This window comes from Lichenostomus cassidix, chromosome Z (genome assembly GCF_008360975.1).
Source record: "Lichenostomus cassidix isolate B80296 chromosome Z, HeHo_3.0, whole genome shotgun sequence".
Lineage (NCBI taxonomy): Eukaryota > Metazoa > Chordata > Aves > Passeriformes > Meliphagidae > Lichenostomus > Lichenostomus cassidix.
The window spans coordinates 70,371,375-70,515,553 of NC_139511.1; the positions used below are offsets into that span (position 1 = coordinate 70,371,375).

Consider the following 144,179-nt stretch of genomic DNA (forward strand, 5'->3'; position numbering starts at 1 on the left):
CTCCCCCCCAACAACTGGCTCACCAGTGAGGCCTAAACCGTGTATTCTTCAGGGAGCGCAACAAACCCGGAGACCATAATTAAAATATGTTAATCTACACTGGGCACTTACCCATGGATAAACACTTCCATTTGGCACAGTTTCCTGCAATCTTCTGAGATTTGTGACTGATCTCAGAACCCCAGTTCTTTCCCTTTTGGCATTTTTGGTCTTACTTATGAGCCAAAAAGAAACAAATAAATAAAAAATAAATAAAATTTGAAGCAAAAGTTAAAGAGAGGAAAAATGACATTTTTTTCCCCCTCATAAGCTTTGTAATTCCAGTTGGTTTTTACTGGGGGTGGGGGAATGCTGTCGCTAAGCTATGTGTTCATTACAGCCAGGGGGAAAAAATGAGGTTGGCTCCCAGTTTTGCTTATGTTGTTAAAAGAGCCTCTGAAGCTGCAGTTCTGGAACAGGTCTCCTCTTTCTTTGAAAGCATGCTGTTTGATAGACTGTCATTTGTCCCCTCCTTTCAGAAGAGCCAGCTGGCAGCTAAGTGCTAAAGCCAGTGACTTGCATGTGTTTTTCTGACATTTAACAAATGGGAACAGCTTGCAAATCTGCATTAACTCACTCTGTCTCACAAATAATCATCGGCTACGCGGTGTAGACATTCGAACATTAGCGCAAACACAAAAGGGAGCGGGAGTCTGTGGGAAAAACAAGTTGGCAAATAAAAGATGTTCCACTAAGGGATGGATAAAGCTTTTTGGTTCAGATGGAGGGTTCGGATATAGTTCCTGAAGATGGGGGGTGGGTGGAGGTATGAGAAGAGCATGGTGAAGGGAGCTAATCCTCTCCCTCGATCTGCAGCGTAAACTATTGGATTTGCACCTGAAATTACAGTGTCTTTCCCGACCATTGACAAGTGTTTATCACTGGAGCCTTTTCATTCTGCAGCCTCCACCTGAGACAGTCTGAGGGAAATACAGAAAGTGCACCCAATGCCAAGTTGTTTCCTCATCAGTGTTTTTGTGTGGGAGCTTATGGATGTCCCCAGTTTTTTCTCTCTGTGAATTAACATAAGAGTCTGCTACTAGCATAATAAATACTGTGGAATTGTTCAGCTAATAAAAGAACATGGATAAACTCAAAACATGATCGGTTCTGAGACTAAAATACAGCAAGCAAAATGTTTACCTTCTAGGCTTATGATAGAGATTTGGACTTTTCACTTGAAAAAAAACAAATATATACTGAATTCCTTTCGCCTCTCTGAAAATTATAGCCACAGCTTTCAGGGAGTGAAAGACAAATCCAAATGCTATTTCATCTTAACCTCTCTTTATTTCCCCCTCCTGGAGACCAAGAAAGGCTCATGTCCAAGTAACAACATGGACATTTTCCTCTGGTGTAGGAATACCCTTTTTCTTTGTTGTTTCACACTCTTACAGGCAATGGGGACAAATAAAGCACACCTAAATTATGGGAGAACCTCACATACAGACCATATAAGTTTGGGGTGATTGACGTGTCCTCTGCCTTTGAAATAACACTCAAGCACGACTCCAGCATTTAGACCAAAACACCTCTCTCACTGAACCTAAGGACTAAGTCCTGTGTCTGGGAATCATCACTCATGGAACCTGCAGGCAGGTTTCTCAAGGCTGTGAGTAGTGAGTCGCAGTGCAGAATTGATCCCTTTCTTGGGCAAAAGAAAACCCCCACAACAATGGCACAGTTATGATTTCCAGAAAGTACCTGATGGATCTGAGTGCAATTAAAAATCACTTTGCCTAGCAGAATCAAAGTACTTTGCATTATTGGTAGCTGGGAAGGAAGCATGCCTTGTCTGCCTCATCTAGAACAGTAACATTTCAGAAAAGACTGGTCTTCAGAAAAAGGGTGACTGCGCCCATATTTCTGACATAATTTAACCAAGATGATATATACTATATACTGTACCACTTTGTCCCTGAATTATCCTATCTTCCACTAGCCACAGTTTAAAATATGGATTATATGCAAATCTTTTACTAATCTCACTACTGACAAGAAAAAGAAGCCCAGGATCAAACCTTTTGTCAGCTTTTCCACTAGGCAAAAGTCAGCAGCCTGTAAGACCCCATGAGGACACAGCCCTTCTGGAACCTGCCCGGCCTGTAGGCAAAGCTGTAGTGTGCTCAGGACATTGTAGACAGAGGGATCCTTCTTCCACTGGGACAAAGAGCAGCCCCATACTTTCCTGGGTGTGCAAAGCCTGTCCCAGAAAGAGCATCAGAGCCATAGGCGCTGGCTGGCTGTTTCTCCTCTCACCTGAACATCTTCACCACAAGTGTTTTGGGGGTTAAATATTTAGGTTTCATTGAATCAGCAATCTGATCAAGTAATTAGCATCCCTGTTTATGGCAGGTAATTGGGACTAAACACTCTCTGAGGTCCCTTCTAACCCAAACCATTCTATGATGCTAGGCAAATAAAGAGTTATTATTTGTACTTAGCTATGTTCCTCCTTTTCCCCTGTCCCCCCCACATACGTGGTCCACTAGTAAAAAATCATCTGGTCATTCCAATCAGCTACAGGAAGTTCAAGACCATGACTGATAAATAATATGCACCCTCTAATTGCTCTGTCATCTGTTTTCTCTCAACCACTGGGCAATTTCAATGAAACCTTAACTGGGAACTCAAGTCATACTTCCTTGTCACATAGGCACTGTATTTTGTTTGCCTCTCTGAAATATAAGCACTGCCATTTTTCCTGTAGCATCCATATTTCTTTTCACTACTTCTCTACATCTTTCCCTCTCTTGTTCCTTCTTTCACAACATTTGGCAAGTTTATTCCTGAAAATATGTCCATCTGTAAAAAATAAACAGAACAATAACACCTTGTAGGCATGATGTAAGTGCTGCTTGGGTTTATTTTTGTACTGATACTTATATATTTAATTAAACACAGTGCTGGCAGTTTTGTAATTGCTTAAGAGTATTCTAACAAAAGCCTAACTGCTGAAGTGGGCAGAATTGCATATTCCTTCATTTTTCTTACTCTCTTTTAGCTCATTCTGTGCAGTGCAGCAGTGAGTGCATGATTTACTACTGTCCTGGAACAATCTCTGCTAAACCTTACTTCTGATTCTTCCCCCCACCTCTGCCTGATCATACACACATCTACACATTTTGTATCTGGAGTGGTCCCAAGGGAAAATCTGATTCACGTTGTACAACTACCTGAAGACAGTGAAGTTTCACCATCACGGATGAGTTTGGCCCCTTTAAGCAAAGCTCTGTAGTGGTTACAAGATCTATATGAAACAACCCAAAAGGTATTCTCTTCCAGATTATGAAGCAGCAGATCAGGCAGACAGATGGAGCAGCAGGCAGACACGAACAGATAGGATTTTCTCTCAGAAAAAGAAATGGCAAATACTTCCATGGCTGAGCTCAGAGCAGTGCAGCTTTGGAACAAATATTTGAAAGGAATTTCAGGGGCTTGGAGGCAAGTTGCAACTAAATAAAGCAGATGTTACCAACTGCAAGAAAGAGGAAAATGTTCTCAGGCATGCTTGTGCCAGGTTCAGCTCCTTGAGGCTCTTGATGCTATAGGACACAACTGGCCAACAGATACAACCAATTTGTGACTTCTGAAGATGCTGGGGTGCACCTTTATAAAACACCATGGAGCAAAATAAAAACTGCCCAGAAGTTTACTTCTGAGCAACTTTCATCCTAGAAAATAAGTAAATCCTAGACAACAGCTGGTCAAAATCAGGAACTGCAGGGTAAAACTCACATTCAAAAGTTTCACACATGGTCTCATTACCAAAGCCAAGCCTTTTGGAGCAAAGATATTATGCAAGAGCAAATCTCAGTGAGGAGATCAATGCTAGAGTTATTCCTGAATCTTTGTTTTTTGTGAAAAAAGTTCCTGCTCACACGGGCTGCCTTGAAACTAATGAATGGACGTTGTCCTCTGGGAGAACTTGTCCTGTGCTCAAGGAGCTTAGATCAGGCCCACTGCTGGTGGTTTTCTGTGATGAAGCTTGCCATGGACAAGCAAAGAAATATGAAGCAGCAGACAGAGACTAACCTTTCCTGAGGAAAAGTTCAACCTAGGTAACAAAGTCATTCTCTACAAACTCTCTGGATCATTTAACACTTTATAACTTTTTAGATGTGCGTTTCTAACCTTAATGTCATTCACGGTTGTTTGTATAAAGATATCAGAGGAATGTTTGGGTTTGCTTTTATTGTTGTTTTTGTGGGGTTTTTTGTTTTTTGGTTTTTTTTTTTTGGTTGGTTGGTTGGTTGGTTGGTTTGGGTTTTGTTTTTGTTGGATAATCAGAGACATCAAACAAATATTTGGAGGGTTTAGAGCTCAATGACACAGAATACCACAGAGACAAATTGGTTTAGATACTTTTAGAAAAGACCTAGTGGCATTTTTTTCAGAGAATAAGAATCAGCCTAACCTTTTCATGTACATTGAGCAACAGTATCGATCCACAAACCCCCAGGGACAGCTTATAGGCAGAAGAGGTCAGGAAGAAATGCTCCCTGTTGCACAGCAGGGCGCTCATCATGAGGAACCATGGAAAGACATTTGTTATTCACAATTTCCTGGAAAATCTCACTGACCTCTCCAGTGCTACTCTTTGCTGTAAAAAAATTATATGGGGAATGAAGCCAAACCAAAGCACCAGATTAAACTACTGAGCCTGGGACAGAATGGGAGAGGTTACCAGAAAAAAGAGAATAACAGGTTTGAGTTCATGTATAAAGTCGGATTGAAAGATCCAAAATCTGCAGACAGGGTACACTTTTAAATTTCCAGATAGCCACTGCAATATCATTCTTATAGATGGAAATACCCGCTCTAGTTACTTTTGGAAATAGATTGTTATTTCTGGAAATTAGAATGGGAAAAAGAGCTGCTGCAATTGAGCTGTCGCTTCTTTAGACCTCTTCCTTATCTCTTCCAGCCTTTCCTCCAGAAAATGCAAAAATTGCAAAAAAATCAAAAAGTAACATGCAGTCATTTATGGCTGTGCAGGCATGTGTTTGCATGTATGTGAAAGAGACAGATGGGGAGAGGATTCCTGACCCAGAAGTGTGATTAAATCCAAAGCAGGTTGATAAAGGATCTACTGTAGTAGGATGTATTAAAAAAGAGAGTTATTGTATCTTCTGAACTGATCAAGGTGATAAAGTAACTGATCACACAGAAGAACTGCTGGAACTGCACCCAATTCTACTCTATGAGTAAACAGAGTCCTGTGGCTCATTCAAGAGGCTATAAATTTAAGCTTAGTATTTCAGGTCTATATCTAAACAGTGACAGAACCTCATATCTCCTGATTCATCCAGAAAGAATGCATCATCTTTTTGTACCAATCTAATCAGAAACACTTTTGCCACGTCCATTTTTCTTTTTTTAAGTCAAAAAAAGGCACAGAAGAGATTTAGTTTCGGGTTTCTTCCTTTTTTTTTTTTCCCTTCCTCCTGGATATGGAAGAAATAAAACCTACCTCGACTTTGCTAAGTCTCTGACACAGATACCCTCACCACATCTTACAGCAGAGCAACTCATTCCAACCCTGTGCTTTAAGTACCATCTAGTGGTTACAACCATATTTACATTTCAGTTGTTGGAGGATTTCTGGATTCAGGTTTCTGTATCTTTTCAGAGATTAACTAGTCTTATCATTTTCTGAAATGAAGTAAAAAGAGACACTCTTCCATTTATTATTCCTTCCCTTTTTTGAAAGAAAATCTTCCTGTCTTTTTACATACATCATCTCACTTCCACTGCAATATTTAGGAACTTCAAAGAAAAAAGGGCTCAAGAAAAATGTATCTGTGGTTTCCTTTCTCTTTTAGAGATAGAAAATAAATGTCAACACATGGTCCTGCATTACCTTGTATTTCTTAAAGACTTTTTCCATTAAGAGTTTAACACATATGTCTCTAAATATGCATTTGAGAATTGACCTTTGATTTGAGCAATTTATTCTTTTTGAAAGTACTGCTCCATCTATCTATGTTATATTAATATCTCTCTTTGTGTGTTCCCCTTTGCATATTGCTTGCCATCTGTTATATGATCACTGAGAGATAAGCCTGGTTCACTTGTTTGATTAGTTATCTTGCTTTCTATGTCAGTGGACATTGGTTAAATGCATCCATTGTGTTGCCCTCCTGATATCAGCGAAGTTACACCATAAACAGGGAGAAGTGATGTCCTCTTTTCCACCAAATCTATGTAATTTTCTTCCAGTGCAAGGCTCCAAATGTTTAGTTAAGTAATCACAGTCAGTCCCCTTTAAACAATGGTTTGGGAGAAATTAGATTTTGTCTCATTCTAAAATAGACATTTATGGCAGATTAAATGAAAATGTTTAAGACACCTGTCTTTTCCCTGATTACAAAGGTTGCTCATTGATACAAGTCAGGTTCCTTGCCATCGACCTCCAGTGATTGTCAAGCTCCTTGCAAAAGAGCCTCCAGGAGATTCTTCTCTCCCTGACTGGCAGCCCAGGGCAGGAGGGTACCACATCAGCTCAAAGGGCCTGAAATCAGGTAGGATGAGCTGAGTCCTTGCATGCTTCAGCTCTGCTGATGTGCTGTGTGAGCCATCAGTCAGTGCAGCTCATGGAGCGAGGGGATGATGCTGTTTCCAGGCTGCAGAACTGCTCCAACAGCTCCCCAGGAGTCACAGGCAGTGCTGTAAGGACAGCCTAAACACCAGCTTGGGCATAAACATCCCTGGGTGTCTAAATTCAAGTGTTTTATTTACACACAATATCCCACTCAATACTTCAGTCAGCTAAAATTTGGCAAGACAAACTCCACCACAGAAGGTTACTAATTTCACCTTGTAAGTCTGACTGGCAAGTGATGTGAGAAAAAATAAAGACAATAATATCATTCTCACACTGCCTCAGCACGGGTTATTACCCTCTCTGAGTTTGGCCCCACAAACATTCAACTTGATGTTTGTCACAAGTGATGAAGCAGGATCCCATAAAGAAGGTCCTGCTGCTGATGTTTCTGTCCCTGGTTCTCAGTCCCAGCTGCTTATGCTCTCTCCCCCACAATGGAGATTTCCTGCCATATTTGCATATAGCAGTAGTCTAACTCTGGAGATACCAAGAATATGTGCACAGGAAGGATTCTTTTCTGAGAGTTTAAAACGTCAGTTAAGTTCCTAAGTGAGAAAAGCACCATTTAAGTACTTCCCATTTGACAAAATTTAGAGATTCCCCCTTTTCCTGATAGAATACTGCTCATTCTGCTTGTATCATACATCATAAATTGCTGCCTAATGTTGAGCTGTGAATTTTCATCCTAGAAATTCTGCTGGAGACATTCTGACATGAGCACAAGATTTATTGCTGGGCAGCCAGTGGATCTGATGTCTGTGATGACAGATATTCTTTTTTCAAATGAGTATAATGACACCAGAAAGAACAGGATCAAACTTAATGTCCCTGAAGTCTTTTTCTGTGAGTTGCAAATGTACCCACATGCAGATTTCGGAGGCATCCCCAGCAGCAGCAGGGGCACCACACAGGGTTATGGGAGCAAGAAGAATGTACATGTTTGTTTCACCAGGCAAATGCCTCTTGCCCGCAGGGGTGGGGAGGGCAGGAGCGTGGAATGTGGGGACCTAGACTGCAGCTAGTGGTTAGATCCTGCTCTTACAGGGGAAGATATGGCACATCTGTGGGCTACAGCACATTTCTGTTACGTTACCCAGAGCGAATAGTTTATTACGTATCATTACCTCCGAACAACAGATAATCAATTTGGATGTGTCCTTATTTACCTGGACAAACACTGGAAGGCTTTGCAATTTAATGGCCTAACTGTTTGTTAGAACAAATAGACCTATTCAATTCGAAGATCACAGTCAATCTGACGGTTTATAGCTGGTTGGTTTCTGCTTTTGAACTGTGAAACCCTGATTTGTTTTCAAGGTGTAAAATTAGCAGTAACATTTTCACATGCTAACGGATAAGTCCCTTATTGAAACATATGACTGCACTTGCTTGCTGTAGGGTGAAAATAGCCTTGCTCAAAAACCCAGCACAAAGCCTGTGGCCTGCCTGAATTTCACACAAGCCCTGAAGTGATACCAGGTGTGAACTGGCCCAGACACCAGCTGTCCGCTCAAGAGTAAATTTCAACTATTAATTTACAGGTTGGAGCAGGAGCTTTTCCACTCATTATTAAATTATATTATTTGTATATGGTTCTGCAGAGCAGCAATGGAGTGCTTGAACCGAGAATGGGCATTTAAAACAGTAATTCTCTGAAATTATTAGCCTTGGTAAATCACTCCAAACCCTGAAAAGGGGTGTTAAATCATCCTCTATTCTTTTAATAATACATTCCACATCATAATCACGCTAGTGTAAATAATCACAAGGCTAAAAAATGAAGGAATACCTGAAATCAAACCTCTGCCTGCAGATCTTCAAAGACAAAGGAGTGAGAACAGCATCAAGGAAAGGAAAAGCAGTAAGAGGAGAAATGCATTTTAGCATGTTAAAGCATTGGTTATTTTCTTCTGTTTAGGTGGACAGGCCAAATTAAATTCTCAGAACCAGAGAGCCAAGATAAATTTTGAAAATATCAAACCAGACTTCAGTGAGACAGTTGAAGATGAAGAAAGAAAAAGTCTGGCAAATTAAACATCCTGTAAATCTGGCCAGTGTGGAATGAGTTGCTGTTTACAGTACAAACACCACTTTATCCAGCAATATCTCAGCATTAATCTACTTGAGAGACCTACTGGAGTTCAGACTTACAAAAAAGACATTAGTATGCACTGAAAAATATACATGGAGTGTATGTGATAAAGGAGATACAGTAATTACACACTGATGTTCAAAGAGGATGCTTCAAAGTGGCATGTGAGGGTTCCCAGCACTCTCTGTCCAGAGGACAGCTGCACCCAGATATGCAATTTATCTGCACCTATCTGCATTTCTAATTGTTTTTCTTTAACTTGAAAACCATTTGTTCCCATGAGGCAAGATAATTATACAGTAATAATATAACTTCCCCGCCTTGCTCCTGCCCTCTTTTGTTTAAAAGTCCAGTCTCCTAATGTCTCCATATAAAATAGGTTCTATATTCCCCTGTTAATTTTAATAGTCCTTCTCTATAGCCACTCCATTTTGGATTTGTCTTTTTGTGGCCATTAGTGCCTCTAAATTCCTGTTAGATTTATTTTTTACATTTGCCTTTCCTGTAGTTGCATAACTTTAATGATTCACAGACATCACACAACTTCTATGAAGCATAGGTTTTTCCCTTCCTCAATAATAACTGATGATCTTTTTAAATCAGAAATGGCTAAGTAACAATTCCTCCTAAGCTCATGAATGATACTACAGAACTGGTTCAAAAGGAATCCTACTGGCAACTAAAGGAAAGTTCACACCTGACACAATCTTTTTATAAAGTCCATTTTGGTTATAAAGTACATCTTGGTTATCTCACCCTTGACCATGCTGAGATGGATTACTTTTTATTTAATAAATAAATAAATAGTTCCCTTAAATCCCACTTAAATCATAGAAATTGGATATAACAGTTTTCTGAATTGTGTGTTACTTAATCACCAGCCTATAAAGAGCCTTATTGGATACATCACAAGCACCTCAAGAAGGTGATGTTTGTGAGAAGTAAATATACACACACCACACAGAACACCACTGCCCCAGTAGCTCTAACTTGGGGGGATATCCAAGGACACAGTGTGCTTCACTGCCATTAACACCTCTGTTTAAACACTAGATCACCTCACAGTAAAGCTAACACTGTAACTTAGATTTTCCCATCAAAGAGCTTCAAAAGACTTAGATTTTTTGGTTTCCAGCTCTTGACATAAGTGATATTTTTCAATCTTTTACTGTATTTTCAAATGAAGGCTTTCATGAAATGGAAGGAAAAGAAAAAGCCACAGTGAATCCTTTCCCTTGTTACCATTAACACTAATATTAATATTAATATTGCCATTATCCAATACAGAAGTGAGTTATTTAGCTTTCTACTAAGGCTTCTTGCCTCTGTATATCTGTGAATGACATAGGACAGGCTTTTATTGGAGGTCCTGAAAAAACTTAGAGAAACATTTTTGGACCAGAGTGGTACAAGGATTTATTCAGTGATTGCCAGGGATCCATCTTTAAATTGACTGTGTCTTTATAGTACTAAAATTCTGCTTTTTCATTATTGACATAGCTTAATTGCTTCACAATCAGGGGAAAAAAATTAGAAATAAGAAGAAGAAAGAAAAAAGAAAAGCAGAAAATACCTGCCTGACTTAACCACATTAAGCAGCATGGTGCAGAATATAACTTAACAGTCCAGTGAACTGTCAGTGGCAGAAGTAATTGGAAATTGGTGGGATAGTTGCCTATGTATGTGATGGGGATAGGAGTTTTTCATGTCTGTTTTTAATGGGCAAATAGCTCTCAGGGCAGCTTCATATTCTGTCATTAATTTGTAAAGATCCTTTATAATGTAGAAAAGTTAAGATAGCAAAAAAAAAAAAAAAAATCCAATTACATGTTTAATGACTTGGCATTTGTGGTAATGCTATCTAGCACTAATTCACCTGTTAGAAAACAGTCTATCTTTTAGTCCCTGGGGTTAATAGAGTGCAAAAGCCTAGTCTTATCTGAGGGTGGGAGAAAAGTGAGTAATTTTTTTCCTACCAATAAGAAAGAAAAGCAATGACAAAATTGATTATAAATTTTGAACTTGCTTTTTTGAGCTTAGCACTTCTATTTATTATTAAATACTTTTTAAAAGAAAATAACAGGTTTCTAATTGCTGGTGTCTGGCTGTTCCCCAGGATTTTGTAGAGGCACATGGCACTTTTTTCCCTTTGTAGCCAACATGAGCACACAGTGGAGTGAGGCATATACCCATACCAAGTCACGGGGCTGCCACAGTGATGTTGCAGAGCCTGCTCTTGAGATCAAGGCCTGCTTTACTTCCATATGGAAATGGGATCCATAACAAAAATGGTTTGATCACTCAATAGATGGACGGAAGGATTTATCCTGGCCTCAGCTGCATGCTCATAACCACACTGAAATCAACAGTGGATGCTTAAATGGGGCTAAGAGCAGAATTTGTTCCACAACAGCAAAGAAATACAGCTTATGCAAACATACATATTCATTTTTATGTCTCCCTTTATCAGTCACGGCTTTATTAGCATCTCACCCTGAATAAAAGGTTAGAGAAGGCATTTGTAATGAATGCTCCCATTTTAAACATTTAAATAGTCTGCAGTATAAATTGTATATTCTAACTGACTGCTCTGGTGTGAATTTCTGAGTCCACTGAAAAGAAGAGAGGCAGCATTTGCTGTGTTTATGGAACAACTTCTTTGCTTAATACCAGATTTGTCTGTGTCACAGCTAAACCAGGATTAGCAGCAGAAATACTAAATTATGTTAGAATTCATACACTTTGTCTAGCCCATGTAAAACATGGAAAGACTTTAATGTCAAACAAACAAACAAACCAACCAACCAACCAACCAACCAACAACAAAACAATTGTCATCAATCCAGTTCTAAAACCAGAAGTTTAACACTAAAGACAAGTTCTCTTTAATGCTGGAACACAAGCTCTGAAATCAAGATTTATCACTGGTGTTCCTAACTCAGCTTGTGGTTCATCTGACTGGAAATGGCTAATGAAGGCTCAATATGAGCATCCAGACTAATGAAATACAGTGAATTCTGGAACCTTAGGTTTTCTGGGCAGGAACCTCCACAACTTGACCTGAATACTTTAGGGTCAACTACAGTTTTGTCCTCAATGTTGGTTGGAGAACAAAACACTGAACTTCATATTTCCAGTTCCCCAGCACCTTTCCTCTGTGGCACAGAAGCACAAAATCCAACCCACCCTGAATAATTTGGACATGTCTGCTGCTTAGAGAATTAACACTTCCAGCATGACCTTTAGTGATGTAGATGTTACAGAGAAAATACATAAATCTCAGCCAAAGGAGGGGACTCACCCCATTAAATATTAGCTTATAAAAACAGGGTTTAACACAAGTAGGTCATCTAGGTTCCCTTTACAAGCTTTTTGAGGAAAACAGGACTGCAAACGGTGGTACATCGTGACCTCACACAGTTATTGAAGGTGAGTGTGATCATATTGCTCTTGAATATTACTGTCCTTTTCCCTTGACTCTAATGCAAGGGGAGACATGCCCAGACTAGGGAAAATTATGTATCCCAACCTAACAATTTAATTTTAAAGAAAATAATAATCCTTTGTTTGTAGCCTGAATACTTATTTGGATTTGGACTCTGTGAAAATGGGAGTCTTCTCTGACCAGATGGATGGATGGATGGACTTAATTTAACATGGGTCAAAACTTGTGTTTGTGGGGTTTGTGTTTGTTCAGGGTTTTTTGTGCTTTTTTGTTTCTTTTGTTTTGTTTTGTTTTAAAAGTTGTTACTATTGTTGTTTCTTATTTGGAATAACCTAAAAGAGATATTCAACTACTTTTGGGAAACACGGGGTGCAGAGTCAAACTTGTTTTCCCTAAGTTAGTTGAAAGTAATATGCCCTCATTCCCATGGCAAGGAACATTTCCTTTAGTGCAGCTGACAAGTTTTTCAAGGTGTTTCTGCACATCCTGTAGGGAAAGCAAATTGTCATCAAAATTGAAAATTCAGAATATGTTTTTTTTTTCCCCCTGAAGGTCCTTAGGGCTCTTGAAATGCTAAGTAGAAAACTGAGCTCAATGCATATGGAGGAGATTTTCATATTTTAAAAGTCAGACAGAGTGTCAGCCGGCAGACGCAGCAACTCCAAGAATCTTCAAAAAGGCAGAAGCAGGAAAGTTTACTGCTTGTTCGGCGGACACATTATTTTAGCCTGTGTTCTGCAGATTGAGAGGCAGATTGCCTAGGGTCAGAGGGTGACCCTGCCCTGCAGCATGAGCATTATTCCTTCTTTTTTTAAAGTGCAAATTTACATTTGGCTGCAACCTGCCTCCTTAATGATGGATCAGCCTTTTGTGCAGGTATAAGCTCTGATTGATGGGGCACGGGGATAGGAGAGGAGAATGGAGAAAACAAGTTTATAAATTTGACATAAGATTTGAATCGCAGCAGGAACTCTGCCAGTCTCCTTAGGCATAAAATTGGACTGGCTGGAGATATGTACTGCATGTGTGATGTTTCAGCACTTATTGCTTTCATTATATCTTTACTTACTCAGTTAACAGACTACTGAACTTGCAAAATCTAGCAGGCTGGGCTTTTTAAAAAATAAATTTTATGATGGGGGCAGTAGAGAAAGGACTGAAAAACCTAAAATTATGTAACTACAGCCTAGGTCTTGATCGGGGATAATTGAATACAGTTTACCTGATTTCACTGAAGTTACACTGATTTTCTCTAGGTGATGACCTGACTCAGTATTCCTGTTTGGTTTAGCTTTTTCTTTTTTTCCCCTTTCTGAATTGGCTGTGTTGACATTTCATGTTTCCTATTATTATTATTCCTTCCCATTCTTTGTTTTGGGAATTATATGGCTTATTGACTAAACAGCATTAGAAAACTAAAGTTAATGGGCCAAACTCTTCCCTAGTGCAACTTTATTGAGTTCAAGTTATATAGAGATGAATGAGTTCAGGGACTCCTCCAAAGAGAGTAATTGCAGAGGCTCATTCTATAACAAAAGGAAAGTCCAGAGCTTTGTTGTCTTTCCAATGGAAATTAAATGTTTAAAGAAGTCCAGTGCTTCATATTCAACTGATGTGATGCAACCTGAGGGAACTGATCACAAAATGTAAAATCATACCTTGTTTTAATGGATTAGAACAAATATTTCAATATTATCAAGAATTCATTTAATAACACTCATGTTCATATCTACCTATTCCCTGGAGAACCCAAGCTATAAGTCCAACCAGAGTGCCCATCTTCTCCATAATTTCATTATTCTTAGAGGATTTTAAACACATGGACATGTGGTACATGGGAACATAGATCAGGGGAAAGTTTGGCAGTGCTGGATTAACGGTTGGATTTGATAATCTCAAAGGTCTTTTCCAACCTAAACGATTCTATGATTTTTAAATTCTATCAATGGCAACGGAGGGCAGGGCAGACTGATCGGTATGACAAACATCCCAGGAGCAATGTGAGACTGTGAGGATCTGGCTCCTTAAATTAGCAAAAATGCAGCACTAATCTGGATTGGGCTGAGAGAAAACAAACCCCTATGGCTGTGTCAAAATCAAAAAGGTTGTTCCTAACTGGGAGTTAGCACACCTATCTCATGGTATTAGTGGAGCTTGTAAAGTGGAACCACTGAGACAGACTGAACAGCTGGTGCTGATAACAGCAAAGGATGGGACTGAGTGGATGAAGAGATGCCAGCAAGTCCTGGGTTCATTTGAGCACAAGGAATGATGCTGGTTTTGGACAGAATGCTGCGGAAACAAGAACTTGAAACATTTGTTTAGTTGTAGAGTCACTTAATGAGAGTAGGCCAGGCATACATTAGACATAGCTATGGAAAGATAGAAAAATATAAAATCAGATGGAAGATGAACCTTGTTAGGTAAAATATCATTCCACAAACCAAAGCAATTGGTGCTCCGAGTCTTCAAACAGAACTTAATACACTGCTCTGTGTTTTCTGGATCAGGATCCATGGAGCCACCTTTGTGAGACCCTCAGCTCCCTGCAGAGTATATCCTACTGGCTGAACACTCTGTTAGACCTTGTACATCTACTCCCTACCATATCATCCACATCTGAATTCTTCTGAGCACATTAAAAGGACAGCTTTGTTCCAAGGCTAGAAGTGTCAGAATTATTTTTTGGACCAAGTGATAAAATGAGGTTTGAATTTAACTACAAAATAACTGTTTCTTGCGGACAGTTAAAATCATTCAGCATCTACAGTACAAGAATCAATGACCTTTTAATGCACTTAAAAATAAATGTAAAATATACATTTGCAGTGGGGAAGGGGAAGTGGAAGAAGGAAAGGGAAAGGGCAAGCGGAAGAAGGAAAGGGAAAGGGAAAGTAAAAGGGATGAGTGCTCTTTTCTAAAATTCTATTCTTATCCCTTTTTAAAGGAAATACAACAACCATGTGCTAACCACTGTTCATTGGATTCTAAAACCTGACCATCACTGGGGTATTTGAAGAGCAGAAACTCTGCTGTACATCCAGCATGTAAAGTCTTTCTCAGGATATTACTAAAGGGAGAAAGGCAGTTGCCAAGTCAGTTTTGTTCCAGATCATTAGTGACCAAAAGTCATTATCATCTGACAGATGCACTAAGGGTTATGTATAGTTCCTAGCTGTCTCAGTCTGGTTTTTAGTGGACAGATGTCCACATTTAGGAAAGATAAAACAAGTCTGATAACACAGCTACTTTCAGCAACTTCACTGAAAGTCTTTACAAAGAATGTAGGACCTGGCTGAACATCAGAACTGATCAGTCCTCCTGTCTATCCTGGTAGTCCCACTAGCAGAAAATAGATGGTGTATGAGGAATCAGTGATGTCCTCTGGAAGATGGCATATATTTCTTGGTGGGATTGAGAGGTTACATATTTCTCTGTGGCTATCAGTTGAATGTGAACTGTGAGTGATACTTCTGCTTCAAAACAAGAAAAATAGCTCCATTCCCTCCAAAGAGAATCGTGTCAGCACCAGACCTCTCTATTGCTCCCACTGTTTTCTCGATGCTTCACCTCATCAGACTTCTGAGAGCTGACAAACTATCAGACTGAAAAACAGAAGAGGGGTGGGGGAGATTCTAACGCATGAGCAGAGTAATGAAGAGTGTCAATCTCATGCTTGTTATATTTTTTGCCAATGACAAGAATGGCATAATATCAGCAAGTAACTAAATCTAGGTACAGCTACATATAGTCTCATGAAAAAAAAATAGATTTTTCCTGCTATACTTTTTTCCAAAGAAATTGTAAACACTTGCATATGCTGAGTTAAATTGGTGTTTCAAGATCAAACACTCAGGTAAATGTTAGAGCACAACAGGAACATGTGTCTGGGCTGTCCTGAGGTAGAAAGCCAGGGCCTACTCCACTGCATCCATCAGAAAGCAGGGAAGACTTGCAGGGCTGCCAGACCAAGGCATCAGGCACCTCTGTTGGAATGGGACACTAGTCTAAGAGTGGGAATAAGCTCAGTGGAGTCCGTGGTTGGGCCAGGCAGGGCTGTGGTAGAGCAGGAGACTGATTTCTACGGCACTGCTGGGACACAGAACCCCCTGAAATGGGGTCGTGGGCCTAAGCAAGAGGGACTGGCCACCAGTACGTCCTAATAGTCCCTCACGTCACTTTCAGCTCCAATCCAAGCCTAGAAGAGACAAATGCTCCTTCTTCTGTTGGTGCAATGAAGGTTAGAATATGGTTTGCAATGTACTTGGAGCATCAGGAGGAATCCTGACACTCTGGTTTGCTTCCAGAACTTGTTCCTGCCATCGCATGTATGCAGTTGCCTGTACAGTGTGCATACTAGCTCACCCCCACACTCCCTTCAAAAAAATCTATCTATTAGTCTCCTTAAAGAAGAAACCCAAGTAGAGTTGCCAGGAGAGGTTGCTCACAGACGTGCCACAGATCAGTGATAGGAGAACAGATGTGTTTTGTTTGAAATGCAACACTTGGAATAATCCTGCCCTACTTCAAGAGGCTAAACTCAGAAACATGCAAACTCAGAAACATGCAATCTCCACAAGGTGTCCTCATGACGTGCCCTAGATGTCATGCTATAAAAACCTTTCTGCAGGCAAACAACCCTTATTCTCATACAATCTTAGAACCACAGAGTGGTTTGGATTGGAAGGGACCTTAAGGATCCTCTAGTTGCAACCTCCTCCTCCTCCTCTCCTGCCATGGGCAGGGACAACTCCCACTAGACCAGGTTGTTTGAAGCCCCATCCAACCTGACCTTGGACATTTACAGGGATGGGGCATCCAAAACTTCTCTGGGAAACCCGAGCCAATGCCTCATACAGTGCCTGCTACTACATCAGGCCCTTTGAGCTGGCAAACATGCACATAAATAATCCTATATTTTGGCCACAGAGGTGGTCACTGAAGCTTAGAAGGAGCAGAGATGGACCAGTTGGGATATGGATGGACCAGTCTGCAGGGGCCAAATCAAGAGAGGGTAGATGTGGGACATATGAACTTCTCGACTCAGGGGCAACAGCCCATGGTGGCTGCTTTTATTGTTTAGTACAAATGCTGCCACAAGTGCCCTGAAGGATAGACACACAGAAGAGGCAGCAGAGAGTAAATCAGAATAATGCCCTTATCTAGAGCTTCTTCTGGTCCACAGGGAAAGGTCCTATTCAGCTTTACTGGCTCTAGGTGTGTGGCAGTACAGACACCCATCACCTGCAGCCAGAGCTGTGTCAGAGGACAGGCAGCAGCTCTGCATGTTCATCACTGCCTCTTCCAAGTGCTTCCAAGTGCTTTTCAAGACCCTTCAAGGTGAAAAATACTTTTCCTATCTGCCTCCGTGGCAGTATTTGAGAACCTAGAAATGTAAGGTTATTAATATGAGAAAGTTGTATAAAGAGACATTTCTGATTGAAATAGCATCTTTCTTCAATTTCATTGTCAAAAATGTCTCTCCCAAACATTTTTCTCTTATTTTGCCTCACCTAATTCACTTACCTAGCTAGACACACTGGAATCTGAAAAAGTTGGGAGATAAACTGCTTCAAAAAGTTTTTTTTAATGCCGACTTCAGAAGTCTTCTGTGATTCTTTTCCCTTAGCTTTGTTTTTCCTTTCCTTTTTTTTTTTTTAAACAAAGCATCAATAATGACCCAAAAATACCTGTAGTGGTGAAATAGACTGTGAGATTATTAAACTGATACTACTAATTCCATTAATTTAAAAAGGATCAAATTTTTCCTGAAAAAAAAATCCTACCAAAACACATACACACATATGAATGTACTTGCTGTTTGTGCACACACAGAGACATACATTGCTTAGCTTTAAAACGGTGAGATTTATTTGTCTTTTAAATCTTTACAGTTTTATGTTTTAATTTTTCTTCACACCCAAGAAGAACAATATGATGGTTTATTCCTGTCAAGGAAAGCAGAGATTTTATGTAAAAAAAGAAAAACAGGGCTGGAACCAAAGTAACAAACAAACAGAAGTCACCAGAAATTATCAGGCAGGCAACAAATAAGGCAGCAGCTTCCAGGGCTGCTGAAACTGTAAATGTGATCAGAAAGAGGAGAATTAAGATAGAAAAAGATGAATAAAAGACCACTTTTACTGTGCAGAGGAATTTGCTCATTTAATTACATTTAGATTATGTTTTACACTCATGATATATGTCAATGTGGCAGTGCTGGAAAGCAAGGACTTCATTTTAGTGATACACGGTTCTGGGTCATGGACTTCTCTAGTTTCCTGTTTGTTTTGGAGAAAAAGGAAGGAAAGACATTCTGGTCACAGCACCTGAGGGGGAAAAATACTGTTGAGGTGAAAAAGTCTTCTCTTAAAAGAAGCATTTCTCCCCTGCTTTGGCCTCTTCCCTCACAGCTGCTGACTTGCAGGAGGAGAGGACTAGCTGAGATGTCCTTCCACATCCACCTGTTAACCCTGTCCTGCTGTGAAAATGGAAGAGAACACGCTGTTTTCCAGGTGACATTTATATTTTTTTTCTATTCTGAGCTATGCTGGGAGAGATCATCTCTGCCTGGATGCTTCCTCAGGACCAGTGCTGCTCTAAGTACAGTGAGCTAGAGCAAAGCAGCAGTTTTTATACTTTTGTTCAGCAGTGCTGAAAAGTTCAGCAGCTGTGGTGGATCATAAATAACAAAACTTCTCTTTGTCTGTGCTGGCTGCTTTGCCTACATAGATCAAGTGTAGGATAATAATGCCTAAATGCATGTAGTATCTCTATTTTTGTCACTTAAAGGTGCCCACAATCTGTATTCAACATCAAAATACTAAATATTTTTTAAATTCATATGGGTATTTACAATATTTTAGTTGTGGGTAGTTTCTGGTTGCTTGTGCCAGATGTAGAATCATTCTGTACTTATATTTTACAGTATTGTTTTCTTTCAGGTAGTGATTGCTGATCACCTACTGCTGCTGACAGACGAGGTTTCAAGAAAATCGAGGTAAAAAACAAATGAGGAAAAAAATTCTCCTGAAGTCAGTGTGGTGATAACAAAATGATCACAATTAATGCAGTGATGTGATGTCCACATCCTGCACAGGGGACAGCACGACACAGATATTTCTGCTCAGTCTCCTTCAGAGATGTCAGTAACATAATGGGCAAGAAAGGAGACCTACTCAGGGGAACAGCATCCCTTAATCAAGGACATCCAGGAACTAACAAGCTCTAAGGATGCAGCAAATCAAGATATTGATATATGCCTACGTATACATTGCTAAAGGCCCATGCATCCAATAGCTAAATGATGCTCATTGTAATACTAAAAGTCACACCTACAGAAAGACCCCTGCCCAGGGGAAGAGCCTTTGCTTGAGCTGAGAATACCTATTCTGTATGGAAACTACTTAAGTAATCATAATAGAGAGGCTTCACTAGACAAGTGACTGGCTCTGAACTTCTCTGCATAAATAATGTCACTGTGGGATGGAGCTCTGAGCTCTGGGGGGAGCCCTGGTCCAGGGCATGGAGCTCCGAGCTCTGGGGGGAGCCCTGGTCCAGGGCATGGAGCTAGCTGCAGGAAGGTGTCCCTGCCCATGGCTGCAGGCTGGAAGCAGAGGAGCTTTAAGTTCCCTTCCAGCGCAAGCTATTCTGTGAAGGGTTCAAAGGAGGCCATGAAGACAGTGAAAGGTCTGGAGGTAAAGCCCTAAGAGGAGTAGCTGAGGTCACTTGGTTTGTTCAGCCTGGAGGAGACTGAGGGGAGACCCCATTGTGGTCTTCGAAATCCTCATGAGGGGAAGGGAGAGAGGAAGGTATTGATGTCATCACTCTTGTGAGCAGCAATAGCTTCTAGAGCAATGGCATGAAGCTTAGTCAGGGAGGTTCAGGTTGGATTTCAGGAGAAGGTTTTTCTCCCAGAGGGTGGCTGGGCACTGGAACAGGCTCCCCAGGGAGATGGTCACAGCACCAAGCCTGCCTGGGTTCAAGAAGATCCTGGACAATGCTCTCAGGCACACGCTTCCTACCATGCAGCTGGGGTATCCTGTGCAGGGCCAGGAGCTGATGGCCTGTGTGTCCCTTCCAACTCAGCATATTCCGTGATTCTGTGCGGCTTTAGCCAGGCTCCACCCGTCCCCGGCACGGAGCTATCCCGCACACAGCCGCGCCGCACCAACGCGCCGCTGAGCGCAGCCGCCGCCATGTTGGGGGGGGCGCCCCCACCAACCGGCGGCCATTTTGGTAAAGGGCCCGCGCGGCTCCTTCCTCCCTTACTCAAGATGGCGGCCGCGGCGCATGCTCGGAGCGGGGTGGGGAGGCCGGCGCTGCTGCCCGCGAGCGCTGAGGGGGCGGGCGGGGAGCCGGGGCCGCCGCCATGGGCGAGACCGAGAGGCTTTACTATGTGTACAGCTGCGACCTGGACATCAACGTGCAGCTGAAGATGTGAGTTAGCGGCGCTGGGGCTCAGTGGGAAGCGGTCGCTGCCGCCCTGGGGGGTTGCCGGGCCGCCCGCCCCTCGGCGCGGTGCGCTGCTGCCGCCGGCCGGCTGTGCCCGGGGCCGGGCGGTGCTGGCTCGGCTCCGGTGCCGCGGCCCCTGACAGCGTCCCGGCCCGCGGGGAGGCGGCGGGACGGGGCGGGCGAGGGGCCGGGCTGGAGCTGTGCTGCGAACGCGTGTCAGATGTCCTCAGGTGCTCTGAGGCGGCGATTGTCAGTGCAGGCTCCCGCAGCCTCTCACCTGTCACAGAAGCACAGATTGGTTTGCGTTGCAAGGCACCTTTAAAACCCCTCCTGTAACATCTCCTGCCATGGGCAGGGTCACCTTCCACTGTCCCAGGTTGCTCCAAGCCCTGTCCAGCCTGGCCTTGAGCACTCCGATAGATCCAGGGGCATCGCAGCTTCTCTGGGCGCCCTGTGCCAGTGCATCACCACCCTCACAGTAAAGAATGTTTTTCTAATTAATCTGAAGCTACTCTGTCTGAAGCCATCCCCCCTTGCCCTGTCACTACATGCTCTTGTAAATAATCTTGGGCGTTCTTTCCTGTAAATTCCTTTCAGGAGCTGGAAGGCCACCGCTGTGTCACAGCTCACTCCTCAGTGTTACGGGAAGGCAATAAACTGATGACATCCTTCCTGCTTGTTTCTGTGCTCCTGTGAAAGCACATAACTGTGCTGCAGCACATAACTATGTTCCTACCAGGGCATGTGGAAGTACTTTTGTTGAAGTTGGTGTTACCATATAGTGATGTAATTTTGGCTCGTTTTTTAAGTTATTTTTTCATCACAGCTATGGGAAGTTTTGTGTAGGAGGGATGTGGCTGACTCTAAAATGTGGTGTACCCAATGGTGGTACATTAAACTGCATTCCACTTTTCTGGCAAACTAAGTTGGAGAATCTTATTCAGAGTTATTTAATTTCTGAGCAGGTGGTGGTAGTGGAGGGTCGTTCTGCTCATGGCAGGGGTTGTAACTAGATGATCTTTAAGGTCCCTGCCAGCTGAGACCATTCTGTGCCATCAGGACTCAGATTCATGTGACCTCTTTGATAGTTAATTCTATCAAACAAAATTATAACTAGCATTTTTTTTTATTTTAACACATAGAGCTGTATGTCATCCTAGAATGTGCAGGGCCAGTTTCTTGCAAGTAACTTGTTCATTTGCTCTGAAGTAGTTTTGTGAAACAAACAGGTTTTTGTTTGGTGTGAGATTGATCTTACATGTTTTCCCATCATCACCACCTCAATTCCTTTTTTGTTTTAACATGTGCATCCACAGTCAGATATCTTGTGTTCATGACTGTTTTCATTGTGGTGTAGCTGAAGCCTGAGGAATTCCATCAATTCCTCTTAAGAGTAACATTGTGCAAAGTGTTGCAAAACTTTAACCAAAGTTAATTTGACCAGTTTGCTTAAGTGAATTTCTTTTTGTTGTGAATTTGAGACATGGTTGACTTCCAAAGCCAGTCATACATTTCATAGATCTTAAATACTAAGACTCACTTACCATAGTAGTTTTGGGTTTTGTTTTATTTTTCCCAAATAGTATTTGGAGCACATGTAATCTGATGTTTGTTTTCTCTATTTTAATAATAGCAGCATATGTCATCTCGTTTGTTATTGCCCTACTTAAAGGCTGTCTGAGAATCCACAGGTTGTACTGGAAGAAGTTACCCCTACTGAAAAGACAAACAAGTAATTCTTGCCTTCCCTGCTCTGGCCCCCACCCCCGCCTAAATCAGCACGGTAATACATTCCGTGTTTGCTCAGCATTTCACATCCGGGGTTCCTCTCTGGTGTTTGGATTTCACTTACCAGCAAGTAATGCAAAGTGAGAATACCCTCAATACTGGGCAATTAAAATATAAGCTGCAGAAATGCAATAGGATTGAATTTATTCAATGGATAAAATAAGTTCTGGTTTATTTGTGTTTTTTCTTTCTGCTCCTCCTCCCCTGCCCCCTCCCGCACAGAGGAAGTCTGGAAGGGAAAAGAGAACAGAAAAGCTACAAAGCTCTCTTAGAAGATCCGATGCTGAAGTTCTCAGGACTGTACCAAGAGACTTGCTCTGACTTGTATGTAACTTGTCAGGTGTTTGCAGAAGGGAAGCCTCTTGCTCTTCCAGTTAGAACTTCCTACAAAGCTTTTAGCACTAGATGGAAGTAAGTGACTTGCCTTTAATTTCGTATTCCTCAGAGTCATTGGGGCATCAAGTTTTTATTTCTGTCAGATTTTTTTTCTGTCGTCTTCAAAATGGCTTATGTTTCTTCAAGTGTCTGTGTGATTAGGGTTATCCTCACAGCCCAAAACCAACCTTTTTGTGTAAACGGTAAGTAGTAAAATTGCTACTTGTGTGCTTGGGCATGTCTTGCTACTTAAGTAACTACTGGGCCCTGCAGTGGCACATTTTGCTACAATTTGCTGACAGCCTCACCCTTTTTACTCAGTCATCAAAGCAGAGCATTTTTCTTTTGGTCTGTAGCCTTGTAGTCGTGCTACAGGCAGGTATTTGAATGGTTGAAGCCCACAGGACAATTGTCCATCTGCTGTAAGAAATTTTTGTTCTGAGGAGAATCTGAGTTGTCAAAACTAGTAGAAAGTAACTTGAATTATAAAGTATTATGACTAATAAAAAGTGTTTCTCTGCAGCTGGAATGAGTGGCTGAAGCTGCCTGTGAAGTATCCAGACCTGCCTCGCAATGCTCAGGTGGCTCTGACCATCTGGGATGTGTATGGACCTGGTAAAGCAGTTCCTGTGGGAGGAACAACGGTCTCGCTCTTCGGGAAATATGGGTACACTGCTTTTTCTTCTCTGGTGCATGTTTGTAGCTCACCTGTGAATAGTAAGGTAGTAGGTAGTACTACCTACTCACTACCTACCTACCACTCACCTGTGAATAGTAAGGTAGTATGAGAGATTTGTTGTTAAATTTTTTTCTAAATTGGGTTGACAATTCCATGTTTGAAAAGTCAGATACGTAGGTGATTTGCTGTATACATTTCTGAGTGTAATTTCATGCTTGCTGCAATGTTGTGTAAAAGAAATCTTCTGTATAACACCAAAATTTAGGCTTTTTTTGCTTTTTTTTTTTTTAAGATCTGTAAGCTTGGAGGTTGAGATGGCAAGTGCTGAAATCACATCTACACCCTTGTAATGCATGGATGCCAGTACTGATTACTTAAAACAATTTATTTAATTGGCTTGCAATTAGGCTTTGAATGCCGTGTTATTTATAGGGAATAAAATGTCACTCAGTAAATCAGCACTTTTCAAAGTTAATATGCTGTGATCGAATGGAGGGTGTGTTCAGTAAATTTGTGGATGGTTAGACTGAGCAGGGAAGGATTACAAGTGTGCTGGAAGGCTAACAGTACCTCAAAAGGATCTTGCTTAAATGCAAAGGAGGCTGAAAAATAGGATATTGTCTAAGGAAGATCATGGGGCACTGGTACTTTTTTGCAGTTGTTATCACATGCAGAGTGGGGAGCAGCTGCCTGTGAAAACAGAGGAAGAGACTTGTAGTTTAGAGTGAATCTTAAGTTTTGGTGTGGTTCAGTGTTGTAATGCTCCTGTAAAATGTGCAAACAACATTGACTACGTGAACAGTGCACAAGTATTTGCATCAGGGATGCTGCTGTATTATTTTCCTTATTCTTTCCTTTTCCACACAGCTGAGGTATGTTCTGTTCTTTCCAACTGATTTTAAACAAGTTTCTGACTACTGGGAGTCTGTATCATTGAATGTCTAGCAAATAGGTGTGATGGAGGAGGTGTTAAGCCTAGTGAGGCTGAAAAAAAAGAATGTAGGAACATTTTTCTAGTATGTACATAGTGTTGGAAAATGGGGAAAAATAGACTATTTTGTCTTGCCAGTGGGTGAGAAGTAATAAGATTAAACTGAAGTGCAGGAAAAGTTTAGATTGTCATTAGGAAAGCTGTTCTAATGGTTCTTGAATGCAGAAAATGACCGTAGAGAGAGGTTGTATGTCTCTCTTTGAAGATACTGCTTTGACAAAAAAGAATGACATTGCCTTAGGGTGAAAGATTGAACTGGATCAATCAATCCCAAAGACTGCCAGTAGCTGTTAAAGCATTAGAGCACAGAACCTGGAAAAAGATAAAAATGAATTTAATTGATAAGTCTTATTTCCAGCATGTGGGACTTGGATGAAGTAGATGGAGAGAAACCAACAAAAATTATTTGAATTGTGTAATTTGTAAATGAAAACCTTGTAGTAGTATTCCATGAAGTGATGTATAAATTCAAGGTCAGATGGTCTTTCTAATTGTTATTTCTCAATTTAATGGTTCACTTTTAAAAATGTTCCTACCAGTTGTGTTTACCTGATGTTAAGTTAGAACTAGGTGACCAGCTCTTATTGGCAAAGGTAATGCACTTGATTTCTTGGGGCACCTTTTATGGGTGGATCAGCACAAAATATGCAAGGAAAGCAGGGTTTTGCAGAGAAAAGATGTGGTCAGTTACCCTGCAAAGTTCTGTTCGCTGCACACTTTCAATTATCAAGTCAATTTCAAGCAGTGATGGAGAAAGTGGTGTGTGGACGGTTGTGACGTTTTTTCCTTGGTGTTTTTTTTAAAAAATTTTATTTGGCAACTCAGAAGGCTGCTTTATATCAGTTGACCTTCAAAGGCAACTTAGGTAGTTTTTTAGCTGATTTTTTTTCATATTGGCAGACCTAAAGTTACTATTATAATTTGCAAGTCAAGAGGTATACTTTCTGCTTTGTTACAAATAATAAAACTGTGAAGGTCGAGCTTTCTCCTGAGTTTGCATTTGTACCACCCCACTGACTTTGGGAATTACTCATTTTTCTTCCACTTGCCAAATAAGTTATCTCAGACATCACAATTTTCTTCTAAACTCCGTGTCCCAGTAAAATAAAGGCTGTAGAAGGCACAAGATGCAAGGCACTTTGGCAGTAGAGTTCAACTATGCAATTTTTTAATTTTGGCTAAGGAGGCCACTTCACTTCCTTGCAGCTGCTTCTGAACTTTGATTCCTGACAGCTGTATTATTTTGAATTTACTGAAGTGATTCCTCATTTTTCCCTACAGTATGTTTCGACAAGGAATGCATGACTTGAAAGTCTGGCCCAACGTAGAAGCTGATGGCTCAGAGCCCACCAAAACCCCTGGGAGAACCAGCAGCACAGTCTCTGAAGATCAAATGAGCCGCTTGGCAAAGGTAATGGAATAGCAAGTAACCTTTAAAATGTTATACGACAAGCATGCACTTAATTGTAGTGACATGAAGTCAGCTTCCTGTGCTGTTTTTTCACGTGAAAGCTGTCTTCCTTTGGTTATTTAGGTGTTTCACAGGATTTATACAAAGGAGTAAACCAGATCATATTTAATTGCTTCTGAAGTGCTTTTTAAAAGGGGACATTTAAGTACCTTCTGATACATGTAGCATTCTGTTGAAACAACTTTAGATCTGAATTCTTTGTAAAGAATGAAATCATGAATGTGCCTTGAGGATGCTTAAAGCCAGAATTCCATCAGGTTTAATAAGAGCATCTCCTAACATGTGAGGACAGTCTGATTCTGTTCAGAAGCTATCCTTTAGCTTGGAGGCTGTCTGGTGTAGTGTGCAGAAGTGTGTGACATACATCTACATTAGAAAGAACTTAAATAGAACTTCAAAAATTACCCCAAGTTTTGTTCATTTAGGCTCATGAATATGTATATTAGTATTTTCACCTCCAAGCTTTTGATGGTAGAGTATATTCTTGCCTTCAAAACTACTGGAATTGATCAGAGCATGTTAATTATTGGACTGTTTTACTAGCTGATCTCTGATTATTCAAGTAAGCTCACCCCAAGCTTTCCAAACGACTTTGTCCACTTACTCAGTGAACTTTCTTCTTAATCTTGGTCTCCCAGGTTTTATCCAGACCTCTGTGGGACTCCCAGTGAAAGATAGATCCTTTTTCTAGCCTAGCAAGTTATGTCAGCAATAAATTAATTTTCACTTAGGGTCTCTGTTTTATTAGTGAAGTTTGCATTGAATTTATAATGGAAAACTCATGAAAACTAGTGGTGCCCCATTTCTTGATCACAGTAGAATAAATGCCCTCTGGCCTAAAGAATCTCTGTAGACAGACACTAAATATCAAGTCTTGTTTACAGTTCTTTACGTGGTTACAGTGGGTTTCTGAGAAAGGCTTTGAGAGTGTAGGCCATCCCTTTCATGTTAGTTCTGTTATACAAATACTACTGTACATACACTCTCTAGCTCAGAAAGCACAAATTAAGTAGAGTGCTTAAGTCTTAATATAGCTCATTCAGGTTTAGGCTGTTACTTTGGCATTTGGAAGATGATGCCTCAAGCCTTCTGAGGAATAGGAGGGAATTCTTTCACATACCATTTGAGAGTTGTACTTAATGGCTAACAAAAAGCTAATAATATCACTGCCCCCATTATTCTCTTTTGAAAGCTGTTTTGGGAGATGCTAATCTCTGAAAGTTGAGTGTTTTCACTGATGTTTTGTTGTGGTCCTTTATAAAAACATTATACCATCAGATGCTAGGGAAATTAGTAGGGTTTCTGGGTAGTGTGTCTATGGGATCTTTCATTTGCACAGCTGTTTACACAGCAGATGAGGTTCTTGTGATGTGTCACTCCTAAATGGCCATTGTTCAAACACAATCAGCTTCAGTTTTTCTGTGACTTATTCTTCAGTTGCTCAATGCCTCCTCATGCTACTCTGGGTGAAGGTATATTTAAATAAAGGTAAAAGGAGTAGGACTAAGTACATACATGGCAAGTTTGTGTGGAATTTGTTATTCTTGGTTTGGGGGTTTTTTGTGTTTATTGAACAGACTAGTCCAATGTTGTGCTGTTGATTGATACCTGGATATCTGGTACCAGCACCCAAACTAGAGTCCTCCAGATGACAAGTAACTTTTGAGAAGAGCTTGTGAAAGATCTTTTCTTCATCTAAGAGATAGTTCTGTTCTTGACATGCTTCTGAGTTTATGTCCGTATGTGGCTTTTATTATTATAGGGAATTTGTATAAAACCAGTGACTGGAAGGTCAAAGAGTTGCATCCTTTTACCTTTGATAATTGATATTGTGGCAAGTCTCCTCTTTCATGTTGAGGTCCTATATGGTTGTGCTCTCACAAAACACATGAATGTTGCTAGTAAAATTGCCACCAATGAAAAAAACATGGCTTTGCATTCTGGAGGCATTGTGAATGCAGATTTTTTGTGTACTAAGGAATATTAATGGGAAGAGTGTGGAATATTTTAGCATGCTCAAACATTAATGCCATTAAGATATTTCTCCCATGAGTGGTGTGTTAATTTATTCTACTTCAACCTAAAGTACTCTTAAGTTCTTTTTGATCCATTCATTTCCCTCACACCTTCTGCTGGCTGAATGAAATTAGATAATAATAATGTTGAGATACTGTCTAAACGGATGCATCTTACTTAGTAGCATATGATGAATGCTTCTTTCCCTGAAGGGGATATGCTAGTTTCTCTCTCATTTTAAGCTTTAAATATTAATCCAAAACAACAGTTCCTCGTCTGTGTGTGTATACCCCCAGATCTTCCAGGTCTTTTATGCAGACCTAATTAATTGCTGTATTATGAATTTTTTCCCTCTATAATAATTTTCTCCTGAAACATACAAAATTACTTTTATTATCTTTATTCTCTAGTGCAGTGAACAAGAAAATTAATTAAGAATTTGTGACCAAGTTTTTTTCTGCAAGACTTTGATTAGATAAACTTAAGCCCCACATACTTGTGCCTGTACTGTTAAGGCATCATTTTAGTGGGTGAGGGAGAATAATGAAACAGTAAAATAGGTGCAAACTCTTCACTCCTCTGTCTTCACAGTGAATTTTATTTGTGGTCTGCCTGTAGAGTTGAGCTGTGGAAGGTCTCCTGCACATATCTGACAGTCTGTGCAACCTGGACATCTCCCAGTGTATTCCAAGTCTTAAAAATTCTGTGTTGTTTTTTTGTACTAATACCATCTCCCTTTTTATGTGGAAGCCACAGGCTGCTGTTGTGTTCTCCTGCATCTAATGCCTTCCATTCCCGTGCTCTCCTAGGTCTCTCTGTCCCCTAGCTGGGCAGGAAGTGACAGTCAGTGTGGCTGTGTGGGTAGGCAGGCTGACCCCAGAACAAAGTTAAAGAAATAGTAGTTTCTTTAACCTTTCCCCTAATAATAATAAATAATAATAATAATAATAATAATAATAATAATAATAATTTTGACTGGTCTCTTCACTAGCCATTTTCTAGGCAGATACTGATTTCTTTGAGAGTAGAAGGAGCTTCCCGTCTTCTAGTCCCTCTGCATCTCTTGCATTCTGGTATAATTACTGATTTATTTTGTAGAACACTTTGGATTTCTTAGGAGCCAAAAAGATGATCAGCAGTGTGGTCTGCTGCTGAATGTTTTATAAACAATTGTGTTAGTGTATCTGAAACTACAAGTAGCATGCTCTCATCTTATCTTCCATTCTTAATGAGTCCTTTAAACAACTTCCTTGCTATTGCTATAGCAGTTTGTAAATGTTGGAATAAAACTTGAGCTACTTACGACATGACTAAAAGAAAGAGAGAGCAAGCTATCTATGGCTTGCTCTAAGATTTTTAGTTGTTTCAGTTACAGTCCCAGTCTGGAAACCTGATAAGGTGAGGCTGACATGGACAGAATTATTCATATGGGTAGTTCTTGAAATACTTTATTTTTGTTTGGCTTGGTGAGTTGTACTGTATTAAATATAGTAATAAAAAAATGGAATGCCTTTATTACATTAATTTAGTTAAAAAATAGGTTCCTGGTTTCGATATGTTAAAAATGCAAAGGTGATGTGATTGGATAGTTATTATGGTCTTTACTGAGATGGATGTTTTAGGTAGTAGACATTTTTATGGAATGGTTTGGCTCTTTACAAGGTGTGTACTATGTTACTGTGTGTATGCTTTACAAGGTGAGGTTTTCTTCAGTTCCTTTTTTCCCCCTGATTTCATAGTTGTGTCTCAGTTATAATTCTGGTGTCCTTTTTCTTGCTCTGAGCAATATAAATATTATTGTGTTTTTTTCATGCAGCTCACCAAGTCTCATCGGCAAGGTCACATGGTGAAGGTGGACTGGCTGGACAGACTCACCTTTAGAGAAATAGAAATGATCAATGAGGTAAGTAATTTTGCATCATATTTGGAATTTTGGGAGGTTTTATCTTGCAAGCCTTCACTTGTATAAGAGACTAACTCTTAACTGCTTGTCCTGTTTTTCTTCAACTGCCAGTGCAAATAATAAAGGAAAAGGTACTTCTTTGGAAGCCTAAATTGGTTTTACTTTAGCAATAATGAGAGTCACAGAATAGTTTGGTTTGGAAGGGACCTTTCAATGCTATCTAGTCTATGAATCCATGACATCTTCAACTGGTCAGGATGCTCTGGGCCCCATCCATTCTGACCTTGAATATTTTTGGGGATTAGGTTTCTACCATCTCGGCTCAGCACTCTCACAGTAAAGTCCAGTTACGCTGTGCCATTGTCTAAAGTCCATCTCCAGCTCTCGTGCAGGGCCCCTTTAGGCACTGGAAGGGCCTCTTGAGGCCCTGGAGCCTCCTCTTCTCCAGGCTGAGCAATCCCAGTTCTCCAGCCTGTTTCCAGAGCAGAGGTATTCCAGCCCTTGGGCCATCTTTGTGGCCTCCTGGATTCCCTCCATCAGGTCCACATCTTTTTTGTGTCGAGGTCCCAGAAGTGTATGCAGCTCTGCAGCTGTGGTCTCACAGCTCCGAGGGGCAGAGTTCCCTCCCATGCCTGCTGCCCGCCCTGCTGAGGAGCAGCTCAGCACAGGGTTGGTTTTGGGGCACCCAGTGCACATGGCAGGGTTATGTCAGCATTTCATCCACCACAATACACAGCTGTCTTACCTGTTTTCAGCTTCAAGTGAGCTTGATCATGGAAGACAGACTTTATTAAGAGTTTGAAATAGCTTGGAACAAACACTGTTAGGCATGGCTAACTTAGCTCTAGGATTTAGATTGTGATGGGAAGCTTTTTAGACATATGGCCTGTTCCTTGGCTTCAGACCTCTTCAACTTTATTTTTTTAACTTTGGTGTCTGAGAAAAGGCATTTGTAAGATTTGAATGAATATTTTTAAAAAAAGAGAATAATCTGGTAGTTTAATGCCTGGATGAGGTTCTAACCCTCACTGAGCAAAATCACCTCAAACTGTTTAATTTGTTATACTCTTCTTGTGCCAAAGGAACTCTCTTTTCTCCTGTGTTGCACTCTGATATTTTTGTTGTCCTATTTGTGATTAGTCCTTTGGGAATCAGATTCTTTTTTTAACTGAAATCTGTGTTTTTACAAACATCTATAAATATTTTGGGGATTTTTAGAAATAAGCCTACCCTCTTTTTTCTTTTTTTTTTCCCCTCTTTGCTTACAGTGTAAGCACAGAGAAATAAGAGTTCCTTGACTTGTACTTAAAATGGAGAGCCACTTTGCCTATCAAGTCAAACCATTATTAATGCATTAAATGAACTGAAATTGCTCATTGTTACTGTTTTTTGTGTCCCACCTAGATTTTAAATTTCTAAGCACTTTTTCTAGGTAGAGCATTTAAAAAATGCATACATGAGCAAATCTTCCTGTGAAGGTGAATAGGATGAAAATCTAATCTTGTAGTCCAAGTTTATTTTGTCTCTTTTACGGTGTTGTCTTAAAAAAGTGATTTGTTTTTTCCATATCTACTGGTTTTTTCCGTTGATGTACATAATTATAGGTAATGATTTAGGAAAAAAAAGTAAACACCAACTACCCAGTGGTCATCTGATTATTCTGCATTGCATTTTTATACCTTTAGCCCACAGTTGGGACCTGCTGATGAGGTTTTCATCTGTTAAGTGTGGATGTGTATCATGAAGTGGGAATGTGTTGTAGTAAGAATGTCAGGAAGGAGGTGATGTGGTCTCAAGTAGTTCTATGAAATGATTAACTGAATAATTGCTGCAACAGCTGATAACCTAATTAATCAGTTACAGCACAAAGGAAGTAGGGTAATTGCTGTACTGAGAATGCTGAAGATTGGTGCCCTGCAATAAACGATACACATCTGTGGTGGCTCTTTCCTCAGAGGGAAAAACGAAGCTCCAATTTTATGTACCTGATGATTGAATTCCGTTGCGTCAAGTGTGATGATAAAGAATATGGAATAGTTTACTACGAAAAGGTATGTGCCATGCAGGCTTTATGGTTGTCTTTAAAAAACAACATATGCACCTAAAATGAATGGGTTTTTCTGCTGAGATGAAATATTCTGCTGCAGGATGGCAGCAGACAGCTGTCAGTGGCAACTGTTTATGTATATACAAATCAAACAGTATAGATGCAACAAGATTGCAGATGTCAGTCATTTGTGTAATAGAGTTCAAGATTACAGAATTTAACAAGTGTGAATGATTAAAAACTTTCTGATTTATAGTTCCTTCAGTCATCCAGCAGTACTTTCAGAGTAGCTGTATGTAAAATTATTACTTACATCAGGAAGAAATGTACCTGTATTGAATAGTAACTTTATAAAAGATGAGTTATTAAAACATTGCACAGGAGCTCTGCTGGTGAATATTTTCTGTAAAATGAACAAACACAGAAGTTTGGCCTTTCATGCTGAAAATGCTGTGAAGTAATCAAGTAAAAGACTTTTGAATTGGAATGTCTTTCATCCTTTCTTGCTTTATATGAAACAGATCTGCAAAGCAGTGCCTTCAATATTTTTCCTAAGTTAAAATTCATTGGGATGAGGGATTAACAGTGAGCTTAACAGACGTCATTGTGGTATTGGAAGGCATTATCAGTACTCTTAAGGACCTGTGTATTGTGGAAAGACCCACTGAGATGGAAAAAGCAGTGTATCTGTAATCTGGTTTCAAAGAAAATTGTTTCTTAAATTTTTCAGCATGTTTAGATTCATAAGAAGTCAGAAACTTGCTGAATAATGCAGCTTTATGGGAAAGAGAAAGAAGATAGAAAAAGAAACTGGAGTCTTGAGTCTCTCATCTTGAGATGAGAGGCACTGACTTTAAGCAGCATTCATTCTGAGAACTTTAAAAAGTTTAATTCAGTACAGAAAATGTTAATATAATGGGAAATGGATTACAAGTATTTCTATGTATGTGACAATATCATCAGTTGGCCTGCACCAAAGAGCTGTGATCTAACTTAAAATTCTTGAAGAAAGCAGTAAAAAATAGAGTAGTAAATGGCAAAGGGCAGCATTAAAAACAAAAAACTGAGAAGACACAGATCAGAATCTGCTTCAACTATATGTTGCCAGTTAAAGCTTGGGGTTTTTTGAGTTTCAGGGGTGTTTTTTGAGAGCATTGTTTGGTTGGGCCTTTTTTGCATTTTTGTTTTTTTTGAGGGAGGGAGTGGGTTTTGGGAGGGGTTTTTTTGTTAGGTTTTTTTTTTCTGAGGGAGGGTGGTTGATTTGGTTTTCTTGTCTTGGTTTTCTTTTAGTTTAGTTTCTTGGTGAATTTTGGTAATTTTGCTTAAAGCTTGTCTTAGGTTAGCTGTTTAGCATTTCTTTTTGGGAACTGTAGTTGACAGTGAGACCTCTCCACGTTTCAAAATCTTTTTGCCTTTAAAATAGCTTTTTTCGTGGTGCTTCTGTACACTTATCCTAGAACCAGCAGTTATAGAAGAGGACTGTGCTGTTACAAAATTCTATTGTGTTAGAAATCAAATTGAAACCTAGAATGTGTCAGATTTCCCCATGAACAAAATAAAGTTATTTACTTCTGTGGAAATCACGGAAATATGTGTCTGAAGAGCGTAACAGAATATGATCAAAATATTGAAACATTTTACTAACAGCTGGCTTTTTAAATGAGAACATGCTGTACCTTTCAAAGGTTCAAACGTACAAGCATGTGGCTTTGTGTCCTCTTGGCTCTTTCAGTTTTTTTATAAATGAGCATGACATTCCTAAAAATGACTTCTCTCCCTTACCTCCAGCAATCTGCCTTTATAGATGAGTTATTCCTGATATTCCTGATTTACACACATGACTTCTTTTTTTTCTTTCATTGTGGATTTATAGATGTGGATGATACAGGAAAGAACTCAGAGCATGCATCTTTCTTTTAACAGATGTTTCTGAAGCATATTAAAAGTGGAACAGAATAACTATGAATTGGCTGCTCTTGCGGAAATAAAGTAATTGAATGTGTAATAGTACCTATTAGAGCTATAACTAACTGCAGTTTGAAGGATTTGTTGTTACAAAGTAGCTTTCCAACGAGTTCTTGACCCTTTTCTGACAGCAGTAGGAAATGGTACATAAATTAGCGCCTGTTTTCTCAGTTTTGTCATGCTTCCAATTACAGTCTGCACTCTATGTATTGGACATCACCAATCCAGTGCACTGAGCCTAATGAAAGAAGGTTCTGTTGTCACCTGCCTGTGACTGATAGTCGAAGTGGAGATTACTTGTCACAGTTTTGTTGATATATTTGTTTTCAAGTGTTTAGGAAGAACTAGCCTGTTAAACAGCGGCTGATAGAATTTGAGGTTCTTTGACTCGACATTCAATTACAATGAAATGAGGTGGTAGTGTCTCTTTCCATGTTCTGTGTTAACTTCATTTTAATACAGTGCCCAAGATGTGAAGGATAGGGTCTGCTAGTAATGACAGCATCACTTCTGATTCTCCATTTAGGCAGAAATTCAGTGTGACTTACCAAGTACAAGTAACACCAGCATTTATCACTAATGTATTTTTGTGCAGGTTTCAAGTGAAACATGTCATTGGGTAAATGATTGCACTGCTGCATCCAGTTTATTAAAAAAGATAAATAAATTTGATTATCAGAGACCTTTGCATGGTTTTAAAGGAAGAAAAAGTAGTGTCTACGCCACTGGTTGTCCTTTTATTCTTTGTGCAGGAGATGCTGGTTTGCATCTCTGTTACTTTAAATAGTGTTCTGGTTTAAGAATAAGTTAAATAGAACCTCCTTATTTATTTATGCTCTGAAACTGATTTTCAGACAACTACAGAAGAATATTGCTGGTTTGGAAAATTCTGCAAATTTTTTGGGCTGTCTTAAATGGACTCTGATATTTATATAAGATTACATACACTGACCTTACTGTAGTAAAATATCTCTAGAGCTCTGTAACACAGCAATTTAAAACAAGTTAGTGCTGTTTGGTATTGATGTTGCTTTTGTTTCCTGGTGGCAGTACAGCAGGTCATCTCAGGTTCTGCCTGTGCTAGGAAGTGTTTCAGCCAAGAGGAGCAGATTGCACTGAGGGAAGAGGCTGCTGAAGGCACAGTGTCTGCACTGTGTTCTTGTGCTCAGGTCTGGCTTTCATCACATCCTATATGGTTGTTGGCAGTTGGAGGATGTCAGGGATTTCTGAGATTTCCATGACATGAGCTAAAGACATCTACATGGGCATGATTAGGAAAGACACTTAAAAATTATGCACTTGGCCAAATCCAAGAGCTAATTTAGGCACTGGTTTGGTTTAGTAAGTTTGTATGCTCAGGGTTGTGGTGCTGCTCATAATGCTCTCAAGGTTAAACAGAATTACAGAAGAGTAGTTAAAACAGCTGAAATGTGGCTTGCACAGGTTTTTCCCATGAGAATTTTTCTTGTGTTTTATAAATAAAGATAAAGTTTGGATGTTGTTGGAACAGTGTCCCAGAACTTGGACAGTGCAGGCCTGGCCAATCAGGCCTGGGGGAAGGCTTCTGACTGACCAATCTGGGTGACTTTTGAAAACTCTATATATATGATGAAATCAAAACAATAAAGGTCATTCCTTTTTGCCACTGAGAACTGGTGCCTTCATTACTCTGCTAGCTGCTCAACAGCGACACTGGAATCCTTCACAGTACAACTAAGTCATTGTGCCTTCTTGAGGATTTCATTAAATACTCTGTTTCAAAATGTTCACTCCTGATGCAGTAACTTGTCCCACAAATGCCTGAAAAAATTTGGTTTCAGAGCAAGTTTTGGTTGAGCTTAAGGCTTTGTTCTGATATACAGTGAAACACTGGGAATGGTTTTCCTGGTGCTTGAACTGAATATCTAGAACTCGTCAGCTTCACTCTTCAGCATGATCTGACTGCATTCAAAGACTTTAAAAAAACAGTCATTATCATGATTCTTTTGAAAGGTTCCAAAAAGAGTTGCCAGGGATAAATGTATAAATCATTTGTTTTAACATTAGTCTTGGAAATAAACTCATTAGTCTTAATTTATAAACATTTTGACATGACACACTGGAAGGGTTTGCTCATTTTTTTTTTTAATTTTGTAAGTAGGCAAACTTTAGGCAACAGTGCTTTTGTCATTCTCATGCTAGCAAATTTTGAATTTTTAATGGCTGCCACAGACTTCTAATTGTGGGGTAGGTGCTCCACTTTTACCCGGCTGAAAGCTTTCCTGTTACAGTTAATGTATCTGCTTTTTTTTCTTCACTGAGGGAAAAGCGCAGCAATCGTTGTTACTTCTGCTTATTCATAGAGAATCCTTATGGGACATGGATGCTTAAAATGCCTCAGTAGAGTTTGAATGCTTGTTAGTAGCAAGTTGGTAGCTTGTTACTACTGGATCCCTCCTGTGTCACATTTTTCATACAGGGATTTCTGTGAAGGTTCTAAATTGGGTGGAAACTTGTCACTGGGATGTTGGAATCCTTTGTTGTTTTTATAAAGGCAAAGTCAGATTGCAGCTTTATTATAGTTTTGAACTGGAGGATAAAGTATTGGTAAATAGAAATTGATCTGCTATCAGATGTGTTTATGAAGAGAAGGATTCCCCCCACCCTCAACAATTTCATTGGTTTTTCTATAATGTGACTTTGTGAAACTACTGTAACATGATCTTAGATTCTGCCTGGTGAGATAGCAGAGGCTTAGTCCAACGTGAATGCTGATCTGTCACTGTGACTTCAGTTCAGTTCAGTCTACTGTTATGTAGATGTGATGCAGCACATTTTGTTATAATGGAAATACTTCAATACTAATAATTCTGTGCAGTGAGGTCAGAGCTAAGTTCATTATTTAGGCAATATGCTTTTAGAGCAGAGACACTGCAAGCAAATGTCATCTTTGCTCTTCAATGTTTGCATGCGTACTTTTTAAAAGACTAATGAGAAAAGCAACCTGCTCGTGTTCTGGGACCATCACCAGCCACAGGCAGACTGTATGTTTATTTCCCTTAAATAGGAAGGATGTGTATGTTCTTACTGGGTTTTTTTTGGCTGTAGAATTGTTACTTCAGAAAGGCATAGGACACTAGTAAATGCAATTAAAAGTTTCTTTCTGAAGAAGCATTTTAATAATAAGGAATATTTTACTCTAGTCAGCAACACAGAATTTATGTAGATGGAAAAAAAGATGTTTCTCCTGTGACATTTATGGTAATTTTAACTCACGTATCTTGTTAGTGACAAATGATTATTCTTCCCCTTGAAACAACCTCTCATTTGAAAGTTATCTCTGAAAAGTAGAAAAGTAAAGTTATCCCAAGAGGCATATGGGATTGGAAAAGCAGGAGGAAAAAGGGGTGAGAGCAGAAAGAAACCTGAGCGAGTTACCTCAAAACTAGTTACTGGGGGAAATGTTGGTATGTCAAAAAATTTTACTCTGATCTGAAATTTACAACAAAATAAATGAAAACAGACTAAGTATAAATATAGCATGACACATGTTATGCTGATCTTCTTTTGCTTTGAGTTAAACTATGTTATTCTGTGTTTTAAATTAAATGTTCTTCCATAGATTTTATTAATGCTTAGTTTACCCTCCTAAGGTTAAAAAGCACTAAACCACACTGCTGTGTGTCTAGAAGACAGAATTGCTGGTTTTGTCATGTGGTGACAGGCTTTTAATTTTTTTTTTTTTTTTCTGTGTCGGGTTCAAACAGGAATCTTGCACCTTCTCCTGTCCCTTATTTAGGCAGCACAGGTTAAACGCTAGGCATGTAGAGCCTTTGGTAGATAGGGACACATATACCTTGCTATATTTGTCTGTGTTGAACTTTTAGAAGGTATTTTCTGCGACATGGTGGTTTTTTTCTAGGAAATTGTTTGGTTTGAGTGGAAATACAGAGCCTGGTTTTGTTTCTCTTCATACTTTCAGAGGACACATGTGACAAATTTCTCCCCTCATCTGTGTACTAGCATAGTAGTGAGTTGTCAAACTGCTTCTCCTCTGGTGAACTTCTGTCTGTCTTGCCACATTGCTTATCATTCAGGAAAAAAACAAACAAGAAGAATAATCTGTTTATTATTTTCTTTTTTCCCGTAAAACTGTTAAAAGTCAGTGAGGTGCAGTTGCATCATTCTTTCAATCTAGTAGAGTTCACAATATGATGTGTTGTTTTTTTTTCTCTAAAACTTGTGATGTTTAATATGCCTTCAACTTTTTGTCATTCAGGATGGTGATGAGTCATCTCCAATTTTAACAAGTCCTGAAATTGTTAAGATTCCGGATCCCCAGATGTCTATGGTAAGCATGCTCCATGTAATGCCATCTGTATTAGAGTTACTGTTGAACTTTTCATAAATGTAGATGAAAGCTTGCTGTCTTAAATATTTTAAAATTCCAGTGGAAAGATTTATTTGACCAGTTGAGAAATACGAGTGGGTTTGAATTTTAGGGTTTTTTTTCTTTTTCTGCTGCTGCTAGATTAAAATACAAGAGTTGATTTAATGCTTATGTTCACCTCCTTCTTTCCATACCTAATGTGCATGCTTCTGAGATGTAAGAAAGCAGAGAGGGGGTATTGTTGGCAAAAGGGGTGGGAAGATAACAGGGACCAGAAGAAGGGAAATGTAGAATTTAGAGACTGGTGCAGTAACTCTTGGTCACTTCCTCTGTTAAAATATTTTCTTCCTACGCTCTTTTGTATGTTGTCTTTCATGTAGACAGTGCCTAAGTACAGTTCTAGAAAAGATTTCCATTATTGTGGAAGCCAATTCAGTGGGACTGGTATTGGCAGCTTTGGGAACATTAATGTAAGTGGGCTTGTACTGGCAACACTGTTTGAGCACCGTGTAATCTAACACTGCAAGAGCAAGTCTGACAATGCTGGAAACTGCCTTGGCTGCTGAAATCTTGTTGGCACTGTGGCTCCTGTTGTGGCTCCTACTGTTGCTAACATGGAATTAACAGTGGGACAAGTTTTTGAGATGTTTTTCTTGCATACAAAGCTTTATGCTGCAAACGTTATCCTAAAGAAAATGTTTATGAAGTGTCTAGCACGTTTGAGTGCTGTCAATCACGGATGTATTGACTGAAGCGCTTACATTTTGCAGCAATTCACCAGAAGGCAGGATAGGGTTTGTTAATGTTAAGCCATAAACTGACACAGACCCTCAAAACTCCCAACGACCCTCCACATATTATTAAAGGAGGTTTTTTTTGTAAAACAAACAAATGAAAAAAAGCAAGAAGATCCTGTACTTTTAGATTTGAGTTTTCATTGCCATGCATTTTTCAAGAGACTGGTGAGTCTTCGCTGGATGGTTTTGTTTCGGTAGTAATTTTCTCTGAAATTTAGTATTTATAAATACTGACTTACCCTCTGCGTTTAGGAGAACTTAGTAGAAAGCAAACATCACAAACTTGCTCGAAGTTTAAGAAGTGGACCTTCTGATCATGACCTGAAGCCTAATGCAACCACACGGGATCAGCTTAATGTAAGTCAGTCATATGATGGCTAAGTTAAATTTTATTAGGTAGGTTGGTAATAATATATGGTGACAGTTTAAGGAAAATATAGTTAATTTCAGTTTATGGAAAAAAATTAATGAAATGTTTTGATGTTTCTTAAAGAAGGACCCAGCTCAGAAAGGCACACAAGGTGCTTCTTCATGTGTTTTTAAGCTGTTTTTAGAGGTTAAGAACGTGTATTTTGTGCATGTCATGTAGGTGTGAATGCTACACTTAAAGCAGCTGTATGTTTGCCTGCACTGTCACTTCAATCAACCATGTAACTGAGGAGTATCACCATGATAGCATAACTTTGTGTTGTTGGAAAGCTTTCTTTCTTCTCTAGCTATTTCTGTGTTGTCATTGTTGTACTTTCTCACAAGTATACTTTGTTAGTATAACTTGTTGATTATGCCTGTCCATATTTTTAAACTCACTTTCTGACTGTATATCAAATAGATCATAGTGAGTTATCCACCGACAAAGCAACTAACGTATGAGGAACAGGATTTGGTGTGGAAGTTCAGATATTACCTTACTCATCAGGAGAAGGTGAGTTGAGTCATAGAATGATTTGGGCTGGAAGGGACCTTGTCACTTATATCAGTAGGCTTTTCCAGGTCTTTGCTTATGTAAATATAATCTGAATCTAGTTCTACCTCTGTGTGAGACATTAATTTTGAAATAATTTCTTTAGGCTGGCTTTTTACTGATGAATTATCCAATCTCCTGTTTAGGCCTTGACCAAATTCCTGAAATGTGTCAACTGGGATCTACCACAAGAGGCAAAGCAAGCACTAGAGCTGCTGGGCAAGTGGAAGCCCATGGATGTGGAGGATTCTCTAGAACTTCTGTCATCTCAGTTCACCAACCCGACAGTGCGGCGCTATGCTGTGGCCAGGCTTCAGCAGGCTGATGATGAGGTATTCACCAGGCTGTGGGTACATGGAAAAGTCAGCTGGTTTCAGGAGTTTTGGTTTCATTGAGTCCTTGAAATATTTGCTACTTCTTTAGTCATTTAAGTGAATATTACTGAAGGAAAACAAAAAATAATTCACTGTGTTGCTATTTATTATAAGCTTTTTGAGGTGCAGTCTTCACATTATTAAGTGCCACAGATTGACACTTATTAGTATGAACAGCCAGTGGTAGCTGGTTTTGTTAAACAAGGTAAAACAATGGTGTACTCTCACCAAAAACTAGTGATGAATTTTGAGTATTAACCTGTAGAAATGCTCTGAACTTAAATAGTCGACTGAAAGATTTTCAGCAGATCCATCTCATGAATTGAAGCCATATATCATCATACTCTTTTGCTAAAGAAGATGAGTAGAAGAGCATCTGTGGAAATAAAGTGTTTCTAATTGTATACTGATTAGACTATGATGAGCTGTGATTATGAATAGAGCCCACTTAATAGAAACTAACCTGTTAAATTTCAGTGGTTTATATATTTTATTTTCTTTTGCCAGTTAGAAAAAAAAAAGCAAACCCAGATTTGAATGTATTTCCGTAACTCTTGAATCCTTGTCAATCAATAGAGTTTAAAATAGGGAGCATAAATATATCTTATTTTTTCAAGCCTACTTTAATAGCCAAGGTCATACTGCTTTGACTTTAAAAATGTACCTTTTACAATGTATTGGAAGATAACTAAACAGAATATGTTGAATACTAGAGGAAACAAGTTCATTTTAAACAGCAAGTGGGTAAAATTCTGTTCTTCAATCTAAAGTAGATCAGATATGTGGTTTTTTTTCTTAGATCCCCAGCTACACAAAGGATTAAAAAAATAGTCCATGAGAGAGAAGAGAATCTCCATTCTTGATACCATAGTCCAATTTTACACTTGAATTTTCTTCTTGGGGGATGCAAATTGAAAGATTTATTGTGTGAATGCTGGAAGCAATTAGGTTAGAGTTCACTAAATCCTGACTAAGTTTATCTGTAAATTAGAATTTTGAAAACAGGAGCTCTAGTTTTCTTTGACTAACACCCTTGTTTCACTTGGATTTTTTTTTTTTTCCTTCATGAGGATTTGCTGATGTACCTGCTACAGTTAGTCCAGGCATTGAAATATGAAAACTTTGATGACATAAAGAATGGCCTGGAGCCAAGCAAGAGGGACAGTCAAGGTTCCATGTCAGAAACTATGGCAACATCTGGTCCTAGTGCTTCAGAAATAGACAGGTAAGAAGCTTAGACTTCGAGCAGAGCAGCAGAATCATGTAATGTTCTAAGCCATAAAATTCTTTCTTCTTTTTAGGGGAGCATTGCATATTCAACATTTTATTTTATAACCTGAAGCATTAAAAAAAAAACCAAAAACAAACCCAACAAACCCTGAGCTTTCATGAAATCTGTTTCCTGATTGTGCATAGTTTACAGAGCAAACAGTGTTAAAGTTGTGGCCTTTCACCTTACTACACAAAAGGAAGAGAACTTCTGCAGAGCAGGAAAAACAGTGTGGTTACTTCCTTCTGTACTTGCAAAAGTTAGGACGTCTTCAGTGAAGTTTATACGAGGTTCCACTTCCCACTTTCATCAGAGAATGTGGATCTAAAAGTCCAGTCAGTCTGAAGTGGAAAGAAATTTCATCCTGCTCCTGCAAAAGAAGGTACAGGAAGAAACCTGTGGAAGCAGACATCCTATACTTCCAGGAATCTAAAAGAAAAACAGATACCTAAAAAAGTATTAAGCAAAGCGTGAATTAACTTGGTAACCAAAGTAATCTCTGAATATTTATTACAAATATTCAGGATTTTTGGTCTTAAGCTTCTAATGACTTCTATCATGAGGGGGTATTTTTTCTGTTATAGTTCTAGAGCTTTTCACTGATCTTGCTGCAAAGCTGTAAAAGTGGGTGTGGTGGGAAGTGTGGTGTATTTTCAGGCTGCAATGGTACTTGGAGGTTAGGAGAGCTATTTAATTACTGCCTTTCAGGTAAACTTACCGTCTGAAAACTTCGCCTTGCAAATAAGCATTTGTCTATTCTGTGTAGTTGCATTCCAAAGACTAGTGCTTGCAGGTGTTGTGTATTAGCAGTTTCATCTTAGAACATTTGAAAAAAAGCTCCTGAAAATGCAGATTTGTTAAATTCTTGTCTGTGTCTACTTACTTTGTATAGAAGATGAAATAAAATGCAGAGTTTGTTGTAAGTGAATGTCCTTCACAGGCATAAACTGTATAGCTCTCCAGGCACAGACTTTTGCTGTTTTCAGGAACTGCAGCTGTCAAAGTTGCTGTTCATGCAGTTTGTTCTGAAACAGGGTTGGGATGCTACCTTCAAAGATACTTCTCTTCCAGTTTTCTGAATTTATTATGCTGTGGAAGTGAAATTCATTACGATTTCTGTGCATGCTCCCTGGCCCCCAAGCGAGAACTTTGAATCATGCCAATTACATGCTTTCCTTTGTGTAGTTCCCAGATTATGAGTCCTATTCCACCTGTTTCCTCTCCACCTCTTACTTCTAAGACAAAAGAGCTTCCAGAAAATGAAAACCTGGATGTAAGTCAGATGATTTACCTTGTATTTATTGTACTTTTGTAGTGACCTGGTTCTGTTTCTTGCTTTTGTTTATGAATATTTGGATCCTTCGCGTGTATCTCACTAAATATTTAAAATACCTGAAGAATATAAATTTAAAGTATATGCTAAGAAAATAACAATAGCTTAACTGAATTTTATACAGGGTGTCTGTTTATGTACATGATCACAGTATCCAAAGCTGGGGGACTGGAAATTGAATTCTTCATTAAATTAAAGTACTCTCCTGTAAAGGAGAAAATTATGGCAAAGGGTATCCCATACTGATTAGACACTGACAACTATATGTGTTTCAGGTGTTTAAAAACAGTCTTTTAATAGAAAACAGTTATCCAAATATTTCAGTCTCTGCAGTCTGTTCTTTCTGTAGCCATATTCTTTGGCATGTCATCTTTTTTGAATCTAAGTGAGATATTGTGTTGATTTACTTCTGCCAAGAGCTATATTCAGTTTATGTATCCTATACAAATCTGTTTTCGGAAAGTTTAGAACATCTTCAAGATTGTTAGATGCTGTGGATACAAAACAGTGGGGAATCTCTTTGGGGGTTGTATTTTACAGCATTTACAACAAGACATAATTGCATAGGAGGGAAGAGTAACATAAGTAGAAGTTACATTAAAGGTTTCTTTTTGGAGAACATCATGTACTCTTTATGTGTTGATAAATATATTACTGGAGTAGCAGACCTTTTACTTATAGGGTAGTTGCAAGATCTGAAGTAGTATTTAAACTAGTACCACTTAAATACTAGGTTGGATTGGATTCAGATTTTAGAAGGGAATATATCTCTCAGAACTTTTATATTTAGTTGGTGTTTTTCCTTAACTTTGTCTCTCTCTAAGATGCTTAGATTTCTTTATACCTTAATTTTATTTTTTTTTTTGCTCTTCTTAAATCCCTTCCAGCAAGACCTTTGCACTTTCTTGATATCACGGGCATGCAAAAATTCCACATTGGCAAACTACTTATACTGGTATGTTAGAAACTGCTTCTTTATACTGTATCAGCATGTAACTGAAATCAAAGCTGTAATACTCAGAAGGATGCTCAGAAAAAGATTACCTGTCTTGAGCCTTTCACAATCTCAGTTTTTCTTGGGCTGATGTAGTAGATTTAAAACAATATGCATTTGAACATAGTAATTTATAGGAGCAGTCTTTTAAAATGCAGAAATATGCTTTACTGTTAGACAAAAGAAGGTGAGGTCTAGACATTAAGTACAGTGTTACAAAAAGCAGCCTAACTATGTTGTTGTTTAGGGTGTTGGGGAAGAGATTAAGTTAATCTTTGCTTTTCTGTCTCGTTCATGCTTGTAATTTTTGACAATGTTGGCTAGAATATTGAAGTTATGCGCTTAAATATTTATCAAATATGTATTTTATGAAGGTTCATAAAGCACTAATTTTCTTTTTTGTACTACTTTTTTTTATTCCATTTGTGGTTATGAGGACAACAAAATGTCATTGCAGATGTGTGCATTCTTAAGGGGGAACTTAAGTTGTAAATGTTAGTTCATCTATACAGTAGAGAGGTAGGATTGCTTAGCTTAGGATCTTGTCTCAGCTCAGTGGTTTAAGAATTAAATTAGATGCCTAAATTAGTAATCTGCAAGTCTTCGAAGCAAACATTTGCAGGTAGGAATTTTCTCATTTGAGGCAAGCTGAGATTAGTAGAGCTGTACTGTGTTGAAAGTATGTGTGTCTGTGTGTATTAATGTACAAATATCTGCATATGCACAACACTCACAACTATTTACTTGTATATACACGTGTTTTAAAAGCAAGAACTTGGGTGCCTTTTACATGACTAAACTTAAGTCGTATGATTCTCATTTGTAACCTTCATAGCTGTGTCAAATAACTAAAAACACTAATGCATATAATGATATTTTAGAGTGCTAAGAGCATTAACCACAGATAAGTTGTGAATTGGGAACTAAATGTGATATGTGATGTAAACATAGCAAACTGTTCTTACAAAATTCTTAGAAGAAACCTATAAACTATCCTGAGAGCTTCCATGTATAACTCTATAAATTTTATTGTTTAATTATATTTTAGTAGCTTGAATTTTAAGATGTTTAAGTGCATGACATACGTACATTTGCAAACAGTAGTTCCTTCTTTTAGAGTGGACAAAGATAACGTTCAGCTTCATTAAAAATTGCTATTAAAAATAAATTATTAAAATAATAGCAGGCTGAATTGGAGTGAGTAGAATCCAAGTGCTTGACCTAATCAAATATTCTTCATTAAGATAAGTGTCCCTAGCTTAGCTTATTTCTGTCAGGGTGAGAGGAAACGTTCCTTTACATTTCAACAACATCTCAGACATTCAGTCAACAGAAAGTTCAAATGTCCATAACTCTGTGAGGTTTTTGACTTACACCTTACAAATAAAATGAATTCAACAAAACAAATAAAAGTCCACCAAGCCAAAAACCTTAGTCAATTTATTCTTTGTTTTCTTTCCAGACATCTCAATTTCTCAGTGACAAAATACAAATGTTGCAGCCACTGTTTGAGCTGACGTAGCCATAAATCCTCATGGCTGCTGATCAATTGTATGTTTCAACTATCCAGACACAGCATACACCTAAAATAATCAATGGAAAAAGTACAATAACCCTTGAAAATGAAACCTTCTGCTCAGTCACTTGCCATTGTAAAGCTATCCTGTCCTTCAACAGTGGCCTCAGAAGTCAGTACTACTACTTTTTCTGTCTCTTCTTTGGACATATGAGACACCTAGCCAAGTATGAAGCATTATTCTTAGTCTGTGTTTCAAGATAGCTTTGAGAAACTGTCTAGGGCTTTTTAGCAAACAAAGATGAAAATTACATGTTTCAGTTCATTCGTTCCCCTTTCCCTTGAAGTTTTGGTCCACAGACTTTGTAAATACAGACTTCTATACGCAAATTTGTGAGAGAACAGTTTATAACAGTGCATTAGCAAGGCCCTAGAAGGAATCTTTAGTTATGGATTTTGTTAGGGTTATACACATGGAATAAGCTACGTATGCCTTTTTCTGATGGATATAAGATACTGTGTATTTTTAAATAAGACTACTCAAATCTGATCGGCTGCAAATGACACACCTCTAGTCTTGTCTCACAATTATTCTGTCAGAAAGGGATTCTTCATGAGTTCATGAGGAAGGTGTAATTCTTGCTGTCAGTGTATAGTCCAAGAGAATTTATTGAATTAGTCACTTTTTTTCAGTGTTTGAAAATTGACTGACATGCTAATGTCTCCCCTTTTTTGTTAATGTTTTTTATATGTTTTTGCTTTATTGTATGTTTATTGAATGTTTTTGCTGGGTAGTATTAGGAGATACATTGACTAACAGAAAGAAGACCTTCAATGCATAGCTACTTTTTGCTTGTCAGTGCTGCAAGTAGAAATTAACACAAAAGCATTCCAAATGACTGCTTAACATCAAAATAAATTTTCAGTATAACTGTTCCAGATGGTACTGTTAAAAATGTACTGGATTCATAATTTTAGATATGGAAACTCTGGCATATAGACTCTGCAGAGCTGCTTTAGGAAAAATGTCTTTTCTTCCACCATTTCTAATGGTAAAATAGGGAGCAGGTAGGGTGAGATTCTCCTTGTATTTGCAGGTACTCTTGAAAAAGAAGTTTGCAGCCACTGTGTTACATAGCAGGTAGTATCACAGTGGTGGAATATGTGTTCTGTTGTACTTGGCTGGGATGTTCATATGATTTGGACTTCAGGCATGTCTTGTTTTGAGTGATGACACTTCACTGTAAGTGAAAAACCACGGAAACTTTGATAGACTCTCCTGATCCAAATGGAATTTGGGACTATGTAATTTGGAAGAGTTCAGCTGTTGCCTGAGTTAAAGATCTCATTCAAAGTTTGTCTTCATTTTTAGTTCTGAGTTCTGTAATACAGGGCTGTAATACAGGGCTACTGTGTTTCACTTAAATTGTGTAGCATCAAGAGCAGGGTGTAACTTGGGTTGCTTTTATGCTGCAGGTATGTAATAGTGGAGTGTGAAGACCAAGATACTCAGCAGAGGGACCCAAAGACTCATGAAATGTACTTAAACGTGATGAGACGATTCAGTCAGGCTTTGCTGAAGGTAATGCCTCTGTGTAAGGAAGTACGTAATGGTTTGGGAAAGTCCTTCCTTAGAAAAGTGCAGGTGTCTAAGAGGATGAGTTGTGGTTTTTTGGGTATGTATGTCCCATGCATTCAAATTTTATAACAGCTTACACATCTGCTTGAATTTTGAATTTGTAGTAAACTGAGGAAACTACCAAAAAGGAAAAGTACTAATATTGAGAACTCTTTCTTCTCTTTTATTGCTTGATTCTGTTAGTAACATACCAGTTCTAAAATCCTCTGCCTTACACTGGATCTAAAACCTTCTAAAATCCTAAATAATCAGTCTGGTTTATTTACTACTTATTTATTGGAATCTCTTGTCCTTGGAGTGCAAGTGGCAAGACCTATGTGGAACTGAGAAACAGTATTTGCTGTTCTGCTTGTCGGCAGCAGAGGGTGCTGGAGCAGCAGGGAATAAAAACCTAAAACAAAGCCAAAAAAACTTCTGTGAATTGGAAGTTTTACTTCATACCAGATATGCAGTCTTTCCTGATTTTCATGTATCTCATACTTAATATTATTTCCAATTTTAAGGGCGTTACTTGAATCTGACTCTTGCACTTAATATTTTGCGCTTATCCGTACTAATTCAACTTTGGCTGTGTGAATAGGTTTGTCATGCATGACTGTTCACCACTGAAATTGTTGAAGCAAATTGAAGTGCACTGTTAGGCCAGATAATTGATTGCCAGCTACAGTGACTGTGATTGTGTTGTACAGAAAATACCTTTTGAATTGACGGGAAATTGATCATTATTCACTTAACCTCTTAAAAGCCCAAAGGTCTAAGAACAAAGGAATGATTTGCAGATAAAATAATTACAGAACAAGGAACTAATTTTGTTTCTTTTCATTCTCTTAGGGTGATAAGTCTGTCAGAGTTATGCGCTCGCTGTTGGCAGCCCAGCAGACATTTGTAGATCGGCTGGTTCATGTAATGAAGGCAGTGCAGCGTGAAAGTGGGAATCGTAAGAAAAAGGTAACTAAAGGATTGGAAAGCCTGTCTGTGGCTTGAATTTGACAATGGGTAGGAATGTTAGCTTTTCATTAAAGTTCCTTAGCACTGAGATTTATAACAGATGTCCATTATTCTGCAATAATTTTGGTTAACTGTAAACAGACTTGGGAAAGGTCTTGATTGGTTGAAGTTTCAAAGTGTTTTCAAAGTTTGTAGATAAAAGCAGAAGAGGCCCTTGAGAACACTCGGGGTATTTTGGCAAAAGAAAGATATGAGAATAATTAAATAGTTGATAAAACTGAACAAGTTGTGGGGGATGTGGGAAAGTATCAGGTTATTACGATGCGAGTAGTATGTCAGGATAGATACGGAAAATCGGTTAGCAGCAAAGTTTCATTAGTTCCAAGAGCAACAGAATGGTTCTTCTATAAGGTATGTGTTTATCAGAGCTCTGCTTTCTGTTGGGTTTTGAGGAAATGACTTTCTATCACATGTACATTTTAAGAAGCTTTGTCCTTCTTAGCTAAAGTGTTTTAAGTGAACCTGACAGGCGAGTATGGGAAAGAAATGGAAATGGGAGAGGGATTTCTCTTTGTGTATTATTTTTTCCTTTGACACAGAACATGGATTTTTCAGTGTGTGTATTTTTGTCACTTTCTTTAAATATATGGTTTATATTTGTGTAGAAGAATAAAACACTTATTAACAAAAAGTGAGGCAACTTGTTCTGTGTATCAGTAATAAAGGCATAATTGCTAAAATAGGAGGAGGATTTTTCAGTTTGTAAGATTCTGTTTACTGCTGTGCAACACACTGAAGTGTTCAGTTGTATACTCTTTTAGGAAATTTCTATAAAACTGAGAAACACTTGGTTTTGACTTTTAGATTGCTAGCAGCAACCAACCACTAGAACTATTCCTAGCAGCTGTGGGATTCCTTGGTATCTGTTTGTGTCTTGTTATATTCAGTAAGGGAAAAGTCTAGAGACTTTATTGTATTCAGCCTTTACTATGTATGACACCAAGTGTAAAGTTCTCAAAACTTGATGAGTGTTGTGTTTGTCATAACTACAGATGTAGGACTGTACAGCAAGCCTGGAAATCAGATCAGTGCAAGCTATTGGCTATTTGGGTCCTCGGTGGTAGGAAATTCTTTGGTGGACATGAGGGATGAATTAAGTTTGAATAAAGTTTGAATTAGATTTGAATCAATTTCTGAAGAATAACTAGCATTTAATTTTGGTATGGAAAACAAATCATCCTGTAACCCATGCAGGCAATTTAGAAATTAATTTTTCTAAGACTATTATATCTGGAACTTACAAAATTGCTTGACCATATAAACACTAGATGGAATATCTCCTTTGTTATTTAAATTACTGCTAATAGAGAATTTTTATTTTCCTGGATTTTATGAGTGAAACCTTGATTCCTTGTGCATATAAATAACTGAATAAATTGAATATTTGTTAGTAATGCATCTTTTGTTTATGGTCTTCATATACACCTGGTATGTGCTTTATTTTTTGTGAGCTCTTTTCTTAAACAAATTTTCATTCTTTTAGAATGAGAGGCTCCAGGCATTGTTAGCTGATAATGAAAAGATGAATTTAGCAGATATGGAGCTTATTCCACTTCCTCTGGAACCTCAGGTGAAAATTAAAGGAATAATCCCTGAAAAAGCTACACTCTTCAAGGTAAATGAGATCTTCTGAATAGCTGAAATACAAACAAATCTTTTTTTTTTTCACTAAGCTTAGGAACATCAGTTGAAAGATTTAAAGGGACGTACATGGTCAAGGTGACATTTAACTGTACTCTTAAAGTTGCTCTTAAAGTGGCTAAACGAGTCCTTATTTTCTTTTGGTTTTCAATTTAAAGTTTTAAACTTTAAAGAAGCTTAAGTTCAGAGAGACTGGAAAGCATTAAGGGGGTACTTTTCATGCAGTTGCAGTCATCTGACAGGTAAGTCCAGTATCCCCATGGCTGGTAATCCTTTAAACCAATCTGTAGCAGCTGCTTATGATCATGTGATAGTTAGTGTGCTGTTAAAAGGGCTTGGGGTCTTTTGCTTATTACACTGCTTGAAATGTGAGTTACTACCTTTGCTTAGTGTTGTTGGACCTTTTTATCAATTCGCTTTCAATCCCTGTAGATGACTGCAATCTGATTTTAAGATGACCAAAATTTGCTGTACAGGTCAGGCCTATGTCCAGGAGGCTTTCTCTGCCAGTTAAAAAATTCATACAAGCTGTTGTGACAGCAGTGTTAATCTGTCATCTCTAATAGGTCCTAAATTTATTATGCTCAGTGTCAGGCTACTCAGTTTACTTAAAATCAGAGATTAATATTTTTGCATGGTTTTCTACCAGTTTTAGCTTGCTTCTTTCTATAGGAAGTTAGCCCCTTTGAAGGATAGGCTTCTGCAGTTGCATGTCTCTTGCACCTTTGGTTGGAGGCAACATTGAAAAGATTTAACTTCAGGAAAGCAAATTTCTGCAAACTTGAGTCATCATTTTGTGTGACTATGATTTAAGAGTTGGGGAAAGAATGTAGACAAAAAGATTGCTTGAACAGCAACTAAATATTTCCTATCAATAACAGTAGCTGAAGTTTTCCAGGACATACTCTTTTACAGGACAGTCTTTTACATAGTGGTCTTCTGTCACTATGCAAAAAATGTAGTGCCAAAAATGTGAGATGTAACTTGTTTCAAAATCAGAGGGTTTTTTTTCTTCTTCTGATTCTGAAAGCTTACATATTTCCATTTAATATCTCATTCTGGGCAATGGGATAAAAAAGCAAATAGACTCAAAAAGGGAAGAATTACTAACTTTTGGTGCCCTTGGACATCACATTAGCTTTGTAGGACTACGTAAAGAATAATTTTGCCTATATTTATGGAACTTAATAATTTCAGAATATTTAGATAAAAATCTAATCTAACTGCCCAATATTAAACTTTGTATCCTCAATTTTTTTTTTTGGTTGGTTTTCTTTGGAGGGAAGTGACTTGGTCAGTTGCAATAGATTATATCATTCATGTAGGTAATTGATCCCCTTTGATCCATTTTATGCAGAAAAATAGCAAACAATTAAATGGGTTCTCTGAAACAATAATGTAAAAAGGCATTTTTGCTTTTCCTAAGTAGATTAAGGGAGAAATTAATTGTTTAAGATGACTTGCCCCTAGGAATTCTTTGTTGCTTATCCTATAATTGTGTCTGGTTTTGATCTGATCAGTTTAAATTTGTTTTGTTTTGACCTTTTGTATAGTGCTTCTTTGTTGATTGGAATTACATGCACACAGAAAAATAATTGAATACTTCTGTCTTTTCCTCTTCTGCTACTGTGGGGGTGCAGGGAGGGAGAATATATCCTTAATAAAAAGGAAAGAAAGCATTAAGATGCTTTTCTTTTTAAAATAGTTACACTTTGGTTGATTGGAAATGGTACACTCTTAACCATTGAAGCAATGCAAATATAATGCAAAGACTTGTATTTCTGAGTTTCATTGAAGCAATGTGTTAATACGAGCACTGCTGTGAACCAGCTTAGTATAATATTTCCTTTTCCAGAGTGCCTTAATGCCTGCTCAGTTGTTCTTCAAGACAGAAGATGGAGGCAAATATCCTGTAATTTTTAAGCATGGTGATGATTTACGTCAAGATCAACTTATTCTTCAGATTATTTCACTCATGGATAAGGTGAGAATTATTAATTGACATCATTGTCTTTCTGTTTTCTTGATTTTCCTTGTCAAAAGGAAGACTGTTAAACACTGTTAATGCAGCTTATATTGCTAATGCAATCCAGAGTTCTCAGATCTCTAGGTGGCTTTCTTCTTTTCTTTATAGACATACAATTACCACATGTAGATTAAGGAAAAAAAAAAAAAAGAATTGCTAAACAGGCTTTCACTCATTATCAGTTTCAATGAGTAACATCAAGATCAATGTCCAATACACATCTTTCTAGTAACAGAATCTGCCTTTCTGTTGCATTCATCTTTGTGTTTTTATATTGGTTTTTTTTCCAGCTGTTAAGAAAAGAGAATCTGGATTTGAAGCTGACACCTTATAAAGTGCTGGCAACTAGCACGAAACATGGTATGAACACATTTATTTCCTAAAAATATAATATAGAGAAGAATCTCCTCCCTGCATTCACTGTGTGTAAGGAAGTGTTGTTACAGTGTAAACCATGGAAGTAAACAATCTGAGTCACCACAGTATTCCATAGGTGACTCAAATACCTTCATAAAGAAAGTTTGGTCTGCATTTAGGAGTATGTGTCAATCAGTAGTTATCAATCTTTGCTGCTGGCTGTGTGATCGTGACCAAGTAGCTTAACACTCCTGTTCAGAGATCTTTGCGTTAAATGGAGGGGAAGAACAAAAAATCAAACTTGGCTACTGTTAGCTACATTCTGGATAAATATTTAGAAAGCCATTGACATACTTTCTCTTTTCCTGAAAACTTGTAACAACACAGCTTTTATCAGTTTATTTGGTGTTAGTGACAAGTCGTTTTAAAAGTATTGCAGGCTTCAGATTGGAGCATGGTACAAAGGAGTAGGGTTTTTTCCTATGGGAAGCATTTGAATGACTGTGTGTGGGTGCTGTCCATTCATAAACATGTATTACAGAGTAGCTTGAAAGTTCTGTGCATTGGAGATTTTCTCTTTTGTCTATTTTCTCTCACAGGCTTCATGCAGTTTATTCCCTCAGTACCAGTTGCCGAAGTTCTTGCTACCGAGGAAACGATACAGGTATGTGGTGGGGGAGTTAAAAGTTGTCTTCTGGTCAAATAATGTAAGCTGAAGGCTTAGGTCTCATGCAAAATCATTTTAGTCTCTCAGCTGATTTTTTTGATACGTTAGAAGACAAATGAGAGCTAAAAACATTTGGGATTATTGCAGCAGATGTGTTGCTTTAAAAAGGTATACATAAATGACCACTTGAGTATCTCATGTTGTGAAAGTAACACCATTTAAATAAATTACGGTGCAGTTTAGTTATAATACTGAAATTCTGGCTTTACCATGATGATGAATAGAAGATACCTGACACTTTCTTCTGCACTGTTTCGTTTCAGAGTGTTTCTCTTTCATTTATTAGTTTTGGCTTGACACCTTGTCAAAGTATGTTTTGATTTTTTCTTTTTTTTTTTTTTGATGAAACAACTAAATAATTCCTTAATAAAATTTTTGAAGCTTTTTTTTTTCCTGCAATAGTGGATGTGTAGGTGCTATAACATGGTTATTTTAGCAGATTTTTTTAAATTTTCATGGAATTGAGTGGGGATGCAATTGAATAGTGGCACACAAAACTCACAGAAGTTTCAAGCACAGCACACAAGCTATCTAGCAGAGCTCAGCTAGTTGAGATAAATATAGCTTGGTAAAAACATACCAAACTGCTATATGAGGTGAATAGCTAGTAGGTTTTTTTAATGAAAATAGAACATAATTATTTGGATTTGATTTGTCACAGTAGCTTTTTTCCTTTTTTGCAGATGATACTGTTTGTATCATCTTTGTTTATAGCTCAGTAACTGTGAGCCAAAGCGAACTAGCTCTCAGGTACTATAAAGTACATATATTAAAAATCTGAAGATTAAAATTGTTTATCATTTTTCATTATCATTTGCTTAACAAATAATCTTACCAAGTGCTTATCACATATAAAAAAAATCATTGTTATATTGTTAATCAGTGACCAACATCAAGTTGCGTAAGTAGGTTGTTTTTTTTTCTAGGTTCCCATTCCACAAAGGTTGTCATAAACTGCATCTGCATAGTCAATAATCTCCAGATTATAAAGTGCTTTCTTGACAAACCTTTGTAATCTTGGAAGTGTGCTATTCATACTTTAGTCCATTACATGCGATAATGCATTTAGAAATGCTTGTGAAACTGTTATTTTTCAATCACTTATGACATCATATTATGACTGAAAATAGGTGCCCTATTGTTTCAGTTGCTGTGCAGACATAAGCAGCAATTATTCCTGGGAAGAATTATTAATTTAAATAGACAGTGAGCCTGAAAAATGAGATTTCCTGTGCTGAGGCATGATAAAATAGATGAGCATTGTAGGCCAAGGAAATAAAAAGTAGTTGAACATTTTTAGGTGTTGTGGAAGTTTGGTTTAGTTTTTTTATAAATGTTCATTGTGGATTTCACAGCTGTTCTAGTTAAAGATGAGCACTGTATGTAAACATTAACTACGAAAAAGATTTAAAGCAAGTAAGCCAGTACTACCTGCTTAAACGCAGATCTGCAGAAACACAGATCTGCAGGAAAGAAAAGATGTTTTGATGTTTCAGTGTTCTGTCAACAATCTTAAAATTACAGTTCATGATTCAGAAATTCGTTGACATAATTGTCTTAATTTCTCATGATTTTAGTCACTTACATGCCATCCTCTGTAGGTACTACCATACTCCTCTTACAGTGCTTCTTCAGATTATGCTTACTGGAAGAAACTTTGCTTAGGCTTGAGTATAATTGAGTTTTCTTTTATTCAAGAAGAAAAATAGTTTTCTTCTGGCTGATGGGAGGACTGCTTGGCCCTGTCCACATTTCACAGGAAATTTGACGTTTCCATTTGATGACTTAGGCTTATTTACTTTTTAAACTCAATAGCAGCATTTGGTTTTATTGAGGAATTTAAAGACATACAAGGATGATAAATCCTGTAAGAGCATGTTCCCTAAATGTAGTTACAAAGCAGGACTGTTAATCCTGTTTCAGTTTTTGTTGATCTGACATAAACAGTTTGCTTTGGCAGTATTGTCACTCACAGTTACTGATTAGTAACTTTTCAGTGCATTGTTAATTTTCTGAAACATTTAATAAAGGAAACTGCTTTTAAGTTTCCGTATTTAATATAAGAATGTGATGATTGAGACACAATATAAATAATATTAAATTATATCTTACTAGGTGTTTTGGGGGTAGTTGTTAGTTGAACAGGTTGTAGTAATGGCCATGTGTGGCCTTGATTTAATTTTTTTCCTAAAGACCTAATTTCATATCATGTGGAATAACTAAATTTCTTCATGGCATTCTCTCCAGAATTTCTTCAGGAAACATGCCCCTAGTGAGACTGGCCCTCACGGAATCAGTGCAGAGGTTATGGACACGTATGTTAAGAGCTGTGGTGAGTTACAATCTAACAGCTGGTAACTTCTTAGGTGAAGTCTGAACGGTGTGTTGGATGAGGTGTCAAGATATTTCAGTTTAGGTGACTAGCAAGCAGGTCACTGTGCATATACTTGCTGTCAGAAGTCCTGTGAAAAGAATATTTTGGGCCTAGCATGTAATACAAGTCTGCTCTTGGTGGTTCTTAAAGGAGAGTATGAGTTAAATACTCTGCTTTCCAACAATATTCTTATCTCTGTCCCCTCTGCATTGTGAGTTGGGGTCTTCATAACTGAAGCATTCAATTCATGTAAATGAAGCGTTTATATAATGATAAATCATCTGTATCAAAATTCTAATTGGTTTTGAAAACATCAGGGGTTTTGGGGGCTGTGGTCACATTTGTATGACAGGGAAAAGTGGTAGTGTAGTTCATATTCAGTAAGCTGATGGCCATGTTAAAACATCACATTTGCTGTCCACAAAATTAAAAAATACCTTCATGCTAACAAAAATAAAAATAAAAAAAAAAAAAAAGAGAATTCAGATGCAACCCCACAGTATCTTCTCCTTTCCCCTTCTCTTTCTGATGGTCCAGTCTTTAGAATTGCTTCAAACTGTTCTGGTTAGTGGGTGAAAGCAACAATTTAAACCATTTGCTCTTTGTCACTGCTGATCTTGTGAATGCTGCTGACATGTATCCAGGCTCATATCAACACCTAATGCTTGTTTACAGTGGCCTTAAAATGGCTTCAGATCAAAACGTGTACATTCACTTTGCTCAAAACATTTCAGCTTCCTTTGAAGTACCTTAATCCCAATACTGAATGAATTTATTCTATTAGGGTTAGGCATGTAATTGCATAGTAAGATATTAAAATTTAGGCAGTACTGAGTAAGTTTCGGAGTTTTATTACTTTGAATGTTCTTCATAGTGCTGAGAATCTTGATTATTCTTCACCAGCACCACTCCTGCCCCAAGTCTCTGTGGTATATTTATTGCTAGTGAACTAGAGCTAAGATAATGTAATCTGTTGTTAGTGTAAGCTGTTGTTAATTGTGTGGAACTTGTTGCTCTCCAGGAAAGGTACTCATACTGATGTTTACAATTTACTTGTTACAGCTGGTTATTGTGTGATTACTTACATCCTTGGAGTTGGAGATAGACATCTGGATAATCTGTTGCTAACAAAAACAGGTAATTCTTTTTAGCAGTATAATTTTATAGCAACAGTTGCTTAATTTCTAGTGTGTCAGTATCTTTTTGTTGCATTTTCCTTGTGAATATAACCCACTGAGTATTGTAGAATAGGTTATATGTAAGTTATATTGTCTCATTTAAGGTAACATTTACTCCAGTGTGTAATAAGAACATGATTTCTTAACTAGAGGAAATGAAGGATTTGAAAACAATGCTACTTCAACTATTATAATCACTGCTTTGGGACAGAGGGAATATCAAGTGTTTCCACTGAAAATTAGTTCATGTGTGGCTGCATGAGCTTCACAAAGTTTTGACAAATAACATTTTTTATAGGGGAACGTCTTTTTGAATTTTTGTTTGGCTTATTTTTGCTTGCTTGCTTACTTTTGAACTACAGCTTCCCTAGGAGTTTTGATTGCTTGAATACCTTCATTACATAGTGGTGGAGAATTAAGAGTTGTGGTTAAGTTTCTATTTCGAAGTGAAACATTTATTGAATGAGAAACATTTAAATAAAAAATGTTATTTGGAAAAAGAGACCCATCCACTTGGAAGGCTTGTTAGTTACAGGTAAGGCTGAAGCATATGCTGCTTTTAACCATCGTAGTCTGTCGGTCTGAGTAGAAAATTAATAATTGGCCTTGATTAGGGTAAAAGGTCTTGCTCTAAGATCATGGGGGAAAAACTAAAGCAAGTATATTTTACTTTATCTGTTTGAAAATGCACAAACAGACATTTAAAGATCTATCTTGAGAGGTGCCTCATTTATCTGTGGTGGTGGTTACAAATCTTTTCATATAAGGCTCTACTTGCATGCTGGCAGTAGGAATAGTTAAGTGTTTTGATTTGAGGTAAAGTGCTGCTTTGATTCAAAGCTAATTCACTGCAACAGTAAAGTGCATCTTACCTGTCTGTGTGAGGAAGTACAACACAGTGGCTTTAGTGGAAGAATTTGGGGAGTACAGCAGAGGGCAGTGCACATCCATCGTACATTCCAAGGCTGAAAATCCACGCTCTGTCACAGACTGAGAGCTTTTGTGAGCTATCAAGAGAAATCCTTATGTTCCAAGTACAACAAAGACTTGCCACCAAGGTGTGTTTCTTTCTACTGAGAAACCCATTGCCTTAAGTTGGGAAAAGCTAATTTTATTCCTCTCTTGAAGAATGCAGACTCCAAGTACCTCCTTCAAAATTATATGATTCCATATGCATCCTTACCTGATGTTATTTATTTAATGAATTGAAGGTTTTCAGCAGGGTAAAGAATGTTGGGTACCAGCTGTGGGTTCGCATATTTCTCATTATATGTCATTACCTTTGTTTTTTATCTCAACCTTTCAGTTTGGTGAGTGTAGACACACCTGTCCTACTCCTTCCAATAGACTTGGGTGTATCATCTTATAATGTACAAATGTCTATGCTTATAATAGATACAGTTTAATTTAAATATTAAACAATAGATACTGAAGTTCATAAAAACAAATTGTTTCCTACACATTAGAAATGCATTTTTTTGCATGCGATGTCAGTTATGTTATGAAATAGTTTCTACTTTCATCTGTCTTTCATGACTCTTTTATGCCTCTAGTTCTGGAAATAGAGTATCTCTTTTTGTAGCAGTAGTCTTGAACAAGACATGCAGATATTCAGATTTTTAAGTGCTGAGTCATTATACTTCAAGGACAGCTGTAGACGTGTGTTTTGAAAGGGATGTGGGGAACCTTTAATGAAAACATCCTTATCTGTCAGTAATGTTAAAAATTACAAAAAATACTTGCATCAGTTTCATAAATGTGAAGGTCACATTTTATAGTCAGTATTCCATGACGGGGATATTTATTTTCTCTGAAAACTTTGAACTTTTTACTTCTTCTGGAGATGAAATGCATTATCAATTGCTCTATGCTTTAATATTGCTTCCAAATCCATAGCAGATATTACTGTGACCTATAAATAACAAGAAACTGTTCTGCAGCTGCATGCCCAGGTTCAGGCAACATCAGTGCCTCCTTTTACAATTATGGACTGATGCATATATTGAAGCTGGCATCTGATTTAACCGCTAATGTTCCTTTTGTCACCTTGGAAGGAAGAGCTGGGTGGTTGTGAAACCAGATTGTGATACATGAGGTATAGCATGTTCAGTTAACTTCCATAGAAAATGCACTAGGCCAATATATTGCAGTTATGCCTTCCCCTGAAAACACTTTGTTCTGCAATTCTTCCACTCTCTGATTTGATTGTAGTGTCAGGATCTAGGTACTAATAAAATATCCAGATACGGATGTATTGGCTATGTGTAGATATTTTAGGATATCCTAGACATTCAAATGGCCTTCTTGAGTATCACTGCTTATGTATGAGTCTGGCCAACTTACTCTCATGCTATTGGTGTACACCCTATCTTCCAGTAACCCTTGGTCACTTGTGTGAAAATTCAAGTTCCCAGTATGAGTTCCCAAAGTACAGGGGCTTTGACCTGAGCCATACACTTGGAATTACTCTGTAGCAGGAGGGAAAATGGCTACATGGATAAACTTACATTATTGATATCAAAGAGCAGGTCAAAGACTGAGTGCATAAAACTTGAAAACTGCATCTACTTTTGGTATCATGTGTAAATACATGAAAGAACTGGGCTGTCTTCTCATTATATGCTTAGAGGTAGATCTGTGGTCTTTCTTCAGTGTGAGGTGCACCAATTGACACCACATTTATTCTTCAGTTTTGGTTAGAGAGGGTTGCCAGGTAAGACAGCAAGGACCTGAACAGATTCATGTGGGGAATGACACCATGTGTTTATACTTGCTGTGTTTTTAGTGAAAAAATTCTATCCCAGAGCAGGTTTGAAAGTGGTAAAAATGGAAAACCTGCAGGATTCAAACATTCACTATATCAGTGCTTAGACAACTACATTGTTAAATACATTTATTCATACTATAGTATATTAGTATAATATAGTATAATAAACACTATAGTATGTGAAATACAATACCATTTTTAAAGATGTTTTTAAATGTACTTGTCTTGATAGAGGAATATCCTTATTTCTTAAACAAGTACAAACTAGTGTATACTTTTATCCTTTAAAATTCTCTCTGGCATGCCATTTTCTATGGTGCTTATTGCAAAAAGAACATAACATTTTAGCTTTTGATCTGCTGAAACACTTTCTCTTCTAGGTACCTTGAACAGTATTTGTCATCTAGTAATATATATCAGACCTATTTTTTTTTCTTATAATATGGCTGAATGGAATGTATTTTGGGAATGGACAGCTTGGGAGAGGGAGGTGGGTTATAATGCTTAAGACAAGCTGGGCTCTTACCAGTTATAGGGGTGACAGTGATAAACTTTACCTCCATCCATTGCTGCACACTGACTTTAAAACGTGTATTCTGGATAAGTCCTTAAAAATTCACATCCCTTTCATTGTTCTATAGTCTTGGAAAGTTGTAAGATGCTCTTAATGAAAGAGATGACAATAAATTAGGCATTCTTGTTTTTATCCTATTGCTTCAAATTTAAAATAGGAATTCAGTTAAAATAATCACTAAATTGTACTTTTTTGATATGGGCCAAGTTAAAATAATAATGGTGCTTGAGGGTCACAGAACAAAATAGTAAAATTTGGGGGCTTTTTGTGTTTTAGTTGGTTGCTTTTTTCATTCTTCCCCAGCAATAGGAACAAAGAAGTTTGAAATAATTTACATTCTTACTATTAAGAGACAATTGCCATCAGACTTACATTATTTCAGTAATTGCATCTAATTTGCTTTGTTGTCTGCATTTTGTTTAAGTTTTTCATAGTTCTGATTTTCAGTACTTTTTCCTAGCAAAATGAAACAATTTCTGTGCTATTCTATAGGAACTTTCTGCTCTACTAAAATCCAGGTATTAGCAGTGAAAGTGATGGACAAATCAGCCTCTCCAGCTGCAGTCAGGTGTTACTGACTATTGTATCTGACTGAGCACCAGATATCAATTTTTAGTCTCTACAGGTCCATGCTTCACTTAATCAGAGATCACTCTCAAGGCCGAAAGGAAATCAGTTGGGCTTTGAAATCCCTGACACCTCACTGGTAGTCAGGGTAACTTCCGTATTTTGTGCTTTTTTCTTGAAGTCTCCAATGGCCTATCCTCTTTATTCCATGTGTTAGAAAACCAGGTGTTAAGTGGAAAAAGGTGGTCAAGCTCATAGAATAAAAGAATTAACCCATCAGTATCAGTGTTTACATTTTTAATTAAATAATTTTATGTGTGCGTGCTGCTTTACTCCTGGAAGGTTCTCATCCTGTTCCAGTCAGTAAATGCCTTGTGTCTTGCTTTTTTATGGTAAAATAAATGGGCAGTGCAGGGTGATGTCTAGTGCACTGGTTTTAAAGATGAGATCTGTTTACCCTGTTGTCTTAAGCAACTCCTGGTTTTAGTTTAAATCATGACTGAAACAAACAAAAAACCCCAAAAAAACCAAAACAAAACACAACCCCCCCCCCCCCAAAACAAAACAAAAAACCAAAACCAACCAAAACAACACAGAAAACAAACAAACAAGAAAAAAAACCAAACAAAAAAAAATAACCCAAAACTCTCACCTTTATGATTTAGAAGTCATTTGAGAGCAGTAGTAACCCAAAGTAGAGGTCCAGTTTTGTCTGTAATTTACAGGCATGTCTAAAAATTAGGAGCCTTTTAAATTAAGATGTAATAAATCAAGTTGGATCACAGTAAAACATGATGGTCTAAGAGAACAAAGTGTATGTGTTATGACACTCACACTGTATGTTGAAGGAAGGACATGTAATTGCTTTGTAAAACGTGGTAGTTCAAAGCCTTTAAAAAAAGTAGTGTTGCACAAAGTTACCATGACGGCTGAATTACTGGGAGGATAGGTGATTACTGTATATTAATATCATTATATGAGTATGAAGTGTTACTCACAGGAAAGTGACTTATACAGGTCAGACAGAGCCCAGCCCTGGGGATACTCACAAATTGTCTGGACATGGCCCTGGCCAAGGCACCTGGCTCTGGTTGTCTCTGTTTAACCAGGAGGTTGGACCAAGTGTCCTCCAGAGGTCCCCTTATTCTTGCAGTTGGGGTTATTCTGAGTGAAAATTGTCACATCCATTAATATAAGGAAAGTGGAATATTCAATGTTACATCCTGATACGAATGTCACTTGGAATGATCACTAGAGGTACTTGCAACCTTTAATCTTAGCATTAAAAGATTTCTAATCATTGAGTATTAAATTTATTATTTATTAACATAAATGAGAATGTAAACATCATATAATTTTCAGTGCTAAATATACAGTCAATTTAATTTATCCAAAGCGGGCTTGTTTTTCACTTGTTCAGTTGTTAAGTCCTCGAGGGTAGCAATGAGTCAGGTTTTTCTGTAGAAATCTCTCAACCTGCAGTGCTCCCTCAGGCTGCTCCTGGTGTAGCAGCTTTGTGCAGGCAGCAGGGAGAGCCTTTTGTCCGTGTTCTATAGCATGGTGTGCTGGTTTAATTGATCTTGCAGGAGCTGGGTTAAAATTAGTTAAGTCTGTGTTTATCACGCAGGTTTGAAAGGTATTAAATAGATTCATTTAAATGTAAATTTTGTACATAAACTTTGAGTCAACCTAAAAATCTGCTGAATTTTGAAGTATAGCTAAGAAAGCTATAATGTTAATGCAGGATGGCCTCATCTTACTTTCTAAGTATCTATCACTCAGTTATTGAAATATTTTTGAATGTTTTAGATGAGTCTTTGTTACCAATGTAAATTATTAATTATTGTCTTCCATTGCCTACCTCAAGAACAAACTGAAAAAAGAAAATATTTACTGCTACAAGAGTTACTGTTTTATTCAAAATGTTGTCTCTTGACTCTTCAAGGTGACAGGTGTGAGTAAGTGAACAGAAAGCAGGTCCCCAGAACTTTTTAGTTAGACATTTTTTCTAGCTTAATAGTGGGAGGGGTTGCGTATGTGGTTGCTTCAAAAGTTGGTGTACAAAAATGAGCTCTAAAAGAAGCTCCTGTACCAGACCAGAAAAAACAGATTGAAGGAAGGCTTTTTTTTATAGAACATTTAGTTATGCAAAATGTAATGGCTGTGGCATTTATCAATCAGCAAGTACTTTGTCTCTTGTTGGGGATCCTTGTGATCTCCCTTTAAAATTGAACTGTTCTGGAATTTGTTTCCTTGGATTAAAGAAGAGTGCTTATGACAGATCTCAAACAGCCTTTTCTATTGATACTACATTATTATTCAATGAAACAGTCAAAGAGGGGTGATTAACTGAAAAATATGACTGCTTCATTTTTTTCCAAGTGCACTGAGAACCTAATCTTGTGAAAATCTCAGAATGAATACAGATGCTGCAGGTTAAAATACACTATGGCATATATACCCGTCTGTAATGCTGTTCAGTTCCATAATTCTGAAACAAGACTCTTGTCTTCTGATCTGTCTGTGTTTGTCTAGATAACAATCATGCTAATAATTTTCTACTTTCTTGTTTAAAAGATCTTTTATCTTGTATCTGCGTGCATATCTGCAATCTCACCATCGTTTTGTAATGTAGCTCTGGTGACTCAAGTCATTGCTTAAATTACACATTCCAGACTGAAAATACATTTGCAGAACACTTTCAAAGATTTTTTTTTTCCTTAACATGGTCAATATTTTCCATTAAATGAGTCAAGATTTTTTTTGTGTTCATGTTTATGAAAACTTTTTTTCGTGTTTATAAAATATTTAGTCTTCAGTTAATCTAAATATTTTAGGTTTTTTGAAGTTACTGGTAAACTGCAGTTTACCCACAAAAGTTCAGTTGTTCATTTTGACACCTATTACATGTCATGCATAGTTCAGTATTCTTGAAAAGGAACACATTGAATTCTCTCCAGTAAATGTGAGAGCATTTTGGTGAGCAGCACCAGCAGGCTCTTGATAGGAAGGGAAGTTGCCTTGTGTATTTGAAGACAGGAGGCAAATACAGGTTTTTGTGTCGTTAATTCTACAGAAGTATTTTAAATGCAGTCAGTTGAACTGAGAAGGGGAAGGTATTAAGTGATGTAATTATTTTTAGTATTGAAAAGTGTATGACAAACATCTGATATGAAATCCAGTTTCAAATTTGGAGTTATACTGATGTTTCTTCAATGTATTTCAAAATAATTGATAATTTGTGATCTTATTTGAACAGTTCAAAAGACTTTTGAAATAGCATTGAAGTCTTCTTTAGTGTTTAGTGGCTTTGAAATGTTGTTCATAGGATTATGAGTCTTACTTTCTCATTGTTATATTGGTTGTATGTTAAATTTACCATATTTCATTCCTCAGCAACCAAATGGGATACACACATTGTGTTAAGTATTATAATTTAAATTTGCTAACAAATTTTAAAGAAGGTACAAAGTATCTTTTGTGTAAACTGTGCATTTAATATCTACTGATCAGTTTGAGTATTGATGCAGTCTTTATGAATATACTCCACGTGTTTAAAAATTAAAAGAGCAGGAAAATTGATCTTATTAGTAGTACTCCTAATGAATTTGAAATCAGCTTTACTTCTTTAAAACCGTCATTACAAGTTAACAGCTGAAGATTTTAAAAAAAAGTGTTTTAAACCTTACAGAAAACTTCCTGGGAGCTGCTTACTATCTTCTTAATGATTCTGTTTTTCCAAGTTTTGTGCCACGAGCTGATACTATGTGCAGTGTTTGACTTTCTTCCTTCTACAGGTAAACTGTTTCACATTGACTACTTTCTTCCTTCTACAGGTAAACTGTTTCACATTGACTTTGGTTATATTTTGGGCCGGGACCCCAAGCCCCTTCCTCCCCCAATGAAGCTGAACAAGGAAATGGTGGAAGGCATGGGAGGCACCCAGAGTGAGCAGTACCAGGAATTCCGTAAGCAGTGCTACACAGCCTTTCTCCACCTCCGCAGGTAACAGCCCTGGGTTTGTGCTAAAACTCATTACAGATGCTGTAAAGCAGGAGAGGAGAGGAGGAAATGAATTGCTGAAATGTTTCTGTTGAAAATTCAAAACTTGTTTGGGCCTGAACACAAAAATTTGTATGAAACAAAGGAATGAAAACATCAGAGTATTGGTGTAATATGGAGGATGAATGTAATTGTTCAAGTTAAAGCCCCCAGTTTTGCTTGTTTAATAACTTAAACAGCTCCTTTTCATAACTCATGTGAGATATTAAATTATATTTCTTTTGGGGTATGTTTTTGCCCTTAAGCTTCTTATTCTCTGATTATTGATGATCAAGGAAGTGTCATTTTAATTCTAAGTCATTACTCATTTGCTGCTTTATCCTCCTCCAGTTTAAAATAGTGACGATCAAATTCTTTGGCTTGAAGATGAAACACCCATATGCTTAATTCAGTTCAGCTCCTGTGGGGCAAAAATTAGCAACTTGTAGTGACAATCACGCACGTTAGAAATTTATTTAAATACCCAAAATTATGGCAGCTAAAACCTCTTTAGACTCTATGTCTGTGGACCAACAGATCTCTCTTTTAAATTTGGAATCAGCTTCACTCTTTTGTAGTGAATGTATTACATACCCATTAACTCTCTGAGCCAACTCATCTTTGTTCTGTTTGAACAGAACACAGGTAAGCACTCCTGGTCTGTCCAGGGATTTGATTTAGCACATCTTCAGTGGAGAGGAAAGATTTTCACTTTAATCAAAGATTACTTAATGAAAACCTTCAAATATGTGTAAGAAATTGGTAAAATGATAAGCAGATGTGAAAAGTACATGTAATATGAAAAGCAGCCAGTGATGGAATGCTGTATGTAGTTCTCCACTTTGTAAAAGGAGAAAGATTTAAGGAATTGGTCTAGGAACTGCCATTATTAATGGGTTGAAAAGCCATTCAACAATTTGAAAAATAGAGTAATGTTAGGTAATAACATAATAGGTATGTTATCAGCAGGCAATATTTGTGGCTTCAGAGAACAATCAGAAAAGCTAATGTATATTCCAACTTCTGAATTTTGCTTAAAGCTGTTTTGTAATGCTGTATTTCTTATTTGTCATATACTTGATCTTTTTTTTTATTGTTTAAACCTAGCTGTTTCAGTGGAAAGGTCTGTTGTGTTAGTGCAAGATTATCCATTGAATTAATTTATGTAATGATTTTCTTCAAAGATCATTATTAACTGTGTAGTATAGTGGTAATTTGGGTATACAACTAAACTGTAAATCAAGATGGTTTCATTTTTAATGTCTGGAATTGTAGTTGTCATTACAGTATCTCCAATATTTGTTCACTTTAATAGAAAAATATTTTTAAATGGTTCTGGATAAATATCCTTAATGCTTTCAACAAAGATAGTGTTTGATAATATTAGAATTACTACATCTATTACTTTAAGCAGCTAAAACGAAAAAAAAAAAAAGATCACTTGTTGAAAAAAAGAATAATTGGATGTGGAGCAGTTTAGTTCTAACAGCTGTTAGAATCCACTTTTCTGTATATTGACAGAAATCCACTCACAGACACATCTGGCGGAGTAGTGTGAAATCATAACCTCTGTTTGCTAAGACAAAACTCAGACTCTGTCATCTCTATCAGCTTTGATGTTTTTGTTCTTTATTTCCATTGGGAATAACCAGTTCTCTAGGTATTTCAAGTACTGTATCTCAGTGGCTCAGGATTCCTGGTGGAACAGGTGTTTCATAATGTTGAAAAAAATGCAAGGAATTTTAAAGTTACAAGTGAAAGAATAGTTTTGTTCGTTGTTCCTGGTTACAAGCAGTTTGGCATATGATCATTATTGCATGTTTTTTATTTAGTTTGGGGGCTTTTCTTGGGAGGGTAGGGGCTAAGGAGATGCTTTCTACTTTTTTGAGTTGTGTGTGTTTGTCAGCAGTGCTGTAGTGAAGGAGCAGCTGCTGCGTTCTGAATGTGTTGCAGGGCAAATTGTGGTTGTCAGCAGGACTTGCATTTTCACTTGGGCTGTAGCAGCCTTTTGTACCTTCGTTACACATATTGAGCCTGTTTAAAGATGTTTAAATCCTGCTAAATGTCAGCATTTCCTTTCCACCAAGAATTCCCTGCTTACACATCCTCAGCAGGTTCCAGAGAATCACAAAATGGGTCAGCTGTGCCACCTCCCTGCTCAGGCACATTGCTCCCATTGCACAGGTTCAGAAGGTTCTGGAATATTTCCACTGAGGGAGACTCTACACCCTTTCTGGGCAATCCGTTGCAGCAAAGAATCCAGTCACAGCATTTCAGGGATTTTTTTCCAGAGTGAGGGCTCTAGATTGTATTGCTCCTTCCAAGTAAGGGTTTCCCCTGCATTAGTCCTGCAAGAAGCTTGCTGTTCAGTTTGAGTTAGTGAGCACAGGTAAGGACAGAGGAGTAGGAGGTAGCTGGGGACAGAATTTGTTGTTTGGGCTGGGATTTTCTGTGTTTGGGCTGGGATTTTCTAACCCCAGCTGGATGGGGTTATCCAGCTGGCTGGAGCCAAGTTTTTCCCCAGTCTTTTCTCAGTTTAATGTACTGAGGGTGCTGTCTAGATTTGCATGGAAACACTGTAGACAATGAGCAGAAAGCTGTGATGGCCCTTGGGAAGTGATGCTCCTTTGGAAAGCTTGTAGCTAGGCAGTGCCAGGTTCTGGATAGTGTTCTTAAAAGCTTGGATGAGATGGTGAAGAGGGAAGAGCGAAAGTGAAGCTGGGTGGAATCAGGACCATATTCACTGAATTTGGACTGGGAGGAAATACATTGGGAAGAATAAATGGCATTATTTATTATAGCTGACTGTGACATGACAGTAATTAGGAAGTACACATGCTCTTAAGAATGAGTCGTGGGTGGTCTGATGTTCCACTGAAAGAAAGGTAATATCCGTAAGGCATTTTAAACCTAGGAATTTTTGAGTTAGACCAGGTAAGCAGGGCCTTGGTTTGGGACTGCAAATAGCTGTATACATTCCTGTCCTTGTCTTTATAGTGGATGTTTGTGGCTTCAAATTTGGTAGAGTATTGCAAAGTCAACAGCCTAAAAATTTGATCGGTTGAGGACATCTATATGCAAAGGGACTGGTAAATACTGAAAAAATAAAGGAATGCTTACGATCAAGCAGGTATTTGAAATACTAGATCTTGAAAATACTTGAAAACAAAAGTTGCTGTTCTCAGAAAACACAGCAATGAGAATTTGACCTTTTGTCTGCTGTGGGTTTCTTTCTTGATATATGAGGCCTCTTCTATGTAGTAGAGTTTTTTTTGTTTAATTTCTTTACCAGTACTTCATGTTCAAACCAAAAGTTAATCAACCTTCAGTGCAGCTGAGTCCTCATTTATTTCGTGAGTTAATTTGTACTGAGTTTGAGAAAATCAAAGAAATATGTGAGAAGCACTTAGGTTTGGGTTTAGGTACTTAATTTAACCTCCTTAAAACTAGAAAATCCTGCCTCAGAGTTTGTTCTGCCTGTGGATGGATGGCAGCCATTCCAGAGGCCATTGTAATGTAGATGTCAAAGATGAGTGATATGCCTTGCTTGACAGAGGTGTTTGTTTCTTACAGCTCAGACTCCTAACTCAGGTGATTCAGCAAAGTGTCTTTTCTTAGATGTGTTTGGGCTGTCAGTTCCCCAGCTGTGAACCTCATGGCATATTTGCGAAAGATGTTGCCTGTAAGAAGGATGGCAGTTGATTACTGAGTTACAGAAATGTTGGGGTTAAGGGCAGACAGTACACTGAGCAGTACCTGCACATAATACAGTGAATAATTCTTCCTTAATTTTTAGGGTTTTTTCCACTCCATACTCCCCATCAAATTATCTTGATTCCTTGATTTTTTTTTTCAAATGTGGTTCATCAGATGACCTTATTCTTCAAGAATCAGACTACTTTGTTTGTAGAACAGAACCATCTCTTAACTGGCATCTATCAATTATGCCTAGACCTTTAAAATACTTCTTTACAAACCTCCATCACATAAATGGCTCCAATAACCTCTAGTACTTAGAAGCTCTTATCTTTTGTGTGGTTGAAGTGCAAAAGGAACTCTGAGACTTTGGTTTCTGGGTCAGTTTGAAGGAAAAAACTACTGACAGAAGGTACCAATAACATAGGAAGAGACTTGAGAGCACATACCTGAATCACTTAAGCATGTTTAAAAAGGGATTTGCTAGTTTCAGGCAAGTAGAAGAAAAATTCATTAGAATTTGTGGTGTCTATTCCTGGCAGCAGAGCAGCCTGACTCTCAGATTTCTTAGCCAGACCTGAAACAAAATGGTAGAGTTAACTTTTTTTCTTTTAAGTGGTCATAAAATCAGTTCTCCCAGCTCCAGCCCCCTGCGCCTGAGAAAGTGAAGCAAAACTGCAGCACGAAATTAAGCACTGACGATTTCTACCCGAACAGTTGATTTTAAATGCTTTTGTTATAAAGTCTTAAAACTTACATTGGAATGTGTTAGGTAGTGTTGTTTCCAGATAATAATTGTCAAGAGTTTTTGTTGGAATTAAGTTTCTCTAGAGAGACTTTTTTTTTTTTTGAGCAGTATTTACTTGGTAAAATATGGCTATGAAGCAGACCTTTTGTATAGTTGAAATACTTTGTACTCCTTGCAATTGTCAGCTGATATATATTCAGCAACTTCCTAATAAACAAGTTTTGCTGCTAAGAATTCATTTTCTATCATCTGTGCAGCTCCTAGTTCTCTTAGCAAAGCAATTTTTCAAATATTGAAGTCAGTTACATATTTTCTGTCTTAAAGGGAACTTGATCTCTTTGCAGCGGAGGGGGAGTTTCAGTTTGTGTTGAACAGCTTGAAAATTATCCTTTGAAAAAGCAACTGACATCTAGTTTTCTGCAAGGGCAAAATGGTGTTCTTTAAAAAAAAATAGTCATGAGTTCTTCCAACACCATATTAAAGCTTAAAACTATTCTCTGATTTGTCTTGTTTAACGGTTACAGATGACATTTGTACTTCCTAAGTGCACTGTGCTGCCGCTATTACTGGTGCAACTGAAGCAACTGAAGACTTGGATCTGGCTAAATATTTAACTTATATCAAAAGCCCTTACAGTGACTGGAAAAATAATTTTGTGTAATTATGAAGACTTTATCTCTGTGAACATGTATCATGCTGCTTTATCATTTCTTAATAAAAAATAACCTTTGAGTTGGTATTCTAGCATATGTTTGTCCTACTAGAGGTAGAAAATGGCATTAAAACATAAAATATATGAAATTGTAGTTTATATTTGATGTGTCTCTGAGTAAATGTTCTGACAATTTTAGCAAATTATAACAAAATCAGAGCACTTTATTCAGTTTTGGCAGTCAGAGATTTTGAAGGTTAAACTTTTATAGCTAATGTCAGTATCTTATGTTCTTAACATAAATACTTTCAGTTAAAATGTTACAAATGGATCTCTGAGGCATTAACAGTTCACTGTAAGATGATGATGAGTTCTTAAATTAAGTTGTTTACAGAATGTCTTTTGTACAATTTACAGAGTGTTTTACCTAATTTGCTCTTCTGCTTAGGTATTCCAACTTGATCTTGAACTTATTTTCCCTCATGGTGGATGCAAACATTCCAGATATTGCTCTTGAACCTGACAAGACTGTAAAAAAGGTAACTGGGAAGCTTTCCTTGTCTTCAGTAACACAGGTCATCTCATTATGAAATTTTCAGTCCCTTGTGATGACTCATTTGTGTCTCACCTGAAAACACTTACTTCTGTTCTGTAAGATTTGAGCAATTTCTAGAATTGTGGAAGTTAAAGATAGGAGAAAATGTACTTGGAGAGCACTTAGCATGTGTGCCTATGAATACAGAATTTCTTTTTGTTATCCATTCAGTGCTGCAGACTCTGCTCTAGCACTCTGTTCCATCAGGTATTTTAGCTAAAAACTGTGTTCCCACCTTATCAAACTTGGGATAAGTGAAGCAGTCAGTACTGACTATATAATGAAAGATGGTTCCATCTAGTCTAGGAACCTGTAAGTCATAGATGGTTTTATAAAACCAGTCTTCTTCTAGATATGAAACCAGTCTACTGAAGATTTAAAACCAGTACACTGGTATATCTTCATCACCAATAAATTTTTATTTTGAAGACAGACTTGTGTCCCATAATTCTAACTTTGTCCTTTACACCAGCTTGAGTCATTCTTCTCCATTTGGTGTTTGAGCAACAGTTGACATAAAAAATACTGCATACATGTCCATCTAGATTTCATTACACTTATATTTTAGACAAATGCTGGCTTTTTTATAACCTGATTTGTAGTGAAGGGCTATCTGTTTTAATTCCCCAGAGGACTTTGTGGAGCCTGTGTATCCAATGGAAATTAGTTCAGTGTAATTTTTATTCGAAGGTTGGATTGTCTCTCAGATGGGCTGTTCTTCACTGTTTTCAGTAAGCTATAAAAGCAGAGATTCAGAATCTTCAAATAAATATTTAATGTTCTAATATAATTTCCTTAAAGAAAACTAAATTGTGACTCACACAAATTTTTCCTTTTCTCTTCAAGGATCCAAGCATTTTTGTTTACAGTTTCTTAGTTTCAAATTGATGCAATTTGTTCTTGTAGCTATTCAGTTTAATTTCCAGGAAGCTGAGCTAGCAACAAAAGCGTGTTTTGCGGTATACATGACAATCTTCCCCTCACTTGACTGTTTTCCTAAGAAAATGACAGAAAATTATTTTTTCTCAAAATATTTGAACCTCACTTCTGACCCTCAATGCCCTAGAAATATTGAGTAGGTTACTTTCATAGAATATGGGACATAAAAGTCTAAAGTGCTCAACTGAAATGGTTCAATACCTGACAAGGAAGTAACTACATTTTTGTAGAGACACCTTCTTTTCAAGGAAGAGGTCTTCCCAACAGTATGCAAGTCCTATCTATGAATTTCATCTTTATAAAGAAGATGTATTTGGCTCTGGCTACTCATGGGAAACATGCATGATAGAGTAAGGAGGAGAAGATCTTTTGTATTTCAAAGTTTACTAATAGGTGCACCATAAATCCTAGTAAAATTTGAAGTGTGCATCAACTGGTAGAGCAGGGGCTAATTTAGGATAAGTTTGTGGTTGACTGAAGCAGTTATCAGGACTTCAAACCAGTGGTTTCATTTAACTTCAGAAGTGCTGGTTCTTTATTATTTGCACCAATAAGTTTGAGACTTACGACATATTTTAATCTTACTCATTATTGGTCCAGAGCTCCCTGTCTTTTGATCACAGAATCCTAGAATGGCTTGGGCTGGAAAGGATTTTAAATATGATCTCATTCCATCCCCCTGCCATGGGCCTCTTCCATAAGCCACGTTGCTTGTGTGACACTGTTACACATGCCTTGAATGCGTTCTTGTGAGCTCCGATGTTTTTTACCAAGTCTTCCGGTACTTGCTGCTAATTAACATGCAATATCCTTGTTTCTTATTAGTGTCTTGGCATTGCATTTTGTGGTGGAAAACTCTCTAGAAGTTCTGTCCAAGGGTATATGCTTTCAGTAATTAATGATAGCAGGATTAGGGTTCTGTAAAATATTTGCAAAGGCTGGTTTTAATATAGCAATAGTTGAGTGTTTCAGACACTTCTAGAACTCTTTTACTCTGTGTAAATTTCCAATATAATTACTGAGTTAACAAATCAAGATACAGAATTGAAAGCCAGAAAGTCTTTCCTACAGCTGAGAAGTATGTTACAGTTCACTTATGTATAGTTAAAAATCAAGATTATGTAAAGCATGACAGAATTGTATGCATTTGGAAATCATGGAAGGAAGCAAAATGTAAAAGGGAGTTCAGAATCACAGGTTATTCTGAGTTGGAAGGAACCCGCAAGGATCATCAAGTCCAGCTCTTAATGGAATGGCCTGTGTGGAATCAAACAACCATGGTGTTACCAGTGTGTGCTCTGACCACCTGAAATCTGAATTAGGTCTATGGGGTTACTTCTAAATTCCATTACAAAGTAAAAGTAACACTGCTTTCTGTGCATTAAAAGAGCACAAGCTTAGCTGTTACATAACAGATCAGTGTTAGATCAACTGCAGCCATTAGCTTTTGGGATCCTGAGCTCTGACGGTGCTGCAGCTTGGTGAACTGTGACTTTTATCCTCATGGGAGATTCCAGGCTGTCCATTCACAGATGCTTTAAAATGTGAAAGCAGATAGAACTGAAGCAGAAAGGCCCATGTTGCTTACAAGGAATTCAAATCACTTTGAGAGGAAAAGACTATTTCCCCAGATTCTCTAAGTTAATTTACAGCATGCTTGTTCCTTTAAAAATCAAAACAAAACCCACACAGTAAGGTATTGTTAGGAAGATAGCCAAATTTGTTAGCTCTCTCAAGTTTTGTTATTTTTTAAAAACTCTCTTTTTTTCTGACAGCTCAACTATCTCTGACTGCTGTTGGCAGTTCAGGTTTGGTCTTTTTGGTTCAAAGTTACCCTCTGAGTATACTCCTTAAATTTGTGCAAAAATAATACATCATTCTGGGATCCCTAAGAGTAGGTGAGCAGAGGAGCCTTCCATAAAGCAGTTGTTAATATCATGATTTACTTGGATGCATATGACAATGTTCAAAGCTGCTGTGATAGTAACTGCTTTCTTTGGTTCTCAGTTTTTCATTTTACTATTTTACTTCAAAAAAAACCCAACTAGAAAATAGCTGTAAATGACCTAGGATCAGAATCATCTTAACCTGTTATGTAATAGTGAATGGGTCATTGTTCAGGTTTTTTTTAAGTAATGTGCTAGAAAACTTGTTTGGGGTATTAAATACCCATTAGCCCATCTGAAATCAGTTATAAGCTTTGTTAGAAGTAATAAAAAAAGGAACAAGGTGCCTTGCATCTCTTGGGGTGAGTGGCAAGTTCGTTCAGTCATTTAACAAGGTAATACTGTACCTTGCTGTAGGAAGATTGAATAAATGCTTTCAGCATCTCAATTGATTTTTATTTTTTTCCTTAAAGCTTTAACAAAAAATCCATATATATTTCAACAGACTCAAATTAGGTAAAGATCCATTTTGGACTGACCTGCAAAATTAAATTACCTTTGATTTGTGAGACAAGTCAATAACCATTTCAACCATGGCATCACTTTCACGGGAGACAAAGGTGGAGATTTACCAATGTTTCTGTAACTAAGGTGTCCTGGTGAAGAGTGGAGGAGGAAGTTCATAGCTAGCATTTTCCTCTTTGGGGCTTTATCAGCAGCACTCATGCTCATCTTTGCGTAGAGCCCTTGTTTTGCTTTAGGGAACTGACACCAGTGAGGCTCTGGGCTCACAGGCAACAAGATAGGTTACCTTTGTCTCAATTTGGAGATTAATCAGAATGAAAGTTTTATGATTAAACTGTGATACAATAATTTCCTTTTTTGTAAAATGAAGGAATGCTCACTGAAGTACTGCATATATATTATATAGAGTATAATGCCTATTGAAGTATTACCCTGCCATTATTTTGTCAAACAATTTGTTTGGCATAAAGATCTTTGATACTGGAACTTTTCAGAAGGTGCAGCTATACTGCTGTTATGAAGTAAGCATGAATTATTGTAAAGGTTATTGCTAAAGAAAGACTTAATGGCCACAATTTTGCTTCCTCAAAGTGAAAGCATTGAAATGTTACATGGTAGCTGAACTCCCAATCTCATTTTTGTCTTCACAAAGCAATATCATGTGCCACCTCCTCACTTCTAGTATGCAGGGAAGGGCTGGTTACAGTAGATTGTGAAAACTGCCTTCCCAAATAATTTTTGTGTTTCCCTTTTCTAAACTTTAAGAAAATAATCTGCTGTGGTCTTAGTGCCAAAATGGAGGTTTAATTTTAGTAATCATATATGTATTCTATATAAAAATAAAATTTGCACAAACCATATGATAATGATGTCTAGAATAAAATAAATTGAAACAAAATAAAGAACACTACTTCGATTTTCTATGTCCTGATTTCTTGCACTGTTTCTTGGCATTTCCTGTTGTATATAGGTGTATGATAATGGGATGCTCACTAGTTAGAGTAGTTAAGATGTTGGAAATCAGCATCTTTGGACTTTCTTGCATTCAGTCAATGAAGGAAACAAAGTAAGACCATAGGGAAACTTCAGTGAAATATGTCTTCTTCGGTGAGGCCTTAGATGATTTGACTTGTGATTACATTTTTTCTTAAGAATTTCATACTGATATGTTAAATGAGACCTTTTAGAAAAATCTGAGTGTGGAAAATATTCTTAAAGACTATAACTACTAACCAGAGGAACGAAGGCAGACTTTTTTTTTTTTTTCCCCCCCAAATTATCCTCTACCATCTAATAACAGCATGATATCCTAAGGAACTCACTGACAGAATGCAATTGTATAATCAAACTTAAAATCAAAGAGAAAGTCTATTGTCCAAGTGTTGTTTTTGTCCAAAAGTTGTGAAATTTCTTGGTAGAAATACATACTGAGTGAAGGCAAAATTGGAACAGCAGCTTCTATAAAATCAGTGTAGATTGCACCTCTTTGACATGGGTTATTGGCACAGGATAGTGTAAGTACATCTGGGTGCTCTGTTCCTGTCCTCTTTGAAGGAGCTTTCACATTCTTCATGTTCAAAAGAGAGCAAACTACACAAAATGATTTTATTTATCAGAGAAAGATGTCAATGAAGATAATTTTTTCCTGCTAGCATGAAAAATACCAGAAATTCCCAGTGGCTTCACATGAAGAGTTAGAGCACATCAGAATTTGGCAGCACCTTCTTACTTACTTTGCATAGCATTTGTTTCCAGAAATTAAATAAGTGCTGACCTTAACAATGCATTCTCAGAGATATTGGGCTGAAAATGAGTGAGTCAGCATTGACCTGAAAATAAACAAAGCTCTGTTTGAAGTTTCCCAGCTGTTCTTGAAGAGCGTATGGAAAACTGTTTTCTGAACCAGCTATCTGCTTGCAGTGGGTATACACACTATCACTCAGCAAGTGTACCCAGTATTTATGGAAAATTAGGCTAGTACAATTGCAAGAAAAGCTTGTTGGACTGACTCACTACCCTCACTCCAGTTTTGATCACTACTTTTCCCCCTAGGAAAACCCAGAAAACAGGGATTACCAACTGCATAAAATTGTCTCCATCCTCAAACCTGGAAAAATTCTCTTCAAATTCTTGGTGTTTAGTTTTATAGTAAAAAGCTTGCCAATTTTTGATCAAGAAAAAGTAACTGCAAAGCTTAAAAATAGTTGTCTTTTTGATACTTTCATTGTCTTTTGTCCTCTCCATACTATTTATAAAGAAAACTGTCAGTATAGTGTGCTTCAGCTCACGGTTCATGACACCATATCCTACTGCCACTCTCTGATTTAGGCTTTTTTGAAAACCTGCCATGGCTCAAAAATGTCACAAAATGAAACTAAATTGAAAAGTAGCAGAGGATTCTCCTCAGTTTGCATCTCCTTTTCTGTGCCCTCTGAGATAATTGGCTTTAAATTTTCCACTCTTCACATACGCTTTTCCATTTCTCAGTTTTCAAGAAGAAGACTGGGCTGAAATCTTTATATTGACTTGTCAATGCATAACTGATAATACAATGAGGATATTGCTACGCTCACTTTTTTTTCTGCCACTGCTCCTTGCTGTTCCATTTCCAGCACAGCTGCAGTGCTAATTGCTAATGGTTGGGCTTTTTAAAATTAGCCAGTGCTATAAATTCTAAGTAGTAATGACTAAAATCTGGAGTCAATTATGTGGCCAGTTTTGTGTAAGGAAGAGATGCACCATCACTCTTCAGATGTAGCTAATGGATTCAGCATTGTCACCTCCTAACAAAAAAAGCTTTTTATTTTTCTACAGGAAAGCCAGATGGTTTCTATCTGTCCTTCATAGCAGATTTGACCTTTAAATGAGAAATCATCAGGGACCAGTGATTCATTGGCAGACAAAGGACTCAGCAGGCATTAAAGGACAGTGTCCTAATTGACTGAGCTCTGTTTCAGATGTCCATTGATTAAAGAAGGTGCTGCAAAGATGCTGCCTTACAGGCGAGGTTATTGTCAGCACAGACAGCACAAATACCTGGCTCCCATAAGCAGGAGCTTAACTTCTGTTTGTGAAAGTAGCCCTGTTCATTTTGATAGCACCTTTGGATAGACACAGAAAAGGCTAAAATCATACTGTCTAGAAGAAGTGAAAGTCATTTTTCTGTGGGCTGTAATACTGAGAGCACCCTCTGTGTTTCCAGAGCTGTGTGAACACTGACAGGGGCTCATCCCCTTTGATAAGGAAATGATCAGTGTAATTATTTGGAATCTAGCAAAAAGAGAGAGCAGACATGTTTTGTTCCTTTAACATTAAATATATCGAAGTAAAATTATTTTTATTCCACAGGTTTAAAAGCTGAAACAGAGATGTGACTTGGAGATACAGAAAGCTTCTGAGCTAACTTGTTTCTAAATCTGAGCTAATTTTTCCAGGTTTTTTCCATCTGGCTTGTAGTCAAACTCACACTGCTTTCTGCCTCCCCTGAGCTCCCTAGTCAGCCAAAGAATAACTGAGTTGGGTTCCCAAGTTAGTGAAATGGAAAGGACTTTCTAAGTTGGAGCTTGATAAGCCTTTTTAGGCTGTGGATATCTGTCCCTTTTCACATGACTGAAAATACCAATATTTTTTAAAAGGTGGTGCTAGGAAATTTTCCTGAGATTTATTAGTGCCAGTAGGAAATATACTTTGCAGGAGAAGTATAGTCACTTTTGCTTGATTAGAATCTGTTTCAGTAGTCATATTTTCTTTCTGCTCTAGGGAGGTTCATGCTTTGTAAAAATGTCACATTGCCACGGAACTTATTTTGCTTCAGCAGATGCTCATCTCTCTGTCCATTTGGGTAATGACGCTGCAGCTGCAGACACAGCTTTTTGTTTCTAGACTGTTGATTTTTTATGCATATTAATTAATTTCAAAATGTTGAAAAAATACAAGTGGTGGAGTAAACACCAAAACATGAACTGAGTATGAGAGCACTCTTGTGCTTCTGTTGCTTTTTATCACAGTTTCTAGATGATTGTAAGTTTTTGGCCAGTATGATGAAGTTCTGAGCTGGAACAGTGTCATCTTTGAGTGCTGTAGTGGCTGAAACCCTGATTCTTACAGAAGTTCAATTTAGAGCTGTTCATTAACATCTTTGTTGCTTTTTACTTAAAAAAAAAAGAAAAAAATTAGGGAAGCCTACATGGTCTTGTTTAGAAACTGCATTTTGTTCAAATTGAACTCTTGGAAACAAAAGACTGTTGTCAGAATAGTCTCTCAAATGAAAGTGCTCATGCAAATAAAGCATCTAAATAGTTGTGAGTTGTTTGGACTGCAGGCAAAAGAGAAAGCAGGAAAGTAGTTCACAGAAAAAGATGAAATGTAAGGATTAAGCCAAGTGTTTAGTGCCAGTTTCTGCCACATGAATGTTGGATGCCCACTACTAGTAATAATAACAAGGCAAAACAATAAAAATAATCATGAAAATGCTATTGTTTTTTTCTTTTTTTGCTGTTAATTGATCTTTGGTTTTAGTAGTGTTAACATTCAGTGTATGTTATGACCCATTGGAAAAGGACACTGAAGTTTCACTTTAAAGGAGCTGAATTTGCAATGAGCAATCCCATACTCATGTGTTAAAATTATACAAAAATACAAGCAGTGTTACTTAATGTTGCTGGAAGAATACATACTGGAGTAGCTACCATTCTTTACAATGTCTGACTTGCATTTTTTCTGAAAACTAAGCAGGATTGAGAAAGGGTTCTCGTATGTGCATGTTCTGTGTTACCTCAAAAGTGCATTACTACCTTCTTCAGTAATTCTGAAAAACAGAGCTACCAGTGCTCATGAAATACGGATTTGGATGCTGCCCTGAAGATTATAAAAACTTCCACAGAATTTCTAAACTTTGTCAAAACCTTGAGCCTTAAGTACCTAATCCATTTCAGGTAATGTTTTATAACAAGAAGATGCTCGCTGGTGAAAAAGAAAAATCCCTGAGTTTAATGTACTAACTGTGGTCCATACTGTACAGTAGGTCAGATATGAGGACAAAAAAAAAAAAGCCACCACACAAATCTGCTCTTCGGTGGAAGGGAGAGAACAGTCTTGTGCTTAGAGAACAAAAGGCCCAAGTGAAAATCTTGGAACTTTGCAGGGAAGTGCACTCACCCAGAGTTGTACTGTTCCCTCTGAAAACTCTGTTTTCTTATGATTTCTCAATCCTAAGCGTGTCATTTCCAAAAATACAAAATAGCCAAAGACAGAAGGTTGAACTTGGAGATTCATTCAACTATATGAAGACACTGGTCTGCCATTTTCTCAAACCTTTAACTACCATTTTTAATAAGATGATTAGTGTTTTCTTGAATATTTCATCTCCTCTTTTTGTCATTCTCTTTCTTGTACTTTACATAGCTCAATGGGGCTTACTGGGAGTTTACTGAGTTTTCTGTGAAATCAGCTTCATAGGACATCTTTGATGCCATTTGATGCCAAACAATACTCATTTTAGTTCTCCTTGAAGAAACTTCAAGGTAAAAACAGAGTCTGAGTTTACCATCAGTTAACATTGCCTGATATTCTGGTAGATGTTGTAATCTTCCCCTCTGAGTTAGCTTTTTGGGATAATCATGGTGTGAAGTAGTGTTTCTTTCTTTTCATTCCTGTAAAATATTTTTTTTCCCTTCTTTGGCTTGTTGCCTTGCTAGGTTCCCATCTTCTGTGTGATTCTGATGCATATGAGGATCAGCTTCTTTTTTCATTATCAACAGTTAAGCCACTAGTAAATTACACTTAAATGTTTCTCCCTTCACGAACATCACTCACCCATATTTTCTTCTGAACTGTCCTTCATGTTATTTTCTCCTTTTATTTTTTGTTTGTCTTTTGAAAAATAAAAGCAGTATCATGGTTAAGTGACAGAACCATGTACAAAGTGCCTCAGATTTAACTGAGGTATAGCAAAATTTCTAATCACATAGCTTCATATAACTGCAATCTCCTTTGATACTAAACTATCCTCTGTGCAGGGGGATAGGAAGTGGATGACTTTAGTTTCAAGCTGAATGTCAGTATCATAGTGGACTAAACTTATTTATTCAACCTCTTCATCCTTGGACATTCAAGTTTTGCTGTTGAGACTTAATGTTTAAAAACAGTATTTGTACATCGTGGGGTTTAATGTATCCTTTTCTGGAAACAAAGCAAAAGTTCAAATAGATTAATCAAGCTTGTTTCTTCTCTGTTTTACAAATCCTGAACTATAACCAGGCATTTAAATATCAAAGTAGGGGCTGTGAGTAAGTCTTCAGATGGGACATTTTCAATGCTTTCATGATGGTCACCATTAATAAATGTGTAGAATGAGATAATTGTATATCTCATCAGAATTTCAATCCCCAAATTAATTTTTTTTTTTAACCAACATGCAAAACTCTCTTCTGTTTACCTTCTCTGTGAGAAACTATTGGCTTTTAGAACTCATCCCACACTGGAACTCAAGAGATTTCAAATCAGAATTACTGTTGCTTTCCTACAGGACCTATAAGTCAGTGCTCAAGAAATAATTTGTAGTTTTGCCATGTTTTGTCTCATCTAGGTTTCAGCAATCAGTTTTGATGCAGGGCTGAAAAACTTTAATGCAAAGATCTAATACTGGGTGTTATTTGATCCTTCTGTTAATTGCAAACTGATTGCAAGATCTAGCCATGGGTGAATTTCTTTGCACATATATCAGTGTGTCAGTGTGTTTTGTGGGTAGTGGGTTTAATTAGTCATTAATTCCATAGCATGAAGCTGCATCTTAATATAACTAACTGCAAAAATTCTTAGAAGGTCTTCCATGAACAAATTAGAAGATTGCCAAAGTGTTTGATTACTAAAGTTGTGCAAAAGAGCATTGTGGTGATTTTTTTTCTTCTTTTTTTTTTAATTGGAGTTAGTAATTTTGCTGAATTCTCATTAATATCACCTTTTCTCTGAGCACTAAAATAGATCTGAAAGAAGTCTGTGCTGTATTTTGGGGATGTATTTAAGGTTTTGTGTATCTGCTAGCATGTGAGTAGTCCATTAAATTCAGTTAGATTCTACTGTGTGCGTCATTCGCTGTCTAAAACTTCTGATGTGGGAGTTAATAAACTTCCTTCTCATCATGTTTGTTATGAAGATAAAAGTTCTTCATAACAAGAACTTCTTGGAATATCTGCTGAATCTCTCACTGCTAGCATGCTTCATTTGAAAGTTTGAGCTTTTTCAGCTTAATCCATTCTTTCATACTGATCAAACGTCTTTTTGAGAAGAAGTTGAGGAAAAACTCACTTTATGCTTACTTCAAACATATCAGCAACAGAGTTATAATGGTATTTTCAGTGAAGAAACTTGATGATTATAGAGCTCTTTTCCAACCTAAAGGGTTCCGTGATTCTGTAATCTTTCTGTACCGTGTTGGCTAACTTAAGCTTTTTATTAAAGTGCTAAAGAGCACTATTTTGTAATATGTTGCCTTTGAAAGGAACACGGAGTTATATTAAACTGAAATCTGTTCCCCTAAATGAAATCTTGGAGCATTTTTGCTGTCATAAAGAGGATTGTTGAGTATGTGGTATCCTTGGTGCATAGAAAGCATGCAAAATAGGACACGAAGGTATATCACAAATTCAACCTTATTATGGAAATAGTTGAAATAATTCAGCTCACGTTTTTATCAATGCCTAAAAAATAGTGAATTCAAGGAAAATATTCAGGAAAGACTTGATTCTGTCTTACCTTCACAGCCACGAGAAGGTTAAGAAGCAACTTGAATCATTTGATATTTGCCCACATGAGAGAGATTTCTGATAGACAGCTCTTTAATATAAAAAGTTTTAATGAGCTCAACTGTTTGAAATGGAAATTGGACAAATTCAGACAGCAAATAAGTCACAGTTGTTAAACAGGACAATTAATCATTGAAACAGTTTACCTAGGATATGAAACTGTGAAACATTCTGACTTGGCATAAAGGTAGGGTAAAAGAGATTGTTTGATACCATTTTACCTAGTTCATTATTCAGGAGGCTGAAGTACTTGAATATGATGGTTTCCCCAAGAGCTTGCATTGTTTGAGATTTATCTTTATGAGAATAAAGCATGTGACTACATGGAAGCAATAAATCTTCTACAACTAATGGTAATTTGCTGGACAATTTACGTATTGGTACCATATTGCTACTTTGCAAGGTAACTAGTACTTCAAAATGATGGGGATAGTATTGCTTAGACAGTGCTAGGATCTAGGCTCCTCAGAAGACATTTGAAGGGGGAAAGGGGTAAAACCAGGCTCAGTGGAGTTAGAGCTGGGTAGCCCTGAATGTTAGGGAAAGTTGCCATCTGGATCAGTTCTGAACAGTTTTTATGGAATTAGTTGGAAGTCACAGAAAGGCATCTATTGCCCCTTCATAAATGTTCTTGGCATTGCCAAGATGGAAATGGGACGATGTTGATGTTGCTGTGTTCTTAATTCAGTTTTTAACATGTGTACAAGTTGCAAGTACTAAGCAGAATGCATTGTACCAGTAATTCCTGGTACATTGTTGCTGTCAAAAGGAAAAAAACATGTAAGGGTTGTCTCCAACCAAGTGTTTACAGACAGTGAATACAATCAAAGTTAATGAAATTCACACTCACCATACAAAGGTCAGTTTTGACAGAGTTGATTTGCTCACACCTTCCTCTCATTCTGTATTCTTTATTTAACTCCTTTACAGTTTCTGAAAGACAAGCATTACCTGAAAATAGGTTTAGAGTAAGGACATGTTACATCCTTTCAGAAATCATTAGGATCATCCAGAGTCTTCCAAATTTGTATTTAATGCGCAATGTTGTGTGGTTTTTCTCAAGTGGCATTTCATTCTTTAGTGAATGTTGAGAATTTTCTCTTTTTTCTGTAGCATTTAAGTCTTTAAACTTGTATTTCCAAGTGCTTCTCTTGATTTTTTGATGTTGAGCTTTGAAATTATTAGTTTGAATGAGGGACTGTTCTACTTATGTAAACACTAATTTTTATTGAAGTATTTAAAATAGATGTTTTAAATAACATTGTACATTTCCAACAATCTTCCGCAACTTAGAAACAAAAGAGAGATTGTCCACTAAACAGCCAAAATCACTGTCTGCTTGTGTGTACATGGATAGAATGATGCATGTTTTTAACCATTGAATTAATTTTAGCCATTTCCACTCCCGTTCCAGGTGCAGGACAAGTTTCGTTTGGACCTGTCGGATGAAGAAGCTGTCCATTATATGCAGAGTCTAATAGATGAAAGTGTCCACGCCCTCTTTGCAGCTGTGGTGGAGCAGATACATAAGTTTGCACAGGTGAGGTATTTTCAGTTGCTGCTCTCTCTGAATGCTGAGTGAGGCAAGAGGCTGCGAGTGCTAAGTTTAAAGCATGACTTCACCATTTGTGATGTTTCAGTTCATTTTCCTAAAAGTTAAAACAGTGTTTTAGCTGTTAGGACTGGAGAACAAGCTTGTAGAGGTCCTAGAAAAAATTTTGAAGCACCTTAGCAATCATGCAAGGTTTGGCACCTGAAAGAAGGTAATTTCTGGTATCAGTCCAGTCTGGGGAATGAACAGACGTAGAGCAGCCCTGCCAAAGACTTGGGGGTGCTGCTGGGTGAGAGGCTAGACATGCCCTGGCCATGGCACTCACAGCCCAGAGAGCCAAACATGTCCTGGGCTGCATCCAGAGCCCTGTGGGCAGCAGGGGAGGGAGGGAATTCTGCCCCTCTGCTCTGCTCTGCGCTGCTCTGGTGAGACCCACCTGGAGCACTGCATCCAGCTTTAGGTGCCTGCACAGGAGGGATATGGAGCTGTTAGAGCAAATCCAGAGGGCTACAAAATTGATCAGAGGGCTGGAGCACCTCTGCTGGGAAGGAAGTCTGAGAGAGCTGGGGTTGTTCAGCCTGGAGAAGAGAAGGCTCCAGGAAGACCTTATAGTAGCCTTCTTGCTGATGATCTGGGTCGACAGTAAATTATTGCCTCTGTTATTTTTATTATTACAATATACCTTGTATGAAGAACAAAGTTTAACCCCACATCTTACACTTTGTGCTGTTTTACTATAATCCACAGTCAGACAATAAAATATGTTGAATAAAACTGTGTTCACAGAAGCATTTCTGCTTTGAATTTCCAATGTTTTTTTTTTTTCCTTAAAATCATCTGACATTTGGTATGTGTTTATCAGGGATTTAAGATATTACACTGTTTGTCTTAAGTATTAGAGCCATGACAAGAAATGGAATTAAGAGGAAAAATTAAACTGCTCTGAACAGCCCGTCATTATCCTAGGTTTTTTATTGATTTTTCCTTCAAAAGGCTGATCAAATTCTGATATGAACTGAGGAGAACTATTGTGACTATCCATTTTGCTTAAGATCTTCTGTTGTTTTCTTCAAACTTAGTTTTATTTTGAAGAATTGCACTATAGTGCAGGATAAGGAGAAATAATGTCATTTCCATCTGTGTATATATTTAATAACGGTGAACTTTTATGAGATGTGATGAAAAAAGGAAGTGTAATTATGCGGAAATGATACAAAATTTGTTGTCATTCACTATAGATTACTTTGAACTTTGGAAGGAGAACAGTAATTTCATAAGACAAAGTGAAAAATGCCAGGCATCTACCTTGGGGTTCAAATTTATTAAAAAAAAAAAAGGCAGACATCAGAAATATTCAAGATTGAAGTTTTAAGTCTGTCCACTCTGTGTTTACCTTTCTTTTCATCACATACTGACAATCACTTTTTTTGACATATCCTTTTACTCATTGGCCTTAGGAGATTGCTGCACTCTCCCAGATAACTGTTACTGCATTTGTGAAGGTGTATTTGTAAGTCAGGATTTACAGGTTTGATTCAGGTGACCTTTTCTTTTTCCATTCAGGCTTGTTTTCATTTGATCTTTATTCAGCTTTTAAAATCACAGGACAGATTTGTTCAGAATATTTAAAAATACCCAGCAGTGTTACTCCAGGCTTCTGTGGGATGGAGCTCTGAGCACCCTGGTCTCATGGAGGGTGTCCTTGCTTATACAGGGTGGTTGGAATTAGTTGATCTTTAAGGTCTCTTCCAACCCAAACCATTCTGTGATTCTGGCTCCCAGGAATGGTGTTCTAAGCAAAAAGCTGACCCACATTGCAGCAGACACCAATGGCATCTTCCATTCATATTTTTGGGAGTTAAAATGCAAGCCCAGTGGTGCATTACACTTTGTGTTCCAAATAAGCAGATGTGACAGCCACTAATGTAGGACTGATCTAGTTATCTTATTTTTGGGGTTTTACCTCTCTGGCTGGCCCATGCTGAATTTCAGCACAGACACATTTTCCTGAGGCTCTGAGCAATCTTCGTGTGCTTCTGCAGAATGTGCAACCTATGTGCTTTTAGCTTTGCTTTCTGCTTTGGGCATCTGATGCCTAGAATGAAAAACAAGTGTCTTGCTTTGTGAGTGATAAAGGCAGCTCTTGACTCCGTGTGATGATTGTTTTGGAGTTCCGCTTATTGCCTTTATTCATGCTCTAAAAACTTCAGACTTGCAGGCTTTGTCCTGCAATGATGCTGGATTGTAAGTGTGAAGAGGATGCAAAAAGAATAGACACAGATTAATCAGCAGCTGGCAAGTCTTAAGAATCTGTGCTCTATGAATGTATTTTTAAAAAATACTTTAAAAAAATCATCAAAAGTAAGTGTAATTAATGTCTATTCTCTTTATATTGTGGGTGAAATAGGATGCTTCATAGTGATATTTAGTACATCATTAGTAAAAATCATTATCTTTCCTTTTTGTCTGAGGTAGTCTTAAGAATTTGCTGCTGGAGTCTTCATAGGGTCTGTAAATCGTTAAATAAATGAGCAATTAATGGGTCATGAATTTACTGTAAAGGGGTCATCTTACACAATGGCCCATTGAAGCTTTCAATTTGTTAATTTATAATTCTGCATTGAATTGGCAGTGGCCTTGCTTTAATAGCATTGTAAGTTGTCTGAAAAAGCCCCAACACTACACAGGTGTTGTGACACAAGTGTAAACAGCAGATTTGGCCTAATGCCACACAATATTTCATTTTAAATGCTGTTCAATATATTTTTTGTTTATCAGTAGATACTTATTCTTTTACTGCCTCCAAAATAGGCCTGAGAGAAATCTCTGCAGTCTACTGCAGCACTTAAGAGCTTTTTAACAAGGTTGGTTATTATAGTAACCATGGTGTTTCAGCATTCTATATGTCACTCTGCAGTAAGCAAAGCTCTTGGATAGAGTACTCTGGATATTTTGGAATCAGCTCAGTATTGTTCTTTTATAACAATATTCTAAATTGAGTTCAGTTTACAGCTGTGTTATGAAGCCTTTAGTTTAGTTTCTAATGTGTCTCTAATCTGTTATTTTATCAGATATTTTACAGACCTTTTCATGCACTGCTCGTCTCCTTCTTAATGGTTACCAAAAAAGTTGTCTCAGAAGTGGATAAATTCAGCATTTAGAATAAGCTAATGGTGTTGTACAATAGTTCTCAAGAGGAGGAAAAAGTGCATACTAATTTTAGTTGATACTAATGAAGACTGGATAGCCATTTCTCCCTGGAGAGTAATTTTCATTTTAGCAGCATTATTTATTTCTGCAGTGGAAGGAAACAATCTACAGTTGAAGTGTCTGATTTCACATTTTATTTCCCTTGTAAATTTATAAATCAAATCAGTTGCATTCAGGGCTGAAATGGTAAGCAGTGGTTAGACAAGGGAGAGTTTGTGGAATGAGTGGTGTCTCACCTAAAGTGTAACTGTACAGTTTTGGGGGTTTATGAATGCTTGGCTGAGGAACAAATTCAGTTTCAGCTGCAGAAGTAGCTTGGCTTTAGAATATGCCCAAACTGTAATCCCAGTGCTGTTGCATCACAGAATGCAGGCACCTCAGCACAGGGCTTCTGTTTTTCTTCCTACTGGATGTCAAAATAAAACAGGGAACATCTACCAGCAGGATTGTGTGGATTGTATGAAATAATTTGTCAACGGGCATATGGAGTGGTTTCCATCCTGTTTTTTCCCTTAAGAGGTTGTGAAAATCACCTGCCCTTAGGCATTTCACCGTGTTTTTAAACAGAGAGGTCAATTTGCCCATAACATTTGTTCTTTTAGACTAAACCAGGTTGAGTAAACTCTGTGTTGTTTTTTTCTCTTTTCTTTTAGTATTGGAGAAAATAAGCTTTTTGCCTGCTTATGGTGGAAACAACTAAATGCTCAAGATAGAGACTTTCTCAAGCCCTTGCGGACTTCACCAAACAGTTTTGGAAGGCAAAAGCTGCAGATTTGGTAGCATGAAGAACTGAGAATTCAGAAGGTAGAGAAGCTTTTTGAGTCTCTGTTCATTAAAGGTTTAAAATCAACCATTTTTTAAAGGACGATGATTGTTTTTACCATCCTTGGGGGCCTCAAAGGTCGAAGTAAGCAACTTCCTCTCAAGCCAAAGATAACTGGAAGAGGTTGGATTTAATGGTGGATTCTTGTACGTGTTAATATATTATTTTCTTATTTAAAAATAGAAGTAGATACAAAGCTAAAGCAGGGAGTCTACAGTTCATCGGTGCAGGAAAAACCCCTCAAAAAACAATGGCAATCCACTCACATCCCTCCCCTCCCACTTTGTTCCTTGAGTAAGTTTTAAATGTAATGCATAGGATCCTTTATTTCATGCCTTGGGCAATGTTATCACTCAGAATGGACAATCATTTCTTGCCTGCTTACAGAAGTGTTTTTAAGTGCTGATAAGTTACCCCAGCTGTAGGCAGCCAATTAAATGATCACTAACAGGCTCAGACACGGGAATGCACAGTGAGCAGTTCAGTATTTCACTTTAAATGTTTTCTGTACAGTGATTATATATTCTTCACTCTAATAAAACCTTTGTTGTTGCAGTCTTGAGGTGTTCTGTTTTGTCTTTTAATCTTACCTGCTGAGACATGGCACACTAGAGGATTATGTTTATAACTATTGGCTTTTTGCAAGGATTTTCACTTCTCAGTTCACTTGATGCTGGAATAAAGCCACTCATGAAATTACTTTTTTGCCACATGTTGAGTTCGTAATGAATCTGGTTTGTATGATCAACAATGTAATTAGCTCTTCATAAATGTGTGGCTGTCTTAAAAGGGTGGTCTAATACTCCTGTATTTTTTTAAATAATATTTTAAGTCAGGAAGAAATCATCCCCAGTTATAAAGATAAGAGGGACTGATCTGAATGTGAATTTGACCTGGTATTTGTGAGTCAGTCTTGCTTTGTGCTTTTGTCCCTTTTTTCTCCTATATATGTTACTTAAGAACTGCATTACCCTAGTTACTTAGTGCACATGTTAGCTGGAAACACACAGTGCAACAAAGGAGCAACAATAGTTCCCCTCTTATCTTTAGCTCCCTCTTCTTTGGAGAAGTAATAATTACCATTTTCTTGTGATTTGGTTTTTTTTTTATTTATTTTTCCTCTCAGACTTACATATTACTCTACTCACTCTGTTTCCCATGAACTTGTTCTACTTGCAGTACTTTGTGGTATCTCCCAAGTATAATTCTGAAAGCCTGGATTCCTCAGACATTCAGAGACAATTCTGCAGAAAAAAATTGTCCTTTTTTTTAATATGTTTTGAATGTGCATCCACTGTGCTCAGACAACTTTTGATCTTTATGAAGAAACCACACTTTGTTTGACTTCAGCTCTTGTCTCTGACCCCCTAGCCTTTTCAACTGTGTGTATTGTAGAATTTTGCCTCTATTTCTTTTGAAGAAAACTTCCTGTTCCTCCTGAACAAGTCTAATTATGAAGGATATGGGCATGACCCACTGTATGCCAGTTGACCAGACAGGCCAAGGTTGTCTCCTTATTAAAACCCAAAAGACATCATCAACTCAATCTTACAGCGCATTTCACTTTGCAGAGATGTTTATAAACTGTTAAATATTGACCTTTATAAACACATTATGAATGAATGCATGGTTGTTCACTATGTCTTGTGTTTTAAAATTGATTAACCTGTTCATATGCTAGACTATGCAGCAGCCTATTAAAACTGTAGTTTTAAGTTGTAAATGTTAGCATGTGAACCCAAGTGGAATGTGATTACAGTAGGTAAGGCTTAGCAAGAGCCTGACTTCAGTGTAGTTCACTGTCCAGTTTTTAAATGGGGAACGTCAAGCACAGAAACAGAAAACCTGTCCTGAATCAGGGGAAAATAGTGTGTTCATACGTGTTTCGGCATGTTGAGTGACCTTGCATATAGTTTCGGTGTATTTTCCAAAGAAATTTGTAAAACGGTGAGCGCTGACAAGCTAACTGGATATGTCTCTCATCCAGCTAGTGTTTTTTTTTTAGGCTGATGTGCATATTCTGTTCCTAGCTCTTAGGAACCCTTAGAGAAAGACGAACAGGACAGCACTGAGGCTGCTACTACATACTAGCTGTAAGTAAATTTGTACTTTAAGCCTTGTCTTCTAAAAACCAAGTATTGTTGAAAATTGAAAAGCATCAATAGGTTTATTTTTTTTATAATAGTCTTATACAAAGTTCTGACTTTGTTTTGTAAAACCAGATGGCTCTTCATGTGGCATCATTTGTTTAAAGTAAAACAGTTGAAGAAAAACCAAACAAGCAGGGTGCTGAGGGGGAACAGGTTCCTTTGTTTTAAATGAAAGGTGTCCTTTTTCTGGTATGTTAGTCTTAAGCTTTGGCTTAATGGAGTTCATATGTGTAGTAGGTTATCTATCATGGCTTGATATCACTGTATAATACCATGAGTGTATTATGTGTCTGTTGTCTCAAATAAGTTCTGAATCCTTTGAATAGCCACTGAAAATTCTGTCTTTAAGGGTAGAGTTCTTCAAGGTGAAATCCTTGTAAATTTCACAAAGTTAGAACCCCAGTCAGATGAAGGTCCCCATGGGAATATCAGACAGGAGTTTTACCCTGCACTTCTACTTGTGTGAGTGCATATGCAGGGGGTAAAAATGCACTCATAGAGCTCTGCATGGAGTGTGGCAGGGAGCTCCATCACGTGTATCAGCGCATGGTGCAGTGTGTGGTACAAAACTAGGCTGTACCAGTTGTGTCACAGAGTAACTTGTCAAAAGTGGCCCTGTTAAGTCTCTCCAGGAGGTATTACAGAGCAAAAGAAAAGGACAGTCAGTAATTTTGCCATGGGCTTATTTTGCCCAGCAGTTGTATTTTTTTGTGGCTAGAGATAAAAAGTACAGTAAAACTACCCTGTGGGTGCTTTGTTTGCCTTTCAGCATTCATCTTGATCTCGTCCTGACTTTTTTTTTGTCCTTACAAAATCTCTAGTGGTTCTTTGAGATTGAGGGTGGGAGAAGCAAATGGAATAATGTATTTTTTCCTTCCCTGCTGTAGACTGTCATTGGTTGTTTTCAAATGCCATTGCATCAGGAGCAGAAAGTGCCACATTAGGGTTTTCTTTTCGGGGTGAAGAAGCAATAATTGCCAAAGTAGGATTTTTGGGGAAGACAGGGTAGGGGAGTGAGAAGGAGGTGGATGTGCTCTGTGCTTTTAATACAAAAGGCCTCTGTCCTTTTGGCAAGAAATGTCCCAGTTCTTACAGACTGTTATCTGGTTTTGTTGTTCTTGTGTGCAATTTAAAAGAAAAAGTGCTTTTTGCAAGACTTTACTGGAATAATGACTTCGGAAAAGGGAAGGAGGAAGAGCAAATGGGAATCTTAACGCCTCTTTTCACAGTGGAGATAGCAGAAAGAGAGGTAGTGTAAATGGCCTGCCTTTTGTATTCGGGAAAGGTTTTACTCACAAGACCTGGTATCATCAGCAGATGGTAAAATACTGTGGTTATTACGAAGTACCTGAAGTGCCTACATTTAAGGAGTCTTAAGGGAGTAATTGAAAACAGATTGCAGGTGGATTGTGTTAAAATAGATTTTTGTAACCTCTTCAGCTGATGTGATGATTCTTTGTAATAGTGAGGCTACTCAAGTGTGATTTTGATGTTCTCCTGTCCTTCCGTGATTTAGATTGGACCTGCCAGGGGGAAAGAAATTTCTTTTTGGATGATAAAATGTCCAAACCCTGTTGCTTCCTGAGAGTTGACAGTGAGGTGGTTCACCTGCCTGGGTTCAAACCTGAAACAGCAAGATCACTGCTTGGGGAAGAGCTCATCTACACACAGGCATTAATCACTTAAGCTGTGTGTGGGACAGTGCTTTCCAAAGGGAATTAAGCTATACACCGGGGAGGTACTTAAATTCTGAGTAAAACCTCTCCACATTTAGAAGCTATACAAAATTTAACAGGACCATTTTGAATTACTTCCCTTGACAGAAGAGTGTCCTGAACTTTTCCCACCCTCTTCCTCAGTGATAAGGGATCAGCAGGTGGCAGTTTACAAGAGTCAGTGTTCATAGCCTTCAGTGCAGGAAAAGTGATGTGAGGGTGTGGTTGAACCAGTGTGGGCACTCCTGGTAGATCTGGAATCCTTGCTTCCATGGTCAGACAATTCACCTTGGTCCAGCCTGTAGTACTCAGAGTGACAGTCAAATAATTCCACTTTTGTCTTGGTGGGTGCTTAGATGTTGATTGTAATACATAACAGGTAAATCACAGAGATGGCACATCCCACAGTGCCAAGCAAACTGCTTTGTCTCTACTTCATCTATAAAGCGGTGATAATTTGCCCCAGCCCCTTTTTAGGTGTGTCTTCTTTCACTGGTCAGAACATAAAGTTAATTGTAACCAAAGGGGTTTCTCTCTCACGTCTAATGTAACATCTCTTGCTGATTACTGACTAAAAAACTCAGAACAATGCCTTTTTTAAAAATAAGTTTATTTTCTTGCACAGACATATATATAGTTTTCTATCTGAGAAGATGGGACATAATTAGGTGGAATCTCTGCTTTTAACAAACGATCCACAAATTCTTCCGTTTGAGCTTTAGGTGGGGTAACTTAAGTTCCATACCTGGGTGCATGTATAGAGAGAGATAGGGCTATGCATCTTGCCTACCTGGTGGTGTAAAATCTTATGATGGGACACTGTGTCCTCAGGGCAGGGACAGAGCTTTTTTTATTTCCAGTAAATACTGGATTGGTTTGTACCCCATGTCTGGTGATGTCAGTTGTACTCATTCAGTGCATTCAGCTGTCTTGTCATTTTTCTAATTCTGTATTTTCATTAACTGACATACAAGAGAGAGATTTCTGATGAAAGCACAGCTGGTTTAGTAGCAGTGTCTATTTCCTGAAGTAGGCAGCTTCCATTTCACCTTAAATTTGGATTTTTTTCTCCCTTTGTTTATCCCTGCTGGGAGCCATTCTTATGTAGATAAATTTCCTGCTGGCGCACGGACAGAATGAGATGCTGAGTTTTCTGACCCAAGGGAGATGGTTCATGCAATGATGGTTGTCTGAGTCAGTCACCAACCTCAGGGGTGAGGACAGTTCTGGCACGGCAGGAAGCTTTTCCTTTACATAAGCGGTTCAGCTGGGGTCTCTGGTCAGACTCTGCTTTTCCAGGGGACAGCACAGCAGCAAACCTTGGGATAGTGAATCAGGTTGTCTTAAAAGCAAACTGCATGCCAGAGACCTGGCTACAGAGTAAGAGCTCTACTTGTTGAAATCCTGAATAAGGGAAAAAATGTGGTTGTATAGTTCAGAGGTATTTTGTGTAGTTAATCCACAAAATTTACTAAAACCTCTCAGTGGCATCTTTTTGAGAATATTGTGCCATATTGCATTTATCTTCCAAGTTGCAGCATGCCAGTAACAAGGTGCTGTGTGACATCTTACTCTGCAAACAAGGAGATGACAGGTCTCAGCTCCTGTTCTAACTTGACAGGTGCTGCTTTTGAAATGAGAACTGAGAGTCTCTGTGCTACAATCATGGCATGTTGTCCATTGGCCTTGAAGATTTTTTTGCTTCTTGAACTTCCTTTTCCCTCCCAGCTCTGTAAAATCAGTGGTGCAGAACCCATTTTTAACTTGTCTCACACAAGAAGTACCATAGCTTGGGGCTTTAATTTGAGACGGATATTGGAAGTGCTATTATAACTTGCCAAATAACAGTGTGTTTTGGTTGCACTTTACATTCAGACTTGGTTCATTGCCTTGTGTTTGTTCCATACCTTAGAGCTCAAAGGTGCCTGAAGAAGTGTATTTGCTGGAACCCCTGTTCCTGTCAAACAGTGTTCTGGCAGTTCTCTCCACCCTCCTGTCTCAAAAAGCTCTTGTAAAAATAGGGAAAATGAAAATATTTCTGTGCTTTGATTAATTAATCTTACAGTACTGTACATGCACAAATAAAGCTGAACTGAAATAAAGCAGTTTTTCAACTTAAGCAAGCAATAGCCACAAGACACATTGTCAGGCTTTTTTATCAGGGTCCATGTTTCTGCATCTGTGTCATCCAGCTTGTTGTGTACCTGATCCTGATTTAATATATTGTAACAGATAAATTACTTTCATTCAATGAAGAGATGCAGCCGCTAAAAGCTGTACAATGTTTTTCTAGTTTATCACCACATGGAATGCAAATGGGCTGTACAAGAACAACTGAGAATTACGAGTCCCAGGGATTATTTTCTCATTTACAGTTCGAGATATGTAAGTAAGCAAGAACAACTCACTTAAAACTTGGAAATCATCATAAATCAGGATGCCTACAGCTCAGTCTTACATCTCTATTATATGTGTTTACCTAAGCACATGCTTTTCCACTATTTCATTATTTGGTTGCCCATGTTTATATTCCTGGTCATGTACCTACTAATGTTCCTCAGTAGTTTTAGTGTGGAGCCTTCTGTTCAGTAATAAAGTTTATTTTGTTTGTTATTCAAATTTTTGCATACTGAGTTCTGTTGTACCTATTCCCATTTTTCAGCCCTGGTGTTGGTGCAAAGGCAGGCACATCTGTGATGGTCAAGTTACCAGCTGTCCTGGGTTTTGTGGCTGCAGTGTCAGTCTTGGATTAGACCCTCTCTGGAGGTGCAGTCATTGGTCAATACTTGAATTCAGTTTGCACAACGTACTCTAACATGGGAGCATAAGGAAGGAATCTGGGACTGTTGCAGTTGCTGTCACATTGACACAGATTTGAGGCAATTACCCCTATTTTAATTACACTAGATTAAAGCTGCCAGCTGTATGCATGTCCTAATCCTGTATATTTCAGTATCTACAGGATCCTGTTCAGTTCTTCACTGCCCTTGGATAGCTACCCAAGAATCTCTTCCATCCCATTTCCCTTGCCAGGCAAGCAGGTAAGGATCACCAACCTTAGCTTTATCTTTGGATTGCAGATTAGGATTTCTAAAGGAAGTTTGTTCAAGATACATTCTGGATTTAACCAATATCCCTCCTGGACTCTACCTATTGCTCCACAGGAGCATGAATTACCCATGTTTTCTATATTGTCTTTGTCACCCTGCCATGGCAGTCTTGGCTACCTCAGGCCATTTCAAATGGCATTTTGTGCTTTGTTTTAGCAAAATTGGATCAAGGCCCACGTGCCTGCTTTAGTGTGAGCTGTCTGTGAAATTACTAAATTCCACTGACTCTAATGAAATCTATTCATTGGAATAGATTTCCGTGGACCATGCTGGGAACTTGATGCAGGTATTTCTGCGAAGCTGAAATACACATACAGCAGTTTCTGTTTTCCAGTACTGGTATGTTCCTTGCAAAGACCAAACAGAGGGCATTCCTAACTGGATGTCCATCCATGGGAAGTTTGGACAGTTTTAAGGGAATTGGGTCCTCCTAGTTATCAGCACAGGGGTTCAATGCACTGGGTCATCTACATCGCCCTGAGAGGAGTCCATAGCTGTGGGCATGCAGACTCTGTGAGCAGTGGAATTCACTGTGAGGTGTGGATTAAGTGTGCATCCAGCTCACACTTAATTAAGTGTGCATCCAACTCACGATTAAGCTTTCATTTGTTTGACTCTATGGTCACACCCTTGTTTTCCAAGAGAAGCCATAGTACAGGAGTGTTCAGGGAAAAGGTTAATCCTATCATATTTTCATGCAGCTTTCTACATTGAAAAGATCTTTGTTTCCATGAGCCCAACTTTGCCAGAATTTGAGACTTTCACATACAATAAAGTATAAGGACTAGAAGCCCCATCATTGAGCACTGGCACACTCAAATGCCCTTGGATGGGGCTTGGAGCAACCTGGCTAGTGAAAGACATCCCTGCCCATGGCAGAGAGTTGGAATGAGATGATCTTTAAGGCTCCTTCCAATCCAAACCATTGTGTGATTGTGTGATAGCTACAATGAGCAGTGTCGCCCCAGAACCGTAGGAGATGGTGGTGTCCCAAGAAGACAGACTGCTTTTCCCTAAATTTAGTAGTGGATGATGTTGCAGCAGAGAGCACCACATTCTAGAAATGCCAGCTTCTCAGAAGCTGGAGCAGAGTGAAGTGTATATCACACAACTGGGCACATCAACCAAGCTTAAATCACAGAGGAGATAATTACATGGCCCCAGGAAATCAAGTAGCTGTTCTGTTATGCCCAGCTTGGGCTCTGAATCTTCCCATAGCATCCCATTGCCATGATAGCAAGGCTTCAGATATGCTTTCTCTGATCTTTCTTATTTACCTGCTTTCAGGTGTTTTGTGAAGCTTAAAATAGCAAATGTGTTCAGTTCCTGGTAGTGGAAAAATGCCAGGTGAGGCTTAAATTATTAGCTTTTCTAAGGTAGAGATTTGCATTAATTATGTGAAGTTAAACATGAATTTCTACTCATACTGCAATTTTCAAATGGCTCTTGAGAATTTTTTTTATTATTTCCCTCATAGTTTGTTTAATTCTATAAAATCTGGCATGACTGAGGGTGAGAAGGAGGATTTTTTTTATTAATACTTAAATAATTGAAGAAATGAGGTTTACTTGAATTTGAAATAATTACAGTGAATTCCTGCTGGCAGAATAAAGGACAAATTCATCCCAGTGCTCTGTGGCTATCATGCCAGCTGTTTTCTATTTCACATGTATGAAGAGTTTTACCAGTCTTCTTTAAATCCTATATACCTGGCATCAGGTATCAAGTATCCAAGTGATTCTTATTTCATCTGTTGTATCCATCTGTGTTGTCTTCTCTTGACCTTTTAAATCTGCAAGGTCTTCTGAGCAAGGATCATATCATTACATTTGCATAGTGATTATTACCAAAGGCCTGGAATCAATGAGCGTTTCTATAATATAAATTATTATGGAAGAAACCAGCAATCCAAGCCCAAATGACAAGGCATTTGTAAATAACATAACTAAATCTTGATAGTTAAATTAACTGTAAAATGAGAAGGGACAGTGGATAGGTACATAAAAGCCTGGGAAGAAAATGTGTACTCACACATTTTCACTTTGGTCATCCTGAAAATACCAGAAAATAGGAAATTAAGGTTTTGTTTTTTAATTCACAGTTAGCAGTGTCAACTGTTGGTTTTAAACTAAACTGCATCCAGTAAAATCATTTAAGCTTGCTACACTGTGCCAAATTACTTCTAGTGGAGAACAAAACAGGTAATATATTCAGAAACATTAACATTAGACAAGATAGAGCTGGGAAAAAATATCCAAAACTTGAGTCTGAAAAATGTTATTGTTAAGGGAGCAATAATGCCTTCCTGAGACTATTTGACTCCACACCATGAAGTCATGTGTTGGATTGCAAAAACAGTTATCCAAGGTTTATCTGTAACAAAATGATAGAATGATAGAATAATTTGCGTTTAAATGGACTTTTACAGACCATCCAGTACCAAAACCCATGCCATGGGCAGGGACATCTTCCACCAGACCAGGCTGCTCAGAGCCCCATCCAACCTGCCCTGGGACAGTCCCAGGGATGGGGCAGCCACAGCTTCTTTGTCTGACCTATGCCAGGGCCTCACCGCTCTCATTGTAAAAAATTTCTTCCTAATATCTAGTCCAAACTGACTTCCTTTTAGCTTAAAATCATTATCCCTTTTCCTCTTGCTGGAAGTCTACTAAAACGTTCTCATCTTTCTTGTAAGTACTCTGTAAGTTTTGAAAATCTGCCCAGTGGAGCACCACCACCACCCCCACCACAGGGAAAAACTGTCATTATACAGGTCCAGCTGTTAAAGTGTTCATTCAGGAAAGATATTTCAGAGTTCTAATACACAGAATATTTTTAGGAAAACATCATTTTATGCTCAGTAGCAGCCAAAGAGCAGTTGAACATTAGGATTTGTTAGAATTAGAGAATGTACAGAAAACATTCTCATGTTGCTGCACGTGTGCATGTGTATCCACACAGTGAATGCAAGCAAAGCTATGGTTGTCCCATTCCAAAATGGATTCCAAAATGGGTTGGAGCTAGAAAATAGGAAGATAAGTAAAAAGCATAAGCAAGGAAAGAAAATGCCTCCTAACACAGGACCAATAGCTGAACCAGGAAGCTTCAGTCTTGGAAAGTAATGAATTCAGAAGGATGTGACAGAGTTCTTTAAAAATCTGCAGTGTCTTGTCCAGTTCTGGGCTACCTGGTACAAGAAAGATAAAAACTTGCTGAGGAAGGGACTTTGCTATTAAGAGAAGCTGAGAGAGCTGGGGCTGCTTAGCCTGGAGAAGAAAAGGCTCAGGCATACCTCATCCATGTGTATAAACAGCCAGTGGGAAGGAATGAAGAGTAGGGTCAGACCTGGACAAGAAGCTGGAGGTGGTCAAATCCGGGGACAGTTTGCCCAGAGAAGTGTTGAAATCTCCACCAGTGGAGATGCAGAAAACCCAAGTGGACAACACCTCCTCCAAGAAGCCCTGAAGGGTTGAACCAGGTGCTCTCAAGAGGGTCCTTCTATCCTAGGCTATTCTGTGAAAATCATGAGTCATAGGGGAAAAAGAACAGTGAAGAAGAAATGGCTGTATTTTTCACTTTCTTAGTGAGCAGATGGTATCAAAAGAAAATTAACAAGACAAAGGTTGGAAACAAATAAAAGAAAGGGCTTTTTACACAGTGCATAATTGAGCTATGGAGCTCTTTATCATAGTGTTTTGTGGATGCTAAATAGCAATTAGATAAATGCATGGAAGAAACATTCATCAAGGTCAGTTAAATACAGTATTACCCACAAATCTTGAATTTCCTGAATCTACAAGTCATTTGAAACTGAGAGAATAAACAGAAATATTCGTATAGTCTTATCAACACAGTCTCGCTCTTCTTTTGACTTTTGTTACTTGTCACAGTTGAGGACATGACATGATACAGCTGACCTTGCATAGCTGATCCTATGTTTAGAAGTACAATGAATGTGCACTCTGTGATCCATTTCACTGCAAATGCTCTATAAAAAAAAAAAAAAAATTAAAAATTCAGTGTTTGTCTTAGAAGAAAAAAATATGCATTAAGAAGAGAAAGAAATTATTTGCATAGAGGTCAAGTTTGTTCAGCAAGAAAGTTACATTCTCATATCTGCTTTTGATGAGTGCTGTATTACAAGGCTTTTTTTAAAAAATGATATTTAATATATAATACAGGAAATTCCATACAGAAAATTATTCAAGCTTAAGTGAATATTTGATATGCTTTTCAGAGGCTTGGTGTACTTCTAAAGCATAAAAGTATAAATACAACTATTTAAATTACTTAATGTCAAATGGGAATTAGGAAATCTGTGACTTTTGCTAAACACAAGAATATATTAGGAGAGTGAAGACTTTCCTGTTTGAAAAATCAAACCTTATAGTTTTAGGAAAATCTCAAGCATATGCTGAAGAAATGTTTTATCGTAATTAATTCTTAGGCAAAATAGGGAAGAACTTGATTTGCATAAGCCAGAAAATTGGCTATCTCTGTAATGGACTAAAATTGAGGAGATTGAACTCTGGGGGTTATCTTTAGTTTTGATTATGACAAATAAACAAATTAATAAGCAGCTACATCCTTGGCTTGCAGTGCAGGGAAGGAAAAGTCTGGGTAAGGGTTTTCATACTTCCTTTTGGCTGAAGACCTGTATGCTCAGAGAAGAATAATGGTTGTGACGGGACTTTGTGCAGAGAATCTGTAAAAGGTTGAAGATACTGAGAAATTGGACTGTGAGGGGATTAATTGAAGTCTGGGCAAGCAAATTTCCTCTTGAAGATGAGAGTAGCTGAAGCTGCCTTTGAACTGATGTCAGTGGGACACTGTGATTAAATACATCTTGTTTTTAAAGCACTGCTGGTCCCTGTGGAGCAGTGATTAGGAATCAGATCAATTATGCTTTGGTATTGGTTAAGACTGCCTTTTTTCCTGCTGTTGCCTGCACTCCAAGTCTTTGGAATGAGACAGTAAAAAGGAGGAACTCCAGGTTAGTAACCTGGGAATGCTGTTAGTTTTCATTGGGTAGGAAGAATCTCCAGGAATATCACGTCTCTTTCTTCCTCTAGCTTCATTTAGAATATTCCACCTTTGGGTTTTGATTTTGTTTTCTTTTTTTCTTTCCTTTTTTTCCATGTACCTGCCCTGGGTGAGAACTGACTTCTGTGGCCAGCACCTGAGCCTGATGCATGCTGTGTCTTGAAGCTGTTGTGAGGTTCATCTAAAGAGCTGAACACAGCTGTAACTGTTCTAAGTCCCTTTGTCTGCCGTTTGATTGCTTTGATAATATTCTCCAATTATGTGTGATGATAATTAAAGAACGTTTAAAACATCGTACACAAAAGAGACATGTAACAGTGCTGGAAGCAGGATAAAAAATGCCTTTGTTTAAATGCTGAGGTTTCAGGGAAAGAAAAAGGAGGAACCTGAGTGCTTAAAATGGCTTTTAAGCAGAATTTGAGTGAATGGTGCAGATTCCACCCACTGAGTCAAATCACTTTGACAAATATCTCAGTCACTCTCTAACCTTAAAGATTTGCCTCAGGTTGAGCATGATATTATGCTTGTTTTTCTGGGTGTAAACACCACCAACACTTAAATCAGGATTCTGAGAGCAGGTGAGCCTCTCAGTTTGTGGCAGCCTCAATCTGATGGGTTTGGTCTGAAGGAATATGCAAAAAAAATGCCCTTCAGTAAACTCAGACATCACAAAGAGTTTCACCAGCCATGGTGCAACAGTTGTCAGCTATTGATGAGAGTTCTGCAGGAGAAGGAGAGCCAAAGCCTGTGTCCTTCCTGAGCTCCAGGCTGCAAACCAGAGGCTGACATCATTTCCCTGAGTGCTGCTTCTTTCCATGGGCTGTTTGTGATTTCCCTCAGAAATCTCTCTACTTGGTGAAAGTCCTACCACACTCCAGGGACCAGAGCAAGGACATGGCCAGAACCTCTCTGTGTGCCATAATACCCCAAGCTGTTGGAGTTCTCATTCATTAGAGCTCAACAAAGCAGCTAGTTTTGATGACTGATTGATATTAATTACCTCTAGGATATAATCCCTCCCGTCTCTGACTATTTAAGTACTCGCCTGAAAAGTCAAGTGAGAAAAAGAGACAAAAATCCCTCTTGGAAACTATTCTTAGCCCATTGGCTGTTAATTATTCACTGTGTATGAGCTCACATTGTACCTTGCAGAAAAAGCACCATGAAAGATGTTAGAGATATCACTTATGAGCGCAAAGAGCTTTGAAAAACCACTTATAGTCCATAATAGTCAAGCCAAGCCTACACTTCTGTGAGTCAATTGCCTCTCAGATGGTTTGGACAGACTTTTCCAAAACTCAGCACACAGTGATTTTGTTCTCTTTAATCACTTTTCCACAGAGAGACTTGTTATGAAAGCAAACCCTGGCCTTGCTGACAAATGGAACTGAGGGTGTTGGGGTTTTCTCCCTTTCCCAAAAGAAGTCAAAACCACAGACATATTTGTACATGTATATTTTGTTAAGTTTGTTTTCAGCTCAATGGTTTCAACTGGTGGAGCCGTTTGATTAGCTGAAATCAACTTCAGTATATGGAAATTATATTTGCTGCAGGAAAAGACCCAGAGTGACACAGCAGGACACGAGAGGCTGCTCTGGAAGAAATAGTTTTCCCCTGAAGGCAGTAGAGCTCATTTTGGGATTCCACTTTAATCATGTGCTGTGGTCTCTCAGCATGTAAAAAAGACCCCAATCAAAAGGGAATTACTGCCTGCAGATCACAAGGTCCAAGACACATGAAAAATTATGTGCTGCTTCCATGGGGAATGATTTGTGGCTCAGCACAGGTCCCTTAGAAAAAGGCTTCTTTAATTTTGTTTCTTCTTGAAGGATGAGGAGAGGACACTTGTGCTGTGGCTCAGAATACCTCTCAGATCTTACTCATAGTGTGTTTCCATGGGAGATTTTCTCTAGCAGCAAACCCAGTTTGGGACAGCTTTTTCTTTCTATTGTCCCACAGCTAATTCCTGCCTCTGTGTTACACTGTGAGATTGTGTGCAATGAAATCATGTGAATTAACATGAAACACAGTGAAAAATACAGCATTCTCCTGAATGAAGAAATTGGATGAAAAATGTTTAACTGAGAGAAGTGACTAATGTAGTTAAAGTACTTCCAGTTCAAAGAAGGATATGCTTTGTTAACACTTAAATGAAGATAAATCAATTTCTGTGCACTACTTAGAACCCCCAAAAACTGTGATATGGGTGAAAAAACTCATGTTGAGGAATGCACGTACCTGCTGAACAGTACTATGGAAGGAAACAGAGACCCCAGAGCTCTGTTTTTCCCAGTCCTTGGGGAATATCTCTGTATTTTGGAAAGGCAGCTGAGCTTCCAGAATAACTCCAGTTCTTTCTATTATCTCAGTGCCTTCTAAGGGCTTTCTGTGAAGGGTTGAAATGCTTTGGAAAATTTCATTGTGGGCTGAGGGTGGTTTAGAAGATCAGTGCCCATTCATCTTGATTTCTAGTCTTTTAATAGACAGATAATCTGCTGGGATAAATGAATAGCAGAGAGCCATTTAATGAGGTGGATTAAAATTCTTGGAAACAAGGGGTGTAATAGCTATTAAAAGTCATCAGGCTTCTTTGTTTGCCTCAGGCACACCAGCAAAGTTATAGGAAACTGGTGGAGTTTGAATTAGGTGAACTGAAGCTGGTCGTCTAGGAGACATGCACATGTGAAGGGAAGTAACCAAAATAACAATCAGTTAAAAAAGGAGAAAAAAGACAGTGTTGGTTTTGATTCCTTCCAGGCACAGACCAAATCCAAGGGGACATCTCTTGGACATCCAAATTAATGCACTGGAACGACTGGTTCTTTCAACACTGGAGCTATTGAAGAATGGAAGAGACTGGTCTGCTATAGAGTGGTCACTCAGCTGAATTTTCTTGTGCCTGCCAGAGTGCAAATGGTGATACTATTTCTTGTTTTAGTTTGGGATCTTTTTTGTCCTAAAGCTAGGGGGTTTATAAAAATTTCTGGTATGCCTTCTCTGTTTAGTGATTCTTACTCTCATACTGTAGCTGTTTTAATCAGCAGAGAAATTATTACAGTCTCCCTTCTTCATTAAAGATTCATTTCCATGAAACATACATTCATAAAATCTCTTTGTGACCTCCCCAGTCTACCAGATATAGTTGGAACCAGCCAGCAGCTTCAGCAGTTACACTGTGAGGAAGCTCAGATGTATGAAAAGTGATAATATAAACCTTCCAGCACTGAAAATGTTCTCAGCTTTGATCTCTGTCAAATAAAATTTTGCTAGCTAATTTCTCCTCTACCGATCCCCAGAATAAGGGATATCAGGAGCTTGGATTTTATGTAAAAAATAATCTCTGAACTCAACATGGTGTCTTACTGAAAAATGTTGTTTTATCACCTTGGGTCCAGGGGCAAAATCATCACCTCTGTTAGAAAGCATTAGCCATCACTTCTCATGCCCTGTACTGAACGATCTACTGTTTTAGATACTTTATTGTTGTTAATATTAAATTTAAAATAATCAACACTGTCTGCAGTTTCACCTTCTTCCTATGCCCTTCCCACTGTCTTTCAGTCCACTTTTTAAGACCATGGGCCAAATTTGGGGAGTAGTTTCCTGAATGCAAATGGACAGTATCCATGATAAAGCCTGAACCTATATCTCCTGCAAAGTAATCCTTGTCTACATTTTATTGCAAGCAGCTTAAGCAGTCTGAGCCCGATGAAGGTTTTGGGGTCCTGCTCTGCAGCCTGAGGAGCTCCTCAGCTTTTCAGACAGCTCAAATGGGGCACTTGGCTGGGATTACACAAAGTTGAATCAAGGCAGAGCAGTTATAACAGCCTTGTGCAGCTTTGTGATTTGGGCTTCAAGCTTTCCAATGAATTACTATGTCCACAGCCTTGATGGTCTGTGATTTCACCTCCCTCGCAGAGAACCCATTTTTCCCAAGATTCAACAACTGCAGAGAAGCTTGAGTGGCTGTGGGTGAGACAAGGGGGCAGAGGATGATCCTTTGGCTAAGGCAGTGAGACAGCTAAAGGCACAGTAATCTTTCTCTCTTAGAAGTGATGGAAAGACTCCATAATGGATCAGACATTCCCTGAGCTGCCCAGATGTCACATCAATGCCATACCCAGGTGTACAGTGGGAGCTAATTGAGGCAATTGAGTGGAATATTGGAGCATTTCAGGAGTCGCCAGCCCAGCATGCAGGACTCAGGTGTGCAGCTGGAGCAAATTGGATCAGGGACGGAAGACAAGATGAGGTTTTGACAGGGGAGGCAGGAGGCTTGGGAGGAAGGAAAGACAAAAGAAAAGAATAATCAAATTAAGGAGCTTGGTACAGCAAGGAGTGCGGGTAGTGCTGAAAATAAATGCACAGTGTGTGGCTCAGTGCAGGGCTCTGAGGGCAATCAGCAGGATTTGATGGAGACCTTCTGGTGATGTGTAGGGAGGGCTGTTCCTCACCCAGCCTCCCTGCTGCTGCGACTGCTGCTGATGATGATGAGGATGAGGATGATGATGATGATAATGATGGTGCTGCTTTGGCAGGAGCTCGGCAGCAGCATTTGCTTCTTTCCACAAGAGCCCAGTGTGGAGTCTGGGAGCAGAGGAATGGACAGGGGAGCTCCAAGGATGTGTGTGCTCCACAGTCCTGATTGTTGAATCACTGAGGGTGGAAAAGACCTCTAAGATAATTGAGTCCAGCCCAGCTATGAGCTGAAACATTCCCTGAGCAGAGTAGGGGTCCTGCCTTTCTGACAGAGCAGATGTCTAAAGCACTCATTTCACCCCCATTTTGAGACATTTCAACATTTCCTCCGTTTTAAAGGCAGTCTGAAGGCTGCTCTGAGCTGCTGCTGGAACACAGACCTGTCCTCCACTGGAGAGTGTGGAGAGCTGGGATCAACAAGGGCTGAGCCCTTCCCACTCTGATGCCAACTTAAAATGAGCTACATCCTGACTCAGGGGTAGAATCTGTTTCTAACCAAATAAGTTTGACCACCCAAAAGCTTTGCTGCATCATTTGCTGTAGGATGCTGCAACATCTGCCTGGAAAGTTTGTTTTGGTCCATGGAGTTACCCTCTACAATCTTTGAGCTGTTTGCAGGCTGAGCAAATGCTTTATGCATGTTAAGCGGTTTTACTGCTTTTGTTTTCTGATGTAACTTAACAATGATGTGAAAATTGTGTCAGTTCTGAGTTTCCCATGGAATTTGGCTTGTTTTGCCACCATCTGTCTGCATTACTGACTTTCAAAACTGTAGGCTGTGAGATAAAGACTGATAGTTTATCAAGCTACCTTTCCGATGTTCAGCTTTTTTTCTGGCAGACTGATGAAAACGTGTGTTGAATCCTCATCCTATCTCAGAAGCAGAGAGTCAGACCTAAAGAAAAGAAACCAGGGGAGGTTCAGATTGTATATTAGGGAAAAATTCTCTCCAAGAAGGTGGTCAGGCACTGGAACAGACTGCTCTGGGGCAGTGGTGGAATCACTGTCGTGGGAAATGTTCAAAAATTGTTAAATGTGGCACCAGAGGATGTGTTTTCATGGTGAACCTGCCAGTGGTGGGTTAATGGTTAGGTTTGATGGTCCTAGAGGTCTTTCCAACCTTAATGATTCTGTGATTCTAGGTAATAACTATTCAGTAATGCCCTAGGAAAAGTTGATGAAGTGTTTTAGACCTCAGTGCACTGGGTCTTGTATGACTCTTTACCTTCTTTAAAGAAGTTTCAAAACAAAATATACCCAGAAGGCTGGGGGAGGAGTGGTTTATTTCTCTGAAGAGTGGTTTCTTAAAAAAAAAAAAAAAAAAAAAAGGAGGTTCTGTAGAGGATATCATGGCACTGTCCTTTTTAATTGGACCTGTTATGTGATTTCTGATACCTAAATATCAAGAAATACATTTAGTTTCTCATTCATCAAAGGCATCTGGTGCTGGCCTGATTGCAGACCTATGAAGTTCTCTGGGCTCCATATCTTTAGTTTAAGAAAGTCCTTGCAAAGGTGAGTTTTGTACTGTTTTATACAGGACTGGACTTCAGAGGGTAGGATTTCTAGCCTGCCTTCTACTTTCTTGTTTGGGGAGGCTCAAGAGTGTTTCCAGTAATAAATTGAGCATTTACCTAGTTCACAGTAATTTTCATGACACCTTGGGTCTTGAGCCTTTAGGTGACTCCTTGGATTTCCACTTCGCCTCTGTAATGTCTTCTCATCCTCATTTAGATTCTGCAAAGTCAAAATTAAATTAGAGACTCTAGTTTTAAAAGACCATTTATGTACATTAACTCAGGGAAATAAAACCCCACCACACAACACTTTGGCACTGAGCAAGGTCCTAACTGCCGTGCAATCACATTGAGCTGAATCTGTCCTAAAGTTTGCTCTCCCCAGGCAGAATGGGCACAGCAAACCATTTGACTGAATGGCTCTCCTGGGAGTAGTTATATCCTACATTTTTTCCATGGCACACAAAATTCCCTTCCATCCCTTCAGCCCTGTTGATACAGCTGCAGTTCAAACCAGGCCTGTGAAATTATTTGGGTTATAACAAACAGCAAAACATTATTTATTGCATCATTTTTATACGTTTTTTGCCTTGTCCAACATCTTTATAGACTTTGTTGTGGTGGTACAGCAGATGGGAGGGAAAGGGGAAGAGGCAAAGGAAGGGGAAGGGGAAGGGGAAGGGGAAGGGGAAGGGGAAGGGGAAGGGGAAGGGGAAGGGGAAGGGGAAGGGGAAGGGGAAAGGGAAGGGAAAAGGGAAGGAGAAACCTTTAGAAAAGGAAACTGAAGGAATGTCTTTTTCTTCATCCTTTCTCACTGTGTTCTTTTCTTTTTTGACAGACAAGGGTTTGAGCTGTCACATCAGTAATAGCCAGGTCCCTTTCAAAGGGAAAAAGATGGGCTGTGACCCCCAAGTGAGGGGGGAAGCACAGGAATGCTCTGTAGGGCGTGCATTTTCCTGGCACATATGATAGATTTCTTTTTAATGCCCCCAGCATTTTGTAATTTGAACTGCTGCCTGCTATTTGTTTTACTTTAATCTGTGTCATTTCTCTGTGTTTATTATCTTCCTTCTCACTGTCCCTCAAGTTCTGCATTTCTATCCAGCCTCCTACAATATTAGCAACCCTTTTCATGAAGGGAGGACTGTGAGGCGAGAGAAAACTTCAATAAATTATCCATGCAATTTGTAACTGTCAGGGTACAAAATACAAAGTACTTTAAAAAAAATAAATAAAACAAATGTTTGCATTTACATTCCATACTGGGAACTTTTATTTTCAACTAAAACTAAGCCCTTTATCTGAACTGTCAATGTTATAGATGGTGCCTTTATATATTTAAAGATTTGCATAGTTTTTATCAAATTGATTCACTTAACTGATTTAACATTCTAGTCGTTTATTTAGAATGGGGGGAAAGATAATATTTTAAAAGAATATGAAAAATGGATTGCCTTTATTCAGGTCAGTTCATTAATCTGCCTTGCATTAGTTCACTTCAGACACAGCAGCTCTTTTTGGTGTTTGTTCAGGATATTGTGTCTGAGAGATGCATTCTGGGATTAGCCATCCATCTTGGTTTTCAAACTCTGTTTATAAATTCTCACTCCTCCCATGCTCTTTTGTTACCAGAAATTCACACACGGTGGTAAATACCCTGACCAACACTGAAGATTAATTCAGGAATCACTAGTTGCAGCAAGGAGGTTAGGTTTGGTTTGGTTTGGATTGGTTTGCTTTGCTTTACTTTGCTTTGCTTTATTTGAAGCCTTATGTTATGTTCAAGATTGCATTTTGAGGTCCTGAGATCAGCTTTAAGCCATTGGTTGTTGTGTGTTTTCTGACCATTCTCCACAGATGGTGCAAATCTACCGTGGTTCCCCAAAACTGCAAATTCCTCACAGCTTGACTCAGTCTGTCAGAGCTCCCTTTCCCTGTCCCAGTGCCTAACCAGCTCAGGCAGCAAGCCAGCAAAATCCTGATCCATCACTTTCATGATATAGGATTTCCTGTGGCTGAACTCACTGAACTGATTTACCCAGCGAGCTCAGGAACACCACGGGTGGTGCAAGTGGGACTGGGTTTTCTCTGTGGCAGTCCCAGTCTAACTCATCCTGCCATGAAACACCACCTTTGAACTGCCTCAGGCTGTTGATACAGCAGATTTTAGCTCTGAAATTTAGCACCATTTTGGTCCCTGGTGTCTGGTGTGTAATAGTTTGTTTAACAGTCTTAACCAGGGAAATGATGTTAAGCAGTGTTCAGTCCAGTGCACTAAAGCATAATAAAATTGGATAGCAGGAAGGTTAGGTCAAATAAATTCAAATGGGAAAGAATGAATTCTGTCAAGGTGTTTAAGCACTTTGTAAGCTTGGCAAAGAAGGTGGTAAATTCACAATGGAGCATTTACACCGAGACTGGGTGTCTTGCTTAATGATAAGCTATAGTTCAGCCACCAGCAAGTTATTGGGCTTGATAGTGTTCAGTTAGGGAGAAAGAAAGAATAATTCCCTCCGCCACGGTAGGTGAAATCCTATGGCCTGTGTTAAACAGAAGGTCATGCTTGCAGAGGGCTATGATCAATTCTCCTTCGAGATCTATGAATCTCTGCTGGTATGTGTTTTAGGTTTCCATTCGCTCTGTGTTTTACCAAATATGTGAAGGGAAATCCCAGACCCCTGTATGTGAAATTGGTTGTAGCTATATTAATATCTCAGAAGCTCTCTGGTCTTTGAAAACATACACCTCAGTGCAAAGAGTGACAGACTGCAGTGTCATCTAGGCACTCCCAGGCTGCTAAAGCCCTAGAATTTGTGTTAACAGTATTAAAAGTTTAAATCCTGTTTCTGAAAAGGAAGGGGAAATTTGACACAGGCTCTTTCAAATTTCGACTTTTGTACCCCATCATCCAAATGTGTTTTGGACCCTGAGTATTAGGCAGCCTGGATTCATTTCTCGGAGGATCCAAAGGCTGAACAAGTGCAGCAAAGAACTCATAGTAGGTATGATAGATAGGTATGATAAGTCTGAAAGCAGTGGGTATGTAAGTCCATGGAAAGTCCAACTCTGAGACTAACTTTTTTTTTTTGTAAACTCATGAAGTAACAGTTTCCATTCTTCTACCTGATATTCTGTGTTATGTCATTCAGGAATGGGAGATCAGACTCCACCTGGCTGGGATGGTGGTGTTTATCCAAAGCTCTAGGCTCTCCATAAGCATCATAGAATCACACAATATCCTGAAAGAGACCCACTGAAAGAGCTGAAAGAGACCCACAAGTCATAAAGTCCAGCTCCTGGCCCTACACAGGACACCCCAACAATCCCATCTTGTGCCTGAGAGTTTTATCCAAACACTTCTTGGACTCCATCAGGCTGATGCTGTGCCCATTCTCTGGGGAGCTGTTCCACTGCCCAAGCACCCTCTGGGGGAAGAACCTTTTCCTGATATCCAACCTAAACCTCCCTGACACAGCTCCAGGCCATTCCCTCAGTCCTGTCACTGTCACCACAGAGCAGAGATCAGTGCCTGCCCCTCTTCCCTTTATGAGGAAGCTGTGACTGCAGTGAGGTCTGACCTCAGTGTCCTCTTCTCCAGCTGAACAGACCAAGTGCCCTCAGCCTCTCCTCACACAGCTTCCCTTTCAGAGCCTTCACCATCCTTGTGGCCTCCTTTGGACTCTCAAATGGCATTATAGCCTTCTTATATTGTGATACCCAAAACTGCACACAGTATTCAAGGCAAGGCTGCCCCAGTGCAGTGTAGAGCAGAGCAGAGCAGGACAATCTCCTCCCTTGCCTGGCTGGCAATGCTGTGCCCCCTCTCCCCCCAAAAAAAAAGACAGCCCAGGCAAAAAAAGCTAAAAAATCCCACAACATCCCCTTCCACAAACCCAACCAACCAACCAAACCAAAATATACATACAACCTCCCCCCAAAATCAATACATGATGATTTCCATTTTAAAATCATCATTTCCACTATCTTCGGTCTTTAGTGAAGTCTATGCTCTTCCTGGAGCCTCTCCAATTTCAATATGAAGCTAGAATCAGAGTTCAAATGTTCCTCTATCTGCAAAGCTGCTCTGCTTCTGTTGCCTCGAGGTTTCACTGGTCCATGGAAAGAAATACTAACCCAGTGAGTTCATTCCTCTTTCTGACAGCTTCCTGTGAGCATTAATGACACTGGAGGATCCACAAAAATGTGGGATAAGGATTATGAGCTCCCATTCCCTTTGCTCCCTTTGTGTATAAAGCCTTGACATCAGGATTTAGCTAATTCATGTGAGAATCTTTGGTTTATTTTTTAAAGGTGAAAATCTCTTTCAAGTGCAAAGAGGAGTTCACAATTTCCCCGTGAGAGGAAGCTGGAAGCTCCAAATTGCAACACAAGATTTTTCTGTCTGAATGTTGTGATTGTTAAACTTGATTTCACCATTTCTGGAGTGGGAAGGGGCAAACCACTACTGTTATCCAGCCTCTCTCAAATGCCTCTACTTCCTGCTATTCACTGCTGTTCCAGAAAAAAGTGAGTCTTACTGCTTGTCAAGATTATGTGGATCCAATACAATGTCAAATACAATGTGTTATGGCAGCTCTGAGCACAGGGCTGCACTTCTTAACGTGGGCAAAATCCTTCACTGCTGTCTCTGCCTAAGCAGCAAGCATCTTATCCATTTTCCTTGTTTCCTCTCTTTGATGTTCTTACTGAAATTAATCACTTGACAGCAGCAAAGGCTTGCAACTGGCCTCCTGTGACTTAGCTATCTATCAGGGATTTTATTAAATATAATAGTATGAAACCTTCTTGCATTCAAATCTGTTTTGATGTTTGTTTAGGAAGTTCATGAGTTATTATCTCCCTCCCAGCACCTGATGAAGCCACGCAGAGCTTAGGGACTGCGGGTTGGAATTGCACAGTCACAGCTGTGGTGGCCACGCAACGCGCTTGTTGCCTTGGGAATTAAACTAAGCTTGTCCTGCTCCTTAAGCCCAGTTTGCTGTCTTTTTATCTCCTGGTAGAGATAAAAGGGAATCTCTTTGACAGGTCTGCACAGAGCCTGTGAGACACACTGGGGCTGTAGCAATTCTGTCATGCAATGTACATTTGGGTCTGGGAGTGGTTCTGTTGTGTGTTTGCTAGGCTGTGATCTCCATGGAGAAAAACTCATGGAGTTTTTTGACCCACAACAAGTCTGGAGTGTAACTTTCCATGAAAGGCAGGGCTGCTTTTCAGGTGGGGAACAAGGTACATGTTACCTATCTAAAAAGGTAGAAATGTAGTCAAAATTAGTAAAATTTTGGTGTGATCCTAAACAGATGTCAGACAGGAGCAGAGGGAGCCTGTTTGAGTGGCTTGGACTGGATATTACACAGGGCCCTGAGCAGCCTGGGCCAGTGGAAGGTGTCCCTGCCCATGGCAGGGTGTGGAACAAGGTGGTCCAAGTTCAAAGAATAAGTTGTGTCTTGCTGGAGAAGCCTGAAGGTTCTTGCCAGTGCCTGACTAAGGTCATTGTCTCATTCCCCATCCCACTGAAATCAGAGGGATCCCAAACTGCTCTGGTAACTGACTGAGTTAACAGTAAATGGAGACTGTCTGGGAATCTGTCCCAAAATCATGCTACCCCTCCAAAATAAATGATTGCAGACACTGCCAAACATGATAATCTTGTTTCCTTTCCTTACATGAATATAGCAAGGGGACACGTTGCTGCTGGAGAACAAATCACCAAAGCAGTGCTACATAATGTGGAATTTTTCAGTGCTCCCCTTCCTAGACCACAGTCACCTGCTCCATTCAGTAAAACCATGAGGCAAAGAAATATGTGTGTTTCCTCTTTTTAGCAATTGGCTCCTAAGCCTATAGTTCAACTGTTGAAACAGTCAATCTGAGCACTAATCCTATGGTGTTGAGGCACTAGTTATTTTCATTATTTTATTTTTATAAAAACATATTACACTAACTTTATTTTCTGAAATTGTTTTAAGAGGAAATACCTATTGGAATAGATGAAGTGCATAAATAATGGGATCAATAACTAGGAAAAATAACATTTAAAATACTTATAAATGTTTCTACCAAAAGATTTTCATAATTTCTCTGAAAAATAGGGTAAATCTCTTCAGACAGATGGTCAAATGGCAGTTTGGCATTCTTTAACTTTTCAATAACTTAATTATCTGTGAAAGTTTTGTCACTGTTTAAAGAGGGAAGACTACCTGGACAAAGAGTTTTGGAAGTTAGGACTACAGCTCTGCAGTGATGAAAGATGGAAAGAATGGCATATTTTCTAAGGGGATGAAGATGATGTTTGAAGGATCAAATCTCACAGATTTGATTCAGTTTGACTGTGTAATTTTAAGTGATAATTTTGGGTTACTAATGGGGAAAGTAAAGTTCAACTGTAGTCAACTTCCTATAGTCCCTGGAGATTGGTGCCCACAGAGGAAGAATAGGGTCAGTAGGGCTGATTTTGGAGCACCCTGTCTTTTTTTCCATTAATATTGTAGAGAGTCCATTGAACTGGGGAGGAAGAGGAAACACCCCAAATGTTGTAATCATACATAGAGCATATGCTGGTAAACTTTTGTAAGTTTTTTGGAGATAAAAAGACATTAGAATTAGTCATTAATTTCTGCTCCTGAATTTTTATCGAAGCAAAATTATATGTAGGTCTCAGTAGTGTATATTTATTCACTTAATTTCCAAGATTTCATGTCTGCTTTGTTGGCTGAAATATTGTCACCAAACCTTTTTATCAAACACCTTTCATTTCTTCAGGACAATTACCTCTGCCAGAGCTACTGTGGCAAACAGAAATCGACAAATTGATTCTTGAGTTTTCTTCTGTGGCACAAAACCTTTAAAATTAACATGTATTGACTGAAGTACTGGGCCATATTGAATATTTAAAGCACTTGGGTTCGTGTACCTGTTGACTCCAAAGGCAAAGAAAGCAAAAGTAACCCTTATGAAATCTAGTGTTTTGCAGAAGCAGCATCATTCTTGCAAATGACTGAAAACAGATTTCTTATTTTTAATTCATTTAAAGGGCTGTACTCACGTGGTGTTTAAAATACCATGATGAGGGTACTATTGATGACACCTCAGTGACTCTCTAAATAAACAGAAACTTCTAGTGGTTTATTAAGAGGATTCTTCTGTGTTAGAGAAAGACTGTTATCCAAAAGCTCCATTTACCTACATCTAAATCATCAGTTCTGGTGGATTCCTGAGGGGGATTCTGTGTTATCCAACTAAAACAGAGGGTGGTAATTAAGAACAACTGCAGCAAAGTGTTAATAGCAGTGAGAATTGAGCAGGGACTGTTAAAATCAGACAACAAGAACTTTATTTTTTTAATCTAAGCCTCCATTATTGCCTGTAGATTTCTCCCAGGAAAATACACCAAGAGACTTGGCGTATATGATATAATATGTGATGATATTTTCTTCCTTTACCTGTTGGGCCAACCCTCTTGATATAACACTAATGGAGCCTTCCTGGAAGGAAAACACCTCTGTTAAATGCAAAAGAAGCCAAAGATGAGTAATTTAATCTGCTATCAAGCCAATAATTTGATTTCATTATGTATTGTATTCATGCAGTGACTTGATCATTCTGAGTCTAGTGATTTACTGATTTAATTTTAATTGTGACCTCAATTTGACCATTGCGTGGTTCAGTCTTTAATTTTCCCAGTCAAAATGTAGTATATTAGCTCACTAATAGGTGCTCTTAAGTGAACATTTGCTTGCTCATCCTTTTAAATAAATCCATTAGAAGTATACAGAACTGTTTTATTCTGCCTGCCTGCAATGTGGGTCACTCGTTCTGAAGAGACAATTAACCTCAAGTGAGAAATTTGCAAGCACTAAGTTATTGCACTGAAAAGTAAAACCAAGGTCTTTTCACCTTATTATGTAAGACACTATAAAACCTTCAGTTTCTTGCTAGAGAGAGAGAATTCCAGAGCAGAGATGAAAAGATAGGATGAAATTAATAGAAGTGCTGAAGTTTGGGGTTTTCTTCCCTTTCCTGTTAGGATGTCACTGAGTGAATACAGTTCCAACGAGGGCCCATCTGGTGGCACTGTTTGCTGAAGTCTTTATTTCACAGACAGAAGGACAAATCCTATGCAGGAAAAAGACAAGAAAAAAGACAAATCTCACTAATGGAGCTTTTCATGTTGCAGTGGTCCAGTGACATGGTCAAGCCTCACTTTATGTGCCTCTGCCATCATGTTCTTCTCAGTCCTGTTCCCAGGATTCCTGAACAGGGAGTATTGATCTTTTTCTTTCTCCTTTTCTTCTTTTCTTTTTCTTTTTTTTCCCAGTTTCATCAAATAACAGAGAATAGAAAAGTATCTATTTTTAAATAAATGCCCAAGTGTGTGAAAATCTACAAATATATGTGTGTATATATTGCATACTTTTTCTTTCTATCAGAAACAGGAATATATTTGAGCCTGTTAAACTTATTAACATTCCTAAATAGAAACTCAGAAATTTGAAATGCAGATGTGCTGAACATGTAGCTTGAAATCTCTTGTTTATTAGTTCCTGCTTTATACCTTAAAAAGCATTCAATATGCTCCTGCTTGGAACTGCTTGTGAAGACACTTTTGCTCTTTCACACTTTATGCAATAGTTAAGAATTAATTAATCCCCTCTTCTTGGGTGGAATACAGCCCTTTAAAGTCACTGATATTACTGAAATTTAGTGGCATCACTTGAGGCTGCTGATGGAGAGATTCAGGTGCCTAAACATACATGTCCAGGGCCATTTTAGATGCCATGTGGCATCCAAGACACTCCTGCAGGTAAGACACGTGAAATCTGGGGCACCCAGGGTCCCACTGGGAACCTGTGGGCACCAAGTGGGACACTACATGAGATTATCTCTCCCTGAGTGTTACAAGACCTTTGCAAACTCAGGATGCCTCAATCTTCGAGGGAAAGGATTGGGAAGCTGCTCACATCAGTGTGGCACTGGGGTAGGAGCTCTTTCCAGCTTCCCCTCCTGGCTGTATCCTCCTGGTCTCCATTTGGGTCTGCCTTTGGCATTCTTAGGACGACATCTCAGGGGAGTAAAGAGTTTCCTGCTATTCTATTTAATAAAATTGGTATGGCTAAGGTCCAGAATCAGCTCAAGGGAGGGTGGGACCTCACGGCTGTGAGGAAGAGACAAGAAAGAAGGATGGAGATCTCTGCTCTGGCAGCAGAAGTTCATGATGGCATTCTGTGTGTTTGAATCAGAATCTCTCTTATTTCCCCCAGATGAATTTGGGGCTCTCTCCAGCAGCCAGCTGGCCTTGTCTGGCCCCAAGTCAGCATCTCTCCCCCAGACATGATGTGGGAGGATATTTGACATCTCCCTCATCAGGGCTTATACCCCCTGTGGAGCCACTCACCAAACTTTGTGATGCTGGGTGAGTCATGTGGATTTTGATGATGGGGTTTAGCTGCTTTTACATAAAAAGTATCCCACAACTAAAATTGCCAGTAGGTACGATGGGATGTCTCTGAAAACATCAGAAATCTTTGGGCATCCAACTCCAGATGAACACTTGTGAAAGCCTTGCTGTTCAGAAAGAGATGTGGTAGATCAGCTTATCCTTCCTTCCTTCCTTCCTTCCTTCCTTCCTTCCTTCCTTCCTTCCTTCCTTCCTTCCTTCCTTCCTTCCTTCCTTCCTTCCTTCCTTCCTTCCTTCCTCATTCCTTCCTTCCTTCCTTCCTTCCTTCCTTCCTTCCTTCCTTCCTTCCTTCCTTCCTTCCTTCCTTCCTTCCTTCCTTCCCATCTCCCTCTCAAATACTCCTGGTTAAGTAGGGATAGATTTCATTTGTGATCACTGTGAAAGTTTGATTGAGTTTAGATCCCCTTCCTAATCAAGCCATTAACTTTTAAAGAATGCAGCAGAGAACAGCACAATGTAACAGCAATAAAAATAATTAGGGTTGAAAATGAGTCTTTGTTGCTGCCTGGAATTTGCAGAGGAAACCTGAGTTTTGACATACACTGTTATTGTCATGCTGCATTGATATTCAGACTGATGGTTGCTCAATGAATATCTCTCCTCTTCTTCCAGTATAATGTGAGACAAATTTGCACAAGATGAGAATATCTACGTGTTCAAAATGCAGACGTTCAACCTGATACTGTAAGAAAGGAAGTTTGTAATTGAAAATTAATTCATACTGGAAAGTGTAGTCAATAGACAATTACTGAGATACAGCTTGTGTTTATTGCTTGAGGAATTTTACACAAGATTTATAACAAGTAAAAGCAATTACCTTTACATGTAAAGAACAGTCTAAAAAGATGAAACTTAATTAATGTAGAAGCCTTCAAACATTTTTTATCTCATGTAAATAATCACCAACCAAACAGTAATTAAAAAAAAAATTGGATGTGAAAGTCAGCATGTTATTCATGTCGAAAAGGATTACAGAAGAATCCCCATATTGTACACAATTCTTGTTCTATTAGTTTTACATGAGTGTGGCACCACCATTCTGCTCCAGAAGAGTAGGAGGTGAAAATTGGATATAATGAAACTGAAGTCAAGTAGGCACTTTTTAAATTTTTTTAAGTATTCAGGTTCACTGCTGCCTCTTCCATCCTCTATATCCACTCTCTTGATCCCACTGAAAACCTGAGAACATGGGAGTTGCATTCTTCATGTGGAGACTTCAGGAGGAGTTCCCCTGGGAGTATTAATTACCATTTGTGGGACTGGAAAAAAGTATTTGGCTGTTGATCCAAATCAGAATCAATATCCTGTTCAAAGCTCTGACAAGAGTGGCATCAAAGGGGGACTCTTATACCAGAGGCAACTCTTCAACCCCTTTCTCCTGACCCATGGTCATGTTTGTTAAAAATACTTTCTTGGGACAAGTTACAGTGGGACAAATTTCCTGCTCCTGTGAGTACTGTGTGCTACCTTGGGAAATGTTTATCTGCAGTGCTGTGTCCTGCTCTGGGCTCCTCAGGACAAGAGGAGCATGGAGCCCCTGGGGTGAGTCCAGAGGGCTACAGAGATGAAGAAGGGGCTGGAGCATCTCCCTGGTGAGGAAAGGCTGAGGGAGCTGGGGCTGTTCAGCCTCCAGAGGAGACAGCTGAGAGGAGACTCCATCCCTGGGTGTCCCTGTGTGCAGGGAGGGCTCTGAGCAGGGCCAGGCTCTGCTCCAGGGGCCCAGCAATGGCACCAGAGGAACAGGCAGGGATTGAGCCCAGGGAGTTCCACCTGGACACGAGGCAGAACTTCTGTCCTGTGCAGTGACCAGCCCTGAACAGATTGTCCAGAGAGTCTGTGCAGTGTCCCTCACTGGGGATATTTCAGACCCATCTGGATACAATCCTGTGCTGTGTGCTCTGGGATGGCCCTGCTTGAGCAGGGAGGCTGAACCAGATGTGGTCTCACTGTGGTCCATTCCAACCTGACCCATTCTGTAATTCTGTGAGACACTGAATGCCTTGCACTACAAAATGCGATTTCAATACCTTTCAATATAACAATAGTTTTAAAAGATCTTAGAGGTTAAGGATCTGAAAGATGTAAAGCCAAAGAACTCAGATACAACCAGGAGTCTCAACACCAATTATAGAAGATGGTTCAGAATGTGAAGATCACCTCAGCATAGCCAGAGACCAAGGGCATTGGCCAAATTGAAATAGTATTGAAGAATGTGAAAGTGAAGCCTCTTTCTCTAGAGCCCAGGGTTGTTTGCTGTCCACACACCCAGAAGCAAATGCCTGTTGGGTTCAGGTCTTGAAAGATGCTTTCCCTAGACTTTGTTTCTGGGAATCACCATTTTGGTTTAGATTTTGAGGGAAGTATGAGTCTTTCAATTTTTTTTTTCTTAATTTTGTGACTCTCATACTGAACAGATCCTGGTATGGTAAATGAAGGGCCTTTGGCACGAGTGCTATCTTGTTTATTTCTTCTTTCCTCTGTGAAAGACAATAGTTTAGACTCTCAATTACTGAAATGCCTATTTTAACTAAGGTGTGGGATCAGGATAAAATATGGAAGACACATACAGTGGTCTGTAGAATACCAAAAGTTAAATAGGATAAAGCAATTCATCCTTTTCTTTTCCCTTTGGCATCTGTGAAATTCCACCTGTGTACTTTGGACTTTTGGTGAGTTAATATTTTTGTGATATTTTCTCTCAGTACAAAAAACCAAGCAGAACATGCAGAATGAGGGGGGTGAAAATTGTCTTCTCTTCCTAATTGTAATGACCATAATTAACTTTTAGATATGCATTATGCTTTTTTTCCTTTTTTTTTTTTTTTTTTTTTAATAAGACCAATATGTGAGTTAGTGGCTTTTGCTTAAGAAGATGAAGATCTCCTGTCTGAAACCCTGTGGATAAAAATGTGGTCATTGCAGGGGAGTTTTGCCTCCATGCACAGGCACAGGGAATTAAACCAATGAGAATTGCAGTAGATTTTTCCCCTGGAGTGCAAAGAAGCTGCAAATTGGTTATAGAGAGAGAAATAAGTGTGTTTTTCACTGATCTTCCCTCTTAAAATTATTTATGAGATTTAAAGAGTAATTAGAATGGGGGCAGGGGGGGAAGGGCACAAGAAGATTTATTGGTTGGTTAGTATAGCGCTTGGGGTTTGTGCTGCTTTTTCTGGAGCAGCAGCAATCTTAGGGTTTATTTTAAGTGCTGGGAAGGCATTTTAACACCTGCACCAAAACAGAATTTAGTGCTGAAGTGACCCAAGAGAGAGAAAATATGCTGAGGGGAAGTGCAGCCTCCTGTGGATGTTTTCTGTGTGAAACGTGTGAGAGGTGCAGAGCTCTCCTATGGAAGCCACTCTTCCCCTTTCTGTGTGCAAGGAGGAGTCAGGACCTGATGCCAGGACAGAGTTGGTGCTTTGTGAGCAGTTTTGGGCACAAAAGACAAAGCGTGTGTGTCGGCTATTATGCGCAGACCTCCTGGGTGACTTCTCAGCACTTGATTACACTTTAATTATTTTTGTAATGCGAAAGTGAGCCTGCTCTCCTGAGAAGACAGAACTGCTTCTATTAATCTATCAGGTTATAGCAGGGGATCAGCAATTAGCTGTGTGCTTTCTATTATGCTATAATTATTAATAATGAGGGGCCTACAGGAGACACGTTTTCCACAGCAAATCCCATTCCATCCAGCAGTCGGATGGTTTGTTTTGATTTAAGTTTGAGAGATGGAGCCAAGGCAGTGTGAGGCTGGGCAGGAAATTTTGGGATGTCCCCTGTGACGTGGTGGCACCAACAGCACCAGTCCTGGGAATGTCACAAACAGGTTCAGGGGAAGTTTCCAGCAAAACACAAGACACAGCCTGATCAAGGAGCTTCCTTCCTTAATTTCTGTTGCTGTTATTAGCAGCACAGATGGTCTCTCCAGCAGTTAAATCTACCTTCACTGCCTTTGGTGAAAGCAGAGGGAGAGCATTTTGGGGGTGTAGGCAGGTTCTGGTCCTGCTGCTCTCCAGTCATCTGCCAACAGACAGTCCTGGGGTGGATGATGTGCTGAAGGTTGAACTTGATGATGTTGGAGGTCCTTTCCAACCTCTGAGATGCTGTGATAGGTAATCCTGTACATATTGCAGCACTATATTTCAAGGTACCAATGGCTTGACCAAAGATTATTCAGCCTCAAGGTTTCTAAGACAGATGTCTATGGCAATGTCTCACAACAAACTCAGGGATAACTATTCATGGATATTTCTTTTTTAAAACAGACAAAAGCCATTCTTTCCACTGTTTTACTGAAAACATGCAATGACTAAGAATTTCTCCAAGAGAGGCTGAAATGCCACTGGCAAGTAGCTGCAGTATCAGAAATCATATGTGTTGGGTCTGAAAAATACCACATGTGCAAAAGAGAATTTGGGAACCATATTTTTGACACCTCCATTTGGTTAGAACATGCCCCTTTATTAATTTTTCTCTTTCTCAGCTGTTTCTTGGTGTGAAAATTTAATTTGTGGGAAAGAAAGAATATATATGACCACATAACATGCACACACAGAACAGACTGTAAAATAAATCCTCAGTTCTAACTTATCTGAATTTTCCAGATCTTGATGCTGTAGCCTCATTTTTTCTTCTAAGAGTGTTTTTGGCAAGTGTTTCTGGACCAAGTAACTTCCCAGCAAAAGGGAGAATTTAATAACTGTAATTTTATTAAGGAGTCCTGCTTCTATTTGATAACTTCTGCTAGGAAAAGAGCTTTACAAGATTAGTGTCCCTCTGAGCAATTAAGTAGCAGGGTCCCCTAATCTCTGAAGTCATACACAAAACAAGTAGAGTAGTAGATTTTGCTTCTCTGGGATCATAACAATTATTTATTGCTTTTAATAAGTCTGAGTTTTCTTGGATCTGTCAGAATATCCTTTTGTACAAGTGTCAACGGGAGCAATTCTAACAGTCCATGGTGCTGATAAGGTGAAACCAGAATTACGACCAATGTATTTTTAATTTCTTGCATCATGAAGGAAAAAGCCTAGAAAAACTCTGTGGAACTTCAAACCCTGTGGATTTCTAGCTCTTCCATAAAAACATGTTATTTTAAAGTTTCAGCTTTATGGAGCTTCTCTCACTTTTCCACAATAGAGCAGGTTTATAGTGGACTTGCACTATTCAAAATATTTCAGAACAGAAAACCACTTGCATTGATCTTCTTCCATGGTTTTGTTTTGGTTTTGGTGCAGCTGTGAACAGGAGGGTGGGAAGGACCTACCAAGGCTGTTTTTCTCTCACACAACTCAGGCAGGATGTTCCTGAGGAGATGGAATGTGATGTCCTGCATCAGTAGATGCTCATATGCTGCTGTTTATTGTCAGGGGGGTCATTTCTCAACATGAGAGAGTCTGTCAGTCACTCCAATAACTACTGGAAGAATGAAAATGAGAAAAAGTAGTGTGCATGATGGAGCTGGTTGTGAATATTCTTCTCCATGTTCTCAAGCAAGCAGGGGGACTCCAGTTCTGTGGGCTTTGTTCACTGGGAAGTTGCACCACTATCTGTGTCCATCTTTACTTGATCAAGGTGCTTCCTCACCTCACTTGTCTGAGAAGGAAAGGTCCTTCCAGGTGGGTTTTGGCTCAGTTTTGTTTTCTCTTAGAGCCACTTGGGGTCATCTCCTGGTGTAACAAAATTCTGTGTACACCCATATGTGTTTGCCTGTGTTTTTAACAGAGACAGAGAGTAGGAATTTTCTCAGGATCAACAACAGTCTATCATTCTCTGCTTCACTGTGCTTTGTGCACTGTCTTTTATCCACAGTGATTTTCCATGTGTTTCCCTACATTTCTTGTTGCCTTTTCAAAGCACTCCCCAGCTCCTGGAAACTTTCCCCCAAAAGTCAACGCTCTGGATGAAGCCAGGCTGTCCTTGAAGAGTGGATATGTTTGAAAACATATTTTCAGAGCCATCAAAATCAATTACTTTCATGATGCAGCCTTCAAAACTTGTAAGTTTGTCTTGCAGGACACTTGGGTAATACTTAAATGCAAGGTACATCCTCCCATACAAAATGGGTTTTCCTGGAAGCTTTGTGCAGAAGCACAGGGTTCCAAAGGAAATCAGTGAGGGACAGAAGCACCAGGCTGTCAGGGAGAGGGGACTTCTCACTGGATTTCTCACTGGATTTCTCACCATTCTATCTTTGGCCTCTCAGTCCTGAATCCCAAGGGAAAGCTAATCTACACCCCACTCCTTCCAAACAACCCCACCCAAAATCGTTCAAAAATAAATGTGTGAACTGGAATTCAAAACTGAACTGAACACTAAAAATCCTGGATTCAGGAAAAACACTAGCTTGGGGTGTGCTTTGTTTTCCTCCTTCCCCGTGCCACCTCTTACCTTTCCCAAAGGTGATGAATTACCTGTCTCTGCTTTTCCCCACAGAAAATTATCACATTTTTCCCTCTGAACACTAATTTTTGCTGCACAGATTCCAGCAAGGTTTTCACTCAGATGATTTAATTGCTCACCATATCAAGTGTAACACAGAATAGTTTTTCTCCAGCCAAATCTAACACTGACAAGTGCTGCACCTCTTTCAGGTTCAGAGAAGAGCTTGTGTGTCTGAAATCTTGGCTATATCTCCATGAATAGCAGATATTACCTTTCCTTAAGCCCTCACTAGCCCTTAAAAACACAGCAGAGCTCTAGGACTGTTCTTCTGAGGCCCATGCTTCATGCCCTGAGGATTATGGCAAACATTTTAAAAGCAATTATTTGATACAGTGATTTCAAATGAATTAATTACCTTTCCCTATTCCAGTGCAGGATGAAATCTTGATGAAGGGAACAAAGAACTTTGTTTCAAGGTGGCTCTGCTGACCCCACTGGGACTGCTGAAACATGGGTCTGTGAGGTGGAACAGTTAAATATTGCCTGGGGTGCAGCAGGCAGTAGATGTGACTCACCTCATGTCAGGACTAGCCTGGCTTTTCCTGTTTGTACAGAAAATGAACTCACTGTCCACTGCAATTTTTTTCCTTCCAGCACAGATTTTCTATGTGTTATCTGCATTGGGAAGGGAATTTTTAGGTTGGCTTTTTGTTAGGTTTTTCTTCATTAAAGGCAAATGATGGTTGAGCAGAGCTCTGCAGAGGGTGAGGTGAAGAATTGGTTACTCCTGAGACCTTGAAAGGAGAAGGATCATCCCATTGTCCCTCCTCTGAACCTCACCAAAGGGAGACAACCAAATAAACTGTCCCCAAAAGCCTTTCAGACTAAAGGTTACACAGTTCTGTGTGGCCTTGCGTTGCCTACAAAAATCCAGGACCTATTATAGGCTGTGTGGGGAAGAGAGCTGGGGAAGTGAGTTGAATTTATGGTGATGTGTTTTTAAGGGTATTTTGGGCATGATTAACTAATTAGGTGTTTAGGAAAAGGACAAAAGGTGGAGAAATAGTGCCACAAAATCCCACCCATCCTGGAGAGTAATTTGCCTCCACATTTAAGTTTGCCAAAAGGTTTATGTGAGGTAGTGTGCTGTGATTTCCATCAAATTTAATGGTGTTTAAAACATAACTGCTCCAGCAGCAAGAGGCTGCTTGGTGAATTTTATGCTGGAGGTTTCCATTAAATCCCCATAAACAGGGATATCTGCAATTGCTGTAACAGTTTTTCACGCTCACAGCTTAAATACCAGCAAGATTAAAAGTGCTGTAGAACTGAAGGGCTGAAAAAAATGCTCGTGGGCTCATTCAGCTGTCTGGGCAGAGGGCTGCTCCAAGACCTGTGAAAGCACATGGAAAACTCAGCTTCAGCCCTGGTGATGTAAAGGTGGGATAGATCACAGAATCCCAGAATCACATAATGGTTTGGGTTGGGAGGGACCTGAAAGATCATCTAATTCTGAGCCCTGCCATGGACAGCAGCACCTTCCACTATCCCAGGCTGGTCAGAGCCCCATCCAGCTTTTCAGAGTATTTCAGAGCATTCTGACCTGTATTAATAAACAGAATTACACTTGAGGCCAGTGCTAGCCAAAACAACCAATTTTGATGGGTTTTGAGGTTCTGATTGTAAGTTTTTCAGAAAGAGGTGCCCAAAGCCAGCATTCAGGTACTAATCTGCAGATACATCACCATGACAAATTTAAAATGGGAACCCAAATTATTCTTTTGATGTCTCCATTTAGACACAAATCCAAACATTTAAAAAAATGTTGAATGTGAGCCAGATCATATGAAAAACAGCAATACTTGGCTCTGAAAATCTGCCTCTTCTCTCCTTCCACTGCCATGCTCTTCTTTCACCTGCTCTGCTTGTTTTTCATTGCATTTGTTAATGCAATTTATTAACACATTAAAAAAATACATTAGATCCAGACATGCACCATCTGTTTTTGGCTAAACTGCAGACAAACCACTTAGAGCTTAGAAGTCAGGACATTTCAATTCTAAAATTGTTGGCTTTTTCTCCACAAGCCTTCACAGACCTGTATATATTTTATTTAGTACACTCAGAGCAGGTAAAATGGAAGGTGACTTGTAGTCTTGTTGTTTGTCTCAACCAGGACAAAGGTTTTCTTCACCAGTGTTACTTAAGCTGAGGTCTGCAGACAAAATTGACCCAGGAGATGATCACTAACCAATCTCCAATATCATGACAATCCATACTGTTCCTTCCCAAATAAAAATTCTGACGTTAAGAAAGTATGGTGTTGGAGGAAATATTTTGAATCTTAACAGTGATCCAGTGCTTTGGGAGATTTGATAAATCAAATGCCTTTCTTTGCTTTTACACAATCCTTCCTCTGTTGTATAAATCAGAAAACATTTAAGATGAGTAAGAAGCGTCTTTTGAAATTTGTTCAAAATTTTTTTATAATGGGAAAATTATGTATTTAATAATTTTCCTTAAGAAGCACTAGGTGTTTCGAAGTTGTTATATTTTTTTTTTTGCAGATATATAAGTTCTTTGTGTGTGCTTATGCATGTGTTCAGTAATATTTTCTTTTTCTCATTACATAATTTTTTGGGGAGAGGAGAGAAGAGGACAGAAGAAAATATCCTACTGTAAACATCATTGATTTGAAACTAGGTGTAAAATAAAAAAAAAATGTAAACCAAGTGCTAGAATCTTTCCAAAATTACTTAAATAGGAAGAATATTTATTTTCTCTTTTTTTAAATTTTAATTTAAGATTATTTGTTAATAAGTTTATTCTGTTTACCTCAAATGGCAAACATAGGGTGATGATACATACTGAAAAACACCCAAACTCTGGGGATCTAATTTGATGGCTAATGTGATTACACCAGACAAGCTTTATCTAAAATCTCTGTGCCTTCAGAACACTCAGTGATTTCACCATTACTCAGGGTCTGGACTAATTTCATCCTTCTCTGTTTCTTCCTGGAATTTAGTGATGCCCTTTGTAGCAAGGCTGCTCTCCTCACATTGGTGTTGCTGTACACACATTGGCCTTTGATAATATATTCTTTTATTCCTGGATGGTCTGCATCCATTTGAAGGGGATGCTCTGATTTAATTACAAACTCTTACTGTACTGGTTAAGCCAAAATCACAGAGCTCTGAGTGGTTCCCTCACTCTTCCCAAACTTAAACAGATTGTTTTTAAAGTTTCTAGGTTGAGGTGGAGTAGCCAGTTGTACAGCCTAATCTGCAGTTATCTTTATATAAAATCATAGCATTGTTTATATTGCAAAAGACCTCTGAGACCATCGAATCCAACCATTCCCACAGCACTGACAATCCCACCACTAACCCATGTCCCCAGGTGCCAAATCCACATGGTGTATAAATCCCTCCCAGGATGGTGACTCCACACTGCCCTGGGCAGCCTTTGCCAGGGCTTGGCCAAGATTAGATTAAATTTCTAATATCCAATCTAAACTTTCTGTCAGGAACTAGCTGGTGCCCCACACTGAGCAGGGCTAAGGAGAGGCAGGACCTCTGCAGTACTTCTGCTCCAGAAGTCATGAAAGACTTCTGCTGGTGTCTGGGAGCCACACAAAATGTGGCATTTGGGCGGGAAGGAAAAAAAAAATCAAACAGGAGAAATCAATATATAGAAATTAATGTGCCTTTGTGAAGATTCAAGTTATTGCCTTAGAAAGTGTTAACTAATTAGAATTATATTAGAAAACTACTTATTTCTTCACAGATTAAATAAAGGAAAAAGCTATAATCATGGTCTTGCCCATTTCTTCAACAGCATGGCAATGTAGTCCAAGAAGCACAGATTTTATTGTTCATAGAGTGGTGGGTTGACCCTGGCTGGATTCCAGACACCCATCAAAACTGCTCTCTCACATGGATAGGGGAGAGAAAGTGTAACAAAAGGTTCATGAGCTGAGATAAGGACCAGGAGATATCACAAACTAATTATTCAATTTCTGTCACAGTCAAAACAGTCTTAACTTGGGGATATTAATTGAAGTTATTTCCAATCAAAATCAGAACAAAGTAATGAGAAGGAAAACAAATCATAAAAACACCTTCTCCCCAGGCAGATGGTAAGGGGGGTTTTGGTTAGCTCATCACACATTGCTCCTGCTGCTGCTCAGGGAGAGGAGTCCTTGCCCTGCTCCGGGGTAGAGTTCCTCCCACAGCAGATAATTCTCCATTAACTTCTCCAGTCTGAGTCCATCCCATGGGCAGCAGTGACCCACGAGCTGCTCCAGCGTGGGTCACTTTTCTGTAGGATCTGATCCTTCGTGCTCCAGCATGGGTGTTATGACATGATTTTTAGAGAGACACTTCTCCCAGAATTAAGGTGCAAAGAAGACCCTATGCCAAAGTCAATAGTATGGGTTTTATTTAACATCAAATGCGAGGTAGTGATAGGAAAAAAAAAAATAGAAAAGAAGGGTGTTGGGGGGAGGAGGGAGAAAGAGTGACAGAGAGACAGATTAAGTAAAAGGAAAGATATCACCACCCATGGATCCAGCAGTGTTCCATTGGTCCTTCTTCATCCTGGGCTTCTCAGTGGTGGGTGAGCTTGTTCAAAGCTTTCCACTATTTATCCATTTTAGCAAAGAAAAGAATGAATGCTCATTGGCTTAACTTACAGTCCAAGTTCCAGGAATCCACACTCAGGGCAGGTTCAGGGGTGGGGGGTTGTGCTGCAGTGGTTATTGGTGGTTGCAGACAACATCTGTCCCATAACTCATGGTGATCCCTGCCTGGCCAATTATATTGTATGAGCAGCTGCCTCTCCACACAGCTTGCTGCAGTGGGAATCCTTCTCTGGGGATAGAGCTCAGGATGTGCCAGCCAGACCTCGCCAGGCAGGAGCCATGACCATCCCACTGCTCCTTTCCATGCTTATCTCATGGCAAAGACCTCCTGTGCTTATCTCATGGCAAAATCCTTCTGTGGTCTTAACTGTTTGAAACAGGCAACTGTGATTTTTAAGCAAATACAGCAGGTCCCTCACAGGGTCACAAAGCAAATACAAACAGAAATTAAATTTGTGAAGCTGTTCCATTCACCTAATTTTACTAATGTTTTACTAATGTTTTTTCCCCTAATGTTTTCATTAAAAAAAAAAACCAAAACAAAAAAAAACAAAACCCCAAACAAATAAAGCAAACAACCAAAACCAAAACCAACCAAAAAACAAGCAAACAAAGAAAAAACCAAAAAACCCACAAAACAAAAACCAAATAGCAACGCTACAACAGGGGTGATACTGAGTCAGTATCCATTGACAATTACACTGAAAAACTTGATGGGTAATATTTCTGTTCTGTGACTAGTGAATCTGGAAAAGGTGACAGCTTCAGTGTGTCTGGCACTGAAAACTGGGAAATAAACTCTCCAACCAATTTGCTGTGTTAGAAAACCGACAGTGCTGGACGCATGGGGAATTCTCCACAAAGTGTGGGCAGCAATTTAACTGACCAGGATATACCTATGAAACTAGGAACTGCTCATCACATTTCTATTACTTATTCATTACATTTCCTGGATACATACAGAGATGCTGATTATTTCCACGAACTTACTTAGAGATGAGTAGGGGTCTTTTGAGGGTCTTTGGTGCTCATTTGGGAGCATCCCATTGCTCAAAATTCCCTTTTATGGTCCTGGACTTTTGGGTGAATCTTTTTCCCTTGAGAGTATCTCTATTATGCAGTCTGGTTGTGATGCTCTTCTCTTATCACTCTTTGCTCCAATACTCTATCTCTGTTCTCAAAACTAAGATATCTGCTGCTGCATATTAGTCACTGATATAAGTAAACCAGGAAGCCTTAGCTGGCACAAGACTTATTAGTCACAATGCAGGGAGTTAACAGAAGGCCACATTAATCTCTGTCATTTACACTAAGGACTGTGAGGCACAAAACTAAACATTACCCACAAATATAGGGACTACACACCATGTGCTAAAGGATTTCCCAGCATCTTGCCCAGCTGCTGCACAGACTTCTTCCTAAAGAGGTATAACCTGGTTGGTGACATCTCTGAGCCTGTCAGACACTCCCTGTGGCACATGCAGCTCTTTGCCATCGCCGCACTGAATTGCAGTGCTCCAGCTGACAGCCAGACAGTGCTGCTCTCTAACTTTAAATGTGACATCTTGTTGGCTTCTGGCTGCTTGTACAGTTAGTCATTCTCCAAAAAGGATTTTTTTTTTTTCAGTTTTTGGTTTTTGGGTTGGGCTAGGTTGGGCTAAGTTGGGGTTTTTTTGCATGTATCAGCTGCAATAGAAAACATCGACTTCTACTTATTGATTAACAGACAGGGGAAAAGCAAACTGTAACAAAATGTTCTCTGGGACTGACTGCTTCTCTAGACTGAGAGAGAAGACTTTTCTAGATTTCTTTTTGATCTTGTCTAGGAATTAAAATGTTTTCAACCCTTTATGGCTTTATATGATTTCCTTTGGAAAACTGACTATGCAAATTATTGCCCCTGAGAAATAAAAATTAAAGGGGATGGATATGGGGAAAAAGCTTTATGCAAGAAGTATTAAGAGTCTTCGGACTTGCATGATGGTAGATAGGACATTCCAGTTGCTGTTAAAAGACTCATTATTGCCTGAGAAGGAGAAATTGTTCCATTGCCATGACTTGCTTTGACCAGGTAGTAGAGTTTCTGAAGTTCAGTTTTGGGCCCTTCATTGCAAAAAGGACACTGAGGGGCTGCAGAGTGTCCAGAGAAGGGAACAGAGCTGGGAAGGGTCTGGAGCACCAGGAGAGGCTGAGGGAGCTGGGAAAGGAGCTCAGCCTGGAGCAAAGGAGGCTCAGGGGGACCTTGTGGCTCTGCACAGTTGCTGACAGGAGGGGACAGCTGGGGGGTCAGGCTGTGCTCCAGGGAACAGGGACAGGAGGAGAGGAAATGGCCTCAAGTTGTGCCAGGGGAAGTTTAGGTTGGATATTGGGAAAAATTTCTTTGCTGAGGAGGTAGTTAAGTGTTGGAACAGACTGCTCAGGACAGTGGTGGAGACAACACCCTGGAAAGACTGAAAATTCACGTAGATGTGGCACTTGGGGATGAGATTTATGGAATGGTTGTACTTGATTATTTTAGTGGACTTTCCCAACATTAATGATTCTATGACCTATGAAGCAGAAGTTGTAATAAAACCAGGTCTTCAATATCAGAAAGTCAGGTCATAATACAGGCTTGGCTAAAAATTTTTCTTTGTCTTCTGACAAATATACTTTGCACAGATTTTTTCTTCCTCATGCTTTCCTTGTTGCAGCTGGTGGAAGAGGAACAAAGCAAATCATCTGCTCTGTGTTTTGGATTCTGTCCATCTTGCATGCTTCAACATATGGAGTGACAATGGACTCTGCTATTCAGATCTTGTTTTGTTCTTTGAGAAATAAGGAGAGGGAGGCTTTTATTAAATTCAGTCGAGTGTATCAGGAGAAAGACTAAGCATCCCTCAGAGATTTAGCATCTCTGTGGTTGACAGTCTTCCTGGAAGACTGGGCTCAGCTGCCCTCTGCAGCTCTTTACCCCTCAGTTTAAGTTTCTCACAGCCTGCCATAATGCACATTTCTCCACATCACCTTTTATAATTTTGCTGATGCAAAAAGAGTTTAATCCCCACTTTGTGGCCACAGCCTGGTGAAATAACTGATTACATGAGTGACTTCAGCTTGCTGCCTGTGCTTGTAGAAACAAAGATCTGGACTCACATCTGCTCCAAACTGAGTACAGACAGAGCAACTTAACAGCACAATATTGGACTGAAAAATCCCCAGGGTCATTTCTGTGTTGGGTCTTTAGAGAACTGGAGTAGGAGATGTGGGAGCAGATGAGGGACATCTCTGCTGATAGTGTTTTTAGGGGGAGCTGGAACTAGCTGTACAAAGATACAGAGGTGGGATGAAAACATCTCAGTGCATTTCAGATCAGCTTATTTTAGATCTGCTGCCCAAGGGGAATGGCAGAGTAGAAATGTCTGGGTGGAATGAGACTAAAACATCAGATGTGGAAATAAAGAAGTAAAACTGGAGGAGTCCTCCAGATGATGCTGATTTCCAGAGCCTTCAAGGTGAAGTCAAGTTCTGAAGTCTTGTCATCTGCTCTCAGAAAGTCTCCTTTCCATGTGAGTACATCCTAAAATACAAGAAGACAGTTTATTTCTTCTTCCAGTTATTCCTCTAGCTGAATTACCTTAGGGAACAGTGTCCTGATGGTTGGCTTCCTTTAAAAATCTTGGAAGCATTTTAAATTCTCCTCTGTTTCTTTCACAAGCACTAATCAAAGAAAAACCTTGATTGGAGTATGTAAATCTTTTACCCTCACTATAATATCAGATGTCTTGCAAGTACCATCATCAGATGTCTTCACCACTTTATGCTTTATGCAGGAGAAGAATATGGGGGAAAAAATCATATAAATGTTGTTCCCAGTGTAGCTTAGACACGTTTCAGCTAGCTGAATATGAGTTCCTTTGAGCCACTTGCAATCTACCTGCCTCCTGTCACACAGTCCCCCAGGCTGCACACTTATGTGGGACAGGACAGCAGGGATAACCTTCTCTGAAACCTTAACCTTAAGATTTCCACTCTGTTACTGAATCTCCCACTACAACGAGTTCTAGAATGAAGAGAGCAGAAAAATTAAGCATGAGTTAGAGCAATAATCAATGTGTCTCAGGACGGAGTGTGTGCACAAATGTGAATATTAACGAGCATTAGCAAGGAAATACCACTTATTTCACAAGGCATGTGGTATAACTTTTTTTTTTCAGTTAAAAGAAAAAGAAAACATAAATAAAAAAGAAAACAAAGCCTCAAGATGCATTAATCAAAACATAGCATAATTCTAAATTATTTATTGCTTTCTTTATTTTGCTTTTTTTACCCACTTAGGGTCTCATATGGATGGAAACATCTGATAAGAGCCAAAGCCAAAAGGGAAGTTCCCAAACAGTCGCAAAAATTAATTAGCCCACAGAAGATACAAGAGCAAGCTGTAGTAGCACTAATTAACCCCAAATCAGGGCGAACTAGATCACAATTCTTGGGGCATTTTGGAGCAGTGCTGCCATGAGGTGGAGGCTGAGCTTCAGGGGATGCCAGGAGGGACCCAGATGTGCACCAGGCTTGGCAGCTGAATGCACAGCACTGAAGGACAGCCCTGACACTGGAAAAAGTGCCCAGCAGAAAGGCCAGAGGTTCTGGGCATGGTGTCAAGCTCCTGGAGTGTTTGGCAGCTTTTTTGGAAACCCCCAGAACAACCTCCTTAAGGACTGAACCAACAGGTTGGGAAATTGCAAGCTGCCAGCTTGACAGGAAGGTAACCTCAGGGAACATGCTTTGAATGTCATAAACACCCCTTGCATTATTTGCCCTCAACCAGTTTTGGTTCATTTTTTAAAAGGAGAAATTTCAGAGCTGAGAAGATTTACAATATTTATTTTGTTAATTGCTTAATTTTTTTATTGATACTCAGCTCCAGGGTGTACCTTTCCTGATTTACTGCATAAAACAAATTGTGAAATATTTTCCTTTTATTAAATAACTTCAAAATAGCTCTCTAATGACAGAATGTTTTCATTGCAATCAGTAATAAAATCCTCCTTAATTCAGAGGAATTGATAAGCAAACACTGTGTGTGTTTCTAATACTTTCCTAAAAGAATTTTCAAATTCCAATTCCAAGCTTGTCACTTTAAAAAAAAAGTAAAAAAAGCTGTAGGAAGTCCAAGTAAAGTCTCTCTCATTTAGGACTTCTGGCAGAGAATTCATATAAACCTAAACTCAAAACAGCAGGAAGAAAAGAATCTTTATGAAATGAAGGATGATATCTTACTCTTCAAAATTAAAACCGGAAGCTGTTTACTTTTGAGGAGCTAATAATCTTTTCATTAATCCAAACACACCTTTTTTTCAAGATATTATGAAGTTTAATTGTGCACTTCTGAGCTGTAATGTGCTAGAGAAATGCAGACTGTCATTGCAGCTTGTTAACCAGCTAGGCTGATCTTTTCAATTATCCAGAGAGGGTAATTACTTGCAAAAGTATTGCAATCATAATCCTTACACACCTCAGCTGACGTCAGAATGAATTTCAGCTCACTAGGAGAGTTTTTATTCTCTCTGTTATTTCCTTTGTCTCATGATTATTCCTTTAAGTTCAATGCATCTGAAAATCACTAGGAAAAAGCCATTTTTTCTGTGATGGATCCCACTGACATTTTCCTCACAACAGTAGAACTTTGTGAGGAAAAATAAAATAAGTCATTGCCATGGTGGGTCTCTGGTTTGTTTTGCAGGCTGAAGCTCTCAGGGCTATAAATACAAAAAGAAAAAAGTTTGTGGCTGATAGTACTGCTGGTTTCAATAATGGGCTTTCAAGAGTGTGTGTATTTGCAGAGGAGTAGTGAATACATTTGCTGCCAATTCAGGGACAAAAAGAAGAGGGGAAAATGACCCATAAGGACAAAATGTCGTTCATATTGAAGCAGTTAAAAGCTAAAGTACTCTGTGAAGGTCTAAGGAAAATAAATAATGAATGGTGAAAGACTGACTGAATTGGGATGCAGCTGACATGGAAGAAAAGCAGTCCTAAAACCTCTTGGTGTTTGAATACTCAAGGCCAGGCTTTGTCAAGTGCTCAAGGCAAGGCTGCCCTGAGCAAGCTGGGTTAGTGAAAAGCCTGTCCAGGGCAGGGGGATTGGGACAAGATGATCCTTAAGGTCCCTTCCAATAAACCATTCTGTGATGAGATCAGCTCAACCACCACTTTTGTTTCCACAGATTTACATGATAGACCTTACCACTTCCATGGTGTGTGTTTGAGACAGTATTTCTTTCTGAGTAATGAAAAGATGGCAAAAATATTCAGTCATGTAATTACAATATTGGATACCCCTGCTGCTGATTAAAACATTTAAGATGAAGAATATTAAGATTTATGTTAAAAAATATTGTGAATAAAACAGTTTCTTTCAAGAAAATAAGATGTGTTTGATAACTGTTATTTTTCTGCAGGCTGCATCAGAAGTTTCCAATAAATTTGACAATTTCTAAGGTTACATTCCTCTGTTAAGAGTCAGTATGCAAACTGGTATTTATGGGAGTAATGATTTTCAATACTCAAAAAGTCAACATAACATGGTGGTTTCACTGAAAAACACATTTTGGAGAGACCTGAGTGATATAAAGCCACACCAGCTCACCATCTGACTATCAGGCTCTCCATTAACCACCTTAAATTAACATTTAAATATCTTCAGCATGTTTAAACAGAGAGCTGATTAAGCATCGAGCACCCTCTGACTTTCTGTGTAGAGCAGGAACTAATGATTTCTCAAGTGTCAGTGGCTGGAGTCTTACAAGTTTAATGAGATGTGTGCTATGCAATCTTTTTGCAGTCTTGATAAATTCAGGGGAAATGGCTCTTGACAGAGGTTTGTTGCTGCACTCACTGGGGGATGCCTAGAAGGCAGGAGATGTTCTACCATCCCTAGCAGAACCAGGTTTGACAAGAAGCAGGTGGAGTTAAGCTACAGAGTGAAGAAATTTCACTGGAAAACATCACCAGAGTAAGAGCAGGAGTTGAAGACCTTCAAATGCAGAAGAAACTCCAGGAGAGTGTGGGGCAGAAGGCTGAGGGCTTCCAGCAGGTTAAGCAGCAAATAGATGTTTAGGGGTTTTGTAGAGAAGGCATTCTTGTCTTGGTGGCTCTTCAGTCCCTTGGGGAGTTGCATCACACCTCGTTGCATCCTTGTGTGTGTACAGCCTCATCTTCCACATGCTTCACTCTGGTTTTGAGCTTTAACAACCTTGTCACCTTCTGAAGCATTCTCAGCCTGCAACTGCAGCTGAATGCAGCTTCCAAATAAAGCAAGTGTCCTAAAGTGAGCAGATTTTAGCACATGAAGGAGAGCAGAAATCACCTGTGAGTGTCTTCCCTGTTTCACAAGTCATGATGTGTTTTCTATCTCTCTTCTCTCTTTCTCTCACAATGCTCCAGGGTGAAACCCTGAACCTACCATTTCTGAATCCAATTGAAGGTTTCTTTTTGATTCCACCCAGCCAGAGTTTAACCTTTTTACATTGGGTTGTCGCCTTTAGTTGTGCTGGTTTCCTTTCCTCTAGTCCTGTCACAGTGAAAAAACCTCAACATTAAACTAAGTTAACTTAATTGCAAAAAAACCCCAAGAAACAAAAAAAAACCAAACAATCAAAAACCAAAAACAAACCAAAAAAAACCCAAAACCAACCAAACAAAACAAAACAAAAACAAAACAACAAGAAAAACCCAACCCAGGATAGGTTAGGATAGTTTCACATTGTTGTTTTCATGCCAGTAAGTCCCAGCTGAAGTTTGCTCACCTTACTGCAGCAAAAAATGAAAGGGTGAATGAGGTCAATGTGAGTCTGAGGGTTGAATGTCCAGAAACAGACTCTCATTTATAAAAGGTGCTTTGCAGGTATGTCTGCAAGGCAGCAGCATTAGAGTGAAGCAACATGGCAATTTCTTGGCACAGTTTACATCCCCTTTTGTTGCAAACCTGTTTTTCACTGTACTTAGTGGATCTATGTATGCTTTAAAAAATCTTGGGGTTTGTGCCTATTTACATTAATATTAATATTGAACAGTGTTGTGGGGAAGTCCAAGAATTTGCTGGACTTCTGTCGATTTCTAAGTCAACCCTTGCCATTTCAATTGTAGCTGTTAATAAAAAAAAGAAAAAGAAAAAGAAAAAGAAAAAGAAAAAGAAAAAGAAAAAGAAAAAAAAGAAAAAGAAGGGGGGAAAAAAGAAAAAAAGTGTGATCCTAATACTAGAAAGTAGAATAAATATTTCTGTTCCTACTCATTCCAAATGAATGGCTATTCACTGGTGGCTTGGTAACCATTATATAAGGTGACCCACTCTGTTGACACCTGTAAGGACATCTGCATGAGTAAAATCCCTTGTATACCAGACTGCAGCTCTGAACTATGATCTATGCAAATAACTTGTTGCCAGCATTCACAGTTTTATCCTGGATATCAGTGCTGGGTTATTTTTAAATGCCCCAAGCACATGGATAATGAAGTAAATTGAAAATTCTATTTTTCTTAGAAAACCAAGTGCAAAGAAATCAGAGAGTCAAAAAGCAAAAGCCTGACCCTTACCTGGGACCTCAGAGGAAACACAGCTGCAGCTGCAGGTTTAGCTCAAAATTCTGCAGGGGTGAGTTAAGAGGGCTTTTTGTGCCTCAGTAGATTAAAGGTGCCTGTAAGGGTTGTTTTCTGAAGGCTCAGAGTTTTACAATAGAACCAATTTTCTATATGCTTGGTATCATAGTGATAACCCTCCACAAAGTCCCATTGTACCACAAATACAAAGGACTAAGCTTGTTTTTCTTGCCTTAGGCTTTTTCCACTCCTGTAACCGGTCATGTTGTTCTTTTTGTTATGATCTTGCACTCTTTTTTCTGTTCCTTGGGTTTTGATTTTTTTTTTTTCCCCAGATGTTTTAGTTGGGAGTATCAAAGAGGAAATCAGGTGTAAATGCCAGGAGCCCTGTGTAGATGAACAAGGAGCTCATGGACAAGCTCAGACACAAAAAAGTAAGCCTACAGAGGGTGGAAGCAGGGACAGGTAGCCTGGGAGGAATACAGAGAGGTTGTCTGAGCAGCCAGGGATCAGGCTAGGAAAGATAAAGTCCTTGAAGAAAAAATCTGGCCAGGGGCATCATGGGCAACTCAAAGGGATTCTATAGGTATGTTGGTGATTAGAGGGAGATGAGGGTAAATGTGCTCCCTCTTCATAAGGAAATAGGAGGTCTCATTACCTGTGAAGTGCTCCAGCCACACTGCCCAAGTCACAGAAGGCAAAGGCAGGGACTGAGAGAATGAACAGCTGATGGCTGTCAAAGATTAGGTTTGAGATCATCTGAGGAAACTGAAGGTCCATGGAGCCTGATGAGATACAGCTGCAGAACCTGAGAAATGGCAAAAGAGATGGCTAAGCCACTGTCCATCACACTTGAGAAGTTCTGGCACTAGAATGAAGTCCCCATTGATTGGAAAAGGGCAAGCATAGCATCCATTTTTAAAAAGAGAAATAAGAAAGACCCAGGGAATTGCAGTCCCACCTCAGTGCCAGGCAAGATCATGGAGAGGATTATCCTGTAAAACTGTGTTCAGGCACATGGAAAATAAGGAGGGGATTGGTGACAGAAAACATGGCTTCACTACAGGCAAATCATGTTTGGCCAGTTTGGTGGCCTCCTGTGATGGGGTTACAGCAGTGGTGGATCAGGGAGGAGCAGCTGACATCATCTAATTGGATTTGTGCAGAACATTTGACACTGTCCTGCACAATATGCTTGTCTCTAAACTGGAGAGACATGGATTTGATGGATGGACCACTCCATGGATAAGGAATTGGCTGGCTGGCCACACTCAAAGAGTTGTGGTCAATGACTGCTTTTGTCCAAGTTGTGGCTCAAGTGGTCACCAGTGGGGAGTGGTGTTCCTCAGGGGTCAGTACTGGGACAGGTGCTGTCCAATACCTTTGGCAGTGACTCAATAACTTTGTCAGGAGCTCAGAAAGTTTGGTGACACACTGAGCTGTGTGGTGCAGTCACAGTCTGGAGGGAAGGGATGGATCCAGAGGGACCTGGTGGGCTGGAGAAGTGGGACTGTGTGAAAATCCTGACGTTCTACAAGGCCAAGTGCCAGCAGTAACCCAACACAGGAATACAGGCAGAGCAGAGAGTGGATGGGGAGCAGCCCTGGGGAGAAGGACATGGAATTGTTGGTTGATGAGAAGCTCCCCACAACTCTGCCATGTGCACTGGGAGCCCAGAGAGCCCCAGCTGTGCCCTGGGCTGCATCCAAAGCACTGTGGGCAGCAGATCAAGGGAGGAGATTCTTCCTCTCTACCCCACTCTGGTGAGACTCTCCCTGCAGTGCTGCATCCAGCTATGGGGTCCCCAAAATAAGGACATGGAGCTGTAGGAGAGAGCTCAGAGGAGGCCACAAAATTCTCTAAGGCCATCTGCTCTGGGTGCAGGCTGAGAGAGCTGGGCTGTTCAGCCTGGAGGAGAGTCCAGGGAGATCTCAGAGCATCTTCCAGTGCCTAAATAGTGTTAATAAGAAAGATGGGAACAAACTTTACCATGGCCTGTAGCAACAGAACAAGGAGTAATGTGTTTATTACTAAAAGAGGGCAATTTAGGTTAGATATAAGGATGAAATCCTTCACTAAGACAGTGGTGAGTCCCTGGCACAGGTTGTCCAGAGAAGCTGTGGCTGCGCCTGGATCCCTGGAAGTGTTCCAGGACAGGCTAGATGGGGCTTAGAGCCACCTGGGATAGTGGAAGGTGTCCCTGCCCGTGGCAGGGGGTTGGAACAAGATGAGCTTTAAGGTCTCTTCCAACCCAAACCATTCTGTGATTCTATGATAATACTGGAATATTTTAAAGTAAATCCAGACAAAAAAAAAAGAATGACAGCACAGCTTTGGCTTCTTTTATTTTTTTTTCAATACAGGCTATCATTACTGTGTGTTAAGAAGAATGAAGGCAAACTGATGTGCCCAGTTGTTTCATTTCTGTTTTGTGCATAAGCTACTAAGAGCAAAAATGCTACTCAGGATCTTTGTTTAGGGAGGAAAGACAGTCAGCTTCCATTAGCCTATTAAAGTGCTGATAGCTCTTTCTGATGTCTGCAGAACTCTTCAAAGAACAACTGCCAGTTCATTGATGTGCTAATACAAGCTAATAGATAACACCTTCTGTGATTTTAGATACAGCTGGAAGGCATGATTAACCAGCTGTGTCCTCTTTAAGTGTCTGGTGCCCCAGTACTGACTGGGAGATACAGCTTAGGATCTGATCATTCACTGAGTGGAATCCAATAACTGAGGCATCACTAACTAGCTGAGATCCAGGTAAGTGTAAAAATATTTTGCTATCACACTATTCTTTCCTAATTTTAATAAATGTGATTTAGAACTCTTTTCACTCAACAAGCCCATTATTTGAATAAGCTTTTCACTTCCCATCTCTGGATTCTGTTATTTATTTGTTGCATTACAACATGCAGAGGGCAGGTGCTCTTTCTGTGGACACATATAAAAATACAAACCAGTCTGAAATATGTTTGTTTCACTCTGTTGCATGTGGTAGAGACGCAGACCTTTGAATAAACTGGCACACGAAGACATCTGCCCTTTGAAATGAAATGTTACCTTCAGCTCTGTGTGGTCAGCTGGCAAAAGTGAATCAGAAGAGACAATGAGCAAAAAGGTCTGTTTAAAGGGAAGGTCATGTGCAAATAGGAAGGGAATTCCAGTTGTTTGGACGCATCTGCTGGGTCTGGCTGTTTTCTCTTTGGCCTGAGAAGAGGCAGCAGTCACCATGGAGGAATCAGCTAAGTCCTAAGCCAGGGGGAAAATATGGGATTTATTGATATTGCTCAAAGCACAAAAATCAGCTCACAGTGGAGCCAGGAGAATTTATGTGCCTGACTCATCTGTGGAATGGGAAGGAAGGTTTACTAAAGTGCTTGGGGCTCTTCTCACTGGTTTCACAAAAACATAATGCATAGCTGAGACAGACTCAAAAAATTAGTGTTGAAAGTAAAAACCCTCAGAATCTCTTCTTTGTGGATGAGGAACTGAAAAACAGTGGTGACACCAACTTTTTTTCCCCTGTGTTTTCTTGAGCTTGGGTCCTGATTTCAACATGAATGCTCAGATAGTCTGAGCTACCTAAACTTTGTTCATGTTCTGCACTGTATGGAGAGCAAGTAGAAAGGCAGAAGAAAAAGGTGAAGGTCAACTCCTGCTCTTGCTCTGCCTCTACACACAATAGAAGTGCAATGAGCTTGAGCCAGCTAACTCTGAGGTGTTTGATCTGCCTCACTGTGCTTGAGATGTTTGCTCCTAAAAGAGCACAGATATAGGCATAAAAACCTAAATCACTGGGGATTTTATATTTCAGAAGACACCTTCTTGACTTGGGAACTAAGGACAGTTTTAACTGTGATATTCAGCATTTTCTTACTTCCTAGAATCAAAGAATCATATAATGATTTGGGTTGGAAAGGACCTTAAAGACTATCTAATTCCAATTCCCCTGCCAGGGAAAGTGACACCTTTCACTAGACCAGGTTATTCAAAGCTTCTGGAACACTTCCAGGGATGGGGCAGCCTCAGTTTCTCTGGACAGCCTGTTGCAGTGTTTCTCCACCCTCAAAGTCAAGATTTTTTTCCTAATATCTAATCTAACCCTGCCCTCTGACAGTCTGAAGCCATTCCCCAGTGGTGTTCTGTCACTCCAGGCTCCTGTAAAATGTCCCTCTCCATCTTCCTTGTAGGTCCCCTTCAGGTGCTGAAAGGCTTCAATTAGGTCACCCCAAAGCCTTCTCTTTTCCAGGCTGAACAACCCCAGTTCTCTCAGCCTTTCCACGTGGCAGAGGTGCTCCATCCCTCTGATCATCTCTGGCCTCACTCCAACAGCTCCATGTCCCTCCTGTGCAGGCACCTAAAGCTGGATGCAGTGCTCTAGGTGGGTCTCACCAGAGCAGTGCAGAGCAGAGCAGAGGGGCAGAATTCCCTCCCTCCCCTGCTGCCCACAGGGCTCTGGATGCAGCCCAGGACTCGTTTGGCTCTCTGGGCTGTGAGTGCCATGGCCAGGGCATGTCCAGCCTCTCACCCACCAGCAGCCTCAAGCCATTCTGACATTCTGTTCATCCCCCAGCCTGGACTGACACCAGGGTTGAGCCAAAAAGCATGAGAGTCAGCTCCAGAAAAAATTCACAAAGTGCGTGGAGTCCAGATGTACCTCCTGCTATGATCAGTGGTGGCTTAGAGCTCAGTAGTTCACACACAGATATCCAAAACTTTATGAGAGGTCCTCAGGTGCTGTCTGACTGACTTTCAAAAATGGTCCCTTAGAGCAAATGCCATCCTCCACAAAGGTTTTGTGCCCCTGGAGATCTGCATGTGGGTAACCAAAGCCTGACACCATCACTAGTTTGGTGCATGGCTCAATCCCCACTGAATACACAAAGCAGATCCCCACTGACCTGTGAACTGGCCTGTGCATTTAGGTATCCTAATCTTGAAATAAGTCTCATGCAGATTAGAGTCAGTCATTGAGAACAATAGGTAGTTTGTGAATTCGTTAGCTTCTGAATGTTAAACTCAAAGGATTTTGAAAAATAAAATGTGCTTTTTACTGTTTCATAAAACAAGCTGTACTTAATTACCCACTTGGAGTTCAGCCTCTAAGAATAATTTCTATAGATACCCTGACAGTAATTCTCCTCTATAGGGAACTGCTTTTGTTGTATTAATAATTTTATGGAATAAGATTACACCCACACTGTTTCAAAAGCAGCCCTAAGGCCTAATTTGCCAGATGTCCTCAATGTCTAGTATCACATGGGGCTAGTAGTTAGGTTTCAGATGACCACCTGGTGCAAGAAGAGGGAAAACCTTTAATTTGCCTGCTGAGTTGAACTGCTCTCTGGTGCAACATAAATGGAGCTTCAGGAACTAAGATATAGGTTGTCAAAACCTGCTATTTCTCTAAATGCCCACAGCTGAGGATTTATTCCCACACCAGCTGACTAGCTGACAGAGGGAAAGAACATAATTCTTGATCTCAGGTCCCATCTTATTCCTTTCTTCTTAACCCTGAACAGATCCATAAGTGAACTGTAAGGTAAAGAGCAGCCCTTACTATGTACATTTTCTTTTTGTAAGCTATTCACCATTACTGCTCAATACAAATTAGTGGTTTGTGCTTACAGGAGATGACACAAAAGCGTAAAGAATTCTCTGTTTAACAATAATTCTGACCAAAATGTCAAAAGCTTATTCACTGCTTTGTGCCAAACCTTGGAAATAATTGGCTTTTATGAAGAGAAGGCCATGATGTATCAGTGGTTGCCTGGGCAATTTCAGTGTCAAGTATGAACACCTCTGTGGGGTTCAGATACCTTTCCCTTAAATCCAGGTGAATATTTGCCATGTTCTTGCCATTTGTAGGTGCTGATTTGTTGCCAAGGCACTCCCCAAGCAGGAGACACTGATGCTTGCAGGGCTACAGGGTGACAGCTGTGTCCCCAGGGAGCTGCCACAGGCATCACACAGAGAGGAGCAACCTGCAGTGCATCCCAAAGTCCTAACCCCCCAGGGAGAGAGAGAACAGGAAGGTTGCCTCTCCCCATCCCTCTGTTCTTGCAGGGCTGATTCCAGTTGTATAATCTCCATTCTAATTGGAAAGGTGTCAGCTCTTCTCAGGGGGCAGCTGTTGCACCAGCCAAGCTGTTAGAACACTGAGTGAAGATATAATTTCAGTTTAGAATCATGGGAAACAAGGAAGAAAGGGAAAAAAATCCATGGAGTTTCACATTTTCAGAGTACTTTATCTTGACAATATTTATAAGTGGTTTAAATAAAGCAGAAGTTTGGCTGTCCTTATAGAATTCCAGGATCTTTGAGGTCAGAAAAGCCCTCTGAGATCAAGTCCAACTATCAGCCCAGCACTGCCATGTTCACCACAAAGCAATGTCCCCAAGTGCCACAAACTCATGGCTTTTCAGCACTTCCAGGGATGGTGATTTCACCACTCCCCAGGCAGCCTGTTCCAATGCCTGACCACCCTTTCAGTGAATAAATTTTCCTAATACCCAACCTAATCCTCCCCTGCTACAACCTGATGCTGTTTCCTCTTGTTCTCTCATTTGTTACCCAGGAGAGACCAACTCACACCTGTCTGCAACCTCCTCTCAGGGAGTTGTAGAGAGCAATAAAGTCCCTCCTGACCCTCCTTTTCTGGTCTAAAATACACCTTCCATCCTCCATACATGTTGAAATAAAAAAATATCCACCAAGTAACCTTGGCCACCTGTCTTTGACAATTAATTTACAAATGTTTGAATTCTCTCTGAGCTTGGTGCAGATGGATATAGAAATATGATGAATACTGAAATGATGGTAAGAGTTTGGGTTAACCAGGAACACAGAAAGATCAAGTTCAGACTTCTGTTGGACCACCAGGAGAGAGGAAAGGATGAGAAAGAACTTTGTATGGTCTGATTAAAAAAATGACCATAAAACTCCATAAAAAAAATATAAAAACAAAAAAAAATTTCCCAAAGAAACAAAACAACAAAAAACCCCAAAAACCCCCAAAAAACCAAACAAAAACCCAAATATAAAAACAAGCAAACAAAAAACCCCCAAAAAGACAAAAAAAAAACCCAAAAAGACAAAACCCACAAAAAACTCCCTAAACTGAATAACAAGCTGCAGAACTTGGAAAAAAGATTGAAGAAGGAGAAGAGTTACTAATATTTCATCATGCAGTGGTCATTAAAACAACAGTACAGAAAGATTTAGAGCAGAGGAAGAACTGCAGCAATAGGATCAGAAGATCTCCTTGATGCAGAGAACTTCAGTGTTCATAGATAGTATTTTTCATGAAATTAAAGAGGATAAAATTTGGCAGATAGTTAGAAAAGGATAATGATTCATTACTTTTTTTTTCCCATGAAGCTGGAATGAATAACTAAATATACCTGTATTTACTATGAAAAAACATCCCATGGTGGGTTGACCCTGACTGGATTCCAGATGCTCATCAAACTCTTCCAACACTACCCTCCTCAGCTGGACACAGAGGAAGAAAATAAGATGAAAAGACACCCATGGTTCAAAGTATTTTAATAAAGCAAAAGCAAAAACAGCATGCAGAAGCATGGCAAAGCAGATTTATCCACTACTTCCCATCAGCAAAGTGATGTCCAGAGACAGAATCAGAGAAGCAGAGGAAAGTTTGGGTGGGAAGGAACCTTTAAAGATCATCCTGTCCAACCCCCTGCATTGACCAGGGACATTTTTAACTAGATCAGGTTGCTCAGAGCCCTGTCCAACCTGTCCTTTTTGGGAGGTCAGGCTTCAGTACATGTAAGGGTTGCTCCAGAAATTGGAAATATTATAATAATGAAGAATCCCCTTGTCCTCCTTTCTTCTTTCTTTTATTGCTGAACAGATGTCTTACGGTATGGAATATCCCTTGGTACAGTTTGGGTCAGCACTGTGTCTGACCTGGCTGTGTCTCCTCCCAAAATCTTGCTCATCTCCAGGGCAGTGATTCAGGGGGATGGAGAGATGTCACTGGTGCTGTGCCAGTGCTTCTCAGAGCAGCCAAAACCTTGGGGTGTCATCAGCACCTTGATAGCTCCCAATGCACAGCACAGCACTGGGAGGGCTGCTGTGGGGAAAATTCACTTCATCCCAAACTGACACAATGCAACAGAAAATTATGGAGAAAAGTTGGAACCACAGCCCATTAAATTCATAAACTATAGGAACTGAGCTCAGTGAAGACAGTGAAAGTCAGGAAGGAGTGATAATGGTAAAATAGCAGGAATGTAATGTTTTGTGTGCTTGTAATCACAGATACAGAACATCTTCCTTTCCTCTTTTTTACATTCACCATCACAGGTACACGCCTGTGATCACAGCCACACAGACAAAACCCCTAGTAAGTGCCCTTTTTAATACAAAAATACTATAGAAGAGTGTGTCAGGGTGAATTTTAGCAACCCCCCCCCCAAAAAAAAATAAAAACAACCAAAAAAACCCTAACATTTCAGAACTCAAGGGATGTGAAAACCTAGGTTATCCTCGGAATTATTTCTTTCACTGGGAGTTTTCAAGAACAAGTTTTATGAGTTGAGAATGCAGTTTTACATGTTCACAGAGCCCTGTGCTGTGGCTCAGAGGACTCATGTGCTCTCACATGATCATCCTGAGGTTTTGCTGCAGTGGGGATTGTGCCTATCTCAGCTTTGGCTGGCATGACTGCTGCTTGCATAGTACCCAGAGCTCATGAAAGGGTCTTGAGAAAAAAGAAAGCCTTCAAGGTGACATACACGACACCTGGGTTTTAAATTATGTGTTGAGTGAACATGGGAATTAATTCTTAGGAATATTTAGGAGCACCTTGTTGCAGTACTACGTGACATGAGCAATCACAAAGCCTTTTCTTCACAAAGAAAATTACTGCTGAAGGGATCAGCCCTAATGGGGTAATTGACACATTTGCAAAATTGAAGAAAAACAACCCATTGATCCTCATCCCACTTACATCCACAAGGCAGCAAAAAAGTCAAACTGCAGATTGCTGTATTAGCTGGAGAAGAGCTTGATTTGCCTTTGTATCCGTTTTGGAATAACTGTTCTTATTGGAATTCTGTCTGACTGTGCAAGGTGAGATGGTTCAATTATTTAATCATGCCATCACTCTCAATTTGAAAGGCCAGTGCTAGAGCAAATGTGCTTTCTGTTTAATTTATACCAATACTTAACCTAGTTGGTCTGTTCCCTGTTTGCGTGTCTCCAGTAATGTATCAGAATGTAATGGTTATTTCCTCCATTTTTATATCTGTCAAATTTTATGAGTCTCATATTCTGTGAGTGGCTCTGAATATGAAAGCTTTGTTCATCTCCATGTGCTTTTCCACAGACAAAAAGATTCTGGGGGAGTGATGGGAAGCAGAGATCACTTTAATTCTGTCCCCTTTCACACTGAGAGGCAAAGATTTGCAGATTTGTTTTACATCTGCAAGTAATTTTTAAATGCTTGTACTGGCTGATTATTTCCATAGTAATTTGTTTCATTTTGCAACCCTGCTAGCTTTCTGTCAGTATTCTAGTGACTGAAAGCCTTTCAAATACATGATTTCTCAGCCTGTGTTGTACAGCCTAACAACACTTTCAGTTTCTGCTGCAAACCTTCTAAGAATTCTTTTCAATGGTTATTTAAAGTTTGAGTCTTCTTATAGACAGTAAAATAGGTTGTAAAATATATGCTTTTACCTTGTTATGTTTCTGATACACTCTTGGTATTTCACAGACTTGGCTTTGCACAGAATCTGGAATAACTTTTATCAACCATCCTCAAAAGATTATTCATTTGACTGGGATAGTAAAACTTCCTGAAATATTGTTCCTGGAAATAATGAGCAAAAAATGTGATCACACTGTAATCAAGATGTGTCCTTACATTATGACAACACTGTTTCAGAGAATGAGTAGTTGGGTGAAGGGATGAAGCTCTGATGATATTTTGGCATCCTCTTTAGGCATTTTGGTGTAAAATGTTTTGAACATGTTTTTTGAATAAAGTGTTTAAAGTCATGCTTCTTCCACTGTGTCATAATTTTTAAACAAAGGCTGAAATCTAAACATTTCCAGTCATTAAAAAATATGATTTTGGAGAGATCTTCCTAATGCTTCAGATTTGCTATAATTTTAAGAAAAGAGACTGAAATCCTGAGAGCAATGTGATGTTACTTCTCAGTGTCACTTCCCAGCTGCTTCATGGCTGTGATTGACCTCCAAATCCCAAAGTGCTCAAACCACCACACCCCAAATGCTAG

General features: G+C 39.0%; 1 protein-coding gene and 2 long non-coding RNA genes across 9 annotated transcripts; 2 read left to right on the plus strand and 1 right to left on the minus strand.

Moving 5' to 3' along the window:
- Nucleotides 1-18,031: 18,031 nt before the first annotated feature.
- LOC146425191 (uncharacterized) lies at nt 18,032-20,340 on the minus strand. Its single transcript, XR_014846918.1, has 2 exons — nt 20,208-20,340; nt 18,032-18,512 (listed from the first exon to the last, which is right to left on the minus strand). It is a non-coding gene; the product is annotated as an uncharacterized LOC146425191 (long non-coding RNA).
- A 127-nt stretch (nt 20,341-20,467) lies between these two features.
- On the plus strand, nt 20,468-87,368 carry PIK3C3 (phosphatidylinositol 3-kinase catalytic subunit type 3). 5 transcript variants are annotated; one of them, XM_085043000.1, is made up of 26 exons: nt 20,468-20,622; nt 22,648-22,836; nt 23,324-23,467; nt 25,752-25,881; nt 29,774-29,860; nt 31,816-31,911; nt 38,131-38,202; nt 38,622-38,711; nt 39,291-39,395; nt 39,868-39,960; nt 40,146-40,331; nt 41,444-41,598; nt 42,829-42,916; nt 43,864-43,931; nt 46,963-47,068; nt 47,957-48,073; nt 49,617-49,748; nt 51,630-51,758; nt 52,091-52,160; nt 52,757-52,821; nt 55,132-55,216; nt 56,321-56,395; nt 64,181-64,349; nt 69,930-70,020; nt 82,643-82,768; nt 86,644-87,368. In XM_085043000.1, exons 1-26 carry the CDS (start codon nt 20,555-20,557, stop codon nt 86,656-86,658), a joined length of 2,751 nt encoding a protein of 916 aa, XP_084899126.1. In that variant the 5' UTR covers nt 20,468-20,554; the 3' UTR covers nt 86,659-87,368. The 5 variants fall into 5 exon arrangements, 3 of the variants coding, with proteins under 3 accessions (XP_084899126.1, XP_084899127.1, XP_084899128.1); XR_014846945.1 differs by lacking the exon at nt 69,930-70,020; XM_085043001.1 differs by lacking the exon at nt 38,622-38,711.
- Nucleotides 87,369-104,686: 17,318 nt separating this feature from the next.
- On the plus strand, nt 104,687-119,993 carry LOC146425193 (uncharacterized). Of its 3 annotated transcripts, none has more exons than XR_014846781.1 (3): nt 104,687-104,825; nt 114,106-114,257; nt 114,915-115,243. It is a non-coding gene; the product is annotated as an uncharacterized LOC146425193 (long non-coding RNA). The 3 variants fall into 3 exon arrangements; XR_014846780.1 differs by lacking the exon at nt 104,687-104,825 and adding an exon at nt 119,537-119,993 and having other exon boundaries at nt 111,459-114,257; nt 114,915-114,986; XR_014846779.1 differs by lacking the exon at nt 104,687-104,825 and having other exon boundaries at nt 111,459-114,257.
- The last annotated feature ends 24,186 nt before the right edge of the window (nt 119,994-144,179 follow it).

Coding starts and splice junctions, on each gene's coding strand:
- PIK3C3 (XM_085043000.1), top strand. CDS start 20,555: ATGGGCGAGACCGAGAGGCTTTACTATGTGTACAGCTGCGACCTGGAC. Junction 25,882..29,773: donor AAATGAGCCGCTTGGCAAAG/GTAATGGAATAG, acceptor TTTTTCATGCAG/CTCACCAAGTCTCATCGGCA. Junction 38,712..39,290: donor GCAGCTTTGGGAACATTAAT/GTAAGTGGGCTT, acceptor CTCTGCGTTTAG/GAGAACTTAGTAGAAAGCAA.